The sequence below is a fragment of the Erigeron canadensis genome, chromosome 6 (genome assembly GCF_010389155.1).
Source record: "Erigeron canadensis isolate Cc75 chromosome 6, C_canadensis_v1, whole genome shotgun sequence".
Classification (NCBI taxonomy): domain Eukaryota; kingdom Viridiplantae; phylum Streptophyta; class Magnoliopsida; order Asterales; family Asteraceae; genus Erigeron; species Erigeron canadensis.
The window spans coordinates 3,498,774-3,642,952 of record NC_057766.1 but is presented as its reverse complement, the minus strand read 5'-3'; the positions used below and the strand labels follow the sequence as shown (position 1 = coordinate 3,642,952).

Genomic DNA, 144,179 nt, shown 5'->3' with positions numbered 1-144,179 from the left:
GGTCATATAATCAGGCGTCTTCTACTTCGATGCCTATTATTCATGCCTTAGCGGAAGGAAGGTTTGTAGATTTTGCCTTGTTGATCTTCAACGATATGAAGAACAAGGTCTCGCTGAACAACAGATCTCACACAGTGCCCTTTGTGAGAATTTTCTCCCTCATCTTCAAAGAGGCGCTGGGTGACGAGTATGACCTACCAAATGCTGCCAAGATACAAGTTGCACGGGTCGGCAGCAACATATATAAGCAACCTGCTGAACACTTGGTTGCTCGCCTTACTCCACACATAAAAGAGGTACTCTTCTCTCTAAACTCTTCTTTATACCCCAAAAGCAGCGACTGGGAGGTAGCACTTCTTTCTGATGAAGTGGCTGATACAGTCGCTACGGACGCCGAAATGCCTTCTGAGGCTGGTTCGCTGATAAACCCCCCAGCGACCTCCAAAGCCTCTAAAAAGACCAAAACTATTCCTAAGGCAGCATCCCCAACTAAAAATCTACAATCTTCACCCTCTGCTGTCGTCCCAAAACGAAAGCGGAGTGATTCAAAGGGCAAACCAACGGTTAGGAAGTCCTCTACGCCCAAGGACGATAGTACCCAAGCCACCCCATCAGCAGCCTCCCAACAGGCTGCTGACGAGTTAAACGGGAGCAGCAAGCAGCCACCTCAAATTTCTGTAGGAGAGGTTGGTGAAGATATTGGGTCACCCCAACCCACTAGAGGTCTTAGTCCAAATCCACCCCAAATAAATATTCCCTCTTCTCTTCAAATACCCTCTGAGTCGTTGACAGCAGCCAAATCACAGGTGATGCTAGAGTCAACACCCTCTACGGCCGATGATACCTTGGTGGAGCAACACACTGAGGTTGAGGCACCAGGTTCCCTTAACCCCCAATCTACTTCTGTCTCGGAAACTGCTTTTGCAGGGACCGAGACATACATTTTTGGTAATTTGACTGATGAAGAAGCAGGCAGCGAGTTCGACCCATTAAATGATGAAGCTGAAATTACACTCGCCGCTGCTGAAGAAAGTGAGGAAGATGTGGTGAGTGGGTTTTTAGATGAAGAATTGGGATATGTGCTTCTTTCTTCTCCTCAACACTTTGAAGATGTCCAGAGTCTATGGATGACATGCCACCTCCTCCAAGGTTCTCTCCAAAGCCCACTGCTGAGTTTGAACTTGATGGTCACTTTGGAGAGTTCGAACTTGAATTAGATGATGCTGAGCTTCAAATGAGAATAATGATGTGCAAGATTGTGAAAATGAAGCCAGCAGTGTATGTCGAAGCTGAGGAGGTGGCTGATGAGATTATTATGGAAGTACCTCCTTTGCATCATCCGGATTTCTTCAGGGTTCCTTGTGCTCGATATCCAGTCTCTTTAAAGGCCCTCAAGGTTCCCTCTGCTGATGAAGATCTCCAGACTGCCTTTACTGCTGTCAACGTGCCAGGTCTTGACTATGTTCAAACATGTCAGTTGCACGAACTATTAATGAGAGTGCAAATCTGCCAGAGCCAAGGAAACAGACAGGGTTATTTATATGGCTGGCTGGTAGACAAGATTGCTGAGTTAAATGCTGATGCTCATGCTCAATTTTTGAAGTTGATAACTGGGAATGATGAAATGATAGATGAGATGGTTGAGTTAAAAGACAAAGTGTTTGGCATCATCAAGGAACACCATTTGCAGCACAAGTCTCATGAAACTCTCCTCGAAAGAAACCAACTACTGCTGGAACAAAGTATGAAGAGGGTCAGCACTTCCAACTCTCAAATTTCTGCTTCGCTTGCCAAACTTACTTCTGAACTAAATGCAGCGAAAGTCACTGAAGTGTCTGGACTCTTATCCTCTCTCAATCAACTCTCTCAATCTAACATTCTCTTCACCGCCCAACTTCATAAACTCGATTCCTCTATCTCTTCTCTCTCCACAACTCAAGAAAATTCTCTCTCCACTCTCACCTCTGAAATCTCATCTCTCAAAGCTCAAGTCTTTTCCCTCACTCCCTTCCAGGTTGCTGTGGACAAACAATTGCTTCATGAATCTGTTAGCAGAACAAAGCATCTGGAAGATGAAGTGGCCTCCCTCAAGGGTATGTTGGGAGAAATGTTGGGGCTCCTCAAAAAGCAGCATGTGGAAGTAGCAAGTCCCTCAGCTACTTCCAAGGGGGAGAAAACAGCTGAGGAAACCCCAACTGAAAATGTTGTTGGGGGGCAAGCAAATGATGATGAAGCTGAGAAAGGTGATGTTGAGGGGGAGAAGGCAAATGAAGAAGGTATTGAGAAGACAGCTGAGGAGATGCCAGCTGGTCTTACTGAAGTTGTTCAAAAGCCTGCTGAAGTGGTGCCAGCGAGGCCAATAAATGTATCTTCGTTCAAACCAACTCCCGAGTTCCATGCTGCCCTTGAAAAGAAATTTGCTGAAAAGGGTAAAGCAGTCAGGGTTTCTCAAGGCAAGCCACCCAAACCTCGTCAGCAAGAAAAATTAATGTCTGGAGCCTTTTCGAAATCAACAACTGCCTCCACTGATCTTTCTCCAGAAGAAGTTGTAGCTCAGCATGAAAGACTAAGCAAAAAGAAAGAAGAAGAGCTGTCAGCTAAATTCATCAGTGAGCAGATTGTGAATGAAGAATTACAAGGCGCTGACGAGGAGACAAGGAAATTGGGTTTGGCTGCTCTCAAGAGGAATGAGGAGCAATTTTTTGCTAAGAAAGCCAAAACCTTGGAGGAGAGTCAGGCAGCTTACCTTAAGACAAGAGAGATCAGACAAAGAGAAGAAGAAATTCTCAAGGTAACTCCTACTCTCACTCAGCAAGGTATGAATTTCTGTATCCAAATAAGAGGAATGCCCAAGCTGTTCAATCTGAAAAATTTCAAACCTTCAACACTTGGGCCAACTGAATGGATAGAGATCTTCAAGCTTATCAAAGATAAGAAGACTCCACAATTTGATCCTCTACTCAAGATGGTTGGAGAGTAAATCAAAGACATTCGAAGCAAAGAGCGAAAATACAAAGTGAAAGATTCACTGCTCAACTCTGCCAGACATCCTTATCCTCCTCTTCCTCCCCAGCAACCAAGAAGTGGCACCAAGAGGACAGCTGCTGGCCAAGCAGTCTTTCAGCTCCCTTCTATTCTCAGAGCTGTCCCTAAATCTAACATTGAAGAAGAGCCACTTCTTAACTTAAAGATGCCATCAAGAACTCTTTTCATTGATGGAGAATATGATGAAAAGCTGGGAGGTTTGTGTTTTTGCAACGTTCATGGTCATGAACTGTTCTTTCGAACAAATGAGATTGGCATTGCTTCCTCGGCTTTTCTGGTGAAGATAAGGAAATACTGCATCAAATCCTCTAACAATCAAGAGTTTGTGAAGCTGATTGATAGATAGCTGCTGAAGCCTGAACGACAAAATGATGCAGATTTAATTAAGGCCAAGGAAGAATGCATGTGGGAATAGATTGCTTATAGATATTGTAATGTTGATATTTTGTAACATATTTGTCATATATAAAATCAGCATTGTATCAAAAATCCCTTGTCAAATGTTTGTTAGTGCAAGCCCTCTATTCAGTTAAGTCTCCTCAACGAATAAGGGGAGATTGTTGGATCAGGGATTCGCTAAGGAACTCCGCGAGTGGCTCATTCAGCGAGCTGTCAGTGAGCTCACACATCTACAAGCATATTCGATCTTCAAAGTCTAAAGGATATGTTCAATGACCCACCGTCCAGTATTTGTTAGTCAAATATGAGCGGGAATTTGAAGATTAGAAAAATGGTCCCAAAGACACGTGTTGAAAGATCAAGATGAAGACATGTGACCTTGTACTACTTCGGTGCAGTGAAGTTTCTCTTTCATACCGTTTTTGGAAACAAACAAGATGAAGAAAAGAGGCTTCCGCAGATCTGAATGATCCACCAATAGATAGTTGACAACCTTCATGTGTCAACATCTACTAGGATAGTCATGTGATTCCTTATCTGCCTATAAAAGGAATCACTTGACCTAGCCACCATACTGGTTGGTGTGTTCCACAGTTTACCTTATTTTCTCTAAGTAATTTGTCAAGTTTTTGTGTGTTCAAAAACTTAACATATTTTTTTGTTTATTGTTTATTGTTGTTGTTATCAAACAACCATCCATGTTTTCATCGTTTAGTTGAAATACATATAACTAAACAAAGTTCTTTACATCTCATCTTTGTTATTGTTATTTCGTATTTACATTATAAGTTAGTTAATTAAAACACAAGCAGTGCATTCGAGGACCATCAATATATATGAATCTCCACTTCTCCACTTTAGTTTTATGTAATAAGAAAGCAATCAAGTTTAGCGCCTCTCTATTTGTTTGCCAAGTAATGTGTTTGTTTCGTGTATTTCCGATTAAACAAATATTAATTTTGGAGTCGATTTTCATCTCTCTATATTTGTGACAATAGTTATTGATCATTTCTTCACTTTGAAAGGATTTGCTCTGGAGATTTCTTTTTTTCTTCTCATTATTATGTTCCAAGTTTCAATTTGATCATTTCTTTGGTATTGCACATTTTTTTGCATTATTTTATAGTATGGATGGAACCATTTACCTTAAGTTATCATTTTGGAGATCTTAAGTTATCATATTATATAGTATGAAGAATGCAATAAAAGGCAACTTATAGAAAGCGTAATAACCGAAATAAACCTAATAAAGAAGATTGAACACACCACCTATTTTAATCTTAATGTAATAACTTAAATAAACCTAAAAAATTTAATATTTAAGAATTTAATAGTTAAGTCAATTTGATTTTTCTTTTTTGACTTAATAAATAAAAATGATTGTCAATTACCTATCTTTTACTTAATACATGCAGATATTATTCATACATTCAATTCACAACTTAATGCAAGTGACTAAAAAAAAGAAACGAGCCTTGTGTTCAATTGAAATGTAAGTTATAAAATACTTTATTAAGTGTCATCCGAGCACGCGCGGGTATTGTTCTAGTTCAATATGGTTGAAATACTATAAATGATGTATTTATATGATCTTTTACGTAAAATAAGATCATGATAATTGTCTTCCATTTTAAGACCGATTTTGTTTGTCCTTATAAAGCCAAAAGGCTCTTCTATATTTGTTAATCAAATGTATATAGATATAGTCATATAAACAATGGTAAGCAATTAATGTAATATACTAGTAAACAATGGTAAGCAATTTTTTGGGTACCGAATATTACATTTCCGGCTTTCCCCTATAATTTCAATTGAGTAACAATTATCACATTATGTATACTACATTATAGAAAAAGGGAATTGATATCTGTACCAATCCTATTATTGTACCAATCCTATTAATATCTTTACTACACTGTATAAGTATCATTATAGACTGTACAAGTATGAATTGCACAAATGTGGTAAAATAATCAAATAATCTGGTACTGATATCAATTCTGTTGAGACCTGGATTCGCTGATAAGACTTATTCGCTGACATGCTTAGTCAGCAAGTCTTCAGTGAGTCCAGTGACTCTCTTCAGCGGATTGCATGCTGACCAAAAGTTCATCATGGCGGGAAGTATTCAAATCATATGAAGACAAGAGTCACATGGTGGTTCTTTCAACTGTAACATACCTTAATTGGAAAAGGTACTTATTGGACCAAAAACTTGGGTTTTCTCTTTCATACCCATTTTGGTAAAGAAGACAAAGGCTCTTGCCTGGAAGTACAAGGAGCCAATGGAATGTCGACAACCACCATCTATCTCTATCAAAGGAAGGTTGTGTTGCCCTAATTCTTCCTTTATATAAAGCAACACAGCCACATTGTATTAAGTGTGTTAGTCACCTTAAAAGTGTGTATCACTTGTAATTGTTTAAGTTTTTAGTGTGTCTAGCCTTAGCAATTACCTTTGTTCTTTTGTATTCTTGTAAGTCAAGTGTGTAAGATCAACCATGTATTCATCGTTTAATCAATGATACATATGATTATCCTTGCATTGATGTACTACAATTGAACTTGATATTGTTCTTGTTATTTACTTGCTTGTTTACTTTCTTGTCTAACTTTAAATAAAACATAAGTTGTGCATTCAAGGACCATCAAGTGGTATTAGAGCCACCGTTCCTAAATCATTGGAACAAGATCTGTTTGCCTCCTTGTGTACATTTAAAACTTATGTTCTTTAATTCTTCTTGAAACCTTCTCTTTCTAAAACAAGAACATGTCTTCTGTTCCCAGTCTAGTGAACACACGTGACTTTGGCTACGTGTCAACACCTCCTAAGTTCGAGCCCAAAGATTTTGGGTCTTGGAAGGAGAGGATGCTTCTTCACATCTCTGGTGTGGAACCCTATTTAATGACCATATTAACTGAGGGTCCATACGTACCGATGTATGTCCAAAGGACTCCAGGAGCTACACCTGAAGCTCCTGAGATAGTCACTGACCTGGTTAAACCAGAGGTTCAATCGACAGGTGAATAAAGAAAGCTGGTAAATCTTGATGCTAGATTGAAAAACATGATTATCGTTACTCTTCCCACTGAAATCATGAAACTAGTCATCAAGTATCCCTCTTCAAAGGAAGTATGGGACAGACTTGTCAGCACCTATGAAGGATCTGCTGACCTCATCAAAATCAAAAAAATTGATTTGAAAAGAGCTTATGAAAACTTCTTCTCTCTTCCTAAAGGAAGTCTTGAGAGCACCTATACTCGTTTTAAAGGGTTGCTCAATGATATGACAAATGTTGGCATTACCCATGATAACTTTGAGGTATGTCATATATTCATCGACTCTCTTCCTCTTAAGTGGCAAAACTTAAGACAAACTCTTCGTACTACGAAGAAAATCCAAGATTTTGATCTTGAAGAACTTTTTGGCACTCTTCAATTTGAAGAAAGAGCATTGGCTCAAAATATTCGAGCCTCTGCTGATGCCAAAAGACATGCTGGCCCTTCTTCTTCTTCTTCTGTCAGCATCTCCTCTCATCCTATTTCTGACCCTATCGCTCTAGTTTCTACTGAGCCCATCGATCTCTATGATGGTGCCAGTACTTCTAATCTTCCAGCATCCATTCAGACCCTCATTGATGAGCTGGATGATGAAGAAAAACAAGATTTTTTCAATGACTTCATGGGCTTTGCCCTGGTCGCTGGTAGAAGATACTCCAGAAGGTGGAATAATCGCAAATCGGTTACTCCCCTCAAACCTCCTGTTGATAAATCACAGGAAGAGTGCTGGAGATGTGGCAGAAAAGGCCACTACCAGAAGGAGTGCAGAGTCTCTTTACCCAATCCTGCTACTCCCAAAACTAATCCTTCAAAATCTGCTGATGAATATAGGAACAAATACTATCAGCTGAAGGCTAAGGTGGCTGAAACAGAGGATGTCAAAGTTCCAGTAAAAGGTCTAATTACTGAAGAACATGATTGGGCTGACTCGGATGATTCTGATGATGACGATTATGTTGATGCCATGTGCCTCATGGCACTTGCTGACAGTGATGCTCTGACAAAGGATCAAGTCTCCTCTAGTCAGTGGGTAAACGTCACTGTTAAAAAGGTACACTCTCTTCTTTCTTCCTCCTCTAATCAAGACAAGACCAAAATTATTGAGTCCTTGTCTTGTGATCTTCAGTTCGTAGAAAGTCTACGTGTTGAACTTCAATCTAAACTTAACTCTGCTGGAGTAGAGTTAAGTGAAAAATCTGAAAAACTTGTGAAATTGAAAAATGTTCATGTTGAACTTCAATCTCATGAGTTGATGACTCAGAAACTCCAACTTGAGAATGAAACTCTCAAGGCTGAAGTTTCTAATCTAAAGAAGATTGTGACCTCCTGGTCAAAGGCTTCCAAATTTCATCATCAATGCTTGAGCGAGCAAGTCCCTGCTCAAGTACAGGCAGTGATTGGTGGCAATTTTAATGTTGCTGCCTCTATCGCTGACTCTTTTAATGATGATGTAAAGCCTGAAATCTCCATTCCTCCACCCTGTTCATCCTACATCTCTCAAGAAGAGATGAAAAAGTGGTATTTTGTCAGGGGACAAAACGACTACCATGCTGAGATGGATTCTAAGGCTACAGCATCCACCAGTGTCCCCCCTTCCTCAAATGTTAAAAGTACCAGTACCTCAACCAGTACTTCTGACATGTTCTCCCATCTTCCCATTGTTGGCATGATGCCACATGAAGGGAGAATTCAACATTCTCCTCCAAGAACTTTTAAAGGGGATATTTCAAGTGATGGGTATGTACCCATTGCTCCTCAGCGTCTATCTACAAAAGGTGTTGAGCCCTTTAAAAGAAGCACTATTGCTGCTCCCTATGACTATAGTACCCCTCAGCGGGTCAATCATGTCATTCAGCAACACTCTAGTGCTCAATCTTCCTCTCAGCTGGAACCTACCCATGCAAATTCAATGTCTGATCATCTAATGAACAGAAGGGTTAGGTTCGCTGATGTAAGTCACCAGCAAGCACTTCCCACAAAGGTTGTACATGTTGATGCTCAAACTAATACAGCATCTCAATCTATGCCTTCAAAATCAAATCTAAGGCAGGTTACTCCTAAAAGAGGAAGACTGCCTTCTCAAAACAGATCTACCACTCCTCAGCGAGGACACTTTCCTCATCAGCAGGTAAGGCATATAACTCCTCAGCGAGGACATTTGCCACATCAGCAAATGAGACCTACTACTCCACAAAGAGGACAAGTGCCCTCTCAGCACAGTCAATCCTCAGTGTCCAACAGGGAGTACCCACCTCATAGGCAAATGAGGTCAGTCACTCCAAAACGACAAGTCAGATCCATAACTCCTAACCATGAGAATCAGTCTCAGCAGGGTTCCTCTTCTTTTTATCCTGCTGGAAAGCAAGCATGGACCATGATTAGAGGACATCAGAATCCTCAAAATCATCATGGTGAATCCATCTTTGGTCCTGTTCCTCAGTTGCCCCCGCCTAAACTTAGACAAAGGAATAAGTCCAAGTCTAAGCAAAAGGGCAAAGCTTCCTCTTCCTCTACTCCTCAAATAAATGAACTTACTCAGCTAGTAAATGATCTTTCCTCTCAGCTGAGGGACTTTCTTATTCAAAATCAAGGCAATACCTCTGACAAAAAATGATATCTTTGTAGCAGCAGAGGACATGTTGCCTCTGAATGTGTTTTATATAGCCCAAGAGATGCTCCAGCGGTTGTATTTCAACCAAACATCTCTACAGCTACTGAAACATCTTCCTCCTCTACACGGATCAGTGAGAACCTCTCTACTGAACCAGTTATCAGTGACACCTCCTCTGTCACTAATGCATGCATTGCTGAATACATTGCAGCTCAGCGCCTTGAAATTCCCCATTCTCAAAGGGTTATTTCAAATGCTTGGGGACAACCCTCAATGCTGGTTGAGTATAGTGCTCCTGATGTAGTGAGCAGCTATGCATATCTTCATAGTAATGAAACCAGCATAATGCCCTCAAATGAAGATATCACTACTCCTGTCTCTTTGGGAAATCACACTACTCTTGAGGAGGCTCTCTTTGTAGAGCCAATATCCTCCCCTGAAGTACCTTCAGATAATCCTGCTGACATAGCAATGGATAGACAAAGTGAACCTTAAATCCTTTCTTTTCATCCATGCAGGGCTCGCTAGGTAAAGGAGTGTGGTATTTGGATAGTGGTTGTTCAAAACACATGACAGGCTCTAAGTCCCTGCTGGATAACTATACTGACGCACCTGGTCCTACAGTGGTGTTTGGTGATAACTCCACTGGACAGACTGAAGGGTATGGTCTTCTTTCTAATGGCCTCATAAAATTCTCAAAAGTTGCATATGTAAATAGATTAAAGCTTAATCTCATCAGCATAAGTCAACTATGTGATGTTGACTACAAGGTAATCCTTGATAAACATCAAGGCACTGTAGTAAACATCAACAAGGAAGTCGTCTTGGTTGCACCAAGAAAAAGAGATGTATATCTTGTAGACTTCACTCCTATCAAGACTGATAGTGAGACTTGTTTCTTTGCTAAGTCAGCATCCGAGTTAAATTGGTTATGGCACAAGCGTATGTCGCATGTGAACTTCAAAACCATAAACTCACTGGCCAAAAAGAACCTTATTCGTGGCCTTCCTCCTCTGTCCTTTGAAAAAGATAGACTTTGTGGTGCTTGTGAAAAAGGCAAATGTCATGGAGCTACTTTCAAAACTAAACAAGCTAACTCTGTTAAGGTTGCTTTCACCTTCTTCACATGGACCTTTTTGGACCAGTGAATGTCCAAAGTCTAAAGGGTAGCATATATACTCTAGTAATTGTGGATGAATATTCACGATATACTTGGACAATTTTTCTTAATTCTAAGAGTGATGCTACTGATGAAATTATCAAATTCATTAAGAAAATGAAAAATCTCAACAGCATAAGGGTCAAAGAACTTAGAAGTGATCATGGCACTGAGTTTAGAAACCACACTCTTGAAACTTTTTGTGCTGATCAAGGGATCTCACAAAACTTCTCTTCCACTAGAACTCCTGAGCAAAATGGTGTTGCTGAAAGGAGAAATAGAACTCTTATAGAGGCAGCACGTACTATGCTCAGTGAGTCCTCTCTTCCCAGTAGGTTTTGGGCTGAAGCAGTCAATACTGCTTGTCACACTCAAAATCGATGTCTCATTGTTAAAAGACATGACAAAACAACATATGAAGTTTTAAGAGGAAAGAAACCTCAAATCAAATACTTCCATGTATTTGGCTGTCCTGTCTTCATCCTTAATAATAAGGATCATTTAGGCAAATTTGACCCTAAAGCTGATGATGGTTACTTTGTTGGCTACTCTTCCATTAGCAAAGCTTTTAGAGTATTCAATACTTGACTTCAAAAAGTGGATGAATCCATTCATGTCACTTTTGATGAAAGCTCATCCACTCTTAAAGATATTCAGCCATCTTCTACTGAAGAGATCTTCAATGAGTTCATTGGTCCTCCTATGGAGGATGCTGACTCATTTGTTGACGCCTCTTTCTCACCTCCTCTTGATCAGCAACTCACTGAGGACGTTTCAGCAGACCCTGAGCTGGAGCAAGTTGCTGTTCATATCTACTCGATTGAGCCAGTTGAGCCTATCTTAAGGTCAATCCATGCTGCATCAGCCAAACCTAGATCACTGGCTGATGATATGCAAGTTGATGACTCTGCTGATGATGAGTTTCATGATGCTTCAGTTAACACTGAAAACATGGATTCTGCTGATGACCCCATCGATAACTCAAACCAGTCAAATGGCTCCACTGATCAAACTCCTCCTGATCCTTCAATAACCATTGATTTCTCCTCTTATTCTTCTCCTGCTGATCCCTTGCAAATGTCTTCCGCTGCCACTCTAGGTTCATCAAGTGTCCCATCACTTAAATGGACTTCAAGTCATCCTGCTCACCAAATTATTGGTGATCCTCAGCAGGGTATAGTGACTAGATCAGCGACTAGAAACACATGTCTATATGTTAACTTCTTGTCAATGATCACTCCTAAGAATATTGGAGAGGCTATAGTTGACCCATCCTGGGTTGCTGCCATGCAAGAAGAACTAACACAATTCCAAAGACAGCATGTCTGGTTCTTAGTTCCTCTTCCTCCTGGCAAAGAACCCATTGGAACTAAATGGGTTTATAGAAATAAGATGGACGAAGATGGTGTTGTTATACGCAACAAGGCTAGGTTAGTAGCTCAAGGCTACCTTCAAGAAGAAGGTGTCGACTATGATGAAACTTTGCTCCAGTGGCTAGACTTAAAGCAATACGCTTATTCCTGGCACATGCTGCTTATCGAAACTTCACTGTATATCAAATGGATGTCAAGAGTGCTTTCCTAAATGGAAAACTCGAAGAAGAAGTTTATGTGGAGCAGCCACCTGGTTTTGAAGATCTAACCAAACCAAACCACGTCTATCGTCTTTATAAAGCATTATATGGTCTTAAGCAAGCTCCCAGAGCTTGGTATGACACTCTCTCTGAATTTCTTCTTTCTCATGAGTTTCAGCGAGGATCCATAGACAACACCCTCTTTATCTATAGAAAGGGTGCTCATGTTCTCTATGTGCAGATATATGTCGATGAAATCATATTTGGATCCTCCAGCAAGAAACTTTGCAATAAGTTTAGCTCATTAATGTCTTCTCACTTTGAAATGAGTATGATGGGTGAGCTAACCTTCTTCCTTGGTCTACAAATTCGTCAGCTCATTGATGGCATCTTTATAAACCAAGAAAAGTATATACGAGACATGCTGGCCAAATTTGATATATCTAATATCACCACAAAGCCTACTCCCATGTCTCCTCCAAAAAATCTCCATGCTGACCTTGATGGTAAGCATGCGAACCCCACCTTCTATCGTGGGATGATTGGCTCACTGATGTATCTCACAGCGAGTCGTCCTGACATTATGTTTGCTACTTTGCAAGGTATCAAGCATCACCCAGGGAGTCTCACCATCTCGCTGTCAAGCGTATCTTCAAATATCTCAAAGGGACTTCCTCTCTAGGTCTCTGGTATCCCAAGGATTCTAACTTTGATTTAGTTGCATACTCTGATGCTGACTATGCTGGTTGCATGTTAGATAGGAAAAGTACCAGTGGTGGATGTCAACTATTGGGGGGAAGGCTGACTAGTTGGTCTAGTAAGAAACAGCATACAGTTTCCATCTCCACTGCTGAAGCAGAGTATGTGTCTGCAGCAAGTTGTTGTGCATAAGTCCTATACTTGAAAAACCAACTTGCTGACTATGACCTAAATTTTCCTAAGATCCCCATCATGTGTGATAACACTAGTGCTATCGCTATCACACATAATCCTGTTCAGCATTCCAAAACTAAGCATATTGACATTAGGTATCACTTCATTCGTGATCATGTCATGAAGGGGGATGTAAAAATTTACTTCATTCCCACTGATGACCAACTTGCTGACATCTTCACTAAACCTTTAGATGAAAAAAGATTCAAGGATCTAGTCAGCAGGTTGGGAATGTTAAATGGTGATTCTACAAGTTCAACAACATGATCACTCATGTTTTGCTGCCCATATTTCTCTTATGAAGATGAGTAGCGACTTCTTAAGTCAAAGTCATCAGCGAGCTCTTCCTTTTTACTCGCTGATCCCTGTTGCTTTGGGAAAAAGCAAAATAAAGGCAATGGAAAGCCAAAAGTTTCCATCCAGTCCACAGCAAACGGCTGTGGTAATGACACATAAAATCCGTTGATCCCTGATGCTTTGGGAAAAAGCATAACAAAAGTAATAGGGTGCTGAAAGTCCCTATCTAGTCCAGCAGCAAACGGCTGCTGGTAAAGACTTCTAAAATCCGTTGATCCCTGATGCTTTGTGAAAAAGCATAACAAAAGTAATAGGGTGTTGAAAGTCCCTATCTAGTCCAGCAGCAAACGGCTACTGGTAAAGACTTCTAAAATCCGTTGATGGCTGACAATTTGCCAAAAATTGTTTAATGTTCATCAGCATCCACTCTTTCTATCTTTGTGGTGCTGATTAAAACTTGGTAACCATTACTTCTTCAAAAATTATATAAACTCTTCAGTTGATACCTCAATTTACCTGAGTGTATTCCACTACGTATTTTTGTTAATATTTTATAATATATACCTCAAACGGTTACCTCGAATTTCTCCCAAATGGGCAACTTGTACACTGTACGCGCCGTATGAAATCGAGTACAGTTGAAATTGTTGTTCATATAGTCACATCATACCTCTCTCATACGTATATACATACAGTGTTCTATAATTTTAAAATAATTTTTTTATGCCACGTATGAAAGAGAGTACACATGACAACTCACTTTTTGTAGTCATGGGACCCATATCCATGCCATATATATGCATATCTCTACCTCTTCACCTTCTTTTACGTTCATTTCTTTCACTCTAAACTTCCAAAATCTTTCTTATTCTCTCAAATCTTTCATATTTCCTTAAAAACATTCATCTTTCTAATCTTCTTTTATCTTCACTCTCATCTAAAATGGCTTCTTCATCTGCTCCTGAACACCAAAATCTTTCTTATCTCAACTCTAAGGTATATGATAATGAAGGCATCAATCCTTCTAATCAAGTATCTTTCCAAGCCTCAAAACTGGTCATCAAGGCTAACAACTATCTGGGATCTGAAGAGATCCCATCTAAAACCAAAGGATACTTCTCTATGTTGGATTTCATCATGGGATGTCCTGCCAGAAAGGCTATTTATTCTGATCCAAAGGAAATGTATGTCCACCTCTTGAGAGACTTTTGGTGGACATATGATTATAAGGTTGCCAGTAGCACCATCACTGGAACTGTACTTAAAGGAGAACACACTATCTCCATCTCTGTAGACTCATTAAGGGATGCTCTTTGTCTTCCTAAACAATCAGAAGAGCATCCATATGTGGAGTTGGTCCCCATTGGAGTGTGGAAGGAATGGTTGTTAACCATTGGGTATGGGACCAACATGGAACCTGCACAACCTGTGCACAGCAACCCTCAGAAGAAATATCTGCCAGGAGTATGGAGGCTGTTGTTCACCCATGTAATCCAGTGTCTGGGTGGCAACAGTGACTCTTTTGATCAAGCCATTGTTGCACAAATGCAGATGATATATGCGCTGGCAAATGGTCGCAACATTGACTTTGCCAGCGTAATTTTTGAAGACCTGAAGGGGAAGGTCACAATAAAGAACAGATCAAGCTCGGTGCCCTTTACACGATTTCTCTCATTGATCTTTAAGAAGGAGCTGAAGGAAAAATATCTCCCTGAAGGGGCTCAATTCATTCTCTCTCCAAGGGTTGCAAGCTCTGTTTATAAGATTCCCGCTTGTGACCCTGAGCAGTTCAAGTCAAAGTATGTTGTGCTCACCCCAGCAATGAAACAGGTACTTTATTCTGTATATCCTGATGTCTATAGACCCAACCCTGCTGGAGCTGGTATGCTGATAATCCCCCCAGCAACCTCCAAAGCTCCCAAGAAAACCAAAACACTTGCATCTTCTTCCACTTCAACTCCTGCTGCTGTCCCAAAACAGCAGCAGCAAGTATCAAAGGGCAAAACTACTAAGGTTAAAAAGTCCTCACTGCCCACGGACAATAGAGACCCAGCCAGCCCATCAGCAGCCTCAAAAAAGGCTGCTAACGAGAAAAAAGGTAACCGCAAGCAGCCACCTCAAACTTCTGTAGGCGAGGTTGGTGAAGATCAAGGGCCACCCCAGCCCATTAGAGTTGAGTCCACCGAACAAATTATTCCCTCTTCTTCTTCTCAACCCTCTGAGTCGTTGTCAGCAGCCATATCACAGGTGATACTAGAGACAACAAAGTCTACGGCCGATGATGCTTTGGTGATACAACACACTGAAGCTGAGGCACCCGGTTCCCCTACCCCTCTAAATTTCTCGTTGGATGAAAGGATGGAGGTTGAGGTTGGAAATGTAGAGGATGAAGGAAATGTTGTTGAAGAAGATGATGATGATGAGGAAAGTGATCTTGAGTTGGGAGAATTTGTTGCTGATGAATTCCAGCTGGATTCCTCCATCCAAGCTGATGAAATTGAGGCAAGTGATATTGAGGTTGATGAAGAGGCTGCTGCTGCTGATGAAAATGCAGTAGCCATCAATGAAAATGTTGAAGCTGCTGCTGCTGATGAAATTGCAGCAACTGACAACGAAAATGTTCAAGAAGCTGCTGCTGATGACAATGCATCAACTAATCCTGAAGAAACTGAGGTGCTAACTCCTACCAAACCTGTCGATTCTCAAATTGCTGACAGGCTGGCCAGAGTGGAACACCAATTAAATGATCTCACCAAGGCTGCCACACTCGTTGTTCAACTTAAAACTCATGAAGATGACAGATTGGTGAAGATCTTGGAGAGTTGGTACAGCAAGCAGAACGAAAACACTGCCAGCATCGAGACTCTTAAAGAAAAATCTGTCTCTATGGCTGTTGATCAAGAAAAGCTGCGCACTTATACAAATACTATCAAAAAGGATCAGCAGGCCATTCGTGGGTTCTCACAATCACTGTGCAAAATTGGAACTGCTGTAAGATTCTCAGCAAAGAAGGCATCCAGCAGCAGTGAATCTGCTGCTGCTGAAGCAAAAAGAGTTGCTGACCTGGTTTCTCGTCTTACCACCCAGGTTGAAGACAATACCAAGGCTATCAATGCCTTGGAAACTACAGTGGCCAGTCTTCCTCCTCCACAAGTCTCATTTACTGAGCAAGATCGTAAGTGCCAACAAAAGTTGGAGCAAGAGGTTGGGGACATTAAGAAGATGCTGTCCCAACTTCTTCAACAGCAGGCAGCTCCAACAACAACAGTGGAGGTAGTTATTAATGATACTACCTCCAAGGGGGAGAAAGTTGATGTTGCCGTAATGGCACTTGTCAGTGAAGCTGTTAACAAAGTTGTGAATGATATATATGAAGCTTCAGCTGACAAAGTTGCAAGTGAAGAAAACACTGCAGCGGCCACTGATAAACAAAATGAACTGGCAATAGTGGCCGTCAGTGAAGACAAGGTTAACTCTTCCCCTGCTGATGTTGAGGGGGAGACAAGAATTGATGAAGTTCCCCCTACTGATGTTGAGGGGGAGACAGTTGAAGAGGCAACTGCTGAGGGGGAGCAACAATTGATAGTTGTTGAAGCTCCCCTAATTGAAGAAGAGGAAGTGCTTAATATTTGCACAAGAAATGGCTAAGGACACATCCAGGGAAGTGCTTAATATTTTCCATCCTCGCTTCCTTGGAAATGCTGAAGTCTCTAAAATAACAGCAGCACAAAGAAAGCAGCTGACTGATACTGGCTTTTTCAAGAGTCCCTCGCCTCTGACTGCACAAAATGTATCCATCACATCCCCAGCAGGAAATCAATTTCAAGTCATCGACATATTATCAATTACTACTGAGGGAAAAACTCAAGAGGAGGCCCTGGAGGAGCTGGATAGGCTGAAAGCAAATAAAGAAAATGAAAAGAAAAATCTTGAGTATATCAAGCAGCTGGCCCTCTTGGAGAAAGATGAGATGGATGGAGAGCAAAGAATGTTGCTGACCACTGGTGGGCCTGAAGCTCTCTACAGGCAAAAGCAAGCTGATGTAGAGCAGCTACTGAAGGAAAAGAGAGAAAAATTTGAAGTGGAGAAGGCCAAGTGGTTAAAGATCATGAAAGATAGAAAGAGGCCTGAGAGAATCACAGCTGTTGAAGCTCATAAAGTTGCCATGGGGACAAAAACCAATCTAAAGTTCCTAAGGGAAGGACACAGCGCCCCAACCAAAATTGAAGATGTAAAGCTGACCAACTTGGGGGCTTCAGAATGGTATGAAATCTATATGATTATCAAGGATAAAAAGGCTGCCAGCTATGAACAACTTCAGGGGATGCAGAAAAATTACTTTGAAAAGGCACTGAAGTTTGAAACTAAGTTCAAGGCAGACCTTCCCATGCTGAAGGCAGTCTTTAGATCTCCAGCAGCTGCCTCCTCTTCAGCAGGCAAGCGTGTCCTGAAAAGAAAGCGAGCCATGCAACTCTTGCCTGCTGACCTTGCTCCTATCTCTAGTGATGGTGGATTGAATTTAAGGCTTCCTCCCAGGTGTTCTTTTGAAGAAGGGAAAGTACTTGAAGACCCTGCTGGCATATTCTTCCAAAATTTCAGAAACGATCAACTCTTCTTTAAAATGGCAGAAATTGAACAAGCATGTACTGGTTTCCTGATCAGCATCAGAAGAAGATTTGCAAAGATGATTAGTGCTAGATCTGTAATCAGCAAGATTGATGAAGAATTAATGAAGCCAGCGAGAAGAGAAGATCCAGTGCTAAGAATTGCCAAGCAGGAAGACGCTTGGGAGATAAAAGCTGCTAATCTTTAGATGTCAACTTTGTAAAAGCTTTATGCTTAGCTTGTAGTTCACTTTGATGATATATAAGACATCTTTTGTTCATATTACATTCCTTACTTATTCAGCAAGTCTCTTCAGCGAATAGGGGGAGATTGTTGAGACCTGGATTCGCTGATAAGACTTACTCGCTGACATGCTTAGTCAGCAAGTCTTCAGTGAGTCCAGTGACTCTCTTCAGCGGATTGCATGCTGACCAAAAGTTCATCATGGCGGGAAGTATTCAAATCATATGAAGACAAGAGTCACATGGTGGTTCTTCCAACTGTAACATACCTTAATTGGAAAAGGTACTTGTTGGGACCAAAAACTTGGGTTTTCTCTTTCATACCTATTTTGGTAAAGAAGACAAAGGCTCTTGCCTGGAAGTACAAGGAGCCAATGGAATATCGACAACCACCATCTATCTCTATCAAAGGAAGGTTGTGTTTCCCTAATTCTTCCTCTATATAAAGCAACACAGCCACATTGTATCAAGTGTGTTAGTCACCTTAAAAGTGTGTATCACTTGTAATTGTTTAAGTTTTTAGTGTGTCTAGGCTTAGCAATTACCTTTGTTCTTTTGTATTCTTGTAAGTCAAGTGTGTAAGATCAACCATGTATTCATCGTTTAATCAATGATACATATGATTATCCTTGCATTGATGTACTACAATTGAACTTGATATTGTTCTTGTTATTTACTTGCTTGTTTACTTTCTTGTCTAATTTTAAATAAAACATAAGTTGTGCATTCAAGGACCATCAAATTCCTATAAAAAAAACACCCACTTGTTAAAAGTTACATTATAAAATTGTCTAAAATACCCTTAATGATTAAATTACACGTCATTTATCCTTTAAATTATTTTTATTAAGTTTTTACATCAATTACTATTACATAATTATCAACACCACTCAACGCCGCCTCTATCACCAACAATCGTCTCACGATCACCACCACACAATCGCCGTCATGACCACCGCCACATTGGGTGAGTACCGTGCTAGTATTTACATACAGAATGTTATAAGTTTCCAGTAATAAGGGGAGTTATAGTTAACTTATAATGAATTTATATCTTTTAACCATCAAAACCTCAATTGCAGGTGTTGCCATCTATGAAACATCAAAAACGGTATCCATATATTATTGTATCTTCCCCGGACCCCTATATAAAGGCCATTAATATTCGCAGAGTGATGATATTAGTATCACATTTTTTTATTCATTTACCACAACGTATAACTTTTAATGCAGACTGTACAAGTTAACAATGCATGATTTTGATATATTAATCAAATGTTGTAATACTAATAACACCTTCCATATTCGCTGATGGGCATTCACAAAATTCAATCGCCGCAAATGTTTTTAGAAGATTTCATAAAGTATGATGCTTTGTAAATATTAAACTTTTTTATTTTAGGCCACTCAACTATAAAAATTTACTTATAGGCCGCTCAAATATTTAATTTGTTTCGTTTCAACCAATTTCAATTAAAAAATTTGGAAAAAGTTATTTAAACTACAAAAAGTGTTATCATTTTACAAACTCATAACACCGTAGTTTAAAATAAATATGTGTAACATCTTTTATATCTTTAACTAGTCCTTAATACCCATATAATGTACGGATTCACCTATTATAGTTTATAACTATATATATATATATATATATATATATATATATATATATATCTGTATTACCATTATAAAGATTTTGACTGGTGTCTTATAATTTGACATATACGATCTATTGATATTGATTAATTGTTATATGATGGAATAACTTCAAAATAATGATAATGCTAATAAATTTCAAAGTATCAATCTATTTATATGGTATTTGATTATAATAAGAAAGATAGACTAAAAGACACGTAGTGCTAAAATGTAGTGACACGTGTTAATTAAAAAACGTTGCAATTCTATTTTAGTTTATTGGTAGATAAGAAGACAATATTTGCCAACTCGGGACTTTAAAATAGGACATGACATGTATTATATATGTAAGTTATAACGTTAAACATTTTTAAATTTTCAGAAATAAAGATACTTTTACAATTTGATAAACTTTTGATGTAATTTTGATCAAATTTGGTAAAAATGAAACGAATCACAAACTTTGATGGCCTATAAAAAATTTTTGATAGATAGGTGGCCTAAAAGAAAAAAATTTGATAAATGGGTGGTCTCCATACGTATTATCCATAAAAAAAAATCTCGAAGCGTTTTTAGTGATCCATAGGAATATTGAATCAACCAAGGGAAAAATTCATAAAAATGTAACATATTTAGTTTTCGTCTATTAAAAGAATCTCATTTTTAAAAATTTCACAATAAAGGTAGAACCGTTAATTTTTAACGTTAGTCATCCGTTAAGTCACATTGACTTGCCATGTCATTAAAAATTGTTGATGTAGACCTTTGACAGAGGAAAAAGAATTAATCTAAGAAATAAAAAATGAAAAAAAAATAAATTCTTTAATTAAATCTAGGGTAATATTTTATTCTCAAAAGTAAACAATCTACCTTATCACAAACATATATGAACTACTCGTATGAAGTATTTTCAAATCCATCCATCTCTTCACGGCTTTTGAACTCTAAATTCTATTTTCTTTCTCTCAATTAATGAACTCTTATTATTAATAATATTGTATGAATGTGGATAAGATGATTGATTGTTGAACTGAGTGGCAACTACCGTTGCCCAACCACCGTAACAGTCTTCCTCCGACGGGTAACCACCACTACAGCAACCATCCCCCGCCGAGGCAACACCAATAGCCGCTACTCTCTTTTAGTCTTTTTTTTTTTTTTGAAAGTGGTGCAAGGTATGATGCCGACCGATTGGACTATATAATGATGCAATCAGATATGCCAATCTATACTTATTATTGAACCAAATAAATCCACATGAAATCACTAAGTCTTTATAAACCACATACTTTTTGCAATTTCAGATTTGTGCATTTATAACTTATAGATCCACACAAAATACCGGATCTGAATAAAGTGGTTTAAGACATTAAGATTTGTGCAGCAACAACGAATGATTATTGTTATTGTTTTCATAGTGAAAGTGGTTCAATAATAAGTATAGATTGATGGGAATGTGGAGTAAAAGGTTTTCTTGTAAGAAAGGATTAATGGGGATTCATGATGAAGATAGTAAGGTAGCATTGCCATGGTTCATGGTTATAGTGACATGGAAGTATAAATACAGATTATAAATATAGATATACATATATGAATATATGATTTATAAGTAAATAGATAATTGGATACACTTCAATGGATGATTATACCCTTACTAACAGTTTTAACGGGTAACTAACGATAAAAACTAACGATATTACCTTTATCAGGATATTTTTAAAAATGAAATCTTTTAAATAAATGAAATCTAAATAGGTTCCCCTTATTAGAAATTTTGAGTAAATATGTTACTTTTTTATGGATTTTTCCCATCAATCAACCATCACGATATATAGCCGCATTAGTTTATGGAGAATCACTTAGACCTCTTGTTTCTACATTATTAGACTCGTAAAATTCGATGGGTTATCATTAACTAAAGAAGTAAACAATTTAGTGCACCAAAATGTAGGAAACTATGGACGAATGTATATTGTGTGCAACTAACTTCAACTTTGTGCCCTGCAAATATATAACTTGTTTTTGTCCATGGAAAGTTTCTTATATTTTGATGCGATAAACCCTTAATTAAAAGGGTTTACGGTATCCGAGTTTAATGAACCATACATGAATGTTTATGTTGTGTAATTAACTACATCCAATAAATACATTCAATAAATGAGATTTGAAACATACAGTGAACACTCGAGTAATTCATTACACAACATAAACATTCGTGTATTTTTGTAACATTTCGAGACCTTAAACATACGTTATTCATGTTCTAAAAACTGATAAAATGTTGCATTTATTTCTATGAAAGATCAGGAAAATCACATATGAGGATATACAAATTCTTTTATATTCATATATTTAAACTAATGATATTTCGGCCGTTCAAAGAAAAAGAAAGAAAAAAAACAACTAATGATATTTCAATTATAATAATTATTAAAACAAATACTAGTTTTAAAGAGCTTGTACATGCATAAATGTGCGAATGTTGAAAATTGCAACGACTTCCCACTTGCAATGGAACAGTTGATCGGTTGATCCTTCAAATTGACATTTTAATCCACTTGGAAAAGACATGATTTGAGTAGACAAAGATAAAAAGCAACACAAAGACAAGACAAAAAGCACTACCAAACTCACAAGCCATTCTAGGCTTCTACCTAAAGTACCAACATCCAAAATGACATACGATATTAATACAATAATGATATGATGGGAGGGAATTCTCTCAATTTACCTAATATAATTAGAAGTTAAGAAAATCTTTATTTTTGAATTAAAATTAAAAGTTAAGATTTAAATAACATTTTTGAATCTTAATCTTTGATTTTAATTGAGTCACGATGTTTCCAACTTGACCCTAGATACAAATCCTCTAAAGTTAGAGTTACTTTATATATAAAGGTAGGGGAATCTTGACTTTTGGATTAAAATCAAGGTTAAGATTTAAAATTGATTTTTTAATCTTGACCATTAATTTTAATCCAATGATCAAAGTCCCTTAACTTTACCTATAAAGTTCATTTAAACTTTAGAGGATTTCAATCCCTTGACCCCTCAAGTTATAAACAACTTGAGGGGACTCCCTAATGTGATACAAGAAAATGGATGTAGGATATGATAGATCCTTCTAATATATCTTATTAATTTATCTTCTTAATAATCATTCTAATCATAAACTTGACACATAAAAATATCAAAGGATAAGAAGATAAAAGAGAATAAATGTATTACATATGTCAAATTTTAAAACATTTAAGACGATTATTAGGCGATAAAACATTTCCCGATATACTAACTATTAAAGATCTGTATAAATCTTAAGTATACTCTCATAATTTATAAAACAAGGTCTTGTTCAGTAACAAAAGTATACACATACACATCATTATATATAGATTATTTATAATGCATTATTAAAAGTTTATACCATTTGCCATAAGTTTCAAATTGTAATTTTTTTTCTCTAACAACGAGTTAGTAGCAGTTAACGAATAGTAATTAAGACACGGTTAACATTTAAGATACCCTACTAACATCCAATTGGGTAGTATGAGATATAATTGAATATTTTAACATTATTTCATAATAACTTATATTTTATAACTTCTAGTTATGAGAATAATATTTTTTTTAAAAAAAATATCTTAACTAAAACTAGATGATTTTTTTCCGATATAAAGAATAGGCATTGGATATTGCTAAAAAAAAATATTTGATATCAATACACATTGCGTGGATATTGTACTATATATATATATATATAGGGGTAAGTTTTTTATATTACAAGCATTTAAAAAAGTATAAAAAGTACATGTGTAATTTAACTTACACATGCTTGTTTCCTTCCATCTCCGACCACCACCACCACCACCATGATGAACTCCAACCATCACCTTGTACTTTTTCAAACCCTTTACTACAAATAACTTTCCTATATATATATATATATGGTTATATATATATATAGGGACAATCAAATAAGAACGGTGAGAACACCTTAAAATCATCATTTTGATGCATTAAAAGTTCATAAAACTAACGTTTTTTGTTGGATGCATCATTTTGATGAATATGCATCCAAGATGGATGCACAAAACAAAAAACATGATTATTTCAATTTTGACGGATGAATGTGTTGTTAACCACTTAAATAATGATAATTAGTTATGCACTATGTTAGTTTTATGAACTTTTAATACATCAAAATGATGTTTTTAAGGTGTTCACACCGTTCTTATTTTAAGAGTGTTCTTATCGAAATGTTACCATATATATATATATATATATATATATATATATATATTACTTCTTAATGAGCTGTGCTCACTGCTTGGATATATTATACGCTTGGTCGACATTGTTTGTGGGCAGCTCGACACTCCATTATTTCCGTTTCTAATAAATAATCCTATCATTAGGTACCTTTATACGTTACAACACTAATAATTAAAAAAATAAATAATATTGTATCAATAGTCCTTCATTATTATCCCCACTAAATAGAGTGGTTCACATGTAGCATCAATACACCTAATAGCTCCATAAAGAATTTTAATCCATATATGGTATCCTATGTTAATAGTAATAATAATTCTAAAAAATCAGAAAAAAAAAAATTAATAAAAACTAATTAGCCACTAATTTCCTCAACTTTCAATAATGCAAAATGATCTTGTTTTTGGATCGAATCGGAAAAAGAAAGGTGATCCGGAAGCATAAAGTGATGGGTTTTGGGTGGGAAGTAGCTTTTTAAGATGACTCAAATCCATGTCACATCTGGGCCCAATTGGGTCGGGAGGACAAAAGAGTGAATATGAATGTATATGTAGTAAGAAAAAGGGCCCGTAACTTTAACCCGATTAAGGTAAATGGATGATCCATTTGGAGTACTACGACCCGAATAGACTAGGTTCATAGCAATGCTACGGCGAGAATGGCTGCCACAACAGTCATGTAAATGTAGCTATATCGTGGGGGACCTCCATTGGTTTCTATTGCGTCAGCACCTTCGTATACCATCCCGTCGGCTAATTGTGCTGCGTCGGGAGCTTCTTGCGGCTCGGTTGATTTCTTACTGCAACCAAAAATATTTTAGATTTTAATGTTGTAGCATTGACAAAATATTAAATGAAAAACTGGAAATTTAATTATTCTTACAAGAAGACTAAAATGCTCCCCACTCACACAAAAAAAAACGGTAAGAAATTTATTTCAATAATATATTGTTAAAAATGTGTTTATAGTGTATGTACGATTGTATATACTATGTAAGTAGCCAAAAAAAAAAAAATGTTTTCCACAAATAACAAAACTTTATGCATAAAGTCTAAAGATATCAATATCAATCTTTATAAAATATCTTTTAGTCAACAACAAATTTCATTTGACACGTGCTAATATCTTCAACAGTTACCGTTATACGAAACAGTAAAAGTAGCCGTTAGGTTCAGCGTAAATATCTATTACGGAGTAATACAGTAAAATACTCCAAAAGAAAGAAAAAAAAAATCTACTTTGACACCTAAAAAGTTTTTTACCCATGTGTAAAGTTAAAAAATCGTGACATCGAGTAGGAAAAATCTAACTTGAATATCTTGAAAGTCAAAGATTTTATGTGAGCCACCTAATTATTTGGCCTGAGGGCTAAAATGTCATTCTACCCTAGATCCCTATAGCATACTAATGAGTAATGACCGTTGAGATGACAACAATAAAACGTTAATGTCTCACAAATCAACAGGCTTTTTCACATGTTATTGACAGATATAGATATAACGTGCATATATTTTATATCGTGTAACCAAATAAGTTCGATTTCGTTACACAGAATTTTACCTCAAAATAAGTCAAAACTATCTAAAAAAATTTCGCCCTAGCGAAAATTCAAAATAAAAAAAAAAACCTAAAACTATGCAAAGATATGATTTTATGTTCTTCCAAAATAAGCATAAACTTTACTATTTTTTATAAAATTGATATCTAAGAGTTTGTAAGGATAATGGTGTTTTTTTTTTAAAGCAAGCTAATCTACTCTACACACGTATGCCTATAATGAAACTCAGAACTCTTAGACGTAGGAAGTTGGACTCGAACTTAAACAGCAATGTCTTTTTCTTTTGAAAACAAGAAATCTAGTTTATAACAAAGGTGAATTGTTTTATACGGATATAGATATAGATTACCTGGTGGTTGATGGTGGGCAAAAGGTGACTTGATAATCAGCACCATTACAAGTAAAAGTACTTGTTTTATCATCATAAGCATAACTATAAGCGCGTGGACAAGCCTCTTTAAATATCTGCGAGTACGAAGACGGTTTACAAGTATCCGGTGTTCCATACGCGCCGCTACAACAATATTCCTGATCACCAAAAGCTTCACACGCGCTTTTACACGCCACTCCTTCACCATCACTGTTCATCACTTTCAGCGCGTTAGGACACGCGCCGTTCAAATCCACCATACACCCAGTATACGTACAATTCCGGCCGGTCCCACCACTGGGTGCCACTAACATCGGAAGGTTATATCCGTCAACTAAGCTCACATCAAAAAAATCCATCCCGGAATCTCCATCAAGGGTGAATTCAGCTAAGGTGGCCGGAGGGGTGGCGCCGGCGCCGGAGCATTCTAGCTTCCCGGATCCGCAGTCGCCGGTGGCGCAAGTGAACTTGCCTGATGAATCTTGGGTACAATGTGTACGACCCCAGAATCGACCGCCCCATGATGCTGGGGCGCTCAGTGTTTTGGTTTCGCCTTTTTTCAAGGCGAAACCGGTTGGTTGTAGCGGGTCAATACCCGCGTTTGATAAAATTCCTGGCCAAATTGTTTGGTCACATTTGTTTACAAATGTAAAAGTGGCTGATGACATAACACCTACAAACATATACATACACAATTATGACTTAATTCAATATATATAATTAAGCATATAACTACAAAGTACAAATTAATTAATTAAAGACTTTTGTAGAATAAAAACAATATACTTATTGTTGATGTTACCTTGGATGAAGAATTGTGAGATTGTGAGTAATAGAAGAGAGATTAATAAAGCGAAATTAGACATTATATTTGTATAATAGAAGAAAAAGAGTTTAATCCAATTGAAGAGGAAGAAAGAGATTGTTGTGGGAAGGCGGTTGGGAAATCTGCAACTATATATAGAGAGAGAACATGGATGGTGAAGAGGCGGCGTAATATTGATATGGCTGCTATCTATCTAACTATCTGTACATATTTTTTGTGTTATTTTTATTTTGGTAAAGTAACAATGAAAGATTTTTTTATATTTGTTTAATTGTTTGTTTATTTTTATTTTTGGAATACGAATACATTCCTTCTTCTAAAAATATTATGGAAAGAGATAAATACGACATGTTTGATGTGTAGATATTCTTTACCTTATAATAAAATAACGTCCTACACATAATTATTGTTTTATTTTTCTTTTGGTAACATTGCTTTATTAGTATTAGAAAGTAGATATTATTGGTCGGAGTTTGAATTGGAACTTGGATCCAGTTAGATTGTGTAATTGTAATTTTATTTTACTTTTACCTAGTCAATATTGATAATTAAAGATTTATGATCCTTTCATATTATCTTCTTTCAAATTAATTATATTATTAAACAAATCAAAATATTAAAAACATGATTAAAAGTCCGGTTAACGTTAGATAAACTTAAGACACCACTATATTTCTACTCTCACAAATTCTAAACTTAAAGAAACTTGAAAGAGAGATTCAAGTTCGAATCTTACTTTTTACATTTGTAAAAATAAATCATTAGAAAAAATTTTCGATAATCTGAAATTTCATCTCAAATATGTCGTAAAAGATAACCATCTCATATATATATATATATATATATGGGGACAATCAAATAAGGACAATTTTAAAATAAGAACGGTGAGAACACCTTAAAATCATCATTTTGATGCATTAAAAGCCCATAAAACTGACATAGTGCATAACTAATTATCATTATTTAAGTGTTTAACAACACATTGATTTGTCAAAATCAAAAAAATCACGTTTTTTGTTTGATACATCATTTTGATGAATATGCATCAAATATGGATGCACAAAACAAAAAACATGATTATTTCGATTTTGACGGATGAATGTGTTGTTAAACACTTAAATAATGATAATTAGTTATGCACTATGTTAGTTTATGGACTTTTGATGCATCAAAATGATGTTTTTAAGATGATCTCACTGTTTTTATTTTAAGAGTATTCTCACCGGAGTGTTACTATATATATATATATATATATATATTTGAGTGACCAGTAAAACAAGTAGGAAACTATATTCACATGTACAAAAAGAGACTTAAATTGTGATATAAGATTTTTTTTTTTACTTTTTTTGGTTTGTGCACAACAAAGAGCATCTACAATGAGGGTATTATCAAAAGTGTTTTTTTTTTAAAAAAAGTCTATAAAAAACCTTTTATCATTGAATTATATGACTTTTTTGTTTAATAGATTGAAGAACCTCAACCATTGGAGATGCCATAAGGCAAACAAAATAAAACTCTTCGCGTAAATCAGATAATTGATTAAAAACAGCTCAAACAAAGTTTAAATTAAACTTTAGATTGGTTGATTAACTTTAAAACAACTCTCCTCTATCAATATTAGGATTAGGATACGAGAAAACCAACTCCAACTTAGCCAAAGTAATTATATATTTGTTAATAAAAAGATTTATTATTTGCGTGGTTGGATCTAACTCACACTCTGCAAGTTATACCTCTTGATCAGGAGATGGATCTAATTTGTTGGACGTGCTGGAGGTAATTTTAACCAGCGATTTGTTGGATTTACAACCCCTTCTTCATGGAAAATACTTTGAGATGAGAAACCCGAGACCTTTAAAAAACCTACATCCGATGTCCATACAATGGATTTAGAAGATAACTCTAGCCAACTCACCTAGTGGATCAAGCTAATATGTATGTGAAAAAGAAGCCAATACACTAAAACAAATAAACACTAATATCCTGACGATAAAACATGCAGAACGTTATAATTTACAAAAATTGGAGCCAAAAATAAGCAAAGTCAAAATATAAGGGGATCCTCTGCTAAATATACACGTTGGCTTCTTTTATTTTTTTATTAATTTTTAAAGTAATATACACGTTGGCTAATCACTTATGAACACACTAAATGCAAAACGCCAATGCAAATCCGTATATCTATTAACTAGATTTTAGACCTTATTTTGAGAAGAAATTTTTTTTGAGAACCTTTGAAAATTTTTCAAATCAAGACCAATCGATAATTATTTTTTCCATGAAAATTGTTTTTTAATTGTTTTCTGAATAACTTATGTGTAATTTTGAAGTTTATAATTGTGTGGAGGCATGGATTATCATCTGTTATACAATTAGGTGGAGATTTGGATTCTTAATCACACGTGGACGAATATTGTTATGATTACATGTGATAGACTTACATACATGTGATCATAGCAATATTCGTGCACATGTGATCAATAATGAAAATCTAAAATTACACATAAGTTATTCAGAAAATAGTCAAAAAACAATTTTCATATAAAGAACAATCATCGGCTGGGCTTGATTTGAAAAGTTCTCAAAGGTTCTCGAAAAAAAAAAGGTTCTCAAAATAACTTTACCCTATATATATATATATATATATATATATTTTATACATATATAAATAAAGCAAGATTGTGATGACATCTATTTTTAAAAAAAAGTATTACTTGGCATCACTAGACATTTTCTCATTAAATATTTATATTTTATCTAATTAATTTATGACATCATATCTAATTGAATTTTGATTTTATATATTCCTCCATCAAATATTTTAACTTTTAAATGTTTAATTTTCTATATGCAAATGTGTTACATGCTTTCTTTTAAGTTTATATATTTTTTATTATCGGATTACATGACATTTATAAACATTTGTTGGTAGATTAAAGTAAATTTTTTCTTCATGCCCGCGTAATACGCACGTTACTAAACTAGTACGGGAGTAAATAAAAATTCTAAAGATAAACAAAATTAAATAAGTTCATGACCAAAACCAAGAGATAACATATATCGGGTAACATATATTTGGTTTGTAAATAAATTTAATTATAATCTGACTATATTTCAATGAGATTTAAATATTTATTGTATTTAAATTGAATTATATTTATATTTAATTAATCAATTTTACATTTATAAGATAGGATATGCATTTAGAAGTTTTATTATTATTCATTATAAAGAAAAGCTAAAATGATATTCATTATATTTAAATGGATATTTAGTAAGATTTTTTTTTTATGAAATATATAAAGATAGCTTCAATTTGATACAAATAACCAACACACCCATTATATCAATATCAATATATATATATATATATGAAAACATTTATGACTGATTTCTGTTTGTAAATGTAAATAAATATACAAAAAGGAGGTTTTTCATATGTTTTTTCTACCTGGTTATTACACCAAGTTATTGTAAAACAAATTGGTTACGATCTTAAATATTGGATCTTGATCAAAATGAATAAACAGAGCAAACAAGTATATATGATGCATTACAATATTTACTTAATAAAGAGAAAAATTATTATATTTTATTTTTAATGTTTTATTTGTAATAATAAAGTATACTTTTTTACACATGTAACTAACTATTAATGAGAATCCTGAGGTCCGAAGACTATCACTAATGAATGAAACCTACTGTATAATGTTTTAGTTCAAGAGTTTGCAGATTAACTTCATATTCATATATTAATAATCTTTATCTAACTATTTACACGTTTGGTTCACATAAAGTTTTTTGGAATGAATGGAATCTGTTGAAGGAATTGAAATATGATAAAATAGAATTTGACGGAATGTTTTTCATTTTTTTTTTTAGATTTAAGTGACGAACGGAATGAGATTCCTTCTCCTATCCCCATGGAATGGAGATCCATCAAATGAGAGAATGTTAACATTCTAACGGAATGATATTCTTTCATCATTAAGTAACCAAACGCATTAAGGAATGAAATTCATTTCCAATTCCATCAGAATTTGCGAACGAAAAACGACCTAAGTCTATAACTAATATATGCTAATTAACATATATATTTTAGTTCAAGAGTTTCATAGGATTACATGACACATGTATAACTAATTTGAATTATTCTCAACAAACAGAATTGTATGTTACAATTATTCTCAACAAACGGAATTGCATGTTGAAATTATTCTCAACAAACGGAATTGTATATGGTCAACAACTATTTGGAGGTTTACTTAACTTCATATTTTCTTATCTAATGCCAACCATCCTACTTTTTTTTACAAAGAATTGGGGCACGTAGCGCAGTAGTGTTGTGTCAATTACATCAATTACACTCATGATAATCATACTTATATCTAAAAAGAATAATGTATAACTTTTTTTTTTTTGAACATTAATAATGTATAAATTTTTTTCAATAGTACAATTTACTTTTTATAATTATTTTATTTTAACATTATATACACAATACCTATTTAAGATACACGAGATATAGTTTTGTTTTGGTCCTTTTGGACGACTCTTGTGTTTGATTGTGGAACCTTGAATTGTCGAAATCGGACTTTATTTATTGAAATTAAATTGAGCTTCAAGAAAGTTGATATCACGAGTTTGTTGTTTACAACGGTTCAATTATTTCGTGTTTCTCGCATTCTACTTGACATTAAAGATTGGGTTAAGTGCGCCGTAATGCAGTTAACTAATCCTGAAAAGTTATTGTGTGCACGAATTCTAAGTCGGCTTTATTGTATTCAGAAAACTTGTTCAAGAGTCCCATAGTAAACAAAAGTTACCAGGTAAGAAGTTAACCGGTCACCACTTTCTCGTTGACCCGTTGACTGCTTATGTGGCATGTACACAATAACTTTTTGGAATTAGTTTATGCACAAAATAAAAATAATGATTTATATATTATAAGTAGGAAACCGGTTTCATGTTTACTATGACTATCTTTTCAAATTTCTTGAATAAAATAAAACAACCATAAAGTTCGTGCACATAATAACTTTTTGTGATTAGTTGAGTGCATTCCGACGCACTTAGCCTTAAAGATTCTATTAAGCATTAACATTCTTCAGTTAATAAATTAAGATATAGTTTGAAGATCTTAACAACTTGTTCACAACTAATCATGTTCCTTTAAATATGCATTTTAATTATAAATTAACCAAAACAAAAAATAAAGAGTAGCGGTGGCATTAAAGATTATCTGATAAGCCTAGAAAGACCAAAATCTCGCGTTAGTACATGACAAAGTCAGCATTATATGTATAAGAAAAATGATATATGTAACACAATTGTTTTACCTGTTGTAAAAATCTTAGAAGACATGAATATACAAAATCAATCATACATATATCACTATTAGGAAAAATAGTTTTTGTGACGACCTAAACCATTGTTGTGTGTCTCATTTAGTCATTTGTCATTGCTATACATATTTTACGACAACATTTTCAGATTTTCTAACGATACATTATTTTGGTATATTGCTCTGTGTTTGTTTGTGTATTGTGTATTTTTTTTTTTTTATCTTTTGTTTTTTGTACATTTGCCGCAAGTGTGTGATACGTCAAAACGTGTTTTGGTGACGATAGTGTTTAGCCATTTATAGTTGGGTATTGAATGTGTTTTGGTGGCTGTTAGCTGATAGTTATAGCTGAAAGCTGGTAGTTGTAGCTTTTTAAATATATTTAGGTCGCGTTTGGTTCACAGAATTTGATGGAATCTGATGGAATTGGAATTGAATTTCATTCCTTAGTGTGTTTGGTTGGTTAAAGATGAAGGAATCACATTCCGTTGGAATGTTAACATTCCCTCATTTGATGGAATCTCCATTCCTTGGGGATGGAGGAAGGAATCTCATTCCGTCCCTCACCTGAATCTTCAAATAATCAAAAACATTCCGTCAAATTCCATTCATTTGAAAGATTTCATTCCTTCCAAAAACATTTCGCGAACCAAACGCGCCTAAGTGTTTGACAAAATAATTGAAACTTTTAATAAATAAATAAAATGACAAAAGTAGACATAATTAAAAAGCATTTACTATTAAACATTACATATTATATTATGTTACGAGTATTCCTTAATTAAATAAAATATAATACGTTCTATATTCTTCAAAAACATATTATACTTTCTATCATGTCATATGCTATTTTTATAATATGCTCCTCCGTAATTTTTATTTTATTTTAACTAAATTATGTTTAAAAAAAAAAGTTGAAACTTGAAATAAATATAAAATGATGGTCTTAACATTAAGTCCCACGTACTTTTGCTATCAAACTTAATAACTTATGCATAAAACCAGTTTCTCTATAACAAAAGAGAAAGTACTAGCATTTCCCCATCATTAATATGTTCTTTAACATTATTCCGTAAGATCTCTTATCTAAATAAAACAAAATTGTTTCTAAAAGTTTTTTTATTATGTGACATGCCAACATTTTTTTCTAAGTCATTTTTTTAAAAATATATGATGTCATAATAAATTTTTTTTTTTTTTATAAACTATAATTGTATTAGGCCCTATGTTATTTTTTTTTCATATTACTTTTTTAACCTTAATTTTTTTTAATTAATATATCCTATCTGTTTATTTTTAATTTCACATTTATCATTGTTTTGTGGTAGATATTTTTTACTTTTTCATTATCCTAATTGGTTATATATATATTAATGTCATCTTTACAAATATGTTGTTATCTTCATATCAAATTATAATGTATTGACAATAAATTATATACAAATTTCTAAATATTTTTTTATTTTAAATTTATAATTAAACGGCCCAGTTATACGCGGCTTGATTAGCTAGTCTAAAGAAAGTATTATTCTCACCATATTGCTAAGAAAGAAACAGAACAAATACAGAAGGCTTGAAAGTATTTCTTTACTTGTGGTTATCGTAATGTTGGTAAGGATTAATTAATGACGAAGGGGTATTAAAGTAATCAACACACCAAAAAGCTTGCAACCCATTTCAAACGCTTGGTCATGCAGCGTTAGCATTGGAAGCTTTTAGCTCCAAGTTAAAAACTTGTAGCTCCTTTAAACAAATAAGATTTTTATCGAACATGAGCTTTTTCGTAAAAGCTTGAAGTCTCTAAAAGTTTTGTTTTTTTTTTTTCAAACATACCCTACTTATCAATCTTTATCAGCAATGCTTCCATTAATTGTAAGAAATTAGTGTATTCAATGGATACAAACTTTAGAGGTATTTATAATGGATTTTTATTTATTTTTGTTTTTTAAAATTATAGTTTACATTAACATAAATCTATATCTATATATAATTAAAAGTTCTATCACTGGAAAATTTGACGCTTCCTTGACGCTTTATCGATGGGTATTAATAGGGTTATTAGGGTACTTAATACGATATTTAATAAGGGTTATTTAGTGTAGTTAATTACTTTTCTTTACTATTATCTATCTATATCTATATTAACTAAAGTACAATAATGCATGTATATTTGCGGTTTTGTGTATTACATTATCTAATTTCCATTCATATTTGTGATGATAATATATAAGTTTATTAAATTTGTATAAATAAATGTTAGTAACTCACCGTCTAATTAAATGAGTCCAGCCCAAGCTATACTAATAGGCTCCATTTAAAAGAAACCAAACCATTCATATACTTCCCAAGTTATACAAACAGGCAACATGCTACGTCTAAAAAAAATTCGGCCATGTATATATTTCACTCCATGAATGCATCAGGCAAGTATGTTCAATTAGAAGGCCATCGGGCTTCCGAAATCATCATTGGATCAAAATTCAAAATCTTAATTTTTAATTTTCATCTATATCATACAACAACGGTACCCAATCCTAGCTATGCCGAGGTACGGGAGAGGTATGATGTATACACCTTATCCCTACTCAAAGGTATGATTTTTAATTTTCATTTTCATCATCTCTGTCTATAATTTATCCTCATCTTCTTTCTTTTTCTTTTTGATATGGTAATTAAATCATTTATCTCTTTTTGTTTGTTTTTTTTTACCTTTTGTTTTCTAATTCAGTTCTTTTGTTATTTTTGTTGCAGGACATGCTAAAGATTGAATTTATCATAAATTTGAGAATTAAAAACAATATTAAGGTTAGGGTTTTATCCGAATTTACAAGGACTCAATGGTTAATAATTTAATTAATCTAATTTATTAGTTCTTTTTCTGATCCATTTCTTTATTATTGTTATTTGATTTGTTGATGTTTATTTCCGTTATACATCTCCATACTCCGATGATGATGTGAGGTTTGCAATTAATTCAATAAGTTAAAATGCCTAATAAGATTTCAGTATCAGTTCTATGATGGTGGTGAAAAACTTAGCGCATTTTTGACGACTTTATCGACGTGTACTTAATATGGTTAATTACGTTTCTTTACTATAAGGTTTTTATTAGAGTAATTAATTAATGATATTAATAAATAATGATTTAATATTTTACGGAGTATATAGTTTAGGGTTTTGCTAAGGGCTTTCGTTAAGATGCATTAATTAGTTGTACACTTACCATAAAATTCAGGGTACCGACATTTAATATGGAAATATAGAACCTTTTTTATGCACGTTAAGTGAATCCCTAAGCGCTTCCTTTAGCATTTTCCTATAGTTTATAACTATATATAAGATGGAGTGTTGTGGTTTTATTAGATGTTTAATTGATTTATTTAATATATAAACTAGCATGGTGCCCGCGCAATGCGGCGACGGTGACGGCAATACGGTGGTGGCGACGACTTATGGTGTAAATGTAATTAGTATAGTGGTTAGTGTAGTTATTTTTAGACTTGGAGGAGCCGTGGTAAAATTTATTACATTAAGTGTATTTTAGGTATATTAATGGAGATAATTAATTAGTGAATAAGAAAGAAAAACCCAAAATGTAAAAAAAGAGTAAGGGCATTTTAGTCATATTATATAAAGTAATTTCAACATTTTAGTCATATTTTTTTTTATATGTAGGTAAAGATAAATGGATTGACCTCTCTATTCCATATGATATGTGTTAAATTAAATGAGGCCCAACTAACACAAAATATACCAACGGACGTTATTTAAAAAACCCGATTATTCATATCCCCCACCAGATAAATACATTATACATGCGATTAGTATTTTGTGTTATGAAATTGAGATATCATGCGCAAGGTTTTGCTGGTTGAAATCAATTTGTGATGGATGTGTTTATTATGCTTGGTAATTATTCTTCGGGTGAAATTAAATTAGTGTATTGTGAATTGTATGGTGAGTTATTAACTTATTATTAATAAGACTTTTCAGTTATGTAACCTTTCATGTCTTCACTTTATAAAAGTTTCATTATATTAACAAGCAATCTTTTCATTATACGGATTACATTATATATCTGTTATCTTCATGGATTCATGCCTGGAAAATAGACCAAGAAACTGCAATTCTTTGTTAGCCTAACAAGTCATGTATATATCGACTGTCTATCTTTTCTTTTTTCATGTATTATTTTCCTCTTGATTTACTCATTTACTTGATGGGTTTTTTATTCAACCAATTTTAGTTGATAATACTTTAATTAATACGTTTTTTTTTAAATTTGATTATACTATTATAGTTCCATTGTGTAGTCTCATTGGTAATATATATGATGATTATGTTAAAGGTGTTTGATGAAATGCTTGAGACTCTAATTATTGACTTTTATTGGATTTCCTTTAGTCCTTTGATGTATTTATATTACTTTCATGTTTATGCAATTCGTACAATGAGTGCATATATCTCATAACTTGCATTTTTTGCAATTGAGATGGATGACATATGTCTTCATGTAAATGATAAGAAATATACATCTTGGACAGTTTAAATCAAGAAAACAAACAATATCTGCCTAACTATTTGTCCCCTCCTTTTATTGAGTTACTTTGATTTGGTTGTTATAGACTACATGGTTTTATTTCTGCTGCTTTTATACGTTTTGTAATATATTATATCACTGTATGATATGTTCTTATTGGTGGATTTTGTTTTTTTATTGTAATTGTGTGTGAATGCAGGAACATAAGAGGTTTAAATAAGACATAAAGTGGTCGCCTGCTTTTATTGCCATTGGGAAGTTTGAATGTTTAAATAAAATGATGTAAGTTATCTAAGTTTACTTTGTGTTTGAACTCTAATCTTATTATTAATTGTTTTAGTGTGGGGGGTTCATTATAAAATCAATACTGAAGAAGTGAATAAACATGTCGTCGACCTCTTTGAGAATGAATTATCTGGGACATTGTTTTCGCTTGATAGTATTCTTTCGTTTTATCGTGCAACTTGATTTTCGTAGGTGCAAAGATGGCAATGATAGGTTCTATTATGATTTAATTATTGCATTCATCTTTTCATATTGTAGTCACGTTTTTTAACTCGGGTATCAACACATTCTGTTCTAGCAAGCAAGGAGGATACAGTGCAGTCATGGCTTCAGAGGACACGTCAGATGCGACTGTAAGTGCTTCAAAAGGGATGACATTTAAGTATTGGCCTACAAATATATTATCAAATCATTTTATGAACTTTGTATATCATATAATGTATTTAAGATTACAAGATAAACTAACTTCTTTTCAAATTACATAGTTTGGAAGTTTCACTTCTCATCTAAATTAAGCTAAGAAATTTATTATTCTTTTGATCATAGTTTGCAATTCTGTAAACTGCTTTCTGATTTTTGAATAAACCTGAATTACAAAGCTTATAGAAATACACATTTTTGTCCTACATAATGGTACTTAAACTGCATAGACATTTATATTTGTTGAAATGCATGTAAATGAAAGTGCCAAATGTGCAAAAATGGACCTTACAAATGTACTAACATAATAAGCAAATGGCCTTATAAATGTTGGTGTTTATTAGATAAATTAGAGGCCGAAACATGTTCCAAAGCGGTTGACTTGATAATTCCTGCTAGAGGTGGAAATATAGGCATGACATAATCCGACTTAGATTGAAATAAGTGGTTTTATTGTATGGGTCCAGTTGGGTTGCATTAACGGTTAAACTTTTGTTAATTTGTTTTATACATAACTCATTACATTTGATTACGTAAACCAGTTTAGTTAGAAGATAACAATCATGAAAAAACCAATTTAGGTGACCTTTAACCCACTTGACCTGATTTCCATGCAGCTAAACTGTTTTCCCTTTGACCCATTTGACCTTTAAAGGATAAACCCATACCCGAATGATTAATTTGATCTATATCACTGGTCCTTTTAATCTAAACTAGATGAGCGGTAATTGTGTTTTTTTGGGAGTTTGAATAAGCACATATCAACATGGTATCTTTTTAATTTTTTTTTTACGTACCTATTTGAACTTTGTAACAACTCTTGCTATTGGTTACATGTTTATTTTCCCTCTTATTTTATTATTCATTTGGGACCGTTGCATTAATTGGATACACTAAAGGAGTGTCTTCGGTCTTGGAAGTTTATGGTATTGTTTCAATATCCGAGACAATCCCTTCTCTTTTTAAGCAGTTCTTGACAACTTTCGAATTGCTTTATTGTATCCTTTATTTACTTTTTCAAGATGTCAAGACATTAAGCTATCAAAGCCATGGGTAACAAAAGAGCTGGTATAGGTAACTAAAACATGCATAATAGCTATTTGTAGAGGTCGCCAATATCAACCCATCTATATATGCATTTGATTGGGGCTATGTTTTATGTTTAGGGTTAAAATAAAAAAATTATAGCTACTTAAGTTGAACAAGGCTTGTAGAGAAACATCATCATCTTTCCAACAGATTTTGACCGAGACTATCTTAGGTCAAGTAAAATGCAGGGTTCCTCTTTCAGAAAATCATTCAACTTTAATACTTTTGTATGTAAATCTATAGACACGAAACTCACTTTTTACTTGGAAAAATGTTAGAATAAGTAGAAAGAATCCGATTGACTAGCAAATTGTTGTTATAACACGTCGAACTATGTGACCCTTTGTAACCACGTCCAACGCCCTTCACTCTATCATTACATACAGAACAATCTAATGTGTAAATGACACATTAATTGTTGGATCATTCACAAATATTAACTAAAAGCAAGAAACAAGAATACATCTAATTACCCAATTTGAAACCATCATATATCAGAGATCATCATCACTCATGTCTTCGGATATGTACATTCCATCACCTTCATTCTATTTCAACAACCTCAGCTCATCAACACGCACACCGACATCAAACTCGAACTTAACAATAAAAAACCTCAAAATAAGACAATCTTACAAACGTACAAAAAAAACCCGTAAAGCCTGGCTGTGCAACGCACGGGCCTTCACTCTAGTTAACTATAAAGTCTGGTTGAAAAGAATTCAACCTGACTGAAAAGATACAAATTTATTTTAAAAGCAAGTTTTTTATCCACTCGTATTAATGTAAGTGAGAGTTTTTGTTTCTATAGAAGATCCAAAAGAAAAGGCGACTAACAATTAAATCAAGTTAACGTGACTTCATCTGATCTATACATATGATTGAACGAGCAAATTATAGGTCTTGTTGTCGCGAAAGATCATTAGGGGGGAGGGAGTCGAAAGGGGGATGTCAGCGAAATGGAGGCGAGTTGGCGAGGGCTTCGCGAGATCCGGGAGCCACCTGAGCGAGTTCGCCGCGAGCTGGAGGTTGCGAGCTTGAAGCTCGCAGGAGGTTGAAGAAGGGCAGCGTCATCAGGGACTAAAGGTGCCATAATTGGAAAGTTAAAGTGACCGTTAGGGGGGACTAAAGGTGGGAGAAAGAAAGAGCCAGGGACCAAGGGTGTCAAGTAGCTAAAAGTTTTTATTTTTTTTATTTTCTTATATATATTATCCATTTAAACTTCAAAAAACACAACACACACTTCATATAAATTCCTAAAATGACATTTTATTTATTAAAAGAGTACATTACAACATAATTAAAACTAATTTAATAGTACATAACATTACAACATATTAAACACTCATTTTTTTTTATCGTAAACTGCTTCGGCATTGAACGTGCTTACCTTGGATTAGGAAAAATGTCAATCAAAGATGATGACGATGAAGAGTAATTATGTTTTTTATAAGTTATGCATTGTGCATTTTTATTCCGTACGTGTGTGTTATTTACTTTTAAAATGTAATGTGTTTTAAGTGTTATATAATGTATTTTGTTATTAATAAAAGATATAAATTAAAAAAGGGTTAGTTATGTGAAGTTTATAATGTTAAGGATAAATTTTATTAAAATGTGAAGAAAAGGTTGGGAGTTTTGGTTACCACTAAAAAAAGGTAGAGAGTTGAAATGAGATGGCGTAATTTGATTGGATAGTTAAAGAGAGATGAAAAGGCTGAGAACTTCGGCTCCCTCCCCTTACATTATAGATTGTTTGGGACTCATTTTGTACCTCTACTTCGATAGATGCTTATTGTGTAATGAGGCACATGTGTTAGCAAATTCTAATTATAAAACAAAAAACAGTTATAGAAATTTAGTTTTGAATAATGTGAACAGCTTCCAAGTAACCTTTATACATTATTTGTGAACAAGTTCTTCGGCTATAACTAATTTGAAAAAAATGATCATAACTACTTCTTGACAGTTGTTATCATTATAGTCCCAGAGATAATCTGATTAGAAAATTGGGTTCCGAAAAAATGCAACCTATTTTTTTGGAGAGCACGGATGGATCGCATACCACTATGAAGGCATTGCTAGACCGTAACTGCTTACACAGTGGAGTGAGAGACCTGGAGTGCGTGTTATGTGGCGAAGGGACTTAATCGGTGGACCATATGTTTATGTTCTGTGAATGTGTGGTGGCCGCGAGAGTATGGCATATGATACAGACAAGGTTGTAGAACTCGGGGATCGGGATCGGATCGGCGAGGTGGGGAGACGGGAGATTTTGAAAAATCGGGGAGATATCGAGGAAATATCGGATTTGGTGAATAGTGAACAATAATAATAATTTATGGAAATATATGTAATAAAAGTTTAAATATATATTAAAAACTCATAAATTTTGAACTTTTATATAACTTTTTCAAAAAAATGACAAATATAAATAGATATAAATATAAATATAAGATATATTCTAAGAATATAGATTTCTTTTTAAAAAAAAAAAAGGAAAAAAAAACTTTTTTTTGACTTTGACCCGATATTCTGATATTTGACCCGATTCAACGAGTTTTCCAACGTTGACCAGCGTTGACCCAATATTTGACCGATCCTAGTCATCCCGTCTCCTGGACTGGCCGATTCCAATATTTGATCTGATATCTCGGCTGAGACGACCGAGATTTACAACACTGGATACAGAATTGGTGCAATACGACACCTTTCTTTGTCTTTGAACCGAAGGACCTGTTGGATATACACGAGATGAATGGCAAGAATAAAGAGGAAAAAGACACCATAAAAGGTTTAATTATCATCGGGTGCTAGAGCATTTGAAAAGTTAGGAATGAAATCAAGTTTAATAATGCAACTCTCAATATCAATAACATTCTTCAAGGTATCAAGTCGATGGGATATTTGTGCTTTAAGTCTAGATCGAAACATAGAGGAATTTCTTGAAACGATTAGTATAATTATTTTAAAATCATATAGATTATGGTGTAAATATTGTATATTTATACACCGCCGGTGATTTGCCTGAGTGTGACACTTAAAAAAAAAAGGAAATATAATTGTCTAAAAGGTAATCAAGACCAACTAATTATTTTGTGATATATAGATATATAATATAAAGGGTCATCTTCTCTGTGTATACGTAATGCATTACCCAATTAACTATTTTGTGATTTACATATTCATGAAAGAAATAATATGAATGATCATTTTATAATTAAGATAAGAAACTAATAATACAATTCTTCTTAATTAGCTTCTGAAAATAGTAAAAATAATGATTTTAAACGACATGGTGCACGGATTGGAGACTTGCTTCGAGCCTTGTACATGTGATTATCCTAAAATTCACGAGACAAGGTTCAAGACTTGCCTAGAACTTTATACATATGAATATATGATTACTAGCTAAGTTCTTTCATATATGTGGCATAAGTTCGAAAGTAGTTATTTCGAGCTTTATACATGTGATTATTGGTACCGATATGATGTCGGTAATTTAGGAGTTCCATCCACCATATTTTTATCCATAAGAGATTATTCATTCTACTTATAATTTTACATTACAAATGTCAAAACTTAGACCATTAAAACTTGACCATTATAAAATCCACATTAGCAGGAGACTTGTTACCACCGTCTATATTTATTAGTTTTTGCAATATTTTTGGGGGTTATATAAGCTGGCTTTTTGCATTGGATCAAAAACTTATTTTAAAAGCTTTTGATAAGAAAAACCTTATAGATAAAAGTTTTTTTTTTTGTTTGTTTTAAAAACCTTGTACATTTGGATGCTTGGTAAAAAAACAAAATAATAATAAAAAAAAAATGTATACGGTCGTGCATATATATCCTAAGCATTTGCTAGTTGAGTCCCAAATAATCAAAAATCCTATTCTTCCAACTAAAACAAAGACATCCGAACGTAAGTAAAAAAAAGTAAGAATTTGAAACAAACGTACACACATATTCTTCCAAGAAGCTTGCACAATAATTTACAACTAACATTCTATCAATGACTCGACCATCAAGATTAGCCAAGCTCTAAATCTCTAATGATAATTAAAAGGTTTATTTCGTCACAAGAGGTCTCAAGTTCTAGACCCACATAGGTACATATAACTTTGGGTGACTAGGGAAATGATTGAAATTGAACCATCCACGGTTAAAAAAAACACTCCGTAGATACTAGCTATTTCCGAGTTAAACTAAGACAAGTCATCCTCAAGGTTACACGAACAATAAAAACCTTCCCCGTTTACCTGTTTTTCTCACCAATGACTCAATATTCTCACTCACATAGTAGAAAGTATGTCGAAAATACAAGACATTTATATTTTTATACAAGTCGACTATAACACAACAAAAACCCAAAAAATCTTTCATTTTTCAACAATTTTTGTCCATTAATATATAATCCGAATATGTAGCTCTTTGTCGTGAGAATTTGCAATGGCCCATAACTTTTTGACTTTCATTAGAGTAACCTCAACTTATTAAAATGTAGGATAAAAGCAATCCAACTTTTCGTCTGTTTGCTTTGATAGATGTTTACACTAACCAGCAACATAAATGATTGATTGATTAAAGAATAGACATTTGAGAAGGAAAAAAACAATGTTTATTATGTCATCAACCGGCCAACTCGCATTATTTATCAATTAATTTGGAATGGACAACTCATTCTCAAGGTGTTTCTATCGGTCACTACTAAATTACAAAAGAATTGAATGTTCATAAAATATTAAGTAACCTTATATTTTATTAACATCGGTCATAAAGTCTTACAAGAGCTCATAAAGTGACGCAAAGTTTGAACCCATTAACAAAGAAGGGTAAAAATTTTGTGTTCGATTTCAACCATTATATTTAGGTACTACAGGTTCAATAATATACTCGTATTTTTTACATTGCATACTTTTAAATGTAGCATAAATGTAGCATGGTATCCCTTCCCGGATAACCAATTCAAAATCATTTTCTTGTTCTTCTGAAAATAGATTGGAGCTTGATGACTTAACTGGATTTCATAAAACTTCATAAACAAGGGCTAGTTATACGTACAACAGAGCCCAAATACAGTTGGGCCCAAAGAAACATAATATGTTACTTTCAAAACCTTATCTCGTCATCACCATTTTATTTCGGAAATGATTAGGAGAACACTGGAACATATTTCAACACCTTTGTATGTCTCGTCATCAAAACATTAAACTGGAGTCGCACAAACATGGGCCTTACAAGGCCTATTAATAAAGAAGCCCATATAGACACCACTAAACATTATTAATAATTAATAAAAAATCATTTTAATTACACTTCAAATACTAAGAAGCTTAAAACCTAGTTAATAATTACTAATTGACCATTGTAACAAAAACATTTCTCAAATAAAAGTCTTAGAAGTTAGAATCATCCATATTTTTATGACTAATATTAGTCAAAAACATTCTCCCATGCTTTAATAGTTCATCTTATTATATTGGGATAATTTTTATATTCTTGTATTCCCTAAAACTTGGGCAAAATGACTATTATACAAAAACTCGAATGTAATTTAAACAACGGTGAGAAATATAAAACATATAGGTGTCCTGACTGGCTGACTCCTGTAGTCCTGTGTTTCATATTTAGGCCCACATCCGGCCCAATCTAATTCTACGAATCGAGCATAATGATTATGGACTTTGGAGAATTGGAGTTACTTGAAAACTGGCCCAACCAAACCTTAGCTCACAGCCTCACACACACACACCCCTAACGATACTAAGGTCAATTATTGCATTGTTCGTATTTGCTGTGATGTTATTTTTCTTACTTCTCAATCTCATATACATTATTTGCTTATATCGGTAGATACATGCTTACATTTGTATACCTATTACTTTTATAGCATACATTTTTGTTAGATATCTTTGTGAAAGCTACTTTTTTACTTTCGGGCAAAATATGGCTGTCTAAACGTGAATCTGAACTTGAAGTAATACCAACCATACCTTTTGCTCTTCAAATGGATAAGGTTATATCTTCTATATAACTCTTTGGATCGACAATAGAAGCAATAAACAATTATTTTGGTCTTTTATAAAAGTATCCGGCTGGTTTTTCATTCATTATATATTACCGATAAAACCAATAAAGATGTCGTTTTCCATTCATACCTGGAGGTGAATACCCCATTCAAGAATTGTTTTGGATCCAATCCATAGGAATCAATAGAAAAGTTATAATACACCAGATCCGGCTCGGTTATTGTTATAATTTTAGATTTTCTTGAAGTTAGCCTGTAGTAACTTCCTAGATGGTTTCTTATATATTATTAATAAATTTCCGCCGTTTAAAAAACAAATACCTGTTGCTATTTGTAACAAAGAAAGTAAGAAACCCCATTAGTTATCAACATAAATAAACCATCAACGAATATGAGGTCGAAAAGAAAGGGGGAAAAAAAAAAGAGATGGAGAGAATATATTGCTAAATTTCCGCACACATACATAATCAAACATACTAACGACTTTGAGGCTAAAAAGAAAAGACAAAAGAAAAGTAAAATGGACGTGGAAGGATGTTAGCGTACGTACCATTTTGACTATACGGCTATCTTACGGACCGTGTAACAATCTTCTTCTGCTCGATACTACAAACAAAACCAAAACTGAACTAGAAATTAAATTTGAACAAATAATGATTTGCAATTTTCAATGTGTGGTGGAAGTCCTGGAAGCTTTCAGAATGTTGTCAAAAAATGGTGAACTTAAAAAATGTGAATTTAGATAAGTTGTAATCTTTGAATTCAGTTGTTGCAGTTATAGTATATCACTCCTTCCATCCAAATTAAAAATGTATTTCGAAAAGAAGAAAAAAACACAAAACTCTAAAAAAAAACCATACTATTGTTTAGAAAAATAATAAGTATGCCAAAAAATCATGTTTAAAAAACAAAGATTAACACTAATCTAAATCATGTTTTATATACTACATCTATACAACCCTTACGATAAGAGAAGTGATATTCGTACCACATAATTTGATTAATCTACCATTATTATGCATTACTTACTTGTACAGTTTGCTATGATATATGTACCGTGCACTATGAATATCATTGTGCATTAATATATAACTTGTGCTTCAGTAATCATTGTGCATCAATTTTACTATAATTTAAGGTCAAAATCTTGTTCTATTTTATTTACTTTAATACTTAGTTTTATAATAATCAACCCCTACCTATATATTTTATTTCCTTTTAAAATAAAATTTAGTGTTTGTAACCTTTTTGGACTGTTTGATTTTTGTTCGATTAATGTTGGGTTACCTGCACCTTGATACATGTTTGGGATTACATCAAAAACACCGCGAAGTGAAAACCGGTGGCTCGGCCTTCGTTGGTTGCGAGTTTTTCTTATGTCTTGGGTCACCGTAATCAGCATAAGTTTTTTCACTCCTTTTGTAATCATATCAGTTAATGTATCGGGAAGAGTCTAGATTAGTTGATATTAGTACTTCCTAGATTTCACTTGTATTTGTACTTTTTGACAACTAGCACCTTGCTAGTTATGTATCTTAATAAATTTTTGCCGTTCTAAAAATAAGAAATAAAAAAAAAATTCCTTTTAAAATTTTTGTAAGGAGTTTCATCTTTAATCTTTAGGGTCATGATATTTGAAAACTAAACTTTCATCAAAATTAGAAAATTGGTTAAAACACACTATGATCTGAATTAAACATAATGTGTTTTTAATTTTTTTTTTTTTTTTAGAAAACACATAAAGTTAAGTTCATATCACAGTGTGTTTGAAAATTTTTTTGATTTTCACGCGCTACCAAAAACATACACTGAGATTTAAAACTTAATATAATGTGTTTTTAGATTAGACAATAAAGTTTTTAGATAACACAATTAAAACACATTGTGGTAGATTAAGATCACATTGTGTTTTGACCAGTTTTCGAATTTTTCAAGAAATTTTAGTTTTCAATTAAACATTTCACTTAAACTTTAATCTAAACGGTCTATATCTTTGAAAGTCAACAATGTCAAGTATCCACTGCAAAATCCAATAAATACATGCTAATTTTTCTTAACTTTATACAATAATAATAATAATAATAATAATAATAATAATAATAATAATAATAATAATAATAATAATAATAATAATAATAATAATAATATAATAAAAAATGTTATTACATGTATAAATGAAAATTTTGTGTACGTGACACTAATATAATGGTCAAACAATAAAATACATTTCTTACGTCCGTTGCAATGTGCGGACGAACTAACCCCATTAGGAATAATAGTCGTAAGATACTTCGGACTCAAGGAATACATTATAACAAAACCATATATAATTAGACAATTAAAGATGAATGCCCTATAAACATAAACATTGTTAAAATATGAATACTTTTGAAATGTATCTAGTCATCTACTTGACATATGTTCACTATATAATACTTATATTACGAAAGTATTTGAAATTAATCAACATATAATCTCAATTTCTATTTCATATATGATATTATTATATTATCGGCGAATGCTGCCGTCTCTAAATTAAATGTAACGAGACTTTTGGAGATTTGCAAAGGCTAAAAAACTTGTATTCCGTATATGATAATGTTGACAGGTTGGGCCCAGTGTCGATCACAATTGCCTCCAAAGTTCTTCTAGAATACATCTCCATATGTATCAAAAGCCAATTGGAATTTGTAGCTTAATAATAGCCTCAGTTATTTATTGGATTTTTGGGCTTTCATAAAATTGATCGATGTTTTTGATGTTGATATATATTTATTTACTATTATTATGATTATTTTTTCTTAAAAAATTTCCTGCTTCAAGATAATAATCGTTTTCAATCAATGTTGGTTTTTTTCTTTGTTTGTCTTGAGCTTAAATCGAAATGCTTGTAGTGAACGATATAATATTTTCTACTTGTATAACATAAGTTTCTTTCTCTTTATGTTTGTAATTTTTAGTTACAGACAATACAATGCAATAACCTATAAATTTTTAAATAACTAATAGATATTATTGAAAATTTTATTTATGTAGTGTCTATAGATCCTTAATTTTTTGAGATTAGATTTTTTTAAAGTTTAGTTATTTACCTGTTACTTTCTTTTAAATGTTATACGGAGTATATATTATATGTTGTTTTCATACATCTTTTATACTTTTATTTGAATTAATAAAAAATAATGTAATTTTTATGATTACAAGTTGTTGCTAAAATTCTCAAATTTCAGCTTGTTACCTTGCCTAGATTATATCACTACTCATATAAGTCAGCTTATGCCTTGCCTAGAAAATATCACTACTATCGAATCGGATTCGATTCCCGTAACATCTATCATGTAATCAAGAAAATTCTATATCTATAACTAGTTAATACAAGTGTGTATGTACTATGTTGCAACAATATCGTATCCTTTCAAAACAGAACAATATCAAATCCATTTTAAACACTTACCACAAAATGATTATACAATCATCTAATCTAATCAATAGCTATTCATGAACAATAAACCCAAAAGCTATGAATAAAAATACTCATTTTTTCATTGAACAATTTTTTCCATAATTGAAACCGAATTACATTGAATTAGAAGCTACCAAAAATCTAGAAATACTTGCCACTATCCCGACAGAAAAATGGTTGGAATCGACCAAAAAAAAAAAAAAAACCCGCTTGCCATCCGGGTAACTAATATGAAAACTCTTAATACAATGGCTTAAAAATTTAGCCTGTCAGTATTTTTTTTTCTTAGATTAGTTCTAAAATTCAAAGATGCTTCAATACATATACATTTACATTTTCTATATAAATATGCATTTTCTACCAACATTGATCGGTCTCCCATCTGCTACCTCTGTAGCCACCAGCATTAGCATATGATACAACGGGAGACGCAACAACTCCTCTAGATGGTCTTTGAAAAAGCGTTCGATCATAATCCGCTCGTTTTTCTGGATCAGTTAACGTAGTATAAGCCGAATGTATTTTCATAAACTCGTCTGCTGACGAGTCATTACTTGTAGTGACGTCAGGATGCAAGACTCTTGCTAATCTCCTGTAGGCCGCTTTTACTTCTTTTGTATCGGCTCCTATTCGAACACCCAATACCTCGTACAGCGACGAAGAACACGTGTTTCGAAACGATTTGTTCGTATTTGCCTCTTCGGATGTTGTTCTGTCTTTGGTGGCAAAAGTTGCTGAAATTGGACTTTTTTTGTAATGTACATAATTTGATGAATTTGAATATTGTGAGGATGATTTTGAATTGAATGTGAAATTAGGGGATAAGAATGAAGTTGAGATTGAAAATGCCATTTAGCGATGTGAAATAATGAGAGAAATATATTTTGGAAAGTAAAGCTATAATGAATGGGGGATGATGATGATATTTTTTTGTGGGGGGTACATGTACATGGGATGTACATTTATAGGCCATGGTTTTTGGTTCAATACATGGGGTGAGTTGGATATGAAACTAGGGGTTATGCAAACGGTTTAATTAGTTGGACATTTTTTTCTTATAATAATAATAAATAAAAAAATAGACAGATGGTTTTAATTCATAGATTCTCGATTTTTGTTTTTAAAATTCTAATATAATTTTTTTTTATAACTTATATAAGTCGGTCGATTTTTTATTTAACTAAATTATTCTCAATAGTAACTCAGTTGCTACTTGAAATTGCCATATTTGCCTATCTGGCATTATCAGCTTCACGGTTAATCATATGCAATCAAACAGAGAAAGGAAAAATAATACAATAGAAAAAAAATATATAACACCTAAACAATATTGTGTTTGATAAATGTTCCAAATAAATGCTGATTTTAAAAGTTTAATAAAACCATTATAGTAACGTATTTGTTTTAGGAAGTATCCATATGAGTTCAAATATAAAAAAATGAATTAATTGGGATTTTTTTAGAAGTTTCATCCAGACATTCGTGTAGTTTAAATATAGAAATATAATAATATATCGTTTTAAATAAATAAATTTAGTAAATTAAAATATTTCTAGTATTAATGTGACATTTTGTTAGGTAACAGTTACTTTTTTCTGTAACTTGGTATTCTAATTGTAAAGTAAATCATTTATCACTTATTATCCTAAGGAAAACATATACATTTTTCTAAACAAACAGAAATATCTAAAGACATTGATGTATGTACGCGCTATGCGCTAATGCATTTTTCTAATACATATCGACAGTTCCTGTTTTCTAGTGGACGAGTAGATATGGTTAAATATAGATTTTCAAAAGCTAAACTACAATTGTATTATTGTACTTGAATGTGACACAATGAACCACTAGCCAACAGGTTGGATCTGGTGTAGAGTTACCTATTTACGGTGACCTTTTTGGCCCAAATGAATCTAGAACATATAGGTATCTCCCATATGTCCAAAAATATGTCATCGACTCAATATACAACCATGTCATTTTTTCGAATAAATGAAGGGATAATTATCATTTCCCAATAAACGAAACCTAGTTATTTAAGTTCCATTCGTTTAATAGGCTTTTTGTCGAAGTTGTTCCTAATTTGAAGTTGTCTTACAAAACAAGATTACATTATGCAAAACAACCCAAGCTTTGTACATGAAGCTCCAAATAACCTCTCTTAATCCAATTGAACAAATAAAAAAACAAGACATTAGCCATTTAGACCCCTATAGGCATAGCCCTGCATCCAACAGAGGATTGTTTGACTCGAAACATAAAGAAGACTTCATTTATATTGAATTGTATATTGAAAACTTGTATACGTCAATGATCTCAATTCACTTGGTTTTAGCTGGGAGGCGGAGGTTTAAACCCCAATAATCGATTAATCTCATTTATTGGGACCTATGGTGTTTTACCAGTTAAAACAACCAACTATCTTGATCTGAGTACAGTCGGATCATATCCACTTGGATAATGAGGCACTTGCTAATTGACAGTTGCCGTAATGAAAAGAAAAAAACAATATATATAGGAGTAAACTTCTTTCATTAATTCAATACTGTAGCTTCAAAAAACATAGCCCAAGTATTCTTTTCAGATTGGTTTTTCAATTTGAACCTACAACTATAATATGCAATATTTACAAACATTTTTAATATATATATATTTCTAATCATAAATCTATCTACCAACATTGATCAGTCTCCCATCTCCGGCTTCTATATGCGCCAGCATTAGCATACGTCATACCAGGAGACGCAACAACTCCTCTAGATGGTCTTTGAAAAAGCGTTCGATCATAATCCGCTCGTTTTGCTGGATCAGATAACGTAGTATAAGCCGAATGTATTTTCATAAACTCGTCTGCTGACGAGTCACTACTTGCAGTGACGTCAGGATGCAAGACTCTTGCTAATCTCCTATAGGCTGCTTTTACTTCTCTTGTATCAGCCCCTATTCTAACACCCAGTACCTCGTACAACGACGAAGAACACGTTTTTTGAAATGATCTGTTTGTGCCATGTTGTTCTGTTTTTGATGATGACGTACGATTTTCTGTGGTGGCGTAAGCAGCCGAAATTGGAGTTGTTCTTTTTTTGTATCTGATAGAATTGGGGGATTGTGGTGAATTGTTTGAATTGGAGAGGAAATTTTGAGGACAAGTTGTAAATAATGAAGAAGATGAAATTGATGATGAAAAAGCCATTGGTTTTTTTTAGAAGTTTTTTGAGTTCTTTTATTCTAGAGTGGATTTTGGTTATGAAATGAATGAATTAGAATGATTGGATGTTGATGATTTATAGGGGCAAGTTGAGGATGAATACGTGGCTGTGAAATGGAAATCAAATTTGGGGTTATCCATTTGCATATATTTTAGAAAAAAAATAAATAATAAATAATATTTTCTTATGCTTATTTAAACGAGAGAAAAGTCGCAGAGTGAGTCAGCAAACCTTAAATGCCGGTGTTTATTGCCCACCGAATTCCGAATCTCAACCGGCGCTCCGCGTAATTTTGTCATCCCATGTTAAAAAAAATTTTGAAGGTATAAATGGATAATAATTGAGTAATCATTTTTCTAAATAATTTGCCAGTAGCTTGTTGTTTATAAATAAAAATCATCTCTCTGTCTTTAAAAACAAAATGATAAATAATTTTTTTCAAAGGTGAATTTCGCTGTAAACTTCGTATCGCGATTTGACAGCGAAAGGTCAAGCATAACATGGGTATACTCAAGCCAAAACCTCATAAAGGGACTTCCTTATGTTCTCTACAATGCTTAAACTCAAGACCTAATATATAAAAAAATGACATTTCAACCATTGAGCTAATGCTCAAAGACATAAATAATTAACACCCTATGCCAATATACTTACATTGGTTTGATTTCTCGCAACACATTAAAGGGTTTGTTCCCATAAAATTTAGAAGATTATTATATCTCGGCATTTATTTATTTTTTAAATTTATAATCATCAGAGCACTCTTTTGATTCAATACACTCTAAATACACTGTTAATTTAACATCACATAAGTAAGCTCTCTTTTTACAATATATTTTTTCTCATTCACATCTAATACCTTTTTTTTTTTTTTGACGTACACATCCGATACAATTAATTATAATATATATATTAATGTGTGTAAGAAAAGAATAAAAAAAAATAGCTCATTTTTTTCGTATTCCGTACAACAAAATGTTCAATACAAACATAAATACATATCACACCCAATGGTGTTCTTTTGAATATATTCTCAATACTATTCAATTACTCCAATTGCGAGCGTTCTTATATCATCATAAGTTTTTCCAACACTTATCATAACACTTAGTGACGGATTCAAAAAAATTAAAGAATGAAGATTGGGTTTTTTTAATCCTAATAACAAAACTAAAAGTTTTGGACCAATTGTTTTTTAAATTTTAGGCTTTTATTGAAGAGTTTTTTCGAACATTCTGTCGGCATACGACACCAGACAAACCTCACTGTGTAATGGTGAAGAAAATGACGTGAAGTTTTTCATAATATGTAAACTTTTTGAGTTGATAAAGTTTTTTAAGTACTTCTAATTAAATAAATTTATGAGTCAAATTATGGATTTTTATTTTGTAGTAAAAAGCATTATCATTTTAATATGGTAGCGTTTTTTAACATTCAAACATCTTTTACATTATATTTCCACTCGTAGTTTATACTATAAGTTGTCGATCATATACTCAAAATCATTAATTAATTGAGAAATAGGTCACTACAAATGTCACTAGGGCCGAAGCATATCTCTTTGTCCCATTTAAATTTTGAAGTCTTAAGTTTGTGATTATCGTTTTGCAAAACTATAATCATTCCATTTTTTACACTTCGATTTTTCTTACATCAAAACCTTCTAGAAATTTTCTTCTAATCTAATTTTTAAATAGGCCAAAACAGTGTCATGGAACTTTGGAAAAATAATATGGTCATAGTGGAGAATAGTTAAAAAGTCCGGTCTGGGTCGTCAAACAAATAGTAACGTTAAACAAGAAAAATGACGTTTTTGGATGCATTTGCAATACTTTTCTATTTATGCATATCCATAATAACATATATCCATCTGTTTTTTAGTGGCTGAGAAAATGAGTTTAAAATAATATAATATTGAATATTCAATTGATGTAATATACTCGTACATCATCTTATGCTGGACCAATAGTCCAATAGTGCCCATGTCGCCTTTATTTGTTAATTACGACGTTCATCTTATCCAATAACGGACATGCTACCTCATTCAACCAGGCTTAAAAGTCTAAACCGCAAATAAAGCCTACCTCAATGGGCAGATGTATTTCTGATTTTTCCTATAAATTTTAGGTTCGACTTTTAGGAGTAAAAAGTTTGTTGGTTTTTTCTTTGAATCACTTGTAACGACTTATGGTATACACATCATAGTCAAAAATACGTGCAGGGCTTCACCATTATACGGTGAGGTGTTCCCTGATGTCGAATACTGACTAACTGTTCATTAAAAAAAGTCTAAACCTTTTTAGATTTAGTTTATATTTTTCTATCTATATTTCTACTCTAGATTAAACCTGCACGTTGTGCGAGACTAACTGAGTATGTAAACTAAAATTAATTGATAATTACATTATTATTCATAGTTTTCGATTATATAAAAAATAGTCAATTCACAACTTATACAAATAATAAAATTATAATTTATAAATATATATAATACTTTATTGAATGTTATATAAATCTTAGTTATATAAAAATAAGTTACAAATATAGATTAACATATCAAAAATATATGTGTGAAATTGATAAAGTAAATATCTAATTTAACATTGATAATATAATGGGTTAGTAAAATATTAGATGTAATTATCAATATAATTTAGTTTTATATTATATTAAAGTAAATTATATTCCACGTATAAAGATAACTAAATACAAAGAAAAATAAAAAAAGATAAGTTACAAGACAATATATTATAAATGTATTTTAATTAGTTTTAATATTAAATAAATATCTACCGTAATTTGCAAAATATAAACAAATACCAAGTTAGATCAAATGGTTTGTGCATAATATTAAAAGTTAGAAGTCATGAGTTGTAATCTTGTATCTGCCTTTATATTTGGTATTTAAAACTGATTTAAAAAAAAACAAGTGTCCACGTATGCAAAGGATGACGTGGAAAATGAAGTGTCACATGAGCATTAAAAATATATATTTAAATGTCAATATGTCTAAAAAATAACATTAAAATTATCAGAAAATGACACCTAAGAAAAAAGTCTAGTTGACACGAAAATAAAAGTACCACATAAAAAAAACATATTCTCTTTTAGTTATATAGAGAGATCTACTTAAAACTAGGAGGTTCGCAACCCTACATTATACATTATGGGGTTTTGCAAGAAACCAAAAACTAACACAATAGAAAACGTGAAATCTACGAATAGTAATTCACCATTTATATTGTTTAAGGGTAAAGGTACTCTTAAATTAAAGGGGGTTAATCTTGTCTAGGAAAATGATAATGAGTGATTCATACTTGGTGGGGGTTCCCTAATGGTGTGAAGTACTTATTAGCTTCACGCCACCAAGTGTGATATTTTAGGTGGTTGTGTGTGTTTTTCATTAGGGTTTTAGGTGAATCCATTGAGGGGTGTTTATAGGCCCCTTGGGAAGGATCCAGAAGCTAGAGTGTTAACGACAACAATAACGTCCTTAACTAGCCGTTATCGTTGGACAAACGTGTAACAAACTTTGGCCTAAAGGTACAAGTACGGGTCGTACGTGCTAGCGCACGTTCTAAATTGTACTATTTGTCTGTGAATTGGTCGTAGCCTTCGTAACCAACCATCGGAACCTGTCTATCTAATTTGATATACGCAGGCTCCGGCCTTCGCCTTATTGAAGGCTCTGACCTTACTTAATATGTCTAAATTGGAGGGTTAAGGATGATACATCATCAGCTATAAACTTTGACATATGAAATGTGTATCTATTCGCTACAAAGATATACAATAAAAGCTTTCATCATGATAGTATTTGGAAAAAAAAAAATGTAAAAACCAAAAAGTAGCTTGGAGTTTTATACCCAAATGGAATCAAATATGGTAAAATTTGAATAGTAGTACAAAAAGTTTTTTAATATAATTATTTAGAAACCCGAAAGGAGTAGAATATGCAATAAACCAAAAACTAGCCCTCAGTAAAACCTAAACCGAATGAGATTTGGCAAAAGCTGAATAATTAAAAGGTATGTATCTTACATTTTGAATTTTTTAAAAGTATCTATATAAATATAAAATTGATGTTTCAAAATATATTAGAAATTTAGAATCAATGTGGAACAATTTAGTACGTTAAAGAAAAGATGATTTGAACTACCAAAGTTACCCATATTATTTATTCACTAATTTAAACATATCTATCTAATATACCTACAATAACCTTAAATTTCAATCACTCATTTTTATCTTTATCCTCAAATTTCAAACACTCATTTTTTTCTCTCATCCATAAATCATTGTATTACTCTAATTCATTCAAATTTTTTTATCTCAAAAACTGTATATCGATAAATTATAAAAATTGTATGGGTGTTCTTAAAATTTCATGCTCTTTCATTAGAGATGTCATTCGATATACTTTCGACGAATTTTTAAATCCGATGGCGGAACCCGTACAGCTAAGGCATTTAGCTATCATATTTTATGATTTGACCTATAACTCACCATCTCATCACCGCAACGCGTCGACACTATATCTCGTAGAAGCCAATTTATACATATACTAAAAACCAACTGGTTTTTTACAAGTTAATATGCACATGGTACAACTACACATACATGCAACTTTGAACTCTTTACCTTTTAAACCCCTAAAGATTTTACCTTTTACATTTAAATCCATCACCTTTTACTACTTCACATTTTAACTCCCTAAAGTTTTCTCTTTACTTTTTAACCCCCAAAGTTTTTTCCATTTACAGTTTAGCCCATCAACTTTTACGTCTTTACCATTTAACCCCCTAAAGTTTTTATCTTTTACATTTTAGCCTATCAATAAAATGCTTTATTGTTACAATGTCAAATAAATGTTTGTTGGTGACTTTATCAAATTTGTACCAATACATTGTCATCTGAAAAGATAATCTACGTGAGTCTCGCCGCAAGGTGTGTAATATAATCTGCGGCAATGTGTTTAAGCTTAATGAATCATTGTCCACGACGTTACTATAAAAGCTATGTGGCAACGCGCGGGTGTTTATTTCTAGTGCAATACTATATAGTTCATCTTAGTACCCCGATAAACATGTTGTCGTATATATGTTCTCTTTGTAATATTAAAAGCCGTCCCATTATACGGGGACTCTCTAAGTACTAGATAATAAGGAGAGGATTTTTCATTAAGAGGTTAATTGATTTTTAACTAGCTTAATCTATATTTATTATATTATAAAAAAAAATAGCATTTTATTTTTGAAAATGTTCAAAAAAATATGTAATATTTTCACTTAATACACTTTAAAATAATTTCACCTACACTATTTCTTTAAAATTAATTATTAAATTACACTATCAATCCTTTATCATTTAATTAATATTTACATTAACTATTTACATCAATTATCTACACTACTCGACGCCTGATTTACCACTAACAGTCACCCCACTACTACCTCATCGCTGCTACGACCACCGCCGCATTGCGCGGGTAAAGTGCTAATTTTAAGTAAAATAGTATGGATGATTAATTAACAACAAAATCATCATTATTAATGGAAATCATCATCTTTCCATGACATGTTAGAGGATTGCCGTATTACATGCATACCCATCTAATATCTAGTGTATGTATATATATATGTAGCTACTAGAAGGTTTTTTCTAAAGAATAACTAAGTGTAATTGTCAATCGACTAGACTTTTATTCCACGATTTTTAATTTAATTAGTGGGGTTTTCTGATGTTGATGCATTGGTTTTTATAAGTTTAATGATTTAATAATCGTATCTAGTGGTACTAATTAGATATTTGTTAGACGATGGCTTGTTCCCGTTAAACAAAAAAAAAAAGAAAAAAAGATGGCTTGTTCATTAATGATAATGACTTATTTGTCAATTAATTATAATATAATATACGGAACACCGGCACGACACAATTGTATGATTTCAATCGGATGAAGAGACGTACATTATTTTATTTATTTAATTTAAGAGAGATATCAAATTGACTTTCATTACACCACGACGGTGGACCAATGGTTTACATGGGACCTGCTCACATGCAACGAAAGCTTTTGAAAGTCAAACTTTATATTATACACTTCAATATATTATTTGCAACACATATAGTAAACTTTTATTTCATTTTTGTTCGCATAAATTTACGTCAGATTTTCTTGATTTTTAAAAGTACAAAAGTAGTTTTGTTGTATTGGGAAGTTTGACTCCATTTGTAAGTTCGACATATAAGTAATCATGCATACTATAATATTGATATATTATACTTTCATATATATTTAAGATAAGACGACATATGATTAACAAGTTTTTTTTTAATTAATGAAAAGGTTTTTTCCTTATTCTAATCCAGTAATCCCGAGTAGATTGAAATATGAGAACGTTATTAAGACGGCATCCTTTATATATTGAATGATATACATAATTTGATATTTCTGGTTTAACAATTACTTGAGAATTCTTATTCTTAATAAAACCATTAAGACTAATCTGCATATAGTTTTCTAATAAATTATTAGAAGACAAAAGATTCGAAATTTTAATATATTAATTAATTTTCTGGAAAAAGCTAGCTGCTTACTTGAAAGATTTTTGTGATGGCGTGGATAACTTTTTTGATAGATTGTATTTAAATGTTCGGAAAAAGGATAGATCATATTTAGCAGATGATCATATTTAGCAGAATGATGATATGGAAAATGTAGTAAGTTTATTTTATTTATTTCTTTTGGCAAAATAATGAAATTATCAGTGAAACTTCAACATTTGTCGAAGATACAAGGCAAAACTCGATCATACGTTACAATGCCTTTTTTCATCCTCAATGTACTCATCTGAATATTCAGAAAATCTTGAGATAATTATTGAAAACTAGGAAGGATTGGCATCGGGTCAATGATGGTTTGGCTTGAGGAGTTTCAGGTTTGAACTGAGCCGGTATCTGATTTTGTCATTAATTTGTCGTCGTGCTTACGTACAGAACAAATATACTGATGGATTTTCTTGGAACATTGGGCTAATGCGCTTGAGCTTTATTTAGATAGGTTATCTATGTAAGGTTTAGTAGTATGCATACAGCTATTGTGTCGATTGTATGCATACAATACCGGTAAAATATCGAATAACTGAATATACCGTACTAAATTATTCGATTTCAAGGACTTCTTTATCCTCTTCATATATACTACCCCTATTCTATAGCACGAAAGATGATGCGATCCCCATATATACTAAAGTCTCTTAACATTATATATTTAAATTTAAAATCTCCATACTACTCAATCACCACACTGTTTTATTTTTTTTAATAAAAAAAGTCTTGCATTCTTTATCATCCTTTTTTATTTTAATGAGAGAAAAAATCAAATATGAGACTTGATAGAAACGTCTGATGTAAATAATTTGACATTTCTAGTTTAACTACTTTAGAATCCTTTGAATTTACTTATGTGACACTTATAAAAATAGCACTATTCATATCAAGATTTTAAAGTTTATATTAAAAAGTGTCGCATTCAATTCTTTTGCAACTCACAAATTCACATTTAACTGAGTATTATTCTATTATTGATAGTCATTTTCCAAAAATGGAATATGCAATAACGATATCAGCAAACAATCAAGACTACAAAAATAATACGTAATAGCAAAGAACTCAAAGACTACACAAAACACGTAATAAACAATCAAGAAATAAAACCATAATTTCCAGTTTCAATACATTGACTTCAAAATCTATCAAAATATTGTGAAATTGGCTCTTGAAATAAAACATACATTTAATCTCCATATCTACAACTTTAAGATCTCTAAAACGTCGATCCGATATATTAATGATACATTTTCTAAAATCGGGCTTCCATAATCGTCATAATAGTGACCAGTTTCAACGACTAACAATAATGCAAAGCCATATATTAACTCCACTTTTATGATGCCATGTCTCGAATCGATCATTAAAAAATTCTTTGAGACCTACCAACATTGGTCGGTCTCCCATCTTCGGCTTTTATATGATGCACTTGTTCTCACTGGAGACGAACCAGTTCGTCTCTGGTTAACAAACAAAGTCCGGTCATAATCCGCTCGTTTTTCAGGGTCTGTTAACGTAGTATAAGCCGAATGTATTTTCATGAACTCATCCGCGGATGAGTCACTACTTTCAACGTCCGGATGCAACACTCTTGCCAATTTACGATACGCTGACTTGACTTCTCGTATATCGGCCCCAACACGAACACCAAGCACATCGTACAATGTCGTCGAGTGACTCACATTACGAAACGATCTAATCGTTTCCGTCTCCGCCGTTGCAGTGGCGTAAGCAGCCGAAACTCGGCTTCCTTTGCATTTTACATAATTTGTATACAATTGTGGAGAGTTCGATTTGAAGGTAAAATTAGATGAAGGTGTAAGCATTGAAAATGAAGTTGAGGTAATGGCCATTTGTTTAAACTTAATAAGTATGTTAAATTAAAACTTGATTTTTTTTTTTTTTTTTGAAATATTTGTGAGCGATTTTAGTTATGAATTATGAATTGGATTAGTGAGATTAAGATGGGGATTTATAGGTGGAGATTATGGATGGAATAATGAATACGTGGCAGGGTTATCCAAATGATAAATATATAGTTAGCTAATCTGTTGCAATAAATGAAATGAAATTATTGGTTAGCTGAATAATAATAATAATAATACGAATAACAAATAAATAGAGTAAATGAGAATATGAAAATAGAGAGTCAGTGGGCGGTGTTTCCGGCGCGGTGGTCCCGGGGAATCTCACCGACGTACATCGCCAGTTCCGGTCGTCCCACGTTCTTTGATTCTTTTCGTGTCATTTTGCGTTAAAACCCGTGTTACCTCAACTTCAAGTAAACAGTTTTCGTTTTCATATACGTAATTTATAGGACTACTTGATTTTCAATTTTGGATTATGGATTATATATGGATCGATGAAAGTGGAATCCATCATAAAGATAAAATACCTAACCTTAAAAACACAAAATTTGTTCCAAAAATGATGCTAGTGTAAATGGACTAATTGATTTTCAATTTTGGATTGTGGGTTAGTCTTATCTCCCAGTGGGTTAGTCTTATCTCCCGTGCTTGAATTTAAATGTGTTATATTCTCATTTGGTACTCTTTTTCCATCACTTGTAAGTTTTACATTTTGTTGATTTTTCAATCGTTTGAGATTGATTTAGAAAGGTTTTTTTCTTTTCCTTATTACAATATCGATGGTATATACAATAGAACATTTTGAACTTTAACATTTATTTTCATTTTGAGATACTGATTTGTCATCACATCTCTACTTAAAATAAAAGCATACAACCAACTTGAAAAATGCTATTACTTCGAATCATGACAAACTAAAAATATAATTATATCCTTTTTTTTCTTTGGGAAAAAGGTATTTGGAAATAGATAATTGGTAAGCTTTTAATTAAAAATGTTTAAAAAAATATATATATTCCACTATTTTTAAATGGGTTGTGCTGTTGTCACAACAAAAGATGATGATTAGTACTCCACTAAATGTACTTTATTGTATTATACAATACAACCCTGTAAAGCACATTTAGTGTTGTATCGTTAAAAACTAATGATACACAGATCACTTTCCAATATATTAATATCCATTTCTTACATATTTCTTATGCAATAATAATAGAACCTTTTATGCTTGATTTCTGTTTGTTCCTATGTTGACCTTTCGGTACTTAATGCCATCCAATTGTGATATCGCGTTCATTTGGACATGATATGAAGAAAAATGGCCACAAATGTGTTTAGAAGTTCAAACGAAACTTAGGATGGTTGAGTGGAAAGTTTAGAAAATAATTTATTTTTTAAAGAAAATAAACTAATGTGCGAAAACTACAGATAGTGTGACTCATCACATATATTTAAAGCATACGATCGAGGAGATAGATATTGCCCGATATGCGACGGATCACATATGTATGCATGGGTCGACCAGATTTGACCTTTAGGAAAAGTATAACGGAAGACTATAATCTTACTTTTATAGTTTTATTTATTTGTATCATAATTATAGAGTTTTAATTATTGGTATTATTATAAAGTTATCTTAAAAACCATTTTGTCGATGCTTGGTGATTTTTATTATTTATTTATGTAATATTTTGTATGAACATAGAGTTTACACATAGATGATATTTTATTCTAATATAAGAAAAAAAAATGAATATATTACATATACTTGATTTGTGACATGTTACTATATTATATTACATCTCGTCCTTGTACGTTTCTGTTTATACTTTTTTTAGATAATAATATTGGTTGCATCTTTACAGATCACAGATGTATGTTTCTTACAGGTTGATATTAAAATACATAGTTAACATAATTAAATTGGGTTTCTGTTACCGGAATCTTAATAATGTCGCCTAAAAATAGGCATCCATGGAACCTGGTCACCACATATAAAGTCCACACCTCCTTAATTTAGTATTTATCCGGTACAACCACAATTACATAGTTTAACATACTTTTCAAGTTTTACATATATATGTATCTCGGATTTATTAATTGATTATAAGTTCGAAATTTAAGGATAGTGAGATTTTTTTAAAAAAAAAAGTCACTCATACCTAGCTAAGACAAATGTAATCTAGCTTAAGTGACACCCACCTTGTAAAATGAATTTGGCATGATTCGAAACACGTTGTATTTAAAAAAGAAACGTATCATTTTAATGATTGTTCCAACTTCTTAATAATTAGAAATTTTACAAGCAATGACATCTTTGAAGTATTGTGAGGCATAGACAGCCTTGGAGAGTTGGAAACAAGTTTGAGTGTGTGTGTGTGTGTGGAGATTTAAGTTGAAATCCATTTAAATTTAAACAAGCAGGTATAGATTCCATTCAAAAAAAAAAAAAAGAGGTGGTTATATTCTTGGATATAGCTATGAATGTCATATTGCTTCCACCTGTTTTTGACAAAATTTTGTATTATTGTAGTACACGGACGTAACAACAAATTCAACTTGTATATTTCTCTTTTATACATTTTCATAGTGTACAAAATGTCACCAATTGATCCTTCTTATGTCTAAACTTTGTAAAATTCTAGCACCTTGCCAGCGAAAGTAACAATAATAAACAGCATAAGCGATAGTAATACTTCGAAAGTTAGAAGTGCTAGGAGAACAAATAATCACAACGATTTTTATTTTTTTTTTTATAAATTGAAATTTAAAAGTAAAAGAGATGATTTCATACTTATATAATAATAAGCTCATAAAAATTGATTAAGACAAAGCAATTGATCTTTAAACTTTTAACTATATTATAATCCAAGCTTGTTATAAAGTAGTACTTCTTATCTTATCTTATTCTTAATGAATGAATATGGCATCTTATGTGAGTTTGTTATTTATTTATTTTTTACATAGCACCATATTTACCAAAAAAAGAGTTTGTTATTTATGCTTCTCCAAACAGATGCAATGGATGATATTAAAACAACTAACTGGATATTGAAGTTGTAATCTATCAGCTAATCTATCATCTTTAACACCGGCGTATTACTCGGCGTTTTCAATTAAAAATGCCGGAAGTTTGGTGTGGAGGGTTTCAGTAACACCTTAGTTAACTGGTCATGGATTTAAACATGGTTATATATAGTCATCATTTATACTACTATATATAAATTATATCCCTATGTTAAAAAGTTTACAATATTGAGATATGTGAAATTATCATTTTACCCTTAATTAATTAAGTTACACAATCATTCCATAATCTTTTAAAAGGTATTCACTATCCACAAAAATCAAATATCTTTGAATCAATTACCTATACCATTTGACGCCGACGCCATCACCATCCGTCGATGCCAACACATGACAACTAATGTTATCACCGCCGCATTACGCGGGTACCATGCTCGTATTATCTTATTAATGTACTGTAGTATTTTCCATCTGATATCCCTATCTTGTGAACTTTTCAACATCAGAATTTGAATCAACAAGCCTATAAAACTGAATATTACCACTTCAGACACCCAATACTACATGTAACTTTCAGATAAGCGATTTATATATACATATACATGTAACTTTCTAATTAACAAAAAAATATCATGAATCAAAATATATGAACTCGAAATGGCCTTAATTCATGTACTAACTCAAAAAGTTGTACCTAACCCGTCTAACACATCCAACATATTAGCATTTGAATACTTTGAATCTTTTCGAGGTGAACTCCCCATACTTCTACTCGATGCAAGCATCTCCGCTCCTTTCTTCTTTTTCACCATCACAAACTCTTGACTTCTGCTTACTCCTGGAACCAACATTCTCCGTTTTGTCACTTCTTCCAAAAGATTCTTGTCCTCTGGTGAGATCTTGGCCGGTTGGAGTTCACCATTGGGATGAAGGGTCAACCCCATCGAAGTAGGAGATCGGTTTGGGGTGTATTTGGGCACTTTGTCTCTATATCTCACGAGACTAATTAGACGGTGAAGCAAGATGATTAAGTCTAATATGTATCGGTCCATCTTCTGTTTATCTGCGTGATATAATGTTTGCAGCCGGATAATGTTGTTACTCCCTGCCGTCTTCTTTCCGAATTCGTTTCTGTAAGACATTCAATATATTAATCATTTCTGACATATTCAAAAATAAAAGTACCGCCAGGTCAATAAAAATTCAATCCATTCTGATCCAGCTAAAGGTTTACTCAAAAAAATAGCAATGCAATCATCCATCCATTAACTTTGCAGCGTATACTTTTGACCCTTGACTTACGTCATTATAATATACTATTCATAACAATGACAACGGGGTGAAGTATTGTCTTATAAAAAAGTTTCAGGTAAGGAACTGCTGCCCGATATGGTTATTTAAGGTTCATCATCCAACAACAATACAAAAGATGTCGTTGCACAAACAAGTATTTGTAGGTCCATGCATCGAGCCCTTACGTTTATCATCTAGGATAAGAACTATTAAGATCAGACCCTAATGGTTCATAGTGGCATAGTGTAAACACCGGTCATGTTTTGCAGGGTAATAATACAAAAAAAAAAAAAAATAATTAAAATCATTGCACGCTCACTATAAAAATTATGTCAGTGCCCCTACATACCCCAGATGGAAATCCTAGATTTGTCAACATTGTTACCCTTAAGGTCATTGTTTTTGTCCCCTGGGAACAAAAATCCTAATTGTATCTATCATAGGCATTAGTTCATAGTTCATAATAACTGCAGATTGTATTAAGAAACTATTAAGACTCGAAATTCAAGTATCATATCAATGGCGCAATAAAGCTCAAAGGTCCAATCTGGGGGGAAAAATGAAGTTCTAATGAAATTGCTAAAACTTGTATAGTAAGATGGAAGACAGTAGAATATTATCGAGTGGATGTTAAGTCAACAATGGTCCGAAGGCTGCACAAATATATTAGCAAGTCAACTACAAACTAAAGCTAGAGTAATTTGTGATAAACTAAGGCATTATTCTTTTCAATTTGTCCATCAAAGGAGACTTGTATTAATGTAAACACTGTAGACTTTGGAAACCAATCGATGCCCTAATTCCACGTATCACAGAGTGAAGTGTTTTTAATAACGGATTAATGTCGCATATATTGCAGAATGGGATTGCTAAGGATTTGTAGGATCAATCATATAATCTTACCCTGATCCTAACTAGAAAAGGATTTATGCATCACATTTGCAAGATCAGATCACCAAGTGGTCGTACTATCCAACATCCTAACCGCGAATCGACTTATGTGGCGATCCTATGTAAATTTGACACATTATCAGCTATTATTTCTATAAAGACAATAAGATCATATGATCTTACATTCAAGGATTGCAATTATAATGAATTTGCAAAAAAAGAAAAATTTACTAGTCAAAATGAAAAGAAAATTAGTGATAAGAATAAGTATAACAAATACGAGACAAAAAATGGTGGCTTACCCAGTGTTTGCCCATTCTCCTACCCACCCAAAGCCTTGATGCGCTCTGCGGGAACAAGTGATGAGTGAAAAGCATTAGTAATTTGAAGCAGATTGTTTAAAGTACTGGTTCAAAATACAGTAATTCAAATACATACTTGGTGGTATCAGTAGCAAGAGGAACAAGCCACTGGAGAGTCTTTTCCATTTCTCCCTTAATTTGAGGCATTGTCATCTGAAACAGATCACTATGTATCATACGCTCAAATTCAACCAGAAATGTTAGAGGTGGCAAAATGGGCATGCTGAGTACAAATCAAAACGGGATAACTTTTATACAAGTCGGTTCATGGATGAACTAACACATTTCAGTCCAACAAGTTAATTTATAGATAGCTGGAGTTTTAAAAATGATTACTACAATTTTAGTCATAATCTCCTTTTTCTAATATAGAAGATTAAGAAGGTTTAATGTATTAAAAACATAACTTAAGTAACTATCAACCTATTGGACCTTGTTACATTGGACCAGTGTACCTTTTAAACAACCTCTTTTTCTCTGAACCACTGGATCTATAACAACTATGACCCGAACTGACCAATTCATGAGTATATAAACTGAAATTTACATGTAAATGATATATACACTATACTGGGACTATTTACCAATTCTTTGGAGTCTAGAGCTTGTAAACGAGAACGTAAAGCTGCCTTAACACTGGCTGGTAACCCGTTATATAATGTGTCCCTCATATTAGAAGGCAAGGAGGTCGGACGAGATGCCTGTAAAAAAGTTATCAAAGCTCATCTATTTAACAAACTGCAATAAGTATGAAATATAAGTAATAACTAACCAAAATATATCAGCTTACAATGTTATCCATCTGAGTGATTAAGTTGGCATAGTGTAAAGCAAGACCAGCAACGCCTAATCTTTCAGGTTTTTTACTAACCACCTTGTCGTTCGTTGGTGACAATGCAGCTAAAAATTGAAAGGAAAAAAAAAACACAATGAAATTAATTACTTTGTTATATTTTCTATTCTTTTACTTCTGATTACACCATCCAAAGTCTTAAATATATTGGGAATGAACATATTTACTCAGAAGTGTGTTGATTTAAGTACTTCACATCTAAAAGATGAACTTTATATAGTGTCGTAAAAAATAACACGGTCAAATTGAGTGAAAGATGACCCAAACTGTAAGCAAGTACATGGAAGTTGGAGCTTTTAAAATAGTAAAATTTCTTCACTAAAAAGAAGTCTTGTTGATATCTTAATAATGAGTAACTCATAAACTTATCTAATATATTAAATTATTAAAATATTCAAGAAAAACTGAACAAAAAACGTTGATAAGTCAACTTAACCCGTACAAATCTGTAGGTACTACTAATTACCCAACCCATCCGACCCATTCGTGGCAACCTCTAGTATTACAGTAAGTCGTCAATACCATTCTCCTCAAACGCCTCCGCAATTGCTTGGTGGATGAAGGTGACAACATCTACAAGCTTCTCCACAACCTACTACCAGAAAATGGAAAAGGAAAAAAAGCCATGTGTTTATTCAAAGATTATAAATTTCGATGATAGCATCTATCAATCGCATAATGTTGCATTGTTACAGATTTGACTTGCATCTCATTTGTTAGTAAACAATATTTTCGTACCTCTTCCAAACTTTTGGACCAAAGAGATTTCCTTTTCAAGCTCCTCACAAGTTTTCTTTGATGCTTTAGCTCACTGTGTAATATCGCAAGACTTTCTCCTATGGAAAAAATAAGAACGGTATGTTACTCAATTAACCTCACCCCGCAGTAACAAAATGCAAGAGTTGTCCGATTATAAAACTGAAAAACCCATTATCCAAATTATCCGCAGAAATAATTAGTCTCAAACCACAATGATATTTATTTACATAATAGAAGACTTGACACCTGATTTAATGTCGGATAATTTATAAATAAACATATAACTTTTTTATGCTAACCAAAATCAACAAGCAATATGTACTATAGAGTCATATACGACAAGTGCAATTTTTGTTGTTGCTTAATACCTTTCCGAGGAAGATTCAAAGATTCCACTTCATCAAGTTTACGTTGATAATCCTGTTCAAATCTATCCAAAGCATGGTACTCATGGTACAATTCCTACACATTATAATTTTTAGGCATCATTGATAAATTTCATAGTTTATGGCTTAAGTAATTGGTAAGACCAAAGGTAGCAATATCGTCAGATTAAGGAATGGCCCAAACAGGTAATATTTTACATGGCGGGCCAGGTCGCAATGTCCATAAACGCTTCTAGCAAGAATACTAAACCTTTTGTAACTAAACTACATCAATAAATAATAGTCAAATTACCTGAATAAAATAATTTAGGAGGTTTAAGTATTGAAATGATATTTAGGAAACTTTTGACCCGTCTTATTTCAAGTAAATTTCTTTGGTTTTTATCTATTTGACACTTTATAGATATAACATAACCCATATCAACCAATTCAAATTAATGGGTCAAACCTGTCAACTCCAAATTTAAAGAATAAATAAACCAAAAGTGCATACGGAGGTATACTGAGCCAAGTTGGCTAGTTCTTGCATGGTAATTTCTGCATCCTCTCTAAGCTGTTTGTGTGTTACAGGGTCCAAATCCAATCTGATTCATTGCAATATTCAAAGACCGTCTCAGTATTATAAATAAGAAGATAATGAGTATGATGCAACGGAAATTTAAGCTTTACCTGACAAAGAAACGATCCAAGTGATGCCATTGTGGATCCTTGCACATATCTCCAAATCTTACCACTTCTTTAGAGAAGATTTCAAATTCCTCTCTAAAAGGAAAAAGCGTATTATGAAATGAACACAAAAATGCTTTCAAGAGAACATGTTGACATAAAAAACTTAAACCAATGGTGGCTATGGGTAGCAAAATGGACAGGTCAGATGGGTCAGGTTATATGTGTAAACTAAACTTTCTGGAGCAGCAGAAAAGGAGATGGGTTAGGTTGAGCTGACAACACTTATGCAATTTTGTCTATCTTTTTTTACTTCACAAGTAATTGATACATTAAGTGGGTTTTAGAATCTGCCTCTGATCAGATCTGAGTGTTTGATCTTCAATTTTCAATAGCAAAATCATCTCTGAAATTGCATATTCAATCACCTTATATAAAAAATTACAAACACTATTGTTAAAAGTTAGCAGAATGAAATCACTTGGTAATTATGCCACAGGGTGACTTCAACCTGCCAGGCCCATTTGTTTTCTAACTAACCTTTTAGTCGTAGTAGAAAAAAAGTGTATGTAGATGGGAACACCTTAACCCTGTGTACCACATTGATACCATGCTTGGAACCTGCAATCCCAGCATCCACTTGAAACAACTTTCCCCATGAGGCACATGTATGGTGTCGATCCTTCGGATAAGCATGTGCACCCATGGGATCGCAAGTTGGCAGTAGCTATCACAAGATGCGCTAGAGGAGGATCGAACCTATGTCTCTTGTGGAAGAGGCAGGTTGATTTCCCCTAAAGTTTTCTATCTTATCGGCTTAACATATGAACAATGATTTACAGCTCAAATCAACCAATTTATACATATATATGGCATATAATGTCATGTGAGAATGAAATTACCTCTTGTCAGCAGCTGCAATGCTTAACAACTCCTTCATATCTGTAGATACCAAAAGTTGCACCCCTTCAGAATGCAGAATATCCTTTTTAAGAATTTGAATACTTTCATCAGAAAGGGACTGCATCAAATTGGACCCCTTAACAATCGTATTAGCTACTTCAAATGCCAAAATAGATACTTTGTTGCCCCTTAAAGCTGTATTTGATACAAATCCGCTGTGAGAATTAAAATTTGACATGCTGCTTCCGAGAGTGTCTAAAACTTCAAGACCAACACTACCCGCCTTCCCAAGAAAGGTACTTACCTGAGGTGCCTATCAAAATACAAGAGGGCAACCATGTTATTCCAAAATCATAATCGAGTTATCTAGATTAGGTGGGTCGAGCTTGCAGAGCAAACACGCTGATCCAACCTGACACACCTTTTGTATATGAACAGTTTTTTAAAATTACTTGACTGATGAATAGAATATGAAAAATATACTGGTTAAAGGATAATCTAAATAATTATGTGAAATGATTTAGTAGGTTGTATGCATTATGAATACAATTTGTGAAACATTCTAGTTATTCAACCCATTTCTTTTTTAGCTAAGATATAAGTTTACCAGTTTGACCCATTAGCTATAAAAGATAACACGAACCAAGCTATTCACAAGTAAATGAGTTGGAATGCCACCTCTAATAGCATTATAAAACAAGCCAACCGAAAAATCACAATTTGCAGTATACTCTGACTTCATTTCTAGATTAGCTATTGTACTTCAAAAAATCGTCGCTAGAAACATCTATGATAACTACTATATAATCTATCCAACTTTGCACCAGTATATAATCATTCAACCATATCGGCAATTTAACAGTATCCCGGTCAAAATTAACCTATGATAACTGCATTTGAAAGGTATAGAAGTTTTAGTGATAACTGTTTAAGACGGTGGACCAAATTAGAATAAAACGATACTACATTACCCTACTTTCTGGTCAGAAATAAGAAGGATCATGATCATACTCTTCTTAACTATTACCATCTCATAACCTCTAGCCAACTCTATGTGCATTTCAAGTTGGCTAACTTTACATGTTCCTATATATGTTTGTGAATTGATATAAACAAAATTACATATCCTACATACATAAACCTAGTGTCTCATCTCAATAAATTTCATTAGGCCTAGCAATAGATTTCGCTTACATTTCTTGAACATGACTTGTATTTGAGTTTTACTCATCTCACCCTCAAAGTGCTCTAACTTGATATCTCAGCACAGGTTGAAATTTCAAGTGTTCAGATACCCTACTTTCTTTTATGAACATGTAATAAACTTGGGGTCAACGAATCCGTTATTTTTTTATAAAAAAAAATCCCCCTTTAGGATACGAATGTTGGGGGCCCTTTCCCTAATGATCTCACCAGTGTTCTTTCTATTGCTTGCCCTTTCTTTTCACTCTCAAGACAAGGCTCTCTTATAAAGCGTAGCAAAGCACATGACACCAAAAGCTCAATAAATACAAACGAACACGATGCAGGGCATGACATAAATGAAACAGCTAAAGTTTACTTAAAATCCTTAAGTTATCTAAGGTTGCAAACAAGACGGATATTCACATTCGTTAGTACATAAAATTTAAACTAATGCATAGGTCTAAACTTAGCTCGATAAAAATACGATTTCGGAGCTAAAGTTCAAGCTGTTTGTATCATTAGGGCTATCTATATTACTGCAATTCAATCTTATTTTCAGTCAACATATATCAAAACATACTTTCGTAAATCCAACTTTGTAACAAACAATATTAATAATAATTCACAATCATTATCATAATAATAATAATAATAATAACAATATATACTAATCTAGTACCAAAAAAAAAACATCATATACCTTAAAAACTCTAGCAGGGGTAGACGGTTTCAATTCTCTCGAAATCGAAAAAAACAATTCACCCGAATCATACGACATCGTTTTTCTATGATAAACATCATCATTAACAACATCTTGTTGTGTATAATAAGATGAAGAAGAAACATTTGAATCATCATTCCCATTACTACTACTACTAACATCATCATCATCATCATTATTAAAATTATCATTATTTTTATTCTTATTATTCTTTTTCTTTTTGTTATTATAATGATAATTAGTAAAGCTTTTTACAGACTTTAATTTCCCTGAAAATCCGTAACTATTATTATTAGTATCACTCACACCACTTTCTTGCTTCAATGTCCCTCCTGTACACACCCCTCCCATTTCTCTCTTCTCTCTTTTTTCTTCACATAAATAAAAAACAAAAATTTTATATATCTATATATATACACACACACACACACAGTCACAGACGATCCGTGAGATTTTGTATGTATATGTGTGGAAAAAGGGAATGATTACAAAATTCTCAAAAGCGCGTTGAATTGAAGAGGTGGGTAATTTTTGGAATTTATTTTTGGATTTTTTGTTTTTTGGTTTTTTGGGGGGTTGACTGACCTGTATAGATGAGATATGGAAGGGGTGAAGAAAGTCGTCTGTTTTTCAGGTGGTGGGGTTTTGTTTTTTTTTTTTTTCTTTCGATTGAAGGTTTTTTTGTTACTCACTTTCCCCCAATTCTTGTTAAAACATCATTTGGTTTTGTTTTGTTTGATTATTCATTTATGTATGTGAACACAAAACAAATTTCTTTTAATTTATTTTTATCTTTTCACACTCTAATTTGTAAGCTTTTTATGTACTTTTGGTTTGAATTGGCTTTGTTTCTATGTTTTACACTAAAATGGACTTGTTCTATTATTTTTTGAAAAGAAAACTAAAATTAAAAGTTATTTATTGATTAATGTATCATGAATTTATGTTATGTTTTGAGTTTTGTTTTGTTATGTTCTTAAATTTATTTAAAGAAGGTAAAAGAAAAAAAAAATACAATTATCATTTAATTTTCTTTTTAATCATCTGATTTTTTACAAGAAATAGATATGGTAAAAAAACAACTAAAGATTCTTTTGTTTTCATTTTATTTCAATTCTTCCCTTTTTATAAAAATAAGTTAGAGAACAAAATTTGTTTTAAATTCTTATTTGTTCCTTTCTTTTCCACTATACAGTTTGTTATTAAAACTATTTATAATAAATATGTTCAACATTTCATTTTTGAATAATCAATTTTGTTCATCGATTGTACGGGTCTAGTTTCAACCGGGCTTCACCCAAAAATGAGAATCATTGTTTGATACTATAAATATCCTAATGATTTGATTCATTTAAAAGGTTTTAGATTAAATACGTGAAAATGTATTTAAATATGAGTAAAAGTTTGTCAAATTTGTTGGTGTATACTTGGGAACTAGCAAGGGGTATAAACACTAGTGACAAGTTAAAATATTTTAAGAGTGTTTTCAATTTTTATAAGTTTGGTGTGCGAATTTCGAGTACATACTATTTACCATTTAGACATTCTATGTTAGGGCATTCTCAATAGCTCGTCAAGGTGAACGAAGTTAAATGAAATGTCATCTATCAGCTCAACTTAGATGCCAAAGGACTTTATAAGATACAAGAAGGTGAAACGGACACGAAACAAAGAATATGTGAAGTATCTAAGAAACCAGCGCCATCAGTGAAGAACGGTAACTACCAGCACCGCTGGTAGCTCCGAAGATAGAAACAACTTTTAATCTTATAAATAGAAGAATAAACCCTCAAACTTGAGAAGGGCATTTTTTAAGCCACCCCTAAACCCTAGGTCGAATTTTGCAGCTTTCCAAGAAGATTTTGCGGTTCCAAACACCTCTTGATTCTCATCTTCAACCTAGATCTTCATTGTCTTTTACTTTTTATTGTTGGTAAACAATGTCTTTCATCTTTTCAAACTTTATGATTCCCTTAATAATATTAAGCTAGTAGGCTGAATACTTGTTTAGATTGATGAAATCATGTAGACTTTTATTTATCTTATTTAATGTTAGATCTATTGTACTGTGTTTACTATTTATCATAGATCCATGGTTAAATAGTTTTTCATATTGTATTTGGTTTATATCCAACATATCGATTTATTTTTGATGATGTTTCTATAGTCATTCACAAGGATTAATATGCTTGAGACGGAAAACACTAATCAATCTATAATTAACAGTAAAAAGTGATTCTACTCTAGGAGCAAATGCAGAACCAAGACAACTAGAACTAGTTGAACATAATGCTTAATGTCAGACGCGATCTAGTGACATGAAAATGTGCAGTATGACCACCGGAGATGATTAATACACAGTGACAGACTTAAGATCTGAGTAAAGTTAAAGGTAAATCATAAACACAAATTTGAACATTAATGTTTAGCAGTGAATCTAGCAAGAATCTGTCTATAGGGTATGTATGAGTCTAGCGATAGCCCTACTAATTAAGTTAGGTGAATCTAGAGATTTGAACCGTGAAATAAGTTTTCCAAGAGTATAGCATATGATAGAATAATAATTGTTATGATACATGTGATCGGATATGTCAAACAAGTATTTCTTTTAAGTTTTCAGTTTCTCATTTTTAGTATCTATACTAAACTTGCTTCTCACTAGACCAAGTGGTAGCGACTTTTCTTTTATGTTATTAGTTTAATTAGGAAAAAGTGACAACCTCAACCACTAGAATTACACATATTATTAGATTAGGTTATGCAAACGTCTATGCGAGTGATCCTCTGATAGGTCCCCAAGGAGATTACAGGATGGTTTAATATGTCTCAATGAGTTGTAGAAATGGGGGGGGGGGGGGGGTTGAATACAACTTTTAATCTTTTAATGTGGAATATAAATTATTTTAACAAACTTGTTCATAATCAGTCTAGATTAAGTTAAGATATAACAGTGAAATATAAATTACTAGAATATTAAAAACAATAAAGTAAAGTGCAGTCCAATAACAAAGTATAAGCTTATTTCAAATCATACTTTTATTGATGAATAAAAAGAATTACAAGTAGTTGTGGAACAGATTAGCCTACAAATATAACTACTTGGCTGAATAGCAACTTACAACTCTGTATATTAACTCTACTAGCCTAAGCTGAGTACAACACGTATCCAGGTTGATAGATCTAATCGTTGTGAGAGTTAATATTATGGATGCACACATTCTTTAGTCTCTAAGGTTGGTTTATATAGGCATCAACCATGCCTCGAGATGTCGTCCATTGTCTTCCACACGCCTTGATCCAATGGCTTCTTCAAGATCAGTACTAGGTGACAGTGACATCGTCCTTTTTGTTCGCCATATGCTTTCTAAGCATGATTGTGTAGCCACATGACAATAGACGCCTCATAGAATGTTTACGAACACCAACTGGCATTCTAGAATGTCTTTTTTGATGCTTATCCAAATAGGTGATGTTTATACAAAGTTGTATAACAACATTAGAGCACTTGCAATACTCTAAGTTGTATCCGTACATTCCAAGTTGACTGTAAGAACCAAGCTGAGTTCCACCCATCAGCTTGGAGTTATCCTTGATCTTCATTTTCGACTTCAGACCAAGTGCTTATCTTCTAATTGATGCAGTTTGATGACACCATCTTCTTATCTTTACATTAAAGATGTTCAGGCTGACTCAGCTTGGATCTTTCCAAACTGACTCAGCTCCATAACCAGAGACTTAACTCTTAAGTATTTTTGAAATTGTTTGTCATCTTCAAATCATCTTTTGTATGAGCAGCTTGACTCCAAAATCCTGTACTTACCACAACACTATATACATTCAATTAGGTCTACTGCTCATAAAGGTGTGTTTAGTTTGAGGTATTTACTTGTACAACTATTATTAATTTAAAACTTGTGTTGTTTTTAATTAAAAAAAAAATTTTCTCAAACAAAAGACCGCATTAGAAGCTATTAGCAACAACCTCGTCGATGTTACCGTCATCCAGGGTTCGATACCCAAAATAGTGATCATTGGTCTTGTTTCACATAATTGAATGTGAAACAAAAATAAGGGATATTCAATCAACGCAAGAAAATATCAACAACAAAAAAACACAAAGACATTTACAGTTCCTTTTCAAATGACAAAAGTTTTTAATAACAAGAGAAAATGCCATATTGCGTTAAACTTACAAAACAAAACAAAGTTATCAACTTATTATCATTAAAACCTTATTTGACTAACAGAATATGGTTCTTGGGCTAATTTTGTTAAGGTAATAGATTTTGTTAGTTATATTTTGAAAGACTACTAAATTATACTGGTAAACGAACATACTATTAATACCATAGAGTATTTTGGTGGAGTTTTCTAAGCCCCTGAGCTTAATGTAAAAGCCTTAACTCATCAAGAGATTGGAAGTGAAGTGTCTCCGTTAGGACTAATAATACTATTAATTTTAACAAATAGGGTATGAGGACTACGTCAAAATTTAAAAATAGTTTCGTATAGATTAAACATAATAGAAGATCAACAGATTTTCTAATACATGAATTCCAAATAAAATCATATAACTTATATCTCTAGAATTAGAAATACGGGGTAGGTCTAGATCATAACCATAGATGAAGAAATTAACCGTGAAAACAGCCGACTATTTATCATCATCATTTCAACTCAAAATCATGTACATAAATAAATACACATCCATTTTTCAAATTCACAAATCCCACAAACTCAAATTCCATATAGATTTATGAAATCCCACGTGTCAAAATCATATATAATCCACGGACGAAGACAGAGGTAAATCACATAGTTGATTTTTTTCACAGCCATCAACCACCGTATTTCGCCGGAAAATCTAAGATTTAGTTAATAAAGGAAATGGATACAAGTCACCCGCTAGTCTTTATTATTAAATCCAACCACCATTTACTACTACTTTTTGCCGGTGTCGGACTCTGGTCATCGGTAAAGAAAAATATTGTATATTAGATCTTAAGAAAAATATGTAAATCATTAATTAAGGCAAAATAATTGGATAAGGATAAAAAGATTCTGGTGGCGGGTCGACTTGGTGGGAGTGGGAATCACCGTTCTTGGAATTGGACCAGACCGCCCAACACAGTTGATGAGTTGAATGAATGGGACGAGCTCAACATATTACTCAATGAGGTAGTTTTATCTCAAGCCATTGATAAATGGGTTTGGAAGGGCACTAAGGACAATGTTATAACGACAAGAAGTGTCAAAAATTTCCTCAACAGTGAGAAAGACTTCACCAACAGGATGGTATGTGTTCCCTTGGTGTAAATGGGTACCGAAAAATGTAACTTACTCTTGTGGAGGGAAGCCATCGATCACATTCCTACCATGACTGCCCTGCTGGAGCGTAACTGCAATTTCGGGGATTTGGCGTGTGTATTATGTGGGGAGGGACCAAAAATAGTTAGCCACATCTTTTGTGAATGTGGAGTGGCTGCTGATGTGTGGCAAGCGGTTAGCGAGTGATGCAAGACAAGACCTTTTTTTTTGTTTTTGACGTCAAAGACCTGCTTGAGTTTCACGAACAAAAGGGAAAGAACAGGGAAGAAAAGGAGGCGATTAGAGGTATCATTATGACTAGCTGTTGGGTGATTTGGAAACATAGGAACGACGTGAGGTTTGCTAGTGGCAATGGTAATGGCAATGGCAATGTTGCTTCTATCATTCAAAATATCAAGTCCCTTCGCTTTTTTTTGGTACAAGAGTCGATCAAAACATCATTGTATTAGTTGGCCGGATTGGTGTAAATTTAATTTATTGTAAATATTTGTACATAATTGTCTTCGGCGGTTTGCCGGGGCGAGTATGAATGAAATTTACCATTCAAAAAAAAATGGATAGTGACTAAATAATTAATTGGTCGATGATATTGAAAAATATAAAGTGGAATTTGTGCACAAAAGGGTAAGATTTCCTGAATTTCCACAAAGGAGTAAAATATGGATTTTGGTGGTGGAATTGAAAGAATTATGATAATGTTGTTGGTGGTGGGAGGGGATTAATTGAAAGAAATCCGACGACAACTTTTATGTTTAACACACACACACTTTGAGTTTCTTCCTCTATGCATAAACATATATATTTATTTTCATTATCCAAATGTCCAACTAAGTTATTTTAGTGATGTGGCATGGTTACGAGACATTTAACGAGTGACTAATAATGAAAACTAAAGACATTACCTTTGTTAAGAAATTTTAAAAATGAAATCATTTTAATAGACGAAACATCCCCTTATTAAGAATTTTTTCCTAATAATAATAAAAAAATATATACATGACATACAACACAGACCCATTTCATTTTTATCAAAACCTACCATTACCACCGTCCCATCTTCTCTATCTTCTATTTTATTTCACCATACAACAAATGATGATCACGGTAGGCACGTTTCATGTACCAAACAACAAAAGATGATCATTGTTACTTATAACAATCAATTTCAGAGGAATACTAAGTTATTGATTTATTCCCCACACATAGCAAAAACCTAATTCCACTTCTAATCAGCAGTCGTGGTGGTGGTTAATAGCCGAAAGTCATAAGCAACGGTCGCGGTGGTGGTCGAAATAGCAGCGATATTCCGCTGATGGTGGTTTGTGGCGGTAAGCCGGCAACAACAATGTAAGCTTTTGTCAAAATCTTTGAATCAATAAATATCACAAGAGCAATGTTTGGCATTCTAATAACCAATGTTTGGCATTCTAATAACCGTTGTTTGAATTCCATTGGAATTGAAATTTTCCATGAGGTAAGTAAAGGAATTGTAAATTCTGTATATTAAGCAATTCGAAGAAAAATTTTGAATTTCAATTCCATAGTTTCTTCCGACCAAACACAAGAAAGCATGAAATTCCAATTCCAAGCAATTCCTATGAACTTAATGAACTAAACACTCCGAAAAGGAGAAACTAGTGGTGCATCAAAGTAAAGATAATACTTACAAAAAACAACGTTACTATTCATTAGTTTTAAACCTTTCCTTAAACAAGGAAACACATACACGTAAGATTAAAACAGTTTGTCAACGGAATCTGATGTTAATGTGCCTTAAAGGGAAGAAGTAAGTGAAGGAAGTAAGTTCCAATCATGTGGAAAAGTAGATTCGCTTGGGAGGATCATATTATTGACATATCGATCATGGATTGAAGGCGAAGTTGTTAAGAGCATAAGAGACAAAACTTCATCTTTCATCAAAACTTTCACATGCAATGATAAGAGCAACTTCAACGTCAGTAAGATAGTACGTGAGATCATCACTCGTCCGTTTACAGATGATTTCCTCAGCTATATCATTGGAAATAAAACAAAGGACGTTGATGCAAATAGATTTTATTCTCGATGACGGCAATCTTGAGTCTCTCTGATCCATAACTATTGGTTTCAACGTTAAACGAGCGTAAGTATGTGAAAATCGCTATTTTCATTTCACTACTCAAGTCAGCCACCATAAGATTCTTGATAGGTGTTCAGAAAGGTTAATGTTCACCTTTTCAAATACCTATCAATAACCTTATGATAATTATTTGGAGTAGCAACGAAAGCAGCGACACCCACAGACCTCAACTCGTATAACGGTGAAATCAGTGGTCATCCATCCGAGAGACTCAAAATTGCCTTCATCGATAAAAAGAACTATTGCATCAATGACTTTCATTTTCTTCTCATGATACAATTGAGACTAGTATCCATAAAGGAGCAAATGATAATTTCAAAATACTATCTTACTCATGTTTAAGTTCCTCCTATTCATGCTCATACGAAGGTGTTGATGAAAGTGAAGTCTTACCTCTTATGCTTTCAACAACTTCGCCACCGATCTAGGATCGATACGTCAAACGTCATGACTTACAAAATTTGATAGATACTAATTGACTATAAATATTGGGGTTAACAAGCATGCTTTTAGCATCATGCTTCTACCATGATTTTCAGTGTGGGAAAGGTTTTATATTCAAACATATGATTTTTAAAGGGGGGGGGGGGGGTTGTGAGGGAAAAACATGCTTCTACCATTCTTTTAGCAGCATTTTGGTTTTTTTTTTCCATAAATATTATAGTAAATAAACACGGTAGTTTTGTTGATTTTTAAGTTTCGACAACTTATCAAAATCATTACAACAAAGCCACCATTGTTTACTCCAAAAACGGATCACGCATATACCTTTCTAGTTATATAATAATTTTTATTTTTTTAAAGTGCATATCATTTGGCCACAATAATGTACAACAATTATTCAATTAGATGTATAAAGGCATAAACTTAGGGGGTGAATTTAATGCATTATTATTTATTTATATTTTTGTTGAACATATTACATACAGGGTAATGATTAAATCTTCTAAGAGCATACGGTATAAATCATGAACCCCAAACCATGTGGATTATGTGTCATCCGACACCTTTTCTTTTCCCACCCCACCCATTTTTGCACAATGTGTACTTTTTATTTAATGATTATATTTTAATTAGTAAAAACCATAGTAATAACTATTCTTTATTTTTTTTAATATGAAAATCAAAGTGACAATCTCTTTACTTTTTATCTTAAACCCAAAACTTAATAACCAATATTCCGGAATAAAAACTGAATACTATTAATTAAAATATACATAAAATGCATTTAAATGTTCTATTTACCCATTGCTGTAAATTTTATGAAAATAAGCTGAGTTCTTATTTTTGTAAGGCCATATCCATCAAATATGTAAAGAAAGGATATGATCCTTTATTTCTTCACATGTATGTTATCTTAGGCCGGTCCTTAAAGCTCCTAGCCGCGTCCGACGCACAGGTTCCTTCAGACACGCTTCAGACGCTAGTAGCTCCGCCGCGTTTGAAGGGTGCGTCTGAACGACACTTCCAAAATTGAACGCAGGTCGAAGTGGTGGTGGTGGGTCCCCCTTGTGTTGTTTCTGGTGCCAAATAAAAAAAAAAGATTGTTTCAAAAGTATTCCAAAGTAACGGCTAGTTTTGTTTCAAACTATCACACACTATCCTTTTATTTCAAAATTCTTTTCCTTCTCCTATATATACCACTATCACACTATCCTTTTATTTCACACTATCAAACATACATACTTCTATCTTTTTTAAACCATCTCAAGCACACACCACCCCAAAAAAATGTCTAATTCATCAGCATCATCCTCCTCTAGCTCTGATTACGAATCAACCGAATACAAATCAATCGGGCTGTTTCACAGATGAATGCAGTTTTCAATCTAGAGGCAATAAGCGCTTGTCTTAACGTTATCTTTGACGAAGAAGAAAACCAGAGCCAAGCAGCTTCAAGTTCTTCAGCACCCAAGTTGACTAGAAGGGTGATCAATCGAGATCACCTTGGTGCTGCAAAACTTTAATACGATCATTACTTTGCGCCTAACTGCACTTACCCACCCGACATGTTTCGTAGAAGGTTTAGAATGCGAAAGGAAATTTTTCTCCGCATAGCGCGAAATATACACTCCCTTAACAGCGTTCAACCGCTATCGAAGCACTTTCAGTTTTTCCACAAAAGGGTGACGGATGCTTCTGGTCGTCCCGGTTTTAACATTTTCTAGAAATGCACTTCTGCAATACGCCAGTTAGTGTATAACTATAAGGCTGATGCTTTGGATGAGTACTTGCAAATGGCGCAAGATACGGCGTACCAGTGTTTAGACGCTTTTTGCAGTGTGTGATACACCTGTATCAACACGGGTACTTGAGAAGGCCAACAAGAGCAGATATCGAGCGGTTAACTGCTAAACATGAGCAGGTTCATGGTTTTCCGAGTATGTTTGATAGCATAGATTGTATGCATTGGTGGCGGAGGAACTGTCCGTGGCATGGCAAGGGCAGTGCACGCAAGGCGACAAGGGGCATCCCACAATCGTGCTTGAAGCGGTGCTTCATACGATTTATGGATCTAGCATGATTACTTTGGCCCTGCTGGTTCAAAAAACGACATCAACGTCCTCAACGAATCAGATTTGTTCGACGATTTGCTTCGGGGCAAGGCTTCTAAAGTAGAGTTTTCGGTGAATGGCCACCGGCTTGGAAAATGATATTACCTAGAAGATGGTATTTCTCCTGAATGAGCCACTCTTGTGAAGTCTTTCAAGTGCCCGATGGAACCTAAAACCACCACGTTCAAATGATATCAAGAAGCTGCAAGGAAGGATGTGAAGCGAGCATTCGGGAGCCTTCAAGGTCGTTAGCAAAATGTTGAGCAACAAGCCCAGGCTTACAGTGTGAACAAGATAAAACGTATGATGTTATGTTATCTGATTCTGCACAACATGATCGTTGATGATAACGGGCACGCAATCACACAGTTTGAAGAAGAGTTGATAGCTAATACTGTCCTCCCAACTCGCACGTGGAATGAAAGATGTCAACAAAGCTTCGTATGTACGGGGAGTTGTGCGATAGAAGGACTCATCATGAACTCCGCAATGCTCTGAATGAACCACTCGGAACGCGGCCGCCAAAGTTGATGTGTAGTTCTTTATTTCCTAAAAATTTGATTTTTCACAATTTATTTTTTTTAGTTTAATTTTTAAGTTTTAAAAAAATTGTAATATGTCTTATGTTTTTTCAAGTGTTGTAATGTGTTTTTTAAAAATAAAATATGTTTTAATTATAATAAAATTTGTTAGTTTAATTTTATAAAAAATAAAATAATATAATTATAGATGAATAGTGTTAGAAGTTAGATTTATAAAAAAAGATGTGTCTATGTGTCTAAAAAATAAAGAAACTAATGAATAGTGTTAAAAATAAATTATAAATAGTTTCTTATAAGAGACCTTATAGTTAATTTATTTTTAGTTTGTTATTAGTTTATTCTACTTTTTATTTTTAAAATGACATGTTACTTCTATTAGTAACACTTTTCTATTAATAGTTAAAAATTTAACATATGGTATCATTAAATAGCCTGATAATGTTGGGGTGTCATTCTCGATGGTATTGGAACCAGAATGATCTAACTTACAAACCTAAAAAAACTCGTAAATTCGTAATGTTGGTAAAACATAAAAAATAAAAAGATAAAAGGTAAAATCAGGAAAAAGATTAAGTTGGAACTGCTAAAGCGTAGAACTCACCTATCACTTTCATATAAACGATTTTAAATAAGAGCATTAATTTTTTTACTAATATATATTTTACCTTATCATCAAGCAAGCAATGTAACATGAAAAAAGAATACAATTATATATAAACATATACGAGTAACAACTTACAGAAAATATTACTCGTAATTGTAAATTTGTAATAGACAAAAGTTTACCACTATACTTTAGAAATTGTATATTGGTGAAAATAATTTGGACAAAAAATGTATGTACCTTTTCATGATGTATAGATAGTAAAACAGGAAAACTAACTAAATCAACAACACAAAAAGGAGAAAGATTTGATATTGGGTGCTGGATTCAACACCTTAGGCATTGAATTTAAAGCCTAAAGGTCAAACTTCAGACCCATTTTTTCATTATTTCTATTTGTTATGTATCATAAATGCCATCAAAATATTTAGTTTCATCAAAAAACCATATTCATGTTTTCAAAAAGCACTACTAGGTATAACATAAGGTACACTCAGGATGAAAAGGACTTTGTTGAATATGAAAAGAAATCAAAGATTTTTAAATCTCAATACAACATTCATCATCACAGTGCACAAACTTAACAAATAAATATTAATTAGTAGAATATTGTAAAAAAAAAAAAAAGGCAAACATTCAGAATGAGTAGGAGGTTTGAAAATCCATTCATGAATTTTCGGAATAATTAAACAATCATCATTATGTTCGCGAAACTTATCAAAATTTACAACAACAAAATAAAATAACAGTGATGAAAAACATATAAAAAAAACCATCAGAAACAATAAAAAAGGATAAATGCATCAAATAATATCACAGCTTTACAAAAAAGCGTGATTTCAGACGACCGTCGTGAGATTGTATCCATAAATCCTCATTTGGTTTCAAAATATGATCACGATCAAAAAACAAAAAAAAAAAAAAGTATTTTAAAAAACTGAACTTATAAAAACACTGAGATGATTTGCAGTCTTCCGAAGGAAGGGAGGAAAAAAAGTGTTTATATAGAAGAAAATAATCAGATTAGGGTTTATTACCAAACCTAACCTAGCCCATAAAAGTATTGTGTTTTCTAGGCCCATATCTTAAACGGTGGTCTATTTATTTGGCCCAAAAAAACTCATGTCGATATTGTGAAGCGTGTTTTTGTAGAGAAAAGGACCGAGTAGACGAGTATTAGGCACCTTTCAAACCTAAGGTAACAGACCATGTCATTATCGTGTTTTCTAGGCCCATATCTCGCACGATTTGGCCCAAAATATAACCTTAATAGTAACAGAAAAACCATAATAATCAATATTCAATAAAGCAAAAGTAATATGGAGGACTGGTCTATTATCTATTACTTAATTTATTTATACTTAATGTAAAATGAAGTCTTTGAGTTTTGAACGAAATGACTAATGACTCATGAAATTTTGTGTTTCCAACCTTCATCGATCATTCAATGCCTAAATAGAAACACATTTTGTTACGTTATTTATGTTGGTCAAAATGACAGAAATGGGCATTGAATGTAAAAAAATGTGTTAAGTTAGATACATATATAAAATATTTATGCTACAATTTAAGATACAAGTTGGGATATTGTTGTCTTGCAATAAAATGTTACAGTAATATTGACGAGTTTTATTACATTTTAAAGCTTACAAACATCTAACAGCTACACAAACCACATTTGTTATAAACAGCCAAAATTATTGCCAAGAACACAACAAAGCAAAAGCAACATGATTCGAAGAAATCAAAGCTCCCTAAATAAAACGTCCTTTACAAGTGATAATAATAATAATAAGAAGATTTACATCTTCACGAAACTTGGTTTTGTTTTCATTGTTGCACATTTCTATTGTTGTATATGGCTGTATTTAGAGATTATTGGCTTTTACAAAGTTCTGCCAAATTGTTAACTTGCAAAATGGGCCATGAATTATCTGAAAACAGCATATTTAAGCAAATATTAGAGCCCAACAGATTTAGTCCATAGGTTATTAAAGCAAATTCATATGATAAAAAAGCTGATCAGATATACATCTATACTTCTATACTATCTATATAAACAAATTAACCCCTAAAATTTAACACTCTACCTTTAAAATCTCTAATTTACCCTTTTAATATATACTATCATCAAACACTTTATCCCTGAAATTCCAAAAATACCCTTAAAAAAATCTTACGCGTGCCCCTTCCCTTCCCTGCAATTGCTCACATAGTATACCAAAAAAACTTACATGCGTTACTGGATTTAATAATCAATCAACATAAAAAACGCTCACTCGAAAACAACGGCGGTTTGCACTTTTAGCCGGACTAAGAAACACTTGAATTGAATCATACATTCATGTAATAACATGATACCACTACTTAACTAGCTTTTTTTTCTAATGTCTCGCCGCATCGCACGGATACAAAGCTAGTATACATATACATAGATACAACAAAGGATGAAAATATAATTGAACATGAATTTAACTATTAAATGAATAAAGAACGAAAAGATAATACTTCAATGGAATCGAATATAACGAATGAAATTGTTGAAATTGTTGAAATCGATGGACGAGAACTACTAAGAAAATGAAAACTATGGAGGACACATAGGTATTTTACCACATTCTTGTTAGATCTTTTTTAAAACCAATGCTGAAGTGATTTGTATACAAATTTTTGCAAGCTCAAAATCTATAAGCTCAAAAACCAAACCAAACAAAGAACAAACTTTTATTCTTAAGCTAATGGGAGCAAGGCTTTATGAAGAAGCCTCTCATAGGGGCATCTCTTGATAAGTAGCAATCCACTCATCAAGGGACTTTCTTTTATTTTATCTTAGAGCAAGGCTTTATGAGGAAGCCCTTCTTGTGGGCCAAACTTGTATTTTTTATTTTTTTGTTTTATGTTTTGTTTAATAAAACTTTGTTTTTTACAATTCTTTACCTTTAGTTTTTACATTTGCAAAAAAATCTTTAAAATTGAGAATGTCCAAAATATTCACTAAACTAGTTTTATATCATATTTCTTCTATTGAGAATGCCATTTCACAATATAAAGTCAATGCAACAACCAATGGATCATTGTCATTTTTGACCATTGAACTTCTGCACACAAACTGTAATACAGAAGACGCAACATTATGTTAATATGTTATATTGAACTTCAGTACCTCTAGTCAATTTTAACAAACTATGGTGACAAAAGTTATATACATCTTTAACTTAAACAAGAATATATATATCACATTCCCGTTACAAGAAAACAGAGTCCATATATCATAAATGCCATAACCACTGTCGGACTTAAATAAGAAACCAAGAATAGCAACTTAAACAAGAATAACACATTCCCATCAGAATCCATAAACAAGAAACTAAAACTAATAAAACGACTAAAAAGACCTTGATCATTATCCAAAATTAAAAACATAATCCAAAATTAGAGACTACAAAAGGTTTAATAAAAAGAAACCTTCAAACTTCACAGGCAGGCAGTTGAGCAGATCACAAAAACCATCGGGAATCAATCATACAAGGTTATATTTTTCGCGGATCCTTTGTTTCATAGTCTCCACCGCCACCCTATTGACTTCATTAAGTCGTGACGTGTCCATTGCCAACCTTGACATATCTTTGTTATATTGTTCATTTTGTTTCATGTCTAACTAAGTTAATAGTTAAAACTACCGTACTTTCGACGGCATTATCATATTCGTCGGAGCCTATAGAATTAAAAGAAGATGACGATGATGAAGATGAGAAAGAAATATTATTGGGATCCATAGATGAAAGGTAAGGTGAATAATTGTGTGTAAATTGTATAAAAATTTGTAAGAAAGAAAGATAGATAGATAGTTGTGAAAATATGGTTGTGAAATATTAAATATGTGTATATATGGGAAATAGGAGGGGTTAAAGTGAAAAAAAAAACATTAAAAAACATAGTAGCCGTTTGGAATCTACAAAGTTGCAACATTTCTTTTTTTTAAGCGCCTTGTAATCCGCGCCTGGAGTTTTTTTTTTTTATCAATAAAGCCCCTTGGGGCAATGTACATGGCTTCTTGGAGCTTTACAGGGCTTCTTGTAGTAAAAAAAGGTAAAATAACGCCTTACTCCGGAAAGCCTTAGAAAAAAGGCATAGCTAGAAGCCTTAGGGGGATATGAGTCATGTAGTGGGATTTTCCATCCCTCCTAAATTCTACAAATCAAATAACTATAACTCAATTTTCTTTTTCAACCCTCCCAACTAACTCTTTCAACAATTTTCAATGGTAATCATCACCTTCTCAACCCTCCCAAATTTTATTTTTTTTCTTTTTCATTTAATTTAATCAAACATTTTTTTCTTTTTTAATAAAAACTTAAGTATTTCATTAAAATTAAACTAAACATTACATAAAACATAAATTAAAAAGTATATAAGAACATAAACTGAAATTTAAATTCTACATAACAATGAAGACAACTAAATCAAACTCCGGTGAAATACAAAATGAAAAAGATGATGAAGCGGAATCTATTTTTTAGTAATGTGGTGTTTTTTTTTTGTAAAAGTGTGAAGATATGTTTTTGTTTGGTGGTTTTTTGGTTAAAACTTAAGTGTATATATAGATAAGGAGTAGGGGAATTTTTTTATTTTTTTATAATGTGTTCAACGGTCAAATGGCACAAACTCCCATACACCCATACGCTCCCCCAACGGTCGACCACTCCAAGCCGTAGCTGGCTTTAAGCCCACCAGGCCCCAGCCCGCTTTGATGCCGTTTTGATGGTGGCGGTGTTACTTAAGCAGCATGGCCAACCCGCCACCCATGTCGTGACCACTCCTCTCCCCCAACGGAATGCCTAGGACAAACACCCCCCCGAAGAAATTGCGGATCCATAATAGGCAAATACATGTCACTTTACACATTGTTATTACTCGTATTTAATAAGGCATTGCTTGACAAATTTGTTTAGTACTTTCTTCCATTTAACATAACTCATTGTCACAAAGTCACTTTACATACCACAAAAGTATCGCGAGTTTTTTCTTTTAATCCAGATATGAACCTTTTATTAAGTAGTAAGTTCCATACGAGTTAGATATCTACAGAATAGTTTGCTTAATTTAATTTTTTTTTAACATAATAAAACCAGTCAATTTTTCCAAACAAACCGTTTATCTCAGCAACACCACGTCTGCAAAGTGTGAACTTCCACAGCTTCTCAATTTACTCATTTCATATTATTCATATAAAATTATAAAACACTATATTATAAACACTTACACACATACTTATAAGGAAAAAAAACCCACAAATTCAATTTGCTTTTAGTTTGCTCAGAAACAAATTAATAAAACAAGTTGACAAACAAACTGGAAATACAATGATAATAAAACAATATTTAATTTATTATGTCAATCAAACTAGTGAGTAAACAATTTATTCAATATGACTAAGACATAAGATTCTAACTAATAGAAAATTAACTTTTATCTTATAAAAAGAAAAAAAAAATTGAATAAATGGGAAAATATACCATAAAGTAGATAAATAGACGTCAATAGATGAATGAATTGATGCTAGTAAATTTTGTATTTAAACCGAGAATAAATAAAATGTTTTTCGGACCGTAGACAAAAGTTTTCTCAAAAGTTAATGTTCTTTTTATAACTAAAGAAATTTGGATATATAGAAAAACAATATCATCAAACCTCAGATTTTTTATAAAAAAAAAACACAACCAACTATTCGGTGGCTAGAAATCCGTATATAGATGCTCTATTGGAATTTGGAAATGGCCATTCGAGGTTGTCCGTGCTTTGCATGGGCACCGCGTGTCGATAACCCATTGCCACCATAACAGCAATAATGCTTACATCATGTTAGTGCTAAATTTTGATAAATTTTTGGAGTGGGCTAAAAGGGTTATCCTAGCTAGAGGAATTATATTGTTTTCCATATGCCGATAGAAATTAACTTCTGGAATCTATGCTTTATCTTTTCCACTCTCTTTTTTAATTTGAAAATTTTATCGAACATGATTCCCAATAATCAAAAAATGTGTCCCAAAAACAAAAGTCGGTTTTCGGTACATTCCACAACCACAAAAGCCCATAATAACCACATATATATCCACCATCATACATCACTTTTTATACATACACACAAAAACTACACCAAAGAATCACACACAAACTTTATACCAAAAACCATATTCTCACACACATATACATATAAAGAGACTAATTAACATAAAAATGAGTTGGTTTATAAGAAAGGAAAGAGCACCAGGGATAAGTTGGACTGACCAAACCATTGGTTCAATGTCCACACCACCTATGCACCTATTAGCCTTATTAGGTGTGGTCATTTTATTAATGTCTATGTCTAGCTACACCGAATTCAAGGTTCATATTGAAAGAGAAAAAATGGGTCTTAAGTTACTTTTATATTTGTTACCACTTGCCTTATTTATTACAACTTATGTTTTAATGAGGCACCGGTTGCCGTACATGGTTCGAGCCGCGAGTCTGCCAAGTGGGTCAAAGCAAGATGGTGGTTCGCCGTGGGGTGTGGCGTTTTTGGTGATTTTGGTTTTGGTTTTGGTTAAGTATCATTCTTCGGTTCAGTCAGGTTGGTTTTGAAAGTTAATTAATTAATTTCATGTGTTTAGATGATCATTTTGTGTTTTGGGCCTGTAATATTGTTTGCTTTTTTTTTTTTTTTGAGTTGTAACAGGTTTAAGTTTTTTGGGTAAAGATAAATATATAGTAATTAATACTATATGAATTGTTGTTCTTTTAATTTCTTAACTTTCGGAGCTCGATGGATTAAGTTATTAAGATTGATAGTCCGACGGATTTTCGAGATTCGGGATGATGAGCTTCAATGCTAACTTGATGAAAAATATGTTTGAAGCATTTGAACAACTGTGTTAATGTTGTTAAATACTCGAAAATTTTTACATATATTTATGATTAATTATTGACTATGAGCAAGAAGCGCAGACTAGAGAGCTGGGTCGCCGGGGTGCCAGCCTCCCCCAATAGGCTCAATTGCAATGGGTTTATTTAGCTTAGTCCAAAATAATATGATATGGCCCAATGGGCTCATCACTCTTGAGTAAAGTTATTCAACTTTAACAGCTAAAGGAAAACAAATTATATATATCTAACAATACAATTTTTGAGATAGAGTAAAAGTGTAAAACTCTTCCATTTCATCTTCCGTTTTTTTTTTTTCGTTACTGTGATTTTGGTTGTCATTATTGATGTTCATGTTAACCTCTCCTAACTTGAAGTCCTGGTTAAGTCCTTACTATGGACATATCACAAATATAACTTTGAAATTTATGTTCAAAAAATTAATTTCAATGAAAGTATTTCACAAATACGCCTTGCTTAGGCCGAGTAATTGCTACAAGGTAGCCAACTGCTCAAGTAGTGTTCAACGAATATGTGAAATGAAATTTATTGAACGTAAATATCGAATAGCACTCAATTTGTGTTTATATACATTATACTTACAACTAATTTTTTTTAATAAGTTAACAGCGCAGCATGTCAAGAAGCATCCAGTTTATCCCAACTTTTTTGAGACCTATCTTAGAAGGGTATTATATGGAATAGTTATTTAAAATAAAATAACTATTAAAATAAAACAACTAAAATAATAGGTTTACAATAGGTTTCACTTCACTGAAAATCACCATGCATCATGAAAATCATCGTACATCAATTTTTTTGTGAATCTTCATGCATCATTTTAACTATAATCTAAAAATCCAGATCTTGTCATATTTATGTTACTTTAATACTTGTTTTACAATAACCGACCTTTATATAACAAAATAACAAAGGTAACTTATCAGTTTCAAATATACGTACAAATGTGAGATGACAATGGTGCATTTCTTCATTTGGCCAAGTCTTTAATACACAAAGCACTTTGTTCCTTTAATTCATCGGTAAGCAGGCACACTTGATAACAAAGTAAGACACGATTTGGGGAGATGCTTTTGATATAACAGAAGATTTATGAGTTCATAGTTAAGGTTGGTAATAGCAGAAACATGCCCCTTTGGTACCAATTGGAAGTTTGGAACAAAGAATACATAATCACGTCATCATTGTTTTTTTTTTTTTAGATCCCAATATCACGTGATCTTTTTTAATGTAATAAACAAAGAAAACGGGAATAAGTGGCCTTTAATTAGTAATAGCATGGTATCGACACAATACGACGATGGTAGATGTGACGGCGGTTTGGTGGTGTTGCTGACGAGGGTTATGGCAGCGAGTGGTGATGGTGCCGACAGTGAGTTGTCGTGGTAATTAATGTAAAAATAATTGATATAAGAACAAAGGAGATGGCAGATGTATATTAGAAGATAAGGGATTAATGGTGTAAGTTAATTCAACAAGTGGATTGGTCAGAGATATAAGTTAATTCATCAAGTGGATCGGCCAGAGATATATTCTAAATCCACTATGTGGGCCCTGAGGTGAGTTTTTCTCAAGGTCTCAGGTTCGAGTTTTGAGTTTCTCATCTCAAGGTAATTCCTATGAGGATAGGGTTAGAGGTCCAGCAATTTGCTGGTTAAAATTGCCTCCAGCATGTCTGAATCAAAACTAACTTTACAAAAACAAAAAAAATATAAAAATAAAATAAATTCATTAAGGATAGGATGGTGATTTAGTTCTTTTAGTTTTCTAATTTTTTTTTTAACTTTATATAGTAGTATAGATGGATCCAAGGTCTTCGTATTATTGGGGTGATCATGATTTGGTTGGGTTTAACCAAACTGAACCGGAACATTTTTCAAAACAAGAAACCATCGAAGTTTGGTTTTTGGTTTTGGTCTCTTGTTTTTTTTTAACAGAAATGGTGATTAGACACTGCGGCATGTCTCTTCATCGTCTGGTAGAGATCGACCACGTCACTAGCACAGTCAAACCGAGGGCATGACTGACGGTGAAAGTCTCACTAACGTTCTGGAGGAAACTAGCTAAATGCTAGAGAAAACCTCCATGTCTCACCTCATTGGCAAGGACTTTCCAATATGTCTTTCAAAGGTTTTAAACCCCGACAATATTTGGCTGAAAGACATAAGAAGCATTAAATGTCCAGTTGGGTGTTTTATTTTTGTTTTTTTGGTAAAAGGGTTGCTTTTGGTTTGGTTTTGAATTTTTTATACAAAAAACTTTTTGGCTTTTAAATGTGTATTTTTTACATAAGTCTAAATAATTTATTAAATTATAAATAATATATCCAATTGTTAAACATATAATAAAATCACATATATATCTTGTCGTGGGATACAACACGAGTTCTACTTTAAAATTACTTATTGTAGTTAAAAAGGGATTATTAGGATTTGAAAATAGAATACGAAACCGTTTAAAGACTTAAGACAACTTATTTAATTACATGGCATTTTACACGCTTGTGTGGCATGTCCATCACACCTACCACATCCACAATGTAGGGTATGGTTCCATGTTGTTTTTTTCTTAACCACAAGGCGTTAAAGAAAAATAAAAGTATAATTACAAATCAAGAGAGTAAACAAAGCCATGATTTTTGAATTCGTTTCGAACCTTCGATCTACATATGTAGTCTAGGTTTAAGAGAAAAAAAGAAATATTCGTGTGCATGTATAGGTTCATTTAAGAGAGAAATAAAGAAAAGGCACAAAGTTTTTGAATACGAACTCGGTGTTGATTTGACACCAGCAAATCAAGATTTCAGTGTAGTGAATCACGGATGGTTTTAATTACCACTAACAATATGTATGTTAATATCATAGAACTTATAAATTTAGGTATTAGTTTGAACATTAGAAAAAGATGAGTTGAATAACGTGTACCTTACCCAAAAATGATTAATGCTGCAAGCCAATAATGACACAAAAATAATTGTTGTACTTGTTTTCCGCTATGAGGGTCCGTCCCAAAAACAAAAATAGCAAGACATTAATAATTTATTGTGTTCATTTTAGATGAATATAAGTTGATAAGGCAGGTGACACAGCTTTGAGTTGTAATCTAGTTACTATACATTAAATTATTAATATTAATATCGATAGTTCGACGGATTTCGATTATAGTAATATGCAATTCTGATCTATGTAAAAACAATAATTGAATTATTAATTAAATTTAAACTAGAATAAACAAACGTGCTCTTAGTTTACTTAACAAGTTTCTTTTCAACAAAAAAACAAAACTAGTCAGATGAACGTCAGATCATTTGTGTCCTATTGAAGTTGTATAAGCATTCAAAGTGATGAAAAATAGGAATTCAAAGTTGGATAAATGTCGAATACTTGCTACAACGTGAGTGACCTCTGGAGTACGGCTAATCGGCCAAGAAATTCTGTTTGCTTAAAACTTGGTCAAGTGAGACTAAACTCACTCTAAGCTCAATGAGACCCTTATTTTGAGAACTTATTTTTTTAAGAACCATGAGAACTCTTAAAATTCATATTGGAACACATGTTTTTTTTGTTCATTCACATGTGAAACGTTATAAAAATATATGTTGTAGAAGAAATTTTTTTTAAAACCTTATATATAGTCCTTTGTCACATGTGAACAAAAAACGTGAACATATTCATTCACAAGTTCATAAAAGGCTAATTTGAAGATTTTTTTAAAAAAGTTTCATCTAGAACATATATTTTTTATATCATTTCACATGTGAATGAACAAAATAAAAAACATGTGAACAAATATATAATTTAAGAGTTCTCATGGTTCTTACAAAAAAAATAGTTCTCAAAATAAGGAAACTATATATATATATATATATATATATATATATATATATATATATATTAACCATAAAATAACCGACTAGCAATGTGCTAGGGTTCAAGTTACAATTACAAATACAAATTCTAGATAGCTAACAATTTATTTTACCTAGAACCCTCTCGAAACTTTAACGACAAGTAAAGGAAAAAAGTTGAAAAAACTTATGCCGATCACGGAACCCGAGATATAAGAAAAAATCTCATCAACGAAGGCCAAGTCACCGGTTTTCACTTCGTGATGTTTTTGATGCATTCTCATACAAGTTTCGGAGATCAAAGGGTTTATCTAAAGGTATTATTTAAAAATGATATCATGTTTTTCATAAGATCTGAAGTATATCTGTCATATACAAACTAAAATGATGAATTGTGTCACCATGATAAATAATAATACTAAAACATTCAACACCATCTCAATATGTAGCATTTTCCCCTGATATAATAACAACGACTAAAAAATTACACCATTAATGAGCTGGTTTCAAAACATATTTAAAATAATCATAGTCGGTATGCTACTTTCAAAACGATATCAAAATAATCAAAGTCAATATATTAAAGTAATCAGAAACCTACTCATAGCAAATTTAGACTTTATATCTAAAAGGTTATAGAAAGATATAATCGTAAATCTTAAGAGTTAATATAGATTACAAATATAAAATTTAATATAATATTTAGATTAGTTAAGTCATATATCACAACTTAATCAATACGAAAACTAAAGAAGAAACATATGAAAAATTAACTCCATATAAATATTGATTATAGTTTACCCCTTTTTTTTCAACTTTAGTTAAATAAAAAATTTACAGTTTCTTATATTCTAAAAGTGTAAACTATATAATTTGAAAAATACATACCAATTCATCAACAAAGACCATCTCGAATGTTTTGATTTTCTTCAGGTTGTTCCACTCCGAAACAGTTCATACATGCACAATACGGAGTCATAAATGATGGTTAACATGTGTTGGCTTAAGATCTTCAAGATGAACTAATATGGTCATATTTTTTGTTGTTGAAGAAAAAGTCATAACGAACCTCAAACTAAACTAAAAGAAATAATAATAACAATAACATAAGAATTCAATGTTAAAAATTAATAATAATAATGATTAATTATGTGCAAAATATATAAAAAGAAAAAACCTTTTGTAGTTGATCGTAGCTTCTTTTTTGTTGTCGTACGTGAGTTATATTATATATTACCAATAAAACTGAAAAGTGTAAGCAAGACTCAAACGAGGAAAATCAATTATTGTTGTAAGCAAGACTCAAACGAGGGATATACACGGAGTATGATATTTAAAGCAAGCATCTTACCACTCCACTTACTATTATTGGTTTGTTAAATTTTCTTCTTCCATTAAATATATAACCTTACTTTCCTTTAAATATAAATTTAAAACCTTCACCTAACCCTTAATGAAATTATTTAGAATATATATCTTTCAATCCTTAAAATAACTACATCACATCTTTACATCAATAACTTTTACATTAATAACCATACCGTTACCGCCAACACCGTTATAGCAACCTTTTTTGTCATCGCCGCCACATTGCGCGGATATCCTTCTAGTTAAAACATGAAAGGACTAGACTCGATAACCGAAAATATAAGATTTTTTTTTTATACCCCACTGCGCCACAGTGGAAAGCCTCGGCAAGAACAGGGATGAAGCCCCACTGCGCCGCAGTGGGCTTGACACACCCCCACTGCGCCGCAGTGGGAGGAAACCAAAAATTGTCCGAGGATTCCCACTGCGCCGTAGTGGGCAAAACCACCCCCACTGCGCCGCAGTGGGAGACCTGACCTGCAACCCTAACACCATTTTGACAACCAAACCAACTTAAAACCTTCATGTGACGCAATGAGCTTCACATACTACATTCCGAAAGTTTCTAACAACATCATAAATATATTTCCAACACAATTACATCTCAACTGGATTCAAAACCCATGAGCACCATCAAACGGGTCATTTACCTATTTTGACACCATTTTTGCCCGACATTCAAAATTACAATTTTTCAAAAGCTTTACACCTGAACTTTTGCAGAATTACAACCAAAACATCACCATAAAACCAAAATGTACCAAGAGCCAAAGGAGGGGGACAACTAGGCATCTACGCAAAATATCGTCATTCATCCAAGAATGATCTAAATACCTTCAAGACTTCCAAAGTTACTTCAAGCTCTAATTCAACTTTCTTCAAATCAACAACACTAATTCCTTCTTCCGGAACTACCTATAAAAGTGTAAACAACTAAAATATAAGCAAAGGCTTAGTGAATATACTTGCATACATTTACGAATACGAATGAGGACATAGTACAAGGACTTTCACATGTAACCTATGGCATCGTCATGTCACATTTACATATTCACCTTGCACACAAACAATACATATATGGATCCATATAAGCTAAACAATCATAACAATCATATCTATCGGGATTCTTAGGCCCTGGAGGTTCTTAGGCCTCATATCACATCAACTATCGGGATTCTTAGGCCCCGGAGGTTTTTAGGCCTCATAAACAATGCCCCACATGGGCTTCATGCCAAATCAATTACCATGCTTGGAACATTCACATCTCATAGTAATTGACCCAACGTAAACATAAGGGTATGCAAATATACTCACCTCCTCCGCAACAAAGATAATAACGCTAAATGAACAAGCACAAGCAATCCTCAACCTATGATCATATCGTAAAAATGCATAAGCTTACATTCACAACTAAGACTAGCTCAACCTAGTCATACTCAATCACTAGCCTTCCTAGACCCAAAACCCAACCCATTTGTCATTGAGTTTCATTTTCTTTAACAAACACACTAGGTAGTTCAACCTACCATTTTCATAAATAATTCCATAACTAGTCAAAATTCATCTTTTCTCAAGAACTAAAATTTATCACATACACTCATTATTTTCATAAACAACATATCATATAACTCAATGACAACTAGGTTAACTAAAGAATTGGGAAAAAATTAATCATGATTCAATTTCTAGCAAAACCTCCCAATTTGGTTCATCCATGAACCCTAACTTCAAAAGAAAGAGGAAACTAAATTTAGGGGAAATCAATACCTCAACAATAGAAGATAATAGATTAGGGTTTTCAAGCCACAATTTCTTTCCCTTTTTCCTTCAAATTTCGGCCACCACCACCAACCTACAAACCCTAGCTTTTGAATTCTTGAATAAAGATTACTTGATGGTGATGATTAAAGACTTTGCTCTTGAATGAGTTATTCTTTGATTTTGAAAGAATAAGAGAAGGAATGCATGAAGGGAAGAAGAAATTAAGAGTAGAAGTATGATTCACACTCAAAAGAAAATGTCTGGCACTTCCTATGGGTGCCACGACCCACTTCTCAAATTAGTGGGTATTTTACCCGCTATCCGCTAAAGTTCCAACTAAATTAACCCCATATCCAAAAATAAAATACTAGGAAATTAATTTAATGTCAAAACTATAAAAAGGGGTTAATTTCTTTTACCTTAAAAATATTTGGGGTGTTACAAAACAAGATGCTAAATAGTACAAACAACATTGTTTAAAAAACACCAACGAAACAATTAACTAAAAACTAAAAGTGTTCCATTAGGCCACATGATGTCGGGGAAAATCGTACGATTAACCGACATCAGATAGCTCGTTTCTTTCTATTCTTTGGCATGTCGAAGTGAAGGGTTCTTTTATGTGAACATGAACTCATTCATAGTATTCGAAATTATCCAACAATACGATAAGATGACCAATTGGAATTGTTTTTGTTTGTACAACCGATTAAGTTAAGTGGAAAGAGAGTTGTTGATTAATTTGATGGCGATTCCCTGTTGTTGGGAGGTTCTCTCCCTTGTACAGCGATCGATGTGTGTTTTAGATTGTTAGGGTTTTTCCGTGATGTCGTTTCTTGTCCCTTCATTCTCCTTTTATAGTGCAAATATGACTTGGAAGAGAGGAAATGAGATGAGAACAAATCTCCTATTGTTGGTGGAGATTTCCTCTAATTTAGGAAGTGATATGAACAATCTTTCATCCTTATCTTGTGATATGAAGAAGTTGCGTATTTGAGTAGGCTGCGTGTCTGAGTAAGCTACGTACCGAGTAGGCTAGGGGATCGGTTTAGTTTTTCGGGATTGATAGCAAGTTTGTGTATCTCCAGTATGTCTCTTAAGGGCAAGAGTGTAGACGGTTTATTACATCGGTTCCTTTCATCGACACTTATCGGCACTTCGGTTCCCTTATACCATCTTCTGCTACTAAAACTGATAAGAAACATCGGTTTCAAGTTAATAATTAACTTTAACATAATTTTCGTACTTGCCTTTAACGATATTAGTTGTTTTATTTAACATCAACATAAATAATAATTTAAAGATACCATTAAAAGCACATCTAAATTACTAACTTTGCAATATTTTTATCAATTATATATACATTTTTATCAGCTAAAATACGGTTTCCGAATTTTGTTCAAGTTCTGTAACTTATCATTACCAATTAAGGTATCCCTTTTTATGTTCAAAAGGTAAATAATATATTTACTATATTTATGTAAGAACAACTTTAATTTTTTGTTACGATATAATTATATCAAAATATCCAACTATCCATATGCATTATAATTATAGTAATTAGATTTTAGACCCGTGTCCAACACTGGACACGGGACTTACGATATTATCAGATATTCATACAATTAACTATTTAAGTCATAAAAGTTTACAATTTTGAAGATATACAATTTTAAGTGTTGTACTTTGCAAATTGTAAATAATTACATGAGACATATTGATAATTTGTTTCCCATAGTCACTCTACAAGGCAAATGTTGCAATATTTTCTATATTATAAAATTTTTTGAAACCACTTATACTCATAATGTTATATTAAACATACTTGTGAAAAATTAAAGAAAAATCGAGAGTTGTAATTGGTCAATAAACAAACTAATTAATTGATGAAATATTATAAAATATATTCTCAAGTTGATGGGACTAAATATTATAAAAAGTATAAATTAAGTATTTAGGTTTAAAAAATCTAAATTATTGATGGAAAACAAAAAAGTGTAAATTAGTGAGACTTTTGCTAGAAATATTAATAATGATCATTAGGATTATAATGATATAAGCGAGAATCAATTTGACGAAATTGAGTGATGTGATTGGGCAATAAGTCATTAGTTTAACTGTTTTAGGCTCGTGTCTAATACACGGGGCTTACGACGTTATCAATATTGTATGTTTTTATTATAATTTAAAACATAATATACTATTTTGAGCAATAAAATTGATCGATATATCAACACTTTAAGTTTTATATTAAAATATTTTTTTCAAATATATTCATCGAAGTTGTTCTTAAAATGTTAATATATTTACATCAAATTTTATTTATTTTTAATTAATTAATTTTATGTTTTTATGATAAAACATACTATTGGATATATATTAGTTATTATTCAATTGGATATATATTATTTATTATTTTATTGGATAAATATTAAATATTATTTTATTAGATATATATTAACAATTATTATTTATTTAATATATTAAAAATATTGGGTAAAAAGTGTAAATTTATAATGAAAAATTAAAAAGTATAAATTAAAGTCAAAATTAAAAATGATGATCAACTTTAAAAAATTAAGAGTTGTAATTAATCGAGAGTTGTGATGGATCGATAAGTTATTATAGTCATCCATAAAAACAAAAAAAATAGGTGTAAATTAAGTATCGGATACTCCAAATCTGAGGTTAAAAAAAGACAATTTGACCGTAGATTACTCCAAACACTTGCACCGGATATTCCAAGATAATTACACGTGTCGGTCACTTTTCTGGCTTATCCGGTTTGCCCGGTTAATTTATATTCATTTCGCTGCCTATATAACGTCAAATACTCAAATCCTCCTTCACAGCATATTTTTGGTCATCAGTGAGTCGCAAAATCGCAAATAAACAAAATTGACCTTTTACTTTAGCTGATTTTGCAAAACTGGCTGTTTTATTATTTCTTGATAGTAACGTTAGTATTAACAGTGTTGTCTTTGTATATATAAAAGTATAATTATAATTCTTTATGCATATGACGTGAAACACGTGCAGATGTGCTAAAATGTGTGGATAGTGCATTTAGAAAGTAGGAGGAATAATTATATGTATCTTGGCAAGTCATTTTTCTTTGTAGTTTAAACTTGTACATAAATTGTTTTGTCAATAAACTTATTGGCGTATTAAGTTGCATACGTCTATATTATATTATAAAAAATAACATTTTATTTTTAAAAGTATTAAAAAACATGTAATATTTTTATTTAACATCCTTTAAGAGTTTTTATATATATTACCCCTTAATATTAATGATTAAATGACACTATCAATCTTTTATCTTTTAAAATATCTATGTTAACCCCTTTACATCAATTAATTTATAATAATTATCTACACTACTCGCCGCCGCCTCCACCACTAACAATCGCCCCTACCACCATAGCATCACTATCACGACCATCACCACATTACACGAGTACGATGGTAGTATTACTAATGAAGTTCTTAACTTTCAAACTACTTAAAAAAGCTTCATAAGTGCAGTTTCATCAAACATAAGTGATTATATATACATTATCATTGACATATATATTAAAGGACTTTTAAATATATCTTCTTTTTAAAAAGATATATTAATATTTTTAGAAAATGACTTTTACAAATTAGTGTTAGTTTTTAGCAAGGATAAAGATCCCTTCAAGCTATCTATCTCAACTGGGGAGTAAAGCTGGAATGATTTTGACTTTTGAATTACAACAAGTATTAGGATTCAAAGATGATTATTAAAACTTGATTTAACTAAAAAGGTTAAAATGATCCTAACTGCTACTTCTCAAGTTGTGATAACTTGAACAAATTCTCACCCGTGTAAAAACATGTTTTATTTGACTTTAAACTAACAAATTTATCTTTCCAAATTATAATTAAAAAAATATTATTGTTTTGTTCCACGTTTCTCTAATAACATTTGTCTCTAATTACATAACCTTTATTTGACTTTAATTCTCAAATGGGCCATTTCTAGTTGATTTTGTTAGAAAATTGAAAAACTTTAACTAAACTTGTTTTGCTTTTGTTTAAGGACTGAATGTGTAAAACTATTAAAAAAACAGGACAATTCTTGCAAGTTTATGGTTTGGTGACCTATATACATAGGCATGTTCAGTAGGAGGTCATCTTCTTTCATTTTTTGAATAAAAAAAAATATACACCTTTTCTTTTGATATCTCTCTATTTTGCTGAGTTTGATGATGATCTCTGCAATGTCTCTTGTCTAGTTTTCATCAATTTCTTCATCTTACCAAAACTTCCAAGGTTTGATATATATTATGTCCTTTTTCATATATATATAAATTCATATCTTATTTTTTTTGTATAATTTTGTTTGGTTTTTCAAGATTTAATATATAGAGTTTAGGCATTATTTATGATACTTGATTTATGGTATTTCTTTGTTGGGTTTGTTTTATTAAGTGTTAAATTACTTGAAAAAGAACTAAGACCATATATAGTAATTGGATTTCTTGAATTGGGTATTTTTTATTATTGCTTGTATCACTATAAAAATCTGAACTTTGCTATAAAGATATGATCTTGGTGCTTATAAAGTTAATTAATCTAGTTGTTGGAAGTTAATTTAATTAGTTAGGACTAATTAATTATTATTTTTGTTGCTTAATTTGTACATTTTACATTGGGTTGTGATGTTTGACCAGATCTGAATTCGAAGATTTTCTTTTTTGACTTTTTTTTTAATTAAATTGTGATTTAAAAAGTGTTAAAGCTTTTTGCTTTTGTAAGTAAGATCTTGCACACCCTTTTAAATACAAGTAAATTTTTCTTCATCTGATTAATGGGAATCTATAGTTTATGGTTTTAAGGGTTTTTCTGCTGATTTGAACCTTTTTGTAATTTGGAATCAGAAAAGTTAGATAATCAGCTTCCTAAAGGTAAAGGGATGGAGGTGTTGTAATAATCTATAGAAATAGAGACGATGTATTTCTTTTGTGCTCTTTCGGCTTTTGTTGATCAAGAGCTTATTAATATTACTTTATGTTTTTCCCCTAAAAAAGACGTGTTTGATAGCTATTTTTCTTTATTGATGATTCTAATTTGAGCCATCTAAACTTATCCTTTTGAAACCAATAAATCTTCGTGTATGGTGTACCAAAGTTGACTTTTTTTTTTTTTAAGATCACTTAGCAGTTGCAGATTGCCAATTGTGCTCATTTAAGTGGAGAAGTATTTTGTGTTCGGTCTTAAATTTAAGATGATGACAGTTAACTTTATTTAGATATGTTTCACTAATGTTTTGTTAAATTTGTTTATATATTTCTGATGTTTTATGTTAACTACAGATATTTGTAAGGTTGAACTCAGAAGCTTTCTCGAAACATTTTTCAGAAAATGGCTCCCTCAACGGTAGATGGACCTTCAAATGGCTCAACGAAACCAAAGGAGGAAGAAGGAATCATACCTTCTTTGTTTGAAATTGATGACTCTGATCTATGTAAATTACTAGAAAGGCCGAGACCTCTTAATATAGAGAGGAAGAGGTCGTGTGATGAGAAATCATTTAGTGATATGTGTTCGATTACGATGTCACCACGTAATAATTTTTACAGAGTCAGTGATAATTCGTCACGTGGTGGCTTTAATTTAGATGGCATGTATTCACCAGGCAGATGGACAGGAACTCCTCGAAGTGACTACTTTGAGCCTCATCCTATTGTAGGAGAGGCTTGGGAGGCATTGAGGCGATCAATGGTCAACTTTCGTGGTCAACCTGTTGGGACTATTGCTGCAATTGATAATTCTTCAGAGGAACTTAATTATGATCAGGTGACTTTTGTTCCTCTTCTTTTGTGAAGTCTCTTTACTTCTTTTTCTTTTTGTTAATGTACCAGAGTGTTTGCATAATTTTAAATTATGGTTTGTTCATGGTAACTTTGAGTTATGTCTCTTTCTATCCGTTATTCAAATATGAGTTTGATTTGAGTTCATTTGATCTCAAAACATTTAAATTAATCTAAAATGGCAACAAGTCAAACAGGTTAAGTATCAGTATATCACCTGAATTGTTCTCTGATGCTGAATGTTCCTGATTGCTTTACTCATACAAACATGTTTTATGTACTTGTTCCTGTCGCAAATTTTATAACAAATCTTCGTTGTCTTAAATCTGTGACTTTTGTTTTGTTTTCTCTACCCACAGGTTTTTGTAAGGGACTTTGTGCCTAGTGCATTGGCCTTCTTGATGAACGGGGAGCCAGATATAGTAAAGAACTTTCTGTTGAAAACTGTTTTCCTCCAATCACGTGAGAAAAAGGTAGACAAATTTAAATTAGGAGAAGGGGTAATGCCGGCAAGTTTTAAAGTGCTCCACGACCCTGTTAGGAACACGGAGACCATATTAGCAGATTACGGTGAAAGTGCTATTGGTCGAGTGGCTCCGGTTGATTCGGGTTTCTGGTGGATTATTTTGCTTCGGGCCTATACAAAGTCAACTGGGGACACCACCCTAGCTGAAATGCCTGAATGCCAACGGGGTATTCGGCTAATTATGACTTTGTGCCTTTCTGAAGGGTTTGATACGTTTCCTACATTGCTTTGTGCTGATGGTTGTTGTATGATTGATCGCAGAATGGTTAGTATTACTAACTCATCTTTTGATTCTTAAAATTGTATAGTTAATTTGCTTTTATCAATTTTCATGTATGCATTTCTCTAGTATCTGCTTGTTTGCACTTTGCACATTATGCTCTTAGAAAATTTCTAGAGGTTGGCAATTTTGCCCCATTGATTTAGTCCTGACAGTCAACCGTTTCAAAGTCACTGAAAGTTTATATAATGGATAGAAACTCTCAAATCTTCTGTATTTAGAGAGTTAACAATTCAATAGTTTACTTAGTTATAGTGGCTACAAAAAAAAACTGAACAAAGAAGTGGTTGTGAGCAACCCGCCCCACCCGTTTACAAGTCATACGACAAAGTGACATGTTTTAACCTGAACCCATAATTCAAACAACCCACCTGCCCGTCTCGGCACCTGTATTTTTGATTACTTGTTCAATTTAACTAAAAAGTTTTATTGCTCTTGGAATGGTTAGCTTTCTTTTTATTCTAAGTTTAAAGTTACCAGCTTTAGAAGTTTCTTGTATTCAACTGGCCTGCTTTTTTTGTTGCTTTACTTGCTTTTCATATACAATGAAAAATGGTTTTGGTTTCACATAAAATAAGATTTGAATCGGTAGATTATAGATCTCATTTATAAATTATATGTTTTCACTATTCTTTGTAAGATTCGCTTTAAGTATGAATAAAAATTCATTAATTATTTTATTTTTGGCCATAAATAAAGTTGAGCCGGCCATTCTCCTGCATTTCCCTTGAAACCACTACGGTTTTACACTTGAAAGTAGCTACCGATCTTTTACTAACTTCCTCCTGAGAACGATCCCGCGTGAGATAGTGTTACTGACACATAAGGCTTCAGTATTTTTAGAATTGTAAAATTTTTAAAGTTTGTAAGCTTTCTTGTGTGACCCTTTTGCTGTTTGCTGACCTTGCAATTTTATACAAAAAAAACTCCAAAAACAATGACCTCTTTGACATTTACATTTCCATTTGTTTTGACAAGGAGTTGGCTTTCTTTATTATGGGTATTCTCATGTATCTATGGCTGATTTGCAACTATTGTCAAAGTATGTTGGTTTGTGTATTACTCCCTTGTTTGAAACATTTACTGTTTATCTATTTGGCATATAGGCAAGTTTAGCATGTCCTGACTGAGTGCCAATTTTGATATATCTTTCTTGTCTTTAGGGTGTTTATGGCTACCCGATTGAGATACAAGCATTGTTCTTTATGGCTCTAAGATGTGCCTTGGTTCTTCTAAAGCGTGATTCTGAGAATTATGAATGTATCGATAGAGTAGTCAAACGGCTTCACGCCCTAAGCTTTCACATGAGAAGTTACTTTTGGCTTGACATTAAGCAACTAAACGACATATACCGCTACAAAACAGAGGAATACTCTCATACCGCGGTCAACAAGTTCAATGTCATTCCCGACTCACTTCCCGACTGGGTTTTTGAGTTCATGCCGACCAGAGGAGGTTACTTTATTGGGAACGTGAGTCCTGCCAAAATGGATTTCCGATGGTTTTGCTTGGGTAATTGTGTAGCTATATTGTCTGCGTTAGCGACCCCAGAACAGAGTTCTGCTATAATGGATCTTATTGAATCACGATGGCAAGAACTTGTTGGTGAAATGCCACTAAAGATTTGTTATCCAGCGATGGAAAGTCACGAATGGAGAATTGTGACCGGGTGTGATCCGAAGAATACTAGCTGGAGCTATCATAATGGTGGATCTTGGCCAGGTAAAAACACTCTTATATATTGTCCATTTATAAATATCTTCTTTTAATAATTTGTGTGTTGAAATTGGTAACAAATAAAATACAATATCGTTACAAGTTTACAATAGTAGTAAATAAAGCAATTAAGTAGGCTTTATGCTATAAAAATACACTCTGGACGACTTTCGACACTTCAGAGTTCAGACATAGAGCGTTATCAGACCCGACAACTTTCTACCTCTGAATTGATACTTCTATTTTATGTTGGCACAATGTCATGTCCAATATATCTGACCAGGATATGCAATTTCATTACAAACTTATATCAAGAGATGCAATCAAATACAAATGTTTTTGTACCACAAATGCTACAAATGTTGAAATAATATTTTATAACGTGCAAATTTGTGGAAGTTCGCACATATTGGCACCTGTATTGTCTTGTACAGTTTTTGTGAGATGTGAATGTGGCACAACAGGCTGATGTGGCTCTGGCTGGTTCTGTTACTGGTCAAACTTATCGGGTCCAAAAGGGTAGTTTCTTTACAGCTAAAATTGGGCGGAGTTGGCCTGGACACTTGCCATCTATTTTTTATTCTTTATATTTGTTTAATAAAAAGTTCGTGTGTCGAACATGATTACAATTTTATATTATATATTAATAATAGTAGATTTTTTTAATAAATAATAATTAGATAATTTTATGCATGAAACATATGTTTGGGCAATTTTTGATCAGTTTTCTTTTAAACTGTGAATATAATCCAACTCGACTTATTCATAAGTAAATGAGTCATAACACCTCTATTTTGGGTCATTTTACTTGGAGACTATAGCTTCATTGTTCATTGTCATTATGTGCTCAACTTGCATACTTCGAAAGCTAGATTTTTTACTGATGTTTTGCATTTCTGTCTTATGCTGTGCGCATGTTTATACCTTGAATTGGATATTTTCAAGCAGTATTGTAGTGCAGAAAATGAAAAAACTGAATTTGTCTATCAAGTGTATCTACTTTAAATGGTTTTTCCTTTGAGTGCATGGTTAAAAGCGGCATTGAATATTGTTTTTTCAGCCGGTAATTTTGCTGACTCTATTCTTTTCTTGTCCCAGTGCTCATATGGCTTCTCACAGCCGCATGTATCAAGGCAGGACGACCCCAGATCGCAAAGCGAGCCATTGAGTTAGCAGAAAGCCGATTATTGATGGACCAATGGCCTGAATATTATGACGGTAAACTCGGACGGTTTATAGGAAAGCAAGCTCGTAAGAACCAGACGTGGTCCATAGCAGGTTACTTGGTGGCTAAAATGATGCTGGAAGATCCATCTCATTTAGGTATGATATCACTTGAAGAAGACAAGCAGATGAAGCCTCAAATGAAAAGATCTGCTTCATGTTAATTACTTCAATATATACTATTATTTTCCTCGTTTCAGTTTTTAATATTCGTATTATACGCACACGCATTAATTGGGGTTTCAGTTTGAATAATGGTTTTGTACTTGGAGATTTTGTAACTCAAAGAGTATACATTGGTGTGTGTGGGTATGAAAAAGGTAAAATGTCGAGACTCTTTCCATAAAGGCGTCAGACTTATAAATCATTGATAACGTTTGATTGGATAATAGTCTTCCAAAGAGTGTTTCTGTCGGAAAATGGAACGTTCTTTAACCTAGTCTTGCTTCCTTTCACACATGGCTTGTAGAATGAATGGGTAAAAGATTCAATGATACCATATGAATAAGTTACATTTTTATTTCATTTTCCACTTTAAATCGTGGGAGTCATTTCTATTTTTGAAGCTTGGTACTTGATGCTAGTTTAAGGGCTTTTTAAATCGTGGTAAAAGATTTAAGGGCTTTTTACTTGAAAAATATCTCAACTTGTCACTTTTTACTTTATTGAGGTCAAAACAAAATTTCGTGGGGAAAAAAAGCCGGCTAAACCAACTATATTGGGTCTACCATCAGGTAGCCAGTCATTTTTTCTTTTTTTAATTTTATTTTGAGTTTTTTTATTTAATAATATTAATTACATGGATATTCCAACTCATTTTTCTTATATAAAACAAACAAAAAAAAAAGTTTGAATTGGAGGAAAACTCAAGAACCAAACATCAAGCTGCATACAAATCATATATCATCATCGATCGGTATGTATATTTACATATGTATTTATTCACAATAAAACATGATTGATAAATAAGTCAATACAATAAACGGTATATTCGAGACTAATGCTACTTACTAACAAACAAAGTGTATCGCTCGATTTTATTTATGATAGAAATCTATCGAAATTTCTTTCAGCGACTTTTTCTTTTAAAACTACCGGGTCGATTCCCTTGTTATACTCTTTCTTTCACCTATTATTCAGATCATCTCATTATCTCAAATATAGAGAATTTGAAAATCAAATCTCACAGATACCAAATCAATTTACTATCCCAATTCAATCGAAATCAAATTAATATCAATCTAAAATTTAGTCATAAAGTATTCGAAGTCCACCTTCCAATTTGATGAAGATCTAAATCTGAATGCCAAATAACAATCTGAGCTCTTCAATTCGGTTGTAACTGTTTTTAAACTGTTTATCAGAGGAACTGAAAAAAGATGAGATTTGGTAGGTTTTGCTAGAAACCGAATATAGCCAAGAAAGTGTAACGTTGGAGGGTTGTGGCGGCATGGTGGTTACTTTCAGGTGGTGTGGCGGTGACGACAAGACTTGGGGGTGGCGGCAGAGGTGGCGTTTGGTGGTGTTGGGGGTTGGTTGGTCGCCCTTTGTTGCTTAGATGACGTTGGAGGTGTACTCGTTTTTCCCGACGAGTTAGCAGTCTGGCGATGGGGTTGGCTGAAACTGAAGAGCGGAAGAGATCAGAGTGGGGGAGAAGAATACAAGTATACAGGTGGAATAAAATCATACAACAACATCATGGGCTTTTCCGTTTGATTAACGTGAATAATGGGTTTGTTTTCATTCACTTTCATCTTGTTATTGTTTTCATTGATTTTGCCTTTCAATTTGGGTTTTGTGTTTGTGAGATACGTAAATAATGACGATGATTATGAAGAGTGAAAATGATATTATGATGATGATGAATAATGAAAGCATACCAGATCAAATTAGATTGATATTCTGAAAAAGTGGGGTCCACATAAATATTAAAATGTATACCGGGTAGAAATATCATTTAGCCGGTAAAAGTCCAATATAGTTGGTTTAGTCGGTTTTTTCCCCTATGATAGAACGGAATTTTGTTTTGACCTCAATAAAGTAAAAAGTGACAAGTTGAGGTACTTTCCAAGTAAAAAACCCTTGATTTAATGTGGAAAATTTTAACATGTCCTATAAAAATCCTTGAAATCATTCTGGTTATTCTGGTTACCAGAGAAGAACTATCAGAGAGCAATTTGTTGTTCTTTTAAGTTCATGTTTATGTTAGGTATATTTTGATATTCGAACAAATGTGTATTTGTGGTGCCGTCTTTGTGAACTTTTCTAGGTGGGACATGTACGAGAGACTATAACACTATGTGTCTATGTGTGAGAGACCATGAGCTTGTACAACGATGATATGTTAGCGTAAAATATGACGTTGTGTAATTAGGAATGAGCAAAACTAAACCAAATAACAAGAATCCATAAACAAACAAACAAAAAAATAAGCAAACCAAAATCCCACTGTAAATGAAAAAACGATTTTATGACGTTTGCTTATGGTAAAACCAAACCAATGGGGTAAAACCCAGTGGTACCGTACCCCTATAATGGGGCTTGGGGGCTATACGGCTTGGGTTCAAATCTCGTCCCCAACCAAGTCTTTAGGGGTTTTTACAGGGCATGCGTCTATGCGGTAAACGTACATGAGTACCAATAGATACATGGACCCAGAGGGTGGCTATCCATCTACCTTTTTGTTTTCTTAGGTAAAACCAAAATAGTTCTTTTGGTTATGGGATACATCATACATGTCAACTCAAACCATATAAACCAAACCTAACTATTCCTCCGTATATCTTTTAAAGGTTAGTTTCACCATATACTTATACTTATTTTTATCAAATGTCATTAATTAATAGTAAAAAAAATTAAAAAATAAAAAAAAATTATACATGTTATTTACTTGCTCGTTACACTTGTTGACGCAGACGAAAATTTAAGATAGATAATCGATTCTAAGAATACTCAGGAACAACTCTTCCAATTATCGCTGATTCAAAAGAAGAATACCGATAATCAGGGGAAATTCGCACACACTACCACGCACACTCGTGTATAGGGAGGAAAATATGAAATTTCATATATCAAAAAACTCAAAACTCCTTTTACAAAACACCTTAACACCCTATTTATAATAATCCTAACACCTCTAAAATAGGAAATAAATCAATACATAATTATCCTAATAAATTAAAAAGATAACTTATAAAAATAAAATATAACTTCATAAAATAAAAGATCACGCTGCATCACTTGTTCTCTACATATTCTATTATAACTAGCACGCTACCTGCGCAATACGACGGTGGTCGTGGCAATGATGATGTGGTGGTGGAGGCGACTGTTGGTGGTAGATGAGGTGTCGAGTGGTGTAGATAATTGATGTAAAAGCTAGGTTAATGAAGATATTTTAAAAGACAAATGATTTATAGTGTAATTAATTATTAACGTTAAGGAGGTAGTGTAGGTGAAAATATTTCAAGGGGTGCCAAGTAAAAATATTACATATTTTTCAACACTTCTAAAAATTAAATGTTATTTATAAATAATACTAGAGGGATGTTCGCGTGATGCGGCGGTTATGGTGGTAGCGACGAAGGTGTGACGCCGCCGCAGTGTGGCGGCGATGTGCGGCGGTGACGGTGGTGGTGGCGTGGTGGTAAAAGTAAATTAATTGATGTAAGAGGGGTTAATATAGTTTTTTAAGAGCGGGAGGATCTATGTTATAATTTATTTCATTAAGGATATTATATGTAAATAAGTGAAAATGTATAAATTAGTAAAAAAAAAAAAGAGGAGTAATATGGTAATTTCAAAATCTTAATTACTTTAAAGGGAGGGGGTAGTTTGCTTTATAAAGTAGTATAGAAACCACCGGGTTGATAGCCCAGTGACCACTGCCCCCTTCACAAGGGATCTAAAAGTCTGTAAGGCGCGGGTTCGAATCTTGGAGCAACCCAGTATTCGTTATTCCCACCTACTACCTGGGGAAGTCACCGGGATGCCAATATGCGCTAGTGCGGCATGGTACTCAAAAGGGTACAAGGGGCTAAGTGGTTCCCTTCCAATTACCATTTTTTTTAGATAGAAGTATAGATAGTATATAATTAATAAAATGTTAAATGAAGTTCTTAGGGCTTCATCTAATGTTTGTAAAAAGTTGTATCTTTTCATATCAAAAGTCTACTCTCTAAATTTTATGTTAAATGTATAACTATTTAATTTACCTTCATGAAAACCCTTAGGGCTTTGTACAAAACCCTAAAAAACCCTTATAATTATGCTATATTTAAAAATTTTTGAAATTGAAAGAAGATTTTCAAGGCAATAAGTATGTGTTGTATTTTCTAATTAAGTTACTCTGTAACTAGATATTTGTTATATTTATATTCATATGAGTTTTTTTTTTTTTTTTGAAAATTAGTTGTTATGGATTGCTATTTTGTTTCGAACATTCAGTCGGTATACGATATTAGAGAAACCTCACTATATAATAGTGAAGCCTTGCGTATACCATAAACAACGCGATGTTGACCATGAGCCGTTACAAGTATTCGGAGAAAAAGATTACTGTTTTTGAAAAACGAACAAACCAAGGAAATTCAATTATAAACCAAACATGCAAAAGTCAATCAAATAAATAGAAAATGTAACAAGTATCAACTATAAACTGAACACAAATAATTTGACATATCTTTGTTTCTGGAACAAAAATGTATAAAATTTCACTCGACGTAACGCTAGGGCACACAAAGTTTTGTTTAAATCGAATAATTATTATGTTTATTAGCATGGTACCCGCGCGATGCAACGGTGGTCGTCACGGCGACAGTGTGGTGGTGGGCTGATTATTAATGGCGGGGACGGTGTCGTGTGGTGTAAGTTATTGATGTAAAAGTAATTGATGTAAATGGTTAATGGAGATATTTTGAAAGATAAGTGATTGATAGTGTAATTTAATTATTAATGTTAAGTGGATAATGTAGATAAAAATATTTTAAGGGGTGTTATGTGTAAATGTTACACAAGTTTTAACATTTCCATAAATAAAAAACTAATCTTTTTATCATATAACGAGATGAGTATCCATGCAATGCGGCGTTTATGGCAACGGGTGATGATGGTAGCGGTGGCGGTAACGATCTGGTTATTAATCTAGAAGTAATTGATGTAAATGGTTGTGTAGTTATTTTATGGTTAAGAGATGTATCCTATGTAAATAATTTTATTAATTATATTATAGGTATATTAAGTGTAAATATTTAATTTAATGAATATAGGAGATAGATAGTTTGGATAAATTTAATTGGAAAATATTTTAGGGATATATTGGTTAGATTTAGTGTGTGAGTTAAGAATGTGATGAGAATTAAGGGTATTTTAAAGGTAGAAAGTTGAAAAAAGAGAATAATAGTTTGTTTTATTATAGAGTATAGGAGTATAGATATAGAAATCTATGTATCTATAATATAACTAAAAGAGGTGGTTGGGATACACTTGACACCCATAATCCCCCTCCTTGAACCTAATATACTCTCTTCTCATTAATCCTCAATTTTTTATAATATATTTTATTATCTATGACTGACCGTTTATTTTTAATTAAAATAAATTTATTATTTTTTATCTATATCTATAAATACATATAAACCCAAAAATCCCCAAAAATCTATCGCACAAAAAGAAACCCTACGTCCTACTTTTTGTACGTTCTACTTTTTGTTCGGCAAATAATAAAAGTTCGACTACCTTTTTGTTCATATAATTTATATGACGACTACCTTTGTTTGACTACCTTTTTGTTCATATAATTTATATGATTTTAATTTAGTAATTCTTATGTTATTGTTATTGTTACTGATTTTAATTTAGTTTGTTATCTATTATAGGAGGTTCATTATGACTTCTTCTTCAACAACAAAAAAGAAAACCACATTAGTTCATCTTGAAGAGCTTAAACCAACACATGTTAACCATCATCCACGACTCCGTGTTGTGCATGTATGGACTGTTCTGAAGTTGAGCAACCCGAAGAAAATCAAAACGTTTGAGATGGTTTTTATTGATGAATTGGTATGTTTTTTTTTTCCAAATTATATAGTTTACACTTTTAAAATATATGAAACTGCAAATTTTTATTTAACTTAAGTTGAAAAAAAAAAGGTAAACTAGAATCAATATATATATATAAAGTTAATTTTCGTATGTTTTTTTTTTTGTTTTCGTATTAATTAAGTTTTATATGACTTGGCTAATCTAAATATTATATATTAACTTTTGTATTTGTAACCTACATAAACTCTTAGGATTTTTAAGTTGAAAAAAAAGAGATAAACTATAATCAATATTTATATGAAGTTAATTTTCGTATGTTTCTTTTTTAGTTTTCATATTAATTAAGTTTTATATGACTTAGCTAATCTAAATATTATATATTAACTTTTGTATTTGTAACCTATACAAAATATAACTAAAAGAATGTGAAAAGAAAAAGTACTACCTTCATGTCAAGAGGGTTTGCAATTTGGTCATAAAAATTCAACGCTTGCACTATGAAGTTGGCATGAGCGTTTACTGAACCAAACCATGTGACCTGCACAATAATAAAAAAGGCCTGATGTAGAGTCTTTCCTCATAACCAAGTGTTCATTCATAAGGCAAAAGCAAACATTCATGAGATGTAAGTATATATGAGTTTGGTAAAGAAAAGCACATTATAAGAATGGAACAACCTGAAGTTGTAAGTAGCACTTAGGTATATGTCGAAATTTCTATAATAAAGTCCCATCATAAAATAGTGAAAATATACTTGATGTTTAATCAAACCCCTAATGTGAGCTACTATCTACCACAAACAAATTGCTAAGAGTATAATTCTGATTATTTGCAGGGAACTACCATTCATGGTTTCGTCAATGGTGAATGGGTGAAAAATTTTAGGAGTATTTTGACCGAGTAAGTGGCTAGCTAGCAAATTTCCAAGTTGATAGAAGCGCTGGAACCTGGCGTTACTCGGATCATACATATAAGATCACCTTTCAGCCTGCACTCTGGTCAAAGTTCTTGACAACTATTTCGGTCCTATGCACCATTTTGATTTTAAAACTTTTGAAGAAATCATTGATCACACCCTATCAAACAATCAGATCATTGGTACGCTAATTTTCTTTTTAAAAAGGTTTGTTTTTAAAAAATTCATGACATTTGTTTTTGATATTTTAGGTTTCCCAATGAACATATTTCTATCATACTCATTTACAGATAATGAATAATTTTTAATTCGCCACGTTTATTTTCTTTTATAAGTTTAATTAGCGTATGTTTAAACTTTTTATCATTTGTGTATCAATACTCCACATTGGACGTTGTTACTGTTAGTGTGTGTATCAGCGTCTACTTTATTTATTACAAATTTGTGTGACATACACAATTGGATGTCGTTTGAATTGCAATAGGTATAGGTAGAATCGGCATGATGGTATGCTGTTTGAAAGCAATCAGGATGGGTAGTAGCTGCCACCAAACACTTGAAGTAATTTTGGTTTAGGCTGTCATATTATATATGGCTGTGATATTGTTTTCATTTGAGACAAAACGGAGGGAGTTAGCATAGTGTATCCCTGCATCGCCTTTTACATGCAACACAAATATCCAAAATTCTAAATAGGCGCATTAAGGACTAACCCGTCTATTTTGAGGTAAGAACATATATATGGTAACACATTAATTACTATGCTATGACGATATCTGGCTTGCCTTTGATCAAACTTGCAACTAATCTTAGTGAATTTATACACCTTTGTTTGTTGTTTACCGTTGTAACATCCTAAAACTTTTTGACGTTGACCGTTAACGACCGTTAGTTATTATGTGTTTTATATGTGCTTACGTGAATTAAATGATTTACGTGAGATATCTGTTAAAACTATTTAAAATAATGAAGTTAAAGTTGATAATGATTAATGAAGTCAATTAATGTTCCCGATAAGATATAAGGGTCGATAATTGTTCCCGTAGGCGTTAAAAGAGTCGTTAAGGGCCGAAACGAGTTGTAACGAAGTGCGAGGGCCTAGATGTAAAATTTTAAAAGTTATTTTAGTATATAAAGGGTATGGAGGTCGACCATAGGCAGAAAAATCAGATCAAAAACCCTAGAAAAGTATTTCACACAAGACCTAGGTTAAACTTCAAGATCTAGTTGATTTCGGGTGATTTCAGAAGGGTTTTTGCTAGCTTTTCGATCCATTAATCATCCCTACATGTAATATGTCAGTAATATAATGTTGATTAAGTTTTAAAGTAGGTTTTATCTCTATAAAATCGACCGTGAGGGTTGGGATGGATTAAAGTTGATGTTTTCGGTTAAAAACGACGTTTTCATGAGTTAAATTGTTAATAGAGATGATATACTGTATCAAGATGCAAACTTTAATAATGAATAATGTTGTTAAGATGTATTAGAGTGTATAGGAACCGTAGAGTTCATGGTAGATGTGTGATGGTCGAAATTGCTTACAAAACTAAGGGTTTACTAGATCTGAAAATTTAGTAATATTGAAAAAATCACATCTCTTTCAATTAAACGAGTTAGGAGATGAATCTTACAATTTTGAAAAGGTCTATGTGTTCTCTTGAATCCATAGAACAAAGTTTCTGGTGAATTTGCCCAAAAATAGCCGAAAAGTGTCGATTTCCAAAAGTGGTCGAATTTCGGACGATTTTTGTAGACCCATCTTGTAAATGTCATAAATCATTCATTAGAGATCTTCAAGAGTCAAACTTTATATTTATGGAAAGGTCTTTGCATTCCCTACATTTTTTAATAACTAAGTTTTGACTCATTTAGTCGTCTTGAGGTCGAAAAGTCTCCTGCAAGTGAGGGGTGTGAGTCTGGAAATTGATATCGGCGAGACCACCCATGGGCTCGGCGATACCAGCTAGGAGAAGGGTTCTAAGCGCCTTTAAGTATCTAGTTGACTTATTCCATCCTTCTTGTATCATAGATTGTCGTGAACACTTGTCAAGCACGGTAAACACATTTGTGATTGTTGAGTACTCCATTGAGGTAAGATACACTACTTTGACACGCCGAGGGTTCAACAAAAACATAGTTTTCATATAATAACTTCCCCAAATGGTATCTTGTTTGCTTATGGGTATTCGGGATTATACGGGAGGTGATATGGGCTATGTAGATGAATATTGAAGCCTGAAATGCTACCCCAATGATATGTATTGTTATGATATGTTGATATGATGGAATAAAATATGTGATGACATGAAAAGTCTATGATGTAAATATAAATTGACACGATATTAATATGGTAAACATCTTTTACCACACGAGGGACAACAAAACATAGTTTTCATAAGTTAACTTCCCCAAATGAATGTTTATATGCTTGTATGTATTTGGGAATGAATGGGATGTTACTATGGGGTATATTATGATTACCATTGATGATGAATGGTAAGTTTAAGCATGCTATGATGAAATGAAATATGTATATGTTATGTTATGATGATATGATGGAATAAAGTATGTGATAAGATGAAATGTTTATGATGCAAATATAAGATGACATGATGTTAATACGATAAGATGTTATGTTAATATAAAGATATGATGCTATAATGCAATTGACGATATGATGACGCGATGCTATGATTTTATGATAATGAAATGATATGACGATATGTTTCTATCAAGTTAAGAAGATATGATGCTAATATGACATGACGATATTATGTTATATGATATCACGATATGATGATTTTATGAAATAACGATATGATGTTATGAATGATACGTTGATATGAATGTAAATGATATGACGATGCGATGCTAATATGTGATGAAGATATGATGATGTATGTATGTCATATGATTAGTTGCATGGCTTGAACACCTAGTCACTAGATTCTATAGGTTTGCCATGACACGTGCACAATTAAGGGCCCTAAAGTAAAGAAAGATGTATGTGATTAGTTTAGGTGAAAGTGTAGCCTAAGCTAATATAAAGTAAAGAAAGATATATGTGATTGGTTTAGGTGAAAGTGTAGCCTAAGCTAATATAATAAAGAAGTCTCGAGCATAATTAAAGTTGTGTTAAGCTTAACCCATGCTAGTTCTTCGGAGTTAGTGTGTACGTGGTCACGTGGTGTGGGAATCTAGATAGGCCCGTGGCATAGTTATGTTTGAGTGTATCCGGGTGGAGTAACTAACCACTACACGCGCAAAGTTCAAATGGTATACTCAGTTGGATCGACATTGTCTTTCCTTAACGACGACGATGGACCACCGTAAGGTCTACCCATCAAGTCGGGTGTGAGGTCCCCATGTAAGGTCTTATGGCCGCCTACACACAACCCCACATCCCTAAGTATGTGTGGCTTATGTCACATAGCCTACATCTAGGCAAAAGAAAAGTAAAGAAATAAAGAAAGTAAAGAAAGATGAAAAGTAAAGCTGTATGATGATAGACACATTTAGGACTACGATGAATTTCTAATGTGTTAACTTATGTATGTTGCTTTAATATTGATGATATGATCTTGCTAATGTATGATATGATGGACACCATAATAATGTGGTGATCTTAACGTGCTATGACGAATATGTGATATTAACAATATGAAATGTTTTTGTTAATATATAATGAATTGACAATGTTTTAATAAACTCATGTTATCTTACTTAGCTTTAAAAGCTAACACTTGCTCTTTTGAAAAAGGTTGTTCCCTTAGGTTAAGTAGGTTGAGCTAGTGAAACACTTAGCTTGGTGAGGCGGGTAGTAAGAAGACATTGAGTTTTCCCGCTTAGTCATTTATGTTAGCCTTTTGATGATTGGTTACTTTTAATATGACTAATGTATTGATTATGTTGATATTTATGTTGGTGCCAAATCTGGATTATTTATACTATTTTAATGATATGAATGTTGTAACACCACTTTTATGAATGAACTATCCATTAAAGGTTAGTTATGTTTTAAAGATTCTATTTTTCGCATTTCTAAATGTCGTTAAGCAAAAGCTTTTGAAAATCCAGATTTTAAAATAACGGATGTTATAATCGCATTGTATACTACACATGTCAATAAATATTACAGTATAATAATCATTGATCTATCTATGTAAATATAAACCACATATTTTATTATTTACTAAAAACCAATCTATAATAAGCATTGATCGATATATATATAAAGTATTGTTTGACTTATATGTCATCGGACAACTAAGAAGGGTTTTTATTTTACTTTCTTTTTTCATTAAATATATAAAAAAATTCTATTCATTCTATATTTATTAGCCTGGTGTTCGCACGTTGTAGTGGGGATGAACGGTGCTGATGGTGTTTATTGCGGCGATAGAGATGAAGGGCGGCGGTGGATATGGAAGGCGGTGTCTTAGGGTGGAGATGGAAGGCGGTGGTGGAAGGGTCGGGTGTGTGTTACGATTAGTCAGAAATGGGTGAAAGAGGTTAGCTTTATTTTTAAGTAAGGGTATTTTTGGAAGGAAAAAAAATGCTTAATGTCTTAATCTCTATTCTCTTTATAAGGGATTATAGATAAGAATAAGAACTATCTCTCAGTCAGATTTAAACCCAAACATTAGTCCAGATTTATACTCTCCAGGCTTTCTAAACAAAATAAAGATGTCAGGCCTTCCAAATCATAAACTAACTCTCAAGGTAGGTACCCCTTTCATGTTGCTCAGGAATATTGATCAAGAACAAGGTCTTTGTAACAGTACGCGATTACAAGTTAAAAGACTTTGTGAACATGTTATCGAGGCAGCAGTTATTTCAGGCAGTCACATCGGACACATAACATATATACCACATATGAAAATGACAAGTTCATTTAAGAAAATGCCTTTTCAATTTCAACGAAGACAGATCCCTCTTTCCATTTGTTTCGCAATGACTATAAACAAAAGCCAGGGGGGCATTCGTTGAAAAACGTGGACCTTTATTTACCTAAGCCAATTTTCACTCATGGCCAACTATACGTTGCAATGTCGAGGGCTAAAAGTAGGAAAGGATTGAAAATCCTTATTTGTGACAAAGATGGACGCCCAACCAATCGTACAATGAACGTGATTTACAATGAAGTTCTTCAAAACCTCTGACAATTTAATCTTCAAATATGTCGTTTACTTTGAATAGTTCATACTTTGAATCGTTTTATGTTAGATTTTTACGTATTCTAATTTTTTACATTATTTATTTAATAAACTTGAATTCCAAATTTTTTTAGTTTTGATTAATATATTTTGAGACTACCCGTCCAATGAATAAATATAGATATAGAAGAATATAATTTGATATTTTACTTTATAAAGTAGATTTATTTACTTACACAGACAATGTTAAAAAAATAAAAAAATTTAGATACGAAGTCACGAGCCTTTCCTTTAAATGAGATCTTCACTGACGTGTAGGTACGTGATAGGTTAAGGCACGTCATCACGTACAGCAGGGCCCAGTTTCACTATCTTATCTTTAAACTCAAGATCAAAGTAGATATTTTTTTTTTACACGAAAACAAATCTTAAAAAAAAAGTAATAATGATAAAAGAATAATATAAAATATCTATCTATCTCTTAAATTAATATCACAAAATTGTGATGATATCATTTTATATTAAAGAAAGACTTCTTAATATATAATCTTGATTTTTTTATGACATCATCCAATATTAATTAAAAGTAAGAAAAAAAAAATATAATGGAAATTTATTCTAATTATGACTTTAAAATATTTTTCGTAGATAATCATAGAAAGTTTATATTGAAATGGGAAACAAATATATAGATCGAAATTAATTATTATAATATCAACTTACTCAAAATATACAATATAATAATATTCAACGTAATAAAAGTTAAACACATTCATTATGGTGTATCATTATAAAATCAAATTCTATTCAAATGCCCGCATAATATTCGGGTTGATTAACTAGTATAAAAATAAATGAAAATTTATCCACGAAATAATCATCTTCATGGAGTAATATAATATATTACTTATGAGATAATACCCGATTAAAATTGTATTAAACTTAGAAATACCAAATAAATATTATGGAGCCTTTGTTTCCATATTAGTAATATTAAACTAATAAAAAATAAATAAAATACAGTTTTATTATAAATATTGAAAAATATTCATTGGCACATGAAATGTTATGTGGGATTGAAAGGATAAATTCCAACCATTGGATCATCCGTAAAATACAAAGGCGACCACCACCACCTACTACCATAATTTTCGACCACCACCACCAGTCCACCATCATCTTCGACCACCGACTAACACACAAACACATAGACGTATTCTCTCTCTTCTTTACCGACGGTGGTGCCTGCAAGGGATATGCGGAGCCCGTACCGTATCCAACAACCACCATCTTTTGGATCATTACCTATCAAATCCATATCATTCCCATATGCGTTTAGTGACAACCTCTTTAGATCGGATAAGAGCAACGCCCGTACCATATCCACCGAAAAACGAAGCTGATTATTGTCGGAGATGTCGCCGGCGATTACGTTGTCGCCGCTGGAGATGATGATGACTGCCAGAGATGTCACCATAGATGACGAATGAAGATGATCAGGGAGGAAGATTGGAGATAACTTTCATATGTAAGTTTCCTTTTAATATTCACCATTGATGATTGTTGATCTAAGGGTTCATATTCATCGATCCGTTTGTTTCCACCAAAATTCATGTGTGCATGTGAATACTACTCTGTAATTATTTATCAAAATATAAGAGTATGTAAACAGGTATGTTATAGTTATATTAGATAATGATTATCACATATCTATAATCAAATTTTATTTTATTTTATTGAAAATAATAAAAAAGATTGTCTATCAAGTATTATATCACATTGTTTTAATATGTTAGTAGATATTGTAACAAAGATTTTGATGGCTTCTTTTTAATTATGAGAAATAGTACTTCCTACCATAATTTGCGTTTATAAATAATAATGGATATCCAACACGATGTATATATCATTTTGAATTGCCCTTATCAATTATATTAATAATCAAAGATTGTGATGACATATGATTTTTTAAAATTTGTATTATCACACATCCTTTTAATTTAAGGGTTTTCTAAACACTGCCCCCTAAGCAATTGTTTAGAATTCTATATATGGATGTTATTTATTTTTCATTTAATACAAAATCCCATAACTATTACAACTTTATTTGTACAATATTTTAACATTAAATTTAGCATTAATTTACTTGTTGAGATGCCAAATCATTGTTGTAATGTCAAACATGACACAATTTTTTTCCCGGGTTTTTTTTATGTAGTATACGGGTTCATTTTTTGCCGAAAACACATATATATTTTTCTTATTGCACTTTGAATGAACATGCATCAAAAGAAAGAACGCCATATTCACATTTCAGAATAGAACATTCATCGAATGAACATGCATTGAAAGAAAACGCCATATTCACATTTCAAAGTAGAACCTTCATTTTTACTTCATTGAAATGAAATTTAATTATTCGTAAGAATTAATTTATGTAATGTTTATTTAGTATCACAAAATAATTTTAATTGGAATTGGTGTTTTGACTTTTGAGCCTTTCTATTGTATATATGGTAGTTATTTATTATATTTTTTCTTACATTATGTTTACGATATTTGTATTTTTACAATTTCAATTAGCATATTCTGCCTTTAGAATTAAGCTCACTGTGTCTGTTTTTAACTCAAGAATGTCGCCAAGTAAATTAATGCTTGAAATTAGTTTCATTTCCATTGATAAATTAATGATAGAATTAATGTTTAAATATTTTGCATTTCACTGATGAATCAATTAACGTTCAAAATACAAATAAATATGATAAATCAATTGCAAATTAATACTAGAGTTAATGTTGAAATTGGTTCTAATAAATATTATCCATATATAGAATTCTAAACCATTGCCTAGGGAGTAATGTTTAGAAAAACCGTTAATTTAATTGTGACATTATCATATTTTTTATTTGAAGTTCAAAATATCTATTTTTCAAATATGTATCATTAATATATATTTTTATTAAATCTTTATATTATTATGTAAGATTTTAATTACTTTATTTTTTTGTTATAATAGGGCGAAAACTATGGTGTTTTTTTTCCCGATAACTACTGTTAAAGAAAAAAAAAACACTTATTAAGTCATTTTAGATCGAAGATACATGTGTTTGATAATTTGAGGATAAAATTAAGAAGTTATTTTGGAAAATAAACAATTTTTTTTAGTTAGGAATTTCTTAAAAAATAAAGAGAAAATGTCACAAATGGTCCCTATGGTTCTTCATATTATTAAGTTCCTCCCTAACTTTTTTTTTTCGTTGCAAATAGTCCTTGTGTTTTTTGTTATCATTGCTGAAAGCCTCTGACACTAACTTCCGTTAAATCTAGCTGTTTAAACCCTTCATGTGCTAAACATGTGAGGGCATAATCGTCCATATGACCTCCCAAAACACTCGTCCTCTTTTTATCCTCTCATTTTCCAGATCAAAACTATTCTCATCATCATCTCTAACCAACTTATATATTTATTTCTAAATCTTCCTATCATATCAAATAATAATAAAAAAAGAGACTAATTTCTTAAAACTCAAAATTTAGATATAAAACCCAAATCTAATCCATACACATAGTGTAAAAACTCATTGATCAAAACCTCATTTTTCCTCGTGAAAAATCCCATGTAGCCTTTTTATTATATTATAATAGCAAAACCAAACAAAGCCTCTTCACAATCAGAAAAGGAAACCTAATTTTGGCACCCATGGCCCGCGATACCACAACCAACAACCAACGCCACCACATACGACCTACAGATTCATCAAGCCAGATGAGAGCGAAAGGGAAGATCTATTTCCAAACGGGCATGGATCTCTAAAACAACTGCGTTAAATCGTTGACTGATGATGATGTAACGCCGCCACCATCTAGACCAACCACCACCATCTCCGATATAGCGGTGTGTTTTTATTTTTGAAATAAGTATTGAATGTTTGTTTGGTATCTGTAAATGAGTTATTTGGAGATTCAGTTTCCTTTTTTTCTTTATATTTCTCGATCAATGATGGTGTGATTCGAATAGTCGACCAAGTTCAAAATGAAATATAACAATCAAAGGAAAGTTTGGTGGGGAATGTGATATACGCTCTCCTCAAGCCAAAAAATAAAATAAAATATGGTGACAAATTAATTGGTGTTAGGTAGGTTATGTTGATGGCAATTGAATCTTCGTTTCTCAAACACTAAATTTCTATTTTCTGATGATTATTTTGTGTTTGGATGATAGGAATATGTGAATTATTTTGTGTATAGAAATATACATATAGATATAGATACATGAGTGGTTATTATCACTGGGTATAAAGAAGAGTTGAAGATAATGATGATTGATATTTGCAATGGAAGGAATATGAAGAAAAGAAGAGTGTTATTTATGTAAATGGACAATTATATCCTCATAAATAAACTTAAACTAACCGAAGTTAGTGTCAGGGCCTTCTGGCAACAATAACAAAAAACACATGGACTATTTGCAACGGAAAAAAAAAAGTTAGGGAGCAACTTAATAATATGAAGAACCACAAGGACCATTTGTGATATTTTCTTTAAAATAAAATATATAAACCACATTAAAAGAAGTATGATTAATTAGTCTAAACAGCCAAATTATCAATGTAATGATGAATTATGAATTTTTTTTCATTTCTTACCACATGTTTTCGTCTTATCATTAAATTGATAATTAGGTTTTTTTTTTTTTTTCCAAAAAGAAAAGTTATCGCATGTTTTCGTTAAGAAAACACAGAAAGATAATTTAGATCGAAGATAAATATCTTTGATAATAATTTGAGGACAAAATAATGAAGGATAGAAAATACAGTGTCCTTGATAATTTTTGAGGATAAAATAAAGAAGTTATTCAAAAAAATAAAAAATTGCATTTTCTTAAAATAAACTATATAACCATTTAAAAAAAAAAAAAAAAAAGTTATGGCATGTTTTTGTTGAGAAAACACAATTTATTTCCATCCAAAAACTCACCTCTCCGACCACCAAACAAAAAATCAAAAAATCAAAAAACAAAAAAACGAAAAACAAAACCCCTCATCCTCATTGTAATGCAAAAATAAAAATACATAATAATAATAATAATAATAACAATAAAAAATAGATAAGAGAATTTGTAAATGGAGAAGATGAAAGGGAAGAGGCCCATCCAGGTGGTAAGAACATGGGTGAGAAGACAACCACCAAAAGTCAAAGTATTAATGGGTTTTATTATGGGAATAGCAGCCCTTGTTTTCATACGGATGCTTGTTTACGATCATGATAATCTTTTCATTGCTGCTGAAGCCGTTCACGCCCTCGGCATTTCTGTTCTCATTTATAAACTCGCCACCGAAAAAACCTGCGCCGGTAATAATAATAATTATTATTATATATATAATTTTTTTTTATATGGTAATGGCAAATTTATGAATGTAGCTTTTAAACGTGTGTTGGGTTTGGTATATAAAAAGGATTAGGGGTGTAGCTTGTTGACAATATGTTATTTAATTAATTTCTAGTCGAAAAGAAAAATAATCAATAATTTGTCAATTTGTGGGGATTAATTATTGATTTTTGTGAAGTTGAAGTTTTGATTAGGCATTTTGATTGGTTTTAGTTTGATTAATGATATTGAATTGAATTATATATATATATATATATTAGTTTTTAAATTTGGGATTTTGTAAAATGTTAAATGACTTTTTCCTTTTTGTATTGTTTTGTGAAAAAAAAATGAAAGAATGTTATGATTTATGCATTTTATTTAGTTAGGAGGATCTGATTGTATGGATTTGTGATCCTTCAGCAAGAAAGTATTTGCATGCAAATTCGAGACGAACGAGCCTCGTGTTCTTTCGTTTAGGGGGCAACCTTTAACAATTCTTTCAAGAGTTTGAGCTACAATATATTTGGCTGTCGAAAGCTTCTTCTGCATTGATTATTGCTTTACTCCGGCTGTTAACTTCAATTGATATTTGCAAATAATCATTTTTTTTTGTCTTCGTGTGTCCCTTATGGATTTTTATTGAAGCTTTTGTTGAATCAACAATCTCTGTGTGTCATAAGTTTTTTGTCTAGATGTGATTTCTGCTATTCCGTCCCGGAAAAGATATGCGTTTGGGTTATTTTGATATTGAAGGGGAAAACAGAATTACATGTTAAATTTGTATGATTTGGTTCTATGGCTTTGATGATGTTATCTGTTGTCTGCATAAAATTGAAAATTCACAACAATTGTAGTAATGAAGATGACCACTATTGATTTGGAAAAAAACTTTGCAGTTCATTTCATTGGAAGCTACGACAAATTTTCTTCTAGTCCCGAGCATATTTAGAGACCCTGGCCACGTGATAAGATATCATTGCATACAACTTTGAGATGGGTTTGTCAAACAGATCTCTTGATCATTCTCTTAAAAAGCAAACTTCAATAAATTCGTATAAAATATATATTAGAAATTGGAACCTTGAGTCGTACAAACTGATGGAAGTAGACATAAGTATCAGGGAATAGATTGGTTCATGTTACAAGGAAATAATTAACATATTTCTTGCTTTATTTGATTAATCCATGGTATGGTCATTGATTGATCACGTGATTATTTGAGTATTACATTGCCCAGTTGTATCCATTATGATGAGTTGCGAATTTTCCAGCTCCTAAAAGTGTTCTATATATGATATTTACTCTGTAAAAAAAATAGTGTTTAGAACATTAAAATGTAGAAATTCCTTCATATGTTTTTTTTTTCTTTCAATGGTTTTGACAAATAACCTGTTTAGGTATTAAATATACTCTCTAGATTCTATTTGGACTTTGAGAATTCAAGTATATTATTTTCATGGTGGCTCGCTGCAGGACTTTCTTTGAGATCACAGGAACTTACGGCTATCTTCTTGGGTTCTAGACTCTATTGCAGTTTTGTAATGGAATATGATGTACACACTTTATTGGACTTGGCTACATTGGCTACTACCATATGGGTCATCTATATGATGCGTTTTAACCTAAATGCTAGTTACATGCATGAAAAAGACAACGTTCCGAATTATTATGTTGTAAGTTCTTAATCATTTTCACTCTCCTTTCTTGGACATCTTAATTTGTTTTTGATGATGCTTGAATCACATTTAGTAGTTTCTGATTTTATTGCAAATCGTCACATTTTATGATACGACGCAGGTGATTCCATGTGCTTTATTGTCTCTAGTGGTTCATCCCACAACACAGCATCACATTGTAAACAGAATTCTATGGGCCTTTTGTGTTTATCTCGAAGCTGTCTCAGTACTACCACAACTCCGTGTTATGCAAAATACCAAGGTAATAATAATTTTACTTACAATCGTTCTGATTTGTTTGAATTTCTCTATTCATTTACTAACTAGAGTTTATGTTTGTATAGATTGTTGAACCGTTCACGGCACATTACGTTTTTGCTTTAGGGGTTGCAAGGTTTCTAAGTTGTGCCCATTGGATTCTCCAGGTACATGCACCTGTAACATCTCACTTTAGCTTCCATGCATTGGGGTGGTTTGGGATTGTTTATTAAAGTGTCTCTGTGCAAACTGCTGATTTTTGCAATAGATAAGCAATGACAAACACACTCTAAAAATTTGCTTCTCTTCTTATTATATAAAATATAGGGCAATTTTCATGAAAAACGTGAACCTTTTTTCCTAGTTTCCTGAAGAAGGGAACCTATTTCCGTTTCCTTTTTTTAAAGGATTTAAGTATAGAATATTAAATAAAAGAGGAAAGATTGTTGGTTTCGTCAGTTTTAAGCTAAGATTGTCCGACACGTCACTTAATATATCACATTGACAATGAGTTGGATCTGAAAACATATCCACGACCTGGGAACTCTCGTTTGTTTCTCCTAACAGTTTCTCTGAACACACGTAAACACTTTTAAGGACGCTTTTTTATATTTGGTTAAAGCCGAAGAAACTGTCTGGAGTCATGGAGGAAAGTTTTTTGGGTCGTGGATGGATTTTGGATCCAGCTCAGCAGTCCACTTGCAACTTTTATTGACATGTCAAACCACGTTGACAGTTATCGGATGAAACTAACGATCTTCCCCCTTGTTTGATATATAATAATTCAATCCTTTTCATGGAATTCTCTCCAAAATGTAAGTACTGTTAAACAAGGATTTCGGTATGTAGTCCAGATAAGCACTTTAAATCAAGCAATACCGAATACCCTCAAAATGCATCTAGTATACATGATTAAAATATAGTGTTTGGAGTTGCGCTTGAATTTGTCTTCAATGTTTGGGCATAGGTAGCATGTTTCATTGATTAGCTTAATTAGTTGGTTTCACATTTACCTGTAGCAAAACTGATTGTCATATGTTAGATCAAGATTGCCCTTCTTTAACATAGTTTATGCGACTTTTATTCCCATCTCAGAAGAATGCTCTGTTTGGCCATTCTATGTAAGATTTAAATAAATAAATCAAAGATCTCAAACAACTTGTCTGATTATACAACATTAAACAGAAAAAGTGTACACAAACAATATCTATTGGATCACAGTGTATTGCAGACTTTACTCGTTAATCTGGTTTTGATTATCCATGTTCATACTGAACAGTTCTAGGGCATGGTAAAATCCATGCTCCGGTGATACATTATGCACTCATAGATTCTCCATGAGTGCAATTATGCGTGTATATTGAAACCATGATTCTTTGGAATTTGAACATATGCCCGATTAATGAAGCACAATAGCATGTCATCAATTATTTCTGATGAAAGTTGTTTGACATTTCTACAGGTATTGGATACTAGGGGACGCTTGTTGACAGCTTTAGGTTATGGATTGTGGCCGTCGATGGTCCTTCTTTCTGAAATCGTTCAAACATTTATACTTGCCGACTTCTGCTATTATTATGTTCAAAGGTACTTGCACAGCTTTCCTTCAACTTTTTGCATAGTTTCGTTTTATTTCATTTCATGCCAATCAAGCAATATTGGCAGGCTGGGTAACGATCAAAATAAGTTAGGATCGAAATGGATAAATTTTGGTATGGGTCAAAAGAGTTCTGGTTGACCCAAAACCCTTTTTGTCCAAACATTTTAGATATTGTAAATGACTGCGTCCGATATGCTAAACTTGATCTTAGCCAAAAGCCCAAAAGATGTGTCAAATACGCTCACAACAAAATCCACGTGATATTATTTTCCAAATAATGTTATATCAGAGGTTTTTATGCATTGGAAGTACATTTGAACTTTGAACACTTATGATCCATTTGAGTGGTTTTGTTTTTGAACTAATATCTGATTGTCGTTTTTAATAATTAGTTATTTAATTATAGTAATGTCTTGGTGGACAAGTTAGGGCTTTGTCTGGTGGTTCTTTAAATAAGGCTCACAACCAATTGTTTAGGTTGTGAAGAAAATAATTGTCGTTCTTAGGAACTAGGGCTGCTGGACCATTATACCAGATTAGGGCTACTGGAGCATTGTACCAGATTATCTATTATCGTGAATCATCTAGTTAATTCTCTATTTTCTGGTCTGGTACACATCATAGAGTTAAAACATTACGCGAGTTGACTTATTTTAAGTGGATGTGTCTAAATTGCGACCTTTATGATCTGTTTCGTTTGATTGCAGTGTGATGGGCGGGCAACTTGTTTTACGCCTTCCATCTGGAGTGGTGTGAGCTGAAAACTCAGGGTAAACTAGAGCAGGGTCTATGGGACCGATAACTCTCCACTAATAGAGGTAGTAAGCAACAATTTGTTTTTTATATTTTTCTTTCTTTTTTGGGTATGCATATTATGTATGTCACGATGGGATTGTAGGAGAGTAACGGGGTTACATTTCCTTGCAAGCCATTACCCTGTTAAATTATGTAAAATATCTTATCTATATCTTAGATTTCTAGAGGTTGTATGGAGTTAGCGTTTCTGTGTCAAAACTTTTATCGAAGACATAGTTTGTAGAATGGTTTGTTTTCGTTTGAAATATGTTTAGATGGAGTTTGAGATGAACAGTTTGGAGTGTTTTGATGGTTCCTGCTTGCCTGCTTACTAAACTCTGCCTAATATGCAGATGAACACTTGTAAATAAGCTAATTTCTGAACACCTGTTTAGCGAGTCTTTTGCTATTTATCATCTTACTAAATATAGCCAAATATCGTATGGGTGAAATATGCAAAATTTGTGTTAATATCTGCAGAATGAAATTGACCAATTACAAAGTGATTGTAGGCTGTGAAAACAAAAAATTGGATCTCATGTAAATGAAATTGAAAACCTTTTTCGCTTGTACCAAGTTAACTGTGTTTAAACAATTGCGTTGCACAAGAGTAGTGGCCGCAAACAACATAAACAAAATTTCAGTACATGGTCTACTATACTTGAAGTTAAGCCGGATATGTTTTTCATAATCCTGTTTCTTTCTTTTTTTTTTTTTTTTTTTTTTTGTGTGTGTGTGTGTGTGTGTTTTTTTTTTACTTTAAAGAAATTTGTGAAAATGGGTTTGTTTATAAAACCATCAAAAGTTTGCTGAATTTCATGTGTGTATAGATTTTCCTTTTTCTCGTCAATTATTGAATGAGAAAAACGTATATTGATAAAAAAAAATAAAATGTTGTTGTAGCCTTTGTAGGAGAGAACTGTGTTGTGTAATTTGATCGTATGTGCGTCATTGAAGGATTATCAAAAATCGGTTACACCAAAAACCGACCAATGTACACGACTACACACACACACAACAAACTAATTGGATTTCGTAGATTCATCCTTACGCCCATCCATAACATTTTGAAATGCTTGTTAGAATTGGTTTCGAACAAAATGAATTAATCAATGTGTCGCTTGAAGTTTTTTTGGTTATGTCGTTTTGATACTTGAACATGTCCAATTTGAGATTATGTTTCTGATTAATTTGTATTTTGTACGCAATGGGTTCTACTCTAAAACCATATAATTATAGATGGAGTAGGTCACAAATTTATTTACATTATTCTTTTTCCAGTGCCGGATATATTTTAGACCCAAAAGTAATGAATCCTCTTCAAGGATGAAGGTAACATACACAAATTTTTTAGCACAATTCAAAAAAACAATGTCCATGAATTTAAGAAATCAGCAGAACCAGCACAAGTATAAATTCTCCCAGATGAAAAATATGGCTCAAATGTTGCAGATGGTGGGCCCATCTGCATAAATGACTTTCCGAATCACTCTCCAAATATAAACTTTGATGTTCATTTTGTCTTGTGTGTTCTCTATATCAATCGATTTCTAGACAGTTCGACTATTTTGGTATCACTCATTTTAAGAAAATAAATAGCTGGAATTTGTTGGGTTTGATATTTGTTTGTTTTCATGTGGTTCGGTTCATCGTGTAACTTACGATATCTTGAAAAATATATAACGTTGAATTGTTGATATAGACCGGATAATTAAACTTGCGCAAAATAAGTGTTCTTGCACAATAATAGGATAAGACATTTGATGCCGATGGTTGTTTGATTCATATCATGATCGATGAAATTGTCATTTCTATCAATCAAAAGTTGCAATAAAAGTTAGGAGACATGATAAATCGAGACTTGAGAGTTAAGATGTGCAATTAGAAAGTGATTCACACTTTTATGACCATATTAGTTAAATAAATCAACAATAGCTAGCAAGGTGTTAAGATTCTTTTCATGTTTAAAGTTGACAATTCACTTTAACTACATTTTCCGAACGAATGTTGGTATGTAAATGACATGTCTTGCGGAAAACCTAATATACTTTCTTCTATATCAATATAAAATATTAATATAAATATATATTTGACGACCCTATAAGTAGTACATCTTTATATAAATTTTATGATTATTGCACTTTTTATTCTTGTAGTGGAGGGGGCCTTATCAACCCCGAGCCTTACCTTATCTAGATTGAGTCCATCAATACTTGTGTTTGATTTACAAGTTACGTAAACACACTATAACCAGTGATGGATCCAAGATTGAACATGACTTGTAACATAATGCATTTTAGACTAGCCTTGTATTCGCAAAAAGATTAATATTTGACGATGACTTTTAGTAGTGTTTTGGTATATTTGACGACTTCTAGACTAGCCCGGGCTCTTCTCCCTTTCATGTAGTTACGCTCCCGACTCTCAACCAATCTTAACGCATCGTTAAATTCCTCGTTTTAAACTTGAGGTACGAAAAAGTATAAGGCAACAAAAGAATATAGTTGGCATGAAAAAACCAACAAAGAAAGAACGGACCCAAGTTCATTTGTTAATTGACACAAAGAATAAGCGTATGACATTGGACCAGACACTTCGATATTAGCTTTTTATCATCGGGATTGATCTAGATTGTCCATCCGATTGTGACACTTTATGTAACGATCCAAAAATCCAATCACTTGGAAACAAGACAATAAATATGAAATTCGTTAAACATAAAAATACAACACGAGCAGATTTATATATATGAAATTCGTTAAGCATAAAATGCAACATGCGCAATTTTATATGATGTGTGTTTTGAATTATTTATATTAATATTGATGATATACTTTTATCTTCTAGCAACCATGGACCCTTCCCACAAAGGTTGCTCCAGAAGATTTCCTATCCCCGAGTACAAAGCTCTGCCCTCAGACTAGACATGAGCATGGGTTAAAAACCGGCATGACTTGTGCAAACCCAAAACCCATGAGTGCAATCTTGAGAGGAAAAATTCTCTACGGGACTAAGGGTTCCTGAGAATTTACCCAACAAAATCAAATGTGTGACCCGGCCCGTTACCTTATCAGACGGGTCGGTTAGGGTCAGGTTCGGACATGTTTGGTTCGGGTCTCGGTTTTAAAGGACATTTGTTCATCACGTGTTAAAACTAAACCCAACCCAACTCGAAACCTTGCAGTGCAACAAAATCAAACTCATGACCCGGTCCGTTACGCTATCAGGCAGTTTATTTTCGGGTCACATGTTCATCTCTATCTCGACATCTAAATAAGCATGGAAGATATGGCAACAAATCCTATTCAAATTATAAGAAAGTTCATATAGTTTTTCTCAGACCCCTAATAACTAAAAAAAGAAATAGGTCTTTAAAGAAACGGGTCATTTATGCATCTTATAGAAAGTATATATTTATTTATCTCGATGGTATAATACCCATCTTTAATCTTCTAAATTTCATATTTAAGATGTAGGATCTGTATATATAAAAAACGATCCGTATACAAAGCAAGAAACCTTTAGTATGAGTTTTATCATCATATATATGAAATCAAATCTCCAGTCTCCACAACATTCCTCTAAAAATTGTCATTTTTGAAACTTTGAATCTTCTAAAAGACTAATTTGATACGAGTCAGAAAAGCTTAAAATTTACCATTCGCCCCGATTAATTTCACAAATTTGAAATACCATCATCGGTCGTACGATTCTAGTAGCATTAAATACGCCCTTTAAGGCACAAGTTGAAATCCTCGTTTAACCCGTCAAATCAAGCCAGCAAGTTCAAGGCTGCACGCCCGCTGTATTGATTGCTCTTGATGTACCCTTTATAGGTCGATATAGATAAAGATGTGTCCGTGTATACCAACTTTCCCTTCTTCTTACATATTTTTTGTTTGTTAGCCATTATCTTCACGATCATGATTTGATATATATCATATCAAAATTGATATAAAGAAACGTTTGATGGGGATAAATTATAAAATTTGGTATAAATAATCATTTACCCATATTTTGCAATTAGGGCTCTAAAATTATTGATTTAAGTTGGTACAAAATAAATTTGGCGGTGTACTTTTCTTCCTAGCTAAACGAAATCAAATTTTAAAAAATAAAAAACCAAAAAGTTATGTCTTGGAGTCCAACATATAAAGGGGCAAGGGTGTAGTCATCGGCAAGTTTTTTTGGCAAGTTTTAGCAAGGTTTGACAAATTGGCAAACCTATAGCATGTAATTTGGAAAGTTTAATTGACAAGTTTGGCAAGTGACATCGGCATGTTTTGACCGATGGTAACCAAGGATTGACAAATTTTGGCTAGTACAAATATACTCCATTTTTTGTTTTTTTTCATCTTTGTCTTTTTTTATGGCAATTTTGGCTAATTTTTTGTACTACACCACCTACTTTGGCAAGCATTTGGCAAGGATTGACAAAAATTTGGCAAAACCATGTGGTATCGTGTGATTGGTTGAAAATTTGTCAATTTGCCAATTTTGTGGCACTACACCCTTACCCCTAAGTTTCTCAAAACTTTTTATCATCAAATAGCATATGTATAAAATATTAAAGGCTAGTGTATATAAAAGTCATATAGAAATGCAGAATATTATGAAAAGTAAAGAAATCTAAAGTACATCTATATTAACTTATTATGTAGCATATAGAACCAATATTGTTGTAGGGACTTTGTACTTTGTTGCTGTAACCTTCTGGCCAGTACAACGACTGGTCGTAGAATCGTAGATACCCGCCTAACGTGTACCTGTGCCCCGTCGACTCATGGATACTTGCATTTTCTTTTAATGTTATACATACCCCATTCGTTCAATTCTTATCATGTACATTATTATTATTTTTGGACAATACATGATACCAGTTTGGTAAATTGAGTCATCAGGTTTTACATTATACCGGGGTTGATATCCGGCAATCCCATTCGAATATATATATATTTTTTTGATTATTCAAAAAACATTATCAATAATATTATAATAATAATAATATAGTTATAAATGATTAGTTTTCTTTATTTTGTCCCTACTGAATTTTTTTTTTTTTTTTTGAAATACGTATGACAACCGAATGTGTTTTTAAATAATTACTCAAGGATACACCACTAAAAAGTTAAATGTAACGCATCCGATAACCGTGATGTGTTACCAAGAGATTTATATGAGTATCATGTTACAAAGTGGTTACATAACTACCGGTTTTAAGATCTTTATACATTTTCAACATGATGTTTAATTAGGACACGTATATTGTAATATGAAAAACATAGCGGGTCATAATTTATATGATTCATCAGAACAAAACGTTCCAAAAATGCCTCTAATAATTTGTGTAAGAAAACATCACTCTCTTTTTAAGGGTCCGGACCTTGTTAATTAAGACACTCGTTATCAGTTTCAGAAATAAACGTTTATAGTATTGTGTAAGTGCTAACCTTAATTAGGTAAATTCTAAATAACAAGTACATATAGATCATATAAAGAGATGTTTTAACAAACATCAAAATCTTTTTAGAGGTTTGAAACCTACATAATAGAACTACATATATATTACTCTTCACACATGAGTTTTTTTTTTTTAAAAGTATGAAGTGTTACAATTTGTAAATGTAATATCATTGGCAGATCCAAGAAGTAGAGATGGTAGGAGCAAAAAATTAATTATACCTTAATAGCCTCATGGTAAAATAGTCTAATCAGGAACAAGGCGGCATTTGTAACCTCATGGAACAATAGAAACAAGGCGGCATTTGAACAGGATCATAACACGAGCTTGGCAATTTTTAATTCTACTATTTCTATTTCGTTTTTATGGTTATTGTCTCGTTGTAATAAGTTTAGTATATCGTGCCCTGCATAGCAGGTTAGTCCATCTATTCCGATGTAACCTTTCCTACCTCTTCAGCATCTTGCCGAAGAGTTTTTTCATAAAAGATAAATTTTGTTGTTAAAAAAAATAAAAATAGTCTAATTAGGAAATTCTAACATCAAGTAACAAAGGCTCAAATCATCAACACCAAAAACAACTTTTTATTTAGGGACAAAAATAACAGTTTTTAGATAGCAACGACCTCACCTAAATAACCCCAATTTAGCAACTTCAGGGCAACGGTAATTGCAACAAACCAATTTTTAATAACAATAAAATAAGTTCTCAAAAAGCCCTTAAAACAACACAAAAATAGGAGTAATAGGTCGCGCATTGACTATCGGTCTGTCATCTTTCCATTAAAAACAGTAAAAAACAATAGCAATAACAACCCTAGCAAAAAAATCCTTAATTTAAACTTATTGATAAAAAATTCTTATGACCAAGAGACCTAATCACCTAATAGGGAAAAAATCACAAATGCCCAACAAAGGTGGGAATTTATTACATGTGGTCACCCCCAAATATTCATAGAGGAGGAATAGTCGAACTTAAGGCTTCTCTTTTGAGATAATATATATAACAGTTAGATTTTTCTTAATTACGGGGACTCTTTTTTTTTTCTTTTACTTTTACCATAGCTTTTTCATTTTTTTTTTTTACTTTCACCACAAAAATTTTAAATTTTCTATTTTCATCACAAACTTTCATTTTCTTTAGAATTAACCACTTAACTACAACTTCATATATCGTAAAATTTTGGCTTTTCAAGCATGGGCATTGATTTTACGACAATTTCTTTTTTCCAACCTTTTACCCCCTCCTATATTCCATGCATTTTGTACTAAATATAATTTTTCATTTTATCAACACAACTATCACAATTCAATAGATTACATCGACTATCATTATCATTATCATCAGGTAGATTCAAAATAAAGAAAAAAGATAGTTAACTAAAGAAAAAAGATAGTTAACTAGAGACTGGAACTCTTTAAATGCACAAGACTACCCTACTTACGTTGAGAATATTTTGATAAATTTGACAAAATAAATTGCAAACGGAGATGCTCAACTCATCAAATTCTGGTAACTGTCACAAAATTTCGGCAATCTCCGTTCACCGCCGAGGTTAAATTAAAAATGGGAAAATCGAATATATATGCAATTGACTGCAAAGTTCACAGATACAGTGACACATACATATCATATAAATAATTGATATATTATAAAAATGTCTCCTAATTTTCAAGGTAAATTTATCAAATAAAGATGCACTTAACTAGCATCCAAGCTAAGTTAAAAAAAAAAAAAACATAAACATTATCTTTAAAATCGACTTTTATAATACTAACAATACACACTCAAGTACATTATAAATCTTAAAGAGATATACACTCATATAAAACCTACAATTTTAAAACCTACAATTTTAAAGAAGACATACATGTCCTAGATCTTCAATATCGTTGATCTCGAGAGACAAACATGATATAGAAAGGAGGTCAGGGTCGTCGTTCGTGTAGTGTCTTTTTTGTAATAAATACGTTTATCGTTATATATGTATTACTGACCTCATACAAAATATATATTCTTCTATATGCCTTGGGAGGATTATAATATTAGTTGAATACCTAAAAGTGTATATTATTCAAAAAAAGATATTAAAAATGTATATACCACAAATTTATTTTTTCAAGTGTATAATGTGGCCTACGGTTTTTGTCTTTTCCATATTATACGAGTATCTAGCTGTTCTCCCATGCATCAATTATATATGTCATAATATACTCTTACGTGTCATATTAAATGTCCAATTTTGACTTACTAATGTTTTTTTTTTTCAATTTTAACCATAAATATCTTTGTTTGTGTTAATTATTTACATATGTTCATATGATTATTTATGTAAATTTGATCATTAACTATCCCATATGAAACATTTATTTACAAAATATACATATGCTCAATTCACATATATATGCTTGTAACACTATTCATGCATGTGTGCCCCTAAAATCTATATCACTACATAATTGTATAACGAGTGTAAAATCATGTTTCACATAATTATAAAATTCAAAATTGCCACTAAATTAACTTAAAAAACAATCGACATCTATAGAATTATCAATGGAAGAGATTGGCTTCAAGGGATGTTCGAATTCTTGTAATTTTTGGGTTTTCTAACCGGACTTTTCACTCATACATCTATATTTCTGGTATCAAAAACTTGTAATTGATAGCTTAAATTGCCGAATTGCTTATAAGAGGGTACCCAATGCTAGGGACTCATCCCTCAAGGACTAGTCTCTGTCAGCGCCATATCAACAAAAAACACTCTAAGGACTAATCCCCCTAAAACACACCCAATGCACTCTTCCCCTAAGGACTAGTCTTGGACCCACCAATTATTTAATTCTACACTTTTATCCAAACTCATCACTCAAGGACTAGTCTCTGTCAGCACCACATCAGCAAAAAACATTCCAAGGACTAATCCCCCCAAAACACACCCAATGCACTCACTCCCAAGTACTAGTCTTGGACCCGTCAATTATTTAATTCTATTCTTTTATCCAAACTTTACACTTTTAACCTTAAAAAATTATTACAAACTAAAACATACACAAACAAAAAACACTTCATTAAAAATTAAAACATTATACAGTTTCTTTAAAAAAACACACATAAAAAAAACATTACATTACTTGAAAGAAATCACACATTAAAAAAACACACATTAAGCCGGGAGGCGCCATATATGCTCCGTAAAATCATGACGAAGAGCATGATGCACATGCCGATCTCGAAGCTCCTTGCCGGTTTGTTGGTGAAGTGCCATCCTTTCCTCGAACGTACGCTAAGGTAAGACGATTGGATCATTGTCGTCTCCAACTTCCAGCGAGCTTATGGCGTGCCCCGCGTCTTCAACCTTCATGTTATGCAATATAACACACGCATACATTATTCGAGTTATCCGATTCACGCTTTTTGATCTTGCTGGTTGGGTTAGAATGTGCCATGAATTTTAAAGCCCTCCAAAGGCACACTCGACATCATTTCGGGCACTTTCTTGAAACTTTTAAATTTCTTCCGCTTCTCATATTGAGGGCATGAATACAACTTTACAAAATTCGACCATTCGGGATAAATACCATCGGCGAGATAGTAACTTTTTTTGTAGTGTAAGCCATTAATAGTGAACAAAGTATCAGGCACACGATCTTCTATGATTTCCCTAACTAAAGGCGACTGGTTGAGAACATTTATATCGTTGTTCGAACTAGCTGTGCCGAAAAAAGCATGCCAAATCCACCTAGCCATTTGAAGTGTATATATAGCCATTTTGAAAAACTAGCCATTAAGGACTAAAAGTGACACTTTTAGGAACCTTTCTTGGTCAAAACAGCTGTTAAGGGTCCTGTTTTGTCAAATGCTGAAACTTGATTTTTGTCTCCTTCCTTTGAGTTTTTACTAGCCGTTACAATTCAAATTTTTTTTCAAAAAACACCCGCTCGCTGTCGTCCCTACAAGAACGAGATCATCGGACGAGGCATGCGAACGGGCAAGGAAACGAGGGCATTGGGTAGTCTCTAAGAGGATACTAGGACAGTACGTGTGCAAGTTGACAAAAATGGAAAGACCTAATACAATTTAATTCTTGAGTAATTAATTAGGCAGTATTCTTAGCTGTGTAGCCAAATATAAATAAACGAAAGCAAAAAAGACCAATAATTGCTTATCATACATTTATATATGATCCAAAGATACTTTATCATAGTTTACCATTAATATATGTCTAATGTCTTGCTCGAAGTGATCATTATTGATGTGTTTCTTTAACCAAAAAAAAATAAAAAATACAACATCAATCTAATTAAAACTAGAAAAAGCCATCTAGTTGTAATACTTTAAATGAACTTGACTGATAACATTTGATGCATGGATATGCTTAACGTTATCTCATCCTAAAAGTGAATACAATTGGTTCGAATTAGTTGTGCCATGCATTTCATTTCCATTGCTTTTTCAATATAGTATTTATGGAAGGGAAATATGTATTATTTATTTTGTGTTAATGATTGTTTTATAATAATTAATATTTTAATATATATATATGCTAGGATTTTTACCCGCACGATGTGCGGATGTTAAATCAATTTTTCTAACACTTTTAATAAAAACATCGATAATTGATAATATATAATGAACAACATTTAAATACGAAAAAAAATTATAAACTTAATTGAACATATTTAGAAACCTAATAGTGTTGCTTTCTCACTTGGATCGTGAGGATTAGTATGAGGAAAGTTGACGATACTTTGAGCATCGCATTTGATTAGGAATAAATGTAATCACAACCCATGTCTTAATTAAAACAAACTACTACTCGTGAAAGAAACGAACATGCATAACTTGTAACAGACCAAACATCAATGAAAAAAACAATTATAGGTAAAGGTATATTAAATTAGAAACCAATTCACGTAAAGATAGTAATTTACTTTTCATAATAAAGAGCCCTTTTCATTACCAAAAGTTCAAATAACTCAAAAAGATAAAACCAAAAAAATAAAAAATCTTTTTCAAAATCATTAAAAAAAATAATATAAAAAATATAGATTTAATTTAATTTTGTAGGGTATTTAAAGATACATAATGATAGGATTTGATAATGTATGAGATATTACATTTTTAAAATGTATTTAGCAAACAAATTTAATGGATGCAATTAATGTTATTTTTCTTTTATACGTCTTTTTTGTTTAATATAATTATTATTATTATTATCATTAGAGACATAAAAAATATTTGCTAAAAAAAATATAACGTGTGACAATTTTTGATTATTTTTTTCGTTTTCTATTGGAAGATTTGTTTCCCCTTTATTCCTTTTCTATTTCTATACTTTATATATTATTTTTATTTTTATTTCTTTTAATAACTAATTTATGTATATAGATATGAGATAAAAAGCCTGATGATGCCACATAAAAATTCTATGTGGCAATATTATAAAATAAGTTTGAGTTTTTAAAGACTCTAAAATCATTCGGATTCCTAATGTTTTAATATATATATATATATATATATATAGGATAGAGATCAAATGAGAAGGTACCTTAAGAAGAGAATGGTGAGAAGCTAGGTTCGTTTTTGATTTTTGATTTGTTTTTTGAACTTTTTTTTTTCTTTTTTTCACTTTTTCATTCTCTTTTATTAATTTATTCCATAAAAAAATTTTAAAAATATTTTTTTTTCAAAGGGCGTAGCCCGTAAGTTATAGGCGGAGCCATAATAGCTAAGGGCGAAGCCCGTTAGGTAGATCACCCATCACCGATCACCCCCTAAGACCAATCACCCTCTATGACCTATTACTTCCACCAGCTACCCCTTATTAATATCCTTATGGGCGAAGCCCGTACCGTACTCTTACATGTATAAGTCACTAACGCGGGTTAAAATTTTTTTATTTTATTTATTTTTTTATGGATTGAGTTAATTAAAAAAAGAATAAAAAAATTGGAAAAAAATTAAAAAGAACAGAAAAACAAGCTAAAAAAAAACATTCTCTCCCTTCACTCCTTAAGAACCTTCTCTCTGTATCTCTACCATATATATAAATAAAGTTTGGTTTTTATATAAATGAAAATATTTGTGGTTGGTGTGTATCTAATCCTAGATATAAAATTTTTCACATCTTAATATTTTAAACAATATAAACATGGGGAGCCAATCATTTAAGATTTCTATACCTAAACTTAATTAAATACATGACAACCTATATATATATACACATACATACATACATACATACATACATACATACTTTTCTTATTTTGAAAACCCTCTTTTTTACAAAAATCTTAAGAATTTCTAAATTTTATATTGGATCATATGTTTTTAAAGTCCATTCAGATGTAAAACGTTATAAAAATGTATGTTGTAAAAAAACCTTTTTTTTTTATCAAACCCTTCAAAATATCCTTTTGTGAACGTGTGAATGAATTTGTTCACGTTTTATTTTTTATCACATTTGAACATATGGCTATATATAAGGTTTTGAAATAAATTTTCTTCTGCAACATACATTTTTATAACGTTTCATGTGTGAATGAACTTTGAAAACATATACTCTAATACAAAATTTGAGAGTTCTGACGATTTTGCAAAAGATAAGGTAAAGAGACTATTAATTTTCAGGTTTTATCTTAATAGAATATGACTTCAAGCCTTGCTGCTAAAAGGATAAACTCTTGATTTTTCTTTTCAAGAATTCGATCCAATCTAGTTGGTATATATTATATATTATATATCTATATTAAGACTAATAGAAAGAAGGGAAAAATCCATAAAAAGGTAACCTATTTATACAAAATTCCTAATAAGGGGAACCTATTTAGTTTTCGTCTATTAAAAAGATCCTATTTTTAAAGATTTTGCAATAAAGGGAATGTCGTTAACTTTTAACGCCAACTCTTCATTAAGTGTCACGTCATTAAAAATCTCTTACGTGGACTTTGACTGAAATTGAAATTACATTTTTTCCCCTTTTCTCTTTTCCTCATGAACCCTAGTTTTTCAATTCTCAGATTCAATTTATACTAGTATTACATATACAATAATACAAACATAAAACCCCCGATTGTTGCTTATGCGACAATTTCCTCTAGAAATTCACATCGAATCCAACTCACCATTAATAACCCATCCCCTTCTAACGGCAACATTAAAACCTTATGCATGCAGTCTTCCAAAGAATCAAGAATTTCAAAAACAATAAAACCTAATCAGAAAGATGATGATAGTCACGTTTTAGCAAATATGTAGTGTAGATACAGATGGCTTTTTCTCCGATTGGTTTTCCGGCATAGGTGCCGAAGATGATTATCAACGGCATATGTAAGAACCAAACTCATTAAACTAAAAACCAATTTTTTTTTTGTGTGTGCTGGCCGTAAATTTATGGTCCAGGACCGTAAATTTACGGCTCAATTACAACTAGCCGTAAAATTTTCACCGTAATTTGCTCTTAGATTTTTTTCGTCCCTGTTTGAAAACATCTCAAAATTGCAAGGACCGTAAATTTATGGCCCAGAGCCGTAAATTTACGGTTCCATGTAAATCAATGAGCCGTAAATTTATGGTTCGACCTGCACAATTCCATTTTAGCCAAAAATCCATATTTCACTTTTCATGCTACAAATTCTTTAAACCAAAACACCAAAATGAGTAAAATCATATATTACAACATAATTGATAGATCCAAAACCTTAACCATTGAAATATACATTAAAACGACCAAACGGGTCATTCGCCCAAAACGATCTTTCAAAGCAAAACGATCATGTCAACCTTTAAACACCATGTGAACCATTTGCAAATCAAATTGCAGAAATTTTATCCTAAAATAAGTTAAACCAAAAGAACATTGTATCATGAGCCATCATAGTTATTAGAGATAGTCTATCAACAATTACCCAAGTTACCCACCTTCAAGCCAATGTTCTACAAACTCCAACTTTAACTTCACTTGATCACCTCCTTTTCCTTGCTACTACCACTACCTATAAGAAAATTTGAACAACTAAAATATAAGCAATTTGCTTAGTGAATACATATGAATATGATCAATATTTAACTATACAAAACCAAGTGCATATAACAATTTAAGCCATTCACTTAACAATTAAAACAACAACAAACAAATCATGATCATGTTACTTCTACTTGGCCAAGGATATATGCTAGTAGGTACCTCATCATCTACTAGTCTTACACAAAACCAAGGTATGCTAGTAGGTATCTCATCATCTACTAGTCTTACACTCCATATACACTCCATATATGCTAGTAGGTATATCATCATCTACTAGTCTTACACAATTCAACATACAATTGGGACATAGAAATTTATTCATCTATGCCCTTCATATCACAACTATGGACATATACATATGTACTCACCTTGATTTTGGCTATTTGACAATGTATGGTTATTAGACTCCACAAATTGATCTTCACCACCTATACATAATTCAACATATTTATCTTTATGAGTTCAATAACTCAATTCTTTCACAATCATCTAACTAATTTCACCATAACTCTAGCTTCATGGTGTTTGGCTTATTCAAAACCTTCTAAAAATCAAATTCTCATAGTAAAGCTTCATACTATATCTACTAGCCAAATACCACCAATTATAAAGTTCTTACTATTGGGGGGCTTTCATTATCAACATACTTTTTCAATCAAACTATCAATTTCTCAATCAAATTGATTAGGGCTTTACTTGAAAACCTCAAATAATAAAACCCCCAATTTCTATGATTAAGAACCCTAATTTAATAAAAGGAACTAGAAGTAGGTTAAGAAAATCAATACCTCAAGAATTCAATAATTTGGACTTGAATCAAAATTCATCTTTTTTCCCTTTTTCTCTCTTAAATTCAGCCACCACCATCCAAAAACACAACTCTAACTTTTCAATTTTTGCTTCTTGAAGATTAATGATTATTATTGTTATTGTTAAATCACTTGGAAGATTGATTGAAGGGATTGAGAAGAAAATTTGCTTTTGAATTGGAAGGATTTAGAATGTGATGGAAGATTAAAGCTTTTGAGAGAAATTAGACTAATGATTCATCAAGCAAAAGTGGCTGGGCTATCCCCCCCCCCCCCTTGCCACGTAAATAAAAATATGAATGGGTATTTTTACCCGCTATCCATTAAAGTTCCAATTAAATTAATCCCTTATCCCAAAACAAAATACTAGGAAATTAATTTAATATTAAAACTATAAAAAATTTAATTTCTATTACCTTAAAATTATTGGGGTGTTACAGCATACTTTCCGATGAGGTGTTGATGGTGACGCCGTAAAACTGATGACGCTAACCACCGCCCTTACCATACACCAAAAAAAAAACTCTTTCACATCCTCAATAGAAACCCAAAATTTAAATAAACCCAATTCAATTAAGCTCAAATTCATGTGTGTAGCAGAGCAGCAACATTAATAATAATATATACAATTTAATTTTCTTGTATGTATGTAGTTTAAATTTATGTATCAAGACTATTATTTGTATATATATCATATATATATATATATGGATGTATGTATATAATGGATATGTACAGAGATATATATCTTGTTTGGATGATTAGATGGATTTTTGAAAACTGAAATTGATACAATGAAAGATTATTTTGGATTCAAGTGAAACGGCTAAAAGTATGTTTGCTTTCAAAGAGTTGTCAATTTAGATTGGCAAGAAAATGCAACAGTTGATGTTAAAACCAAGTTCATGTCATACAACCTAGAAAAAGGTTTGTCAAGCGGATATTATATATTGATGATGATGACGACGACTAATCCAACTCACTGGTCCACGTGTACATTTAAACGACGTGGCATGCTGACTTGACATTTAACGGATGACTAATGATAAAAACTAACGACATTACCTTTATTGAGAACTTTTTAGAAATTAAATCCTTTAATAGACGGAAACTAAATAGGTTCCCCTTATTAGGAATTTTGTGTAAATAGGTTACTTTTTTATGGATTTTTCTTTAGAAAGAAATAGTGAACTTTCAAACTTTTCATATTTACAACAAAGTTTGAATATCTTTTATATTAAGACAAATAAAAAAAATAGTGAACTTTCAAAACTTTTCATAATTACAAGAAAATTTGAATTTTTTCACCATAAACATCAAACATCAAAGTTTTTGTTCTTACATTATGTACACCAACACAATTTGAATTTCTTTAATTTAAACACAAAACTTTAAAAATTCTAATTTTTGATTTTGATACCAAAGTTTTTTATTTCAGCAAACTTACCAATGACTAAGTAATTTTATTTAGGCAATTGTAAATTCAACGCAATTAAAATATCATAACGAAATTGTATCAACACGACAACTAAGACCCTGCATCGCGAGGCATGAAAAAGAGAACACTATGTTAACAGTGACGTCACCACTTACAAGTCGAAACGTACATGTCATTTTTTTATTTTAAAAGGTGTGCAATACTATCAGGTCTAACATTCGTTGTTTTAACCGTATTTGTATTACAAAACCCCTTGCAGAATGGATCTACAAATTAAACCCCGCGATGAGATACTTCTATCATCTAGAGATTTGGAATGAAAAACTCACTTGATCTTACCATATATAAGTGAAAATTAAATACATGTATCCACCCAAAATAAGTTTATTGTTGTAATCTAACCCGAAACGTCTTATGAGGAAACATGTCTTCATTGTCACTAGACCATTTGGTGCTAGTCAACTTAATAAATTCACTTAGATCATTATTATTTTTTTTAATGTATATAATACATTAATAATTTTCCATCTATTATTTGATTTAGTCCGTATCCATTATATATATTTTCCTTAAAATAAAAACTTTATTTTATAAAATACAATTGATATATAGAAGTATATATCGGATAAATGTCGCTATCATAACGATTGTCCTTCAATGTTTCATATATTTCGTCTCCTTCTTTAACGGGTATTGAAATTATTGGTTAGGGGGACAACACCACGTACAACATCCCTCCTAATCTCATATCTCCGTACCATCATATTTTTTTTTTACTACGAACCCAACACTCAAATCACAAATATAGAAAATCCACCATTTACAATTATTGAGGTAAAATCTTAGTGGTATCACAGTCTTCTCATGAGGGTCTTCGATCGGTAAGTGGGACGATATATTTGGCCCATTCGAACGTTAAAAATAAAAAAATGAAAATAAAGATACATTTATATATAGGATTTTGGTAAAATAAAACAAGTATTAAAGTAAAACAAATAAAACAATTGGTTTCTCTTCACTATAAAGCATCGTGCATCAAGAAAATCATCGTGCATCAATTTAACCATGATCTAACGGTCAAGATCTTATCTTATTTGTTTTTACTTTAATACTTGTTTTACAATACCCAACCTATATATATATATATATATATATACATATACTAGCCTTATACCCGCGCGATGCGACGGGGCTTAGGAAAAAAACATTAGTTAAGTAGCGGTACCGTGTTATTACATGAATGTATTATTCAACCCAAGTGTTTCTTAGTACGGCTGAAAGTGTAAACCGTAGTTGTTGTTTTATAATGAGCGGTTTTTATGTTGATTGGTTATTAAATTCAGTAATGCATATGCGTTTTTTCCGTATATTATGTGAGCAACTTCATGGAAGGGAAGAGACACACGTAAGGTTTTTTTATTTTTGAAATTTCAGGAATAAGTGATTGATGGTAGTATAAATTGAAAGGGTAAATTAGATATTTTAAAGATAGA

General features: G+C 32.5%; 7 protein-coding genes and 1 non-coding gene across 10 annotated transcripts; 2 read left to right on the top strand and 6 right to left on the bottom strand.

Moving 5' to 3' along the window:
- Nucleotides 1-24,005: 24,005 nt before the first annotated feature.
- On the bottom strand, nucleotides 24,006-26,699 carry LOC122603661 (thaumatin-like protein 1b). Its single transcript, XM_043776429.1, has 3 exons — nucleotides 26,565-26,699; nucleotides 25,742-26,435; nucleotides 24,006-24,633 (listed from the first exon to the last, which is right to left on the bottom strand). The coding sequence occupies exons 1-3, from the start codon at nucleotides 26,626-26,628 to the stop codon at nucleotides 24,471-24,473; spliced, it is 921 nt and encodes a 306-aa protein (XP_043632364.1). The 5' UTR covers nucleotides 26,629-26,699; the 3' UTR covers nucleotides 24,006-24,470.
- Nucleotides 26,700-47,824: 21,125 nt separating this feature from the next.
- On the bottom strand, nucleotides 47,825-48,699 carry LOC122605039 (chaperone protein dnaJ 11, chloroplastic-like). The gene has a single exon (XM_043777909.1). It carries the CDS (start codon nucleotides 48,616-48,618, stop codon nucleotides 48,124-48,126), a length of 495 nt encoding a protein of 164 aa, XP_043633844.1. The 5' UTR covers nucleotides 48,619-48,699; the 3' UTR covers nucleotides 47,825-48,123.
- A 1,582-nt stretch (nucleotides 48,700-50,281) lies between these two features.
- Nucleotides 50,282-51,020, bottom strand: LOC122605095 (chaperone protein dnaJ 11, chloroplastic-like). Its single transcript, XM_043777971.1, has one exon. The coding sequence runs from the start codon at nucleotides 50,957-50,959 to the stop codon at nucleotides 50,438-50,440; it is 522 nt and encodes a 173-aa protein (XP_043633906.1). The 5' UTR covers nucleotides 50,960-51,020; the 3' UTR covers nucleotides 50,282-50,437.
- Nucleotides 51,021-58,685: 7,665 nt separating this feature from the next.
- Nucleotides 58,686-59,538, bottom strand: LOC122605619 (chaperone protein dnaJ 11, chloroplastic-like). Its single transcript, XM_043778579.1, has one exon. The coding sequence runs from the start codon at nucleotides 59,435-59,437 to the stop codon at nucleotides 58,967-58,969; it is 471 nt and encodes a 156-aa protein (XP_043634514.1). The 5' UTR covers nucleotides 59,438-59,538; the 3' UTR covers nucleotides 58,686-58,966.
- Nucleotides 59,539-62,987: 3,449 nt separating this feature from the next.
- LOC122603371 (protein PSK SIMULATOR 2-like) lies at nucleotides 62,988-71,175 on the bottom strand. Of its 2 annotated transcripts, XR_006324451.1 has the most exons (13): nucleotides 70,478-71,175; nucleotides 68,592-68,905; nucleotides 67,693-67,785; nucleotides 67,517-67,607; nucleotides 67,006-67,099; nucleotides 66,617-66,714; nucleotides 66,401-66,470; nucleotides 65,816-65,925; nucleotides 65,610-65,726; nucleotides 65,102-65,178; nucleotides 64,966-65,010; nucleotides 64,676-64,781; nucleotides 63,522-63,610 (listed from the first exon to the last, which is right to left on the bottom strand). XR_006324451.1 is itself a non-coding variant. In XM_043776051.1 (12 exons), exons 1-12 carry the CDS (start codon nucleotides 70,847-70,849, stop codon nucleotides 63,160-63,162), a joined length of 1,932 nt encoding a protein of 643 aa, XP_043631986.1. In that variant the 5' UTR covers nucleotides 70,850-70,907; the 3' UTR covers nucleotides 62,988-63,159. The 2 variants fall into 2 exon arrangements, 1 of the variants encoding a protein (XP_043631986.1); XM_043776051.1 differs by lacking the exon at nucleotides 64,676-64,781 and having other exon boundaries at nucleotides 62,988-63,610; nucleotides 70,478-70,907.
- An 11,107-nt stretch (nucleotides 71,176-82,282) lies between these two features.
- On the bottom strand, nucleotides 82,283-82,354 carry LOC122606367. Its single transcript, XR_006324879.1, has one exon. It is a non-coding gene; the product is annotated as a small nucleolar RNA Z105 (small nucleolar RNA).
- A 17,375-nt stretch (nucleotides 82,355-99,729) lies between these two features.
- Nucleotides 99,730-105,479, top strand: LOC122602892 (probable alkaline/neutral invertase D). Of its 2 annotated transcripts, none has more exons than XM_043775504.1 (5): nucleotides 99,730-99,845; nucleotides 100,935-101,372; nucleotides 101,746-102,177; nucleotides 103,356-103,914; nucleotides 105,007-105,479. In XM_043775504.1, exons 2-5 carry the CDS (start codon nucleotides 100,938-100,940, stop codon nucleotides 105,294-105,296), a joined length of 1,716 nt encoding a protein of 571 aa, XP_043631439.1. In that variant the 5' UTR covers nucleotides 99,730-99,845; nucleotides 100,935-100,937; the 3' UTR covers nucleotides 105,297-105,479. The 2 variants fall into 2 exon arrangements, with proteins under 2 accessions (XP_043631439.1, XP_043631438.1); XM_043775503.1 differs by having other exon boundaries at nucleotides 100,889-101,372.
- Nucleotides 105,480-122,265: 16,786 nt separating this feature from the next.
- On the top strand, nucleotides 122,266-127,241 carry LOC122603452 (ER lumen protein-retaining receptor erd-2.2-like). Its single transcript, XM_043776161.1, has 6 exons — nucleotides 122,266-122,601; nucleotides 124,094-124,293; nucleotides 124,418-124,558; nucleotides 124,641-124,721; nucleotides 126,017-126,141; nucleotides 126,862-127,241. The coding sequence occupies exons 1-6, from the start codon at nucleotides 122,373-122,375 to the stop codon at nucleotides 126,908-126,910; spliced, it is 825 nt and encodes a 274-aa protein (XP_043632096.1). The 5' UTR covers nucleotides 122,266-122,372; the 3' UTR covers nucleotides 126,911-127,241.
- Nucleotides 127,242-144,179: the final 16,938 nt, after the last annotated feature.

What these genes read in the sequence shown, in the direction of transcription:
- LOC122605619 (XM_043778579.1), bottom strand. Translation starts at nt 59,437, where the DNA reads ATGGCCATTACCTCAACTTCATTTTCAATGCTTACACCTTCATCTAAT.
- LOC122603452 (XM_043776161.1), top strand. Translation starts at nt 122,373, where the DNA reads ATGGAGAAGATGAAAGGGAAGAGGCCCATCCAGGTGGTAAGAACATGG. An exon ending in ACGTTCCGAATTATTATGTT is followed by an intron (nt 124,294 to 124,417) that starts GTAAGTTCTTAA and finishes GATACGACGCAG; the next exon opens with GTGATTCCATGTGCTTTATT. An exon ending in GTGCCCATTGGATTCTCCAG is followed by an intron (nt 124,722 to 126,016) that starts GTACATGCACCT and finishes ACATTTCTACAG; the next exon opens with GTATTGGATACTAGGGGACG.
- LOC122605039 (XM_043777909.1), bottom strand. Translation starts at nt 48,618, where the DNA reads ATGGCATTTTCAATCTCAACTTCATTCTTATCCCCTAATTTCACATTC.
- LOC122603371 (XM_043776051.1), bottom strand. Translation starts at nt 70,849, where the DNA reads ATGGGAGGGGTGTGTACAGGAGGGACATTGAAGCAAGAAAGTGGTGTG. An exon ending in GGTCCAAAAGTTTGGAAGAG is followed by an intron (nt 66,471 to 66,616) that starts GTACGAAAATAT and finishes TTCTGGTAGTAG; the next exon opens with GTTGTGGAGAAGCTTGTAGA. An exon ending in CTTGCTACTGATACCACCAA is followed by an intron (nt 65,011 to 65,101) that starts GTATGTATTTGA and finishes TTGTTCCCGCAG; the next exon opens with AGCGCATCAAGGCTTTGGGT.
- LOC122602892 (XM_043775504.1), top strand. Translation starts at nt 100,938, where the DNA reads ATGGCTCCCTCAACGGTAGATGGACCTTCAAATGGCTCAACGAAACCA. An exon ending in GTATGATTGATCGCAGAATG is followed by an intron (nt 102,178 to 103,355) that starts GTTAGTATTACT and finishes TCTTGTCTTTAG; the next exon opens with GGTGTTTATGGCTACCCGAT. An exon ending in TAATGGTGGATCTTGGCCAG is followed by an intron (nt 103,915 to 105,006) that starts GTAAAAACACTC and finishes TTCTTGTCCCAG; the next exon opens with TGCTCATATGGCTTCTCACA.
- LOC122603661 (XM_043776429.1), bottom strand. Translation starts at nt 26,628, where the DNA reads ATGTCTAATTTCGCTTTATTAATCTCTCTTCTATTACTCACAATCTCA. An exon ending in CTCACAATTCTTCATCCAAG is followed by an intron (nt 26,436 to 26,564) that starts GTAACATCAACA and finishes ATATGTTTGTAG; the next exon opens with GTGTTATGTCATCAGCCACT. An exon ending in TGCCCACCATCAACCACCAG is followed by an intron (nt 24,634 to 25,741) that starts GTAATCTATATC and finishes TTTTGGTTGCAG; the next exon opens with TAAGAAATCAACCGAGCCGC.
- LOC122605095 (XM_043777971.1), bottom strand. Translation starts at nt 50,959, where the DNA reads ATGGCTTTTTCATCATCAATTTCATCTTCTTCATTATTTACAACTTGT.